The 140,417-nt window shown below is 49.4% G+C and overlaps 5 protein-coding genes across 14 annotated transcripts in view; 1 reads left to right on the top strand and 4 right to left on the bottom strand.

The window, feature by feature from the left end:
• The first annotated feature begins 15,859 nt into the window (after positions 1-15,859).
• On the top strand, positions 15,860-21,351 carry LOC118006647 (interleukin-17B). The gene is made up of 3 exons (XM_034999363.1): positions 15,860-15,880; positions 17,889-18,376; positions 21,031-21,351. The coding sequence occupies exons 1-3, from the start codon at positions 15,860-15,862 to the stop codon at positions 21,260-21,262; spliced, it is 741 nt and encodes a 246-aa protein (XP_034855254.1). The 3' UTR covers positions 21,263-21,351.
• A 5,443-nt stretch (positions 21,352-26,794) lies between these two features.
• Positions 26,795-38,300, bottom strand: LOC118006634 (prenylcysteine oxidase-like). Of its 3 annotated transcripts, none has more exons than XM_034999351.1 (6): positions 38,200-38,300; positions 34,206-34,412; positions 32,384-32,558; positions 30,530-30,741; positions 28,203-28,343; positions 26,795-27,738 (listed from the first exon to the last, which is right to left on the bottom strand). In XM_034999351.1, the coding sequence occupies exons 1-6, from the start codon at positions 38,285-38,287 to the stop codon at positions 27,077-27,079; spliced, it is 1,485 nt and encodes a 494-aa protein (XP_034855242.1). In that variant the 5' UTR covers positions 38,288-38,300; the 3' UTR covers positions 26,795-27,076. The 3 variants fall into 3 exon arrangements, with proteins under 3 accessions (XP_034855242.1, XP_034855243.1, XP_034855244.1); XM_034999352.1 differs by having other exon boundaries at positions 34,206-37,817; positions 38,200-38,261; XM_034999353.1 differs by lacking the exon at positions 38,200-38,300 and adding an exon at positions 37,628-38,059 and having other exon boundaries at positions 34,206-37,533.
• A 2,395-nt stretch (positions 38,301-40,695) lies between these two features.
• LOC118006679 (grpE protein homolog 2, mitochondrial) lies at positions 40,696-52,196 on the bottom strand. The gene is made up of 4 exons (XM_034999433.1): positions 52,015-52,196; positions 48,965-49,118; positions 48,040-48,121; positions 40,696-43,948 (listed from the first exon to the last, which is right to left on the bottom strand). Exons 1-4 carry the CDS (start codon positions 52,089-52,091, stop codon positions 43,584-43,586), a joined length of 678 nt encoding a protein of 225 aa, XP_034855324.1. The 5' UTR covers positions 52,092-52,196; the 3' UTR covers positions 40,696-43,583.
• A 2,508-nt stretch (positions 52,197-54,704) lies between these two features.
• On the bottom strand, positions 54,705-118,646 carry LOC118006678 (actin filament-associated protein 1-like 1). Of its 2 annotated transcripts, none has more exons than XM_034999431.1 (19): positions 118,553-118,646; positions 92,267-92,395; positions 91,283-91,366; positions 90,411-90,508; positions 89,185-89,293; positions 85,130-85,255; positions 84,263-84,474; positions 82,145-82,324; positions 80,092-80,184; positions 77,322-77,415; positions 76,927-77,079; positions 75,312-75,523; positions 73,522-73,667; positions 72,824-72,896; positions 70,939-71,050; positions 67,783-67,947; positions 61,163-61,341; positions 58,990-59,118; positions 54,705-56,382 (listed from the first exon to the last, which is right to left on the bottom strand). In XM_034999431.1, exons 1-19 carry the CDS (start codon positions 118,566-118,568, stop codon positions 56,359-56,361), a joined length of 2,334 nt encoding a protein of 777 aa, XP_034855322.1. In that variant the 5' UTR covers positions 118,569-118,646; the 3' UTR covers positions 54,705-56,358. The 2 variants fall into 2 exon arrangements, with proteins under 2 accessions (XP_034855322.1, XP_034855323.1); XM_034999432.1 differs by lacking the exon at positions 118,553-118,646 and adding an exon at positions 106,737-106,926.
• An 11,913-nt stretch (positions 118,647-130,559) lies between these two features.
• Positions 130,560-140,417, bottom strand: part of LOC118006626 (actin-binding LIM protein 3) — a 105,497-nt gene continuing 95,639 nt past the window's right edge. For all 7 annotated transcript variants that reach the window (XM_034999346.1, XM_034999339.1, XM_034999340.1 and 4 more), the window contains 7 exons: positions 139,557-139,704; positions 138,271-138,300; positions 137,638-137,696; positions 136,746-136,806; positions 135,999-136,006; positions 135,377-135,457; positions 130,560-130,735 (listed from right to left, as the gene is read on the bottom strand). In XM_034999346.1, coding sequence (XP_034855237.1) covers positions 130,622-130,735; positions 135,377-135,457; positions 135,999-136,006; positions 136,746-136,806; positions 137,638-137,696; positions 138,271-138,300; positions 139,557-139,704 — 501 coding nt within the window. In that variant the 3' untranslated portion in view covers positions 130,560-130,621. The remainder of the gene's footprint in view (positions 130,736-135,376; positions 135,458-135,998; positions 136,007-136,745; positions 136,807-137,637; positions 137,697-138,270; positions 138,301-139,556; positions 139,705-140,417) is intronic.

The following is a 140,417-nucleotide window of genomic DNA, read 5'->3' as shown; positions in this document are numbered from 1 at the left end:
TGACTGGAAAGTCCACAGGTAGATTCCGCTTTAGGCATGGCTGGATCCAGGGACTCAAACAATATTCCTGGGTTCTGTCTCATTCTGAGGATGGATCCCGGGAAAGGGAGGGAGGGAAGGAGGGAGAAAGGTGGTGTACAGAGCAAGCTGAAGTCACTCATGTCAAGCAGTGACCCCAGCAGCCAAGGGCGTTGCAGCCAAGACCAGATACGCCAAAACCAGCACAGGCTGACGACACTCAGAACCGATGACCCGCAGAACCAGGGGAGGTCTGCGAAGGCTCAAGACTGATTAAATCCCTTTAAAAAGGGAGCGTTTTCGCAGTAAACTGTCAGACTTTCAAGACGCTGACCCTTTCACATCTGACCACATCAAAAAGGCAGCCGCCGCCGAAGGCTCTGCCCGATTGATGTCTGAACAGAACCGAGATCCTCCACGGGTTGGACGTGATAAGCAGCACGTGCCGAGCGCTGCCCCCAGACAGATGGAGGCCTCCTCCCAGCTGTGCCCTCACGCACTGACTTTCCATTGGGTTCGATAACTTCCTAACCCTTGCTGTATCTTGTCTGTTGTGGGACTTCGGATCGTGCTTTGCTTTGTGTGACGTGTAAAAAGCCAAGTTAAACACGTACTGAAATGTCACTGAGTTTGGAATCCTGAACCTGCTTTATCATTATGTTCGCCTCGCTTTATGATTGAATAAAGCTGTCACTGTGGAAAGAAGACACAACTCGTGTGTGCGCCTTCATAGCGTGCTTCTAACAGATGGGTACTGCGAATATGCCCAGAACTAATTACGTTGTAAAGGAAACAGTGCTGAGTGATATGAGAGGTCTTGGTGAAGCCCAGGAGGATTTCAGAAGAGGGATGAATAGAAGCATGTATGAATGCTTCTATTCATCCATTAAGGTCGTCAACATTAAACTCCCGTTCTTCGCACTGGACCAGGCCTGGGGCTCTCAAGGAGCTTGCGCTGGCTAATGGAGAAGGCAGGGAATTTGGACAGTACTGTGGGGGTTCACGAGGCATGCCTAGAGGTCATATCCAGTCTGGGAATCTGGGGAGCTTCTTGGAAGCAGGATGTTGGACTGGAAGAGTGAAAATAGGAAAGAGCATTTGGAATAAAAGGAACAACATGAACAAAAGCACCAGGGCTCTATTCAGAACTGCACAGAGGCTGACTTACTAGGTGACATTGGGCACACGACTTTCCCAAGCTGGGCCTCAGGGTTTCTGTTTGTACAGTAAAGGGCTTGGACAACTTGCTACCGAGGAAGGGAAGGAGAAAAGAATGAGACACTCCGGATGAGGCTGCTCGCCTCGGTGGGATGAGACCTGACTCACTTCAGGTGACTTTCATGGCTTCAGGAAGGCGACGCCCCCTGGGCCCAGCCCAGCGGAGAGGGAGGGGACAAAATGATACACATCACACAGTAACGGGTATTTATTGTTCGAACAGGGAATATCTACACATTGTGCCCATCAAAACGGTCTAAATGGCATACCGTAAAACCTAAGTGCCCTCCCAAGCCCAACCACTCATCCCCCTACTTCCCTCCCCAGAGCAAATCTCTGTTACCAAGTTTGGCTTATACTTGCAGAGATGGTCTATGCAGATGCGAGCAAGTTCACACACACATACGTGCATCTACGGCCCTGACATGTTGTTTACACAGAGGAGCACACTATTCACACTGTTCTGCACCTGACTTCCTTCCCTTAATCACGTATCTCGGATACTGCAGTCTATCATTACAGAGAGGGCTGCCTGGTTCTTTCAATGACTGGAGAGGGGCCCACTGGGTGGATGTGCCCCCCCCCTCCCCGCAGGCCACCAGTCCTGCGTGAATGTAGGGGTGAGCGTTCTGAAGGTTTGCAATCCTTTGCTATATCAACAGTGCTGCAAAGCCTGTCCTGGTACTTGGGGTGTTTTTGCTTGGGGGTGTCTCTGGCACGAGAAGGCCTAGAAGAGCTGTTGCTGGAGCCAACGTCTTATGTGTTTGTGGTCCCGACATATTGCTCCAGTCCCCCTCCCCCACAGAGGTGGTAACCAGCGTGTCCTCTCTCCAGGCAGCCTCAGGGAGAGAGGATGGGGGTATGGGACCCCGGGGAGGATTGCGCGGCCGGGGAGGGAGGATGTGCTCCGAAGGGTGAGGAACCTGGAACCTGAGCAGAGATGAAGCCAGTGAGAAGTCCCTGGGATAATGACAGCGACACAGGGGCTTGAAAAGCCAAGGGGGATGTCCTGTGCACCCTGTCAGTTGTCCTTCCTCCACCAACAGTTTGGTGGAAGGCCTGCTACCTCTACAGCCTTGCATTTCCAGGAATGGCACTTGGAAGATAAAGGAGAGGGCGCCTGGTGGTGCTGGGGGCGCGTGTGTGTGTGTGAGCACAGACAGGAGCTCAGGTTAGGAGCCAGCGCCTTGGAGAAGCAGACGTGCCAAAGTGAGGACTAATTCAGGAGGAACTTAAGCGTCCCTAAAACTCAAGCAATAGTGGAGAATTCCCTGCACCTGCTGAAAGTGTGGGTAGGGAGCTAAAGCCACTGGATCCGGACATTAAAGAAAAGTGCCATTTGGACGTGGAGAAGGCAGTCACTTGGCTGACGTGCCCAATGGCTGAGGTTCTCAGCACCTCTAAGACGGGGTGTATACCCCTGCCCCCCTGCTGTTCCTCCCAGTCTCAGTCCGCAGAACTGCCGAGTCTCCATCCCTTGCCTTCCTGTTTTGAAAGGGCGTGAGTGAGCAATTTGACCCTGTTTTTTGGGGGGAGGTGAGAGAGGATGTACTTCTGGGGTGTTTGGTGATGGTTGCGGGGGGGCTTCCCTGCTGCCAGTCCATCACCGGCCCATCTTTTGACTTGGGCAGTAGAGATCCTGTACCCCCACTCCCTGGGGTCTGAGACCACTGGAACAACACTCCTTCCCTGGCACTGTTCTTTTTTTTTTTTTTTAAGATTTTATTTATTTATTTGAGAGAGAGAGGGAGAGAAACAGCATGAGAGGGGAGAGGGTCAGAGGGATAAGCAGGCTCCCTGCTGAGCTGGGAGCCCGATGTGGGACTCGATCCCAGGACTCTGGGATCACGACCTGAGTCGAAAGCAGTCGCTTAACCAACTGAGCCACGCAGGCTCCCCCCGGCACTATTCTTTACCAGACCACCTGCCCCCAATGGCCCCTGCCCTAGACCCTGTCCTGCACTCTGTGGATCCTCTCAAGGATCCCCAAGGCAGGCAAACAGGTGAGACTTTTTGTCCCACTTTGCACATGAGTAAACCCGAAGTCTAGAGAGCAGCCTCCCAAGGAGGTGCATCCTGCCCCCCAGCATTGCTTCAGGGAACTTCCTGCTTCCAGCAGGTGATACACAAAGAAGCAAAGCCCAAGCTCTCCCACACCAACAGGACCCCAGAGGTGGCGGGCTGACTAAGGGGACAACAGGAGACATGGAGGGTGGACTGGCGCTCTGCCCCTTTCATGCTGTTGACCCCATATTACCAACAGTAGGTCCCACAGCCCTGGGCCTTGTAAATGTTTTGTAAACATGTCTGATGCTTACTCTGTGCAAAAGTACCGAGTGAGGGGCTGGAAGTAGGGACAGATATATGTCACTAATCAGTGTGTCACACCACAGTGGGTGGAATCCAGCACGGCTCTGGAGCCCGTCGGACCTGGGTTTAAATCCTGGATTTACCATAGTTTAATAATGAATTTACTATTTACTTGCTATCTTCACGTGTCTAAATGTCCAAGCTGCTCAGAATGTGAAAGAATCAGAAAGAATGAGAGGTACTTTTGTTTCCCCATTCAGGAGAGCAAGCAGGACTCGAAATCCTGGAGGCTGGGGGTTCCCTCACTCTACCAGAGTTAAGGAACACTAAGTTCCAAGTCCTAGTCCAGGGGAACTCAACATTTTTTATCATAAAACCCTAGAAGTAAACAACAGTTTTTTTAAATAAATATATTTTATTTTAAGTAAGTTGTTTTTAAAGATTTATTTATTTATTTTAGAGAGAGAGAGAGAGAGAGTGAGAGAGCATGGGGGGAAGAGCAGAGGGAGAGGGAGAGAGAGAATGTCAAGCAGACTCCTTGCTGAGCTGGGAGCCCGATGCGGGGCTCGAGCTCATGACCCTGAGATCATGACCTGAACCGAAATCAAGAGTCGGTTGCTTAACTGACAGAGCTACCCAGGTGCCCCCTAAGTAAGTTGTTTTAAAAATAAATGTCTATAAATTCTGTAAAGTACTATTTTACTAATATATCATATTCTCTTAAAAAATAAAAAATAGAAATTAGAGAAGAGAGAAGTAAAAAACAGAAGACCCTAATACTTTCCCTGAGCTTTGAATGACCCCCCACTTTGGAAACCATGAACCTAGCTTTAAGAAATCACAGAACTGGGTTGTCCAAGGGACTTAGAGGGGTGTGTGTATGTATGCATGAGCACGTGTGCTAACTCAGGAACTGAGGCATTGGGACATTTGGGACAAGGTGAGGGTTTGGGGGGTTTCTTTGAGTGGCTGGGGCCTGGGCTGAGCAATGGAGGCCTGAGTGAGGACGGAAATATGGCTATATGGTAGATGGGCTGGACCTTTCGTGTCTTGGCCTGGGAGCAGCTTGGCAAGATCCCTGTACCCTGACTTGGGCTACATTGGTGGGGTGGACTTTCCCTTGCCCCACCCCTAGAGTCCCCTTAGATAACCCCCTTGCCTCCTTAGATGGTGAGCTTAACCACAGAGACTTAGTTACATATTATATTATTAGTTATATATAACATGAGAGACTTCTCTTTTACTTCTATCTTTTCTAATTTCTATCTGTGTTAAGAAAATAAATATATTCATGTAATAGTATTTTACAGAATTTATCAAGATTTTAAAAAAGAACTTACTTAAAGTTATTTATTTCTATAAGCAAGGAGCTCGAGCCAGCCCCTAGCCCATGTCCCCGGAAGGGGGAGGGGGTATGCTAAGAGCACTGAACAGTAATGTGATCCTTGTTTCACCTGCTTGCCCTAGAGCTCATTCATATTCCTTGCCTTGTATGAAAGGGTTATGGTAATGGTTATTGGAGATAATTTCCAACTGGGAGCAACCTGGCTGGGGGGATTAGGGAAAATTCATGCCCCCTAGGCCTTGGCTTAAATTGACCTTGCTTGTCATCTCTCCCTTTGCTGCTGAGGCCTCTCCTTCCTTCCCTGACTCCACCCTGCCTATGTCTCCCTGGCTGACACTCCTCAGGATGGAGGCTGATCCATGCCTTCGTAAACCATTCAGGACTGTTAAACAAATCCTATAATTAGAAGCCAGGTTTCCTAAACGAAGTGAAAAATGTAACGTTACCCTTTGTTTGTTCACTGGATGCTCAACGCATGTCCCATGACCCAGAGGAGCTGTGACTTTGGGTTTTCAAGAAGCCTTAATAAGGTAATGTTTATAAAGTTCTTAACTTAACAACTCCGCTGGAGCACAACTCCATGAAATGAGGACAAGCCGCAATTCCAAGGAGATTCCACACCACCAATCCTCCATCCCAACGGTAAAGAATGCTGTCCCCTCTTCCTCTTCCGTGGTGTGTGGAAAGCCCCAAGATGGGGACTAAGGGGAGTGGGTTTAGGCCTCAACTCCTACGCTGAAGTGCTGTGTGACATTGCATCAGTCGCTTTCCGTCTCTGGACTTGTGTTTCCCCATCTATAAAAGAGAAGAGCTGATGAGACTTGCTTATTCTAAAAGTCTCTTCTAACTTGGATAGTTTACAGTTTGATTCCTGTGTCTCTCCACCACTGGGTTTTATCTCAAGCAAGGATTCTTCTCCAAATTCAACCTCCCGTCTCTGGACTTTCCAAAAGGTCTTGGTAATGAACCTTGAACAGAATAAATCTAGTTTGGGGTTGGCAAGACGCATAGTTATACCTTTTCTGTCTCAGCTTTGAATGCTCAAGCTCCTCCCTCATGAAATAAAATACATGACAAAAAATGTGAAAATGACCTGTGGCAGGGAAAAGAACTCCTTAACTCTTTCAAGGAACTCAAACCGGCCAAGAGGGGGAACAGTGGAAGGAGCGGGGGTTGTGCTGTCAGGAGACGGCAGCCACTAGTAAGTTAACAATATTATGTTAACATCATAACAGCGGACATGCATGGAGTTCTTGCCCATGAACCAGAGCCCATGCCAAGGGCTTATATTCATCCTCCCAGTTAACCTCACAGCAAATCTGTGAGGTAGATACTTTCTCATTGTCTTCATTTTATAGATAAGAAACTGACACTAAGGAGCGTCTGGGGGGCTTAGTCAGTTAAGCATCTGCCTCCGGCTCAGGTCATGATCCCAGGGTCCTGGAATCGAGTCCCGCATCGGGCTCCCTGCTCAGCAAGAAGCCCGCTTCTCCCTCTGCCTCTACCACTCCCCCTGCTTGTGCTCTCTCTCTCTCTGTCAAATAAATAAATAAAATCTTAAAAAAAAAAAGAAAAAAAGAAATTGACACTTAAGGAGAGGAAAGAATTTGCTGCAAGAAAATAAGCAGTTGGAGCAAAGATTCCAAAACCCATTCTTGACCTCTATAAATGTACAGCCTCCAAACCTCTGATCCTGTTGTGGTGCTTGTGGAAGTATCCATCACTCTGGGTCGCTGAGCGATTCTGACAAGCAGAAACACACTAGTAGCCTGCACGGGACTTGTAACAGAGGTGGAGTGAGTCTCTGAGATCTGGGGGTTGTTTATTACGGCAGCACAACGTGGCCCATCCTGACCGACACTGCTCGTCATAGGGCAGAAGGAGCAGCTTTGTTCTGTATATTCTCAAAGAGCAAATTTGTCATCAGGAGATGGAGGGAGCAAGGAGGTAGACATTTAAATCAAGCGGAGCCTAATAAGAGACTTGGGAGCATTTCCTAGGAGTATCCTTGAGAAGACAGCAAAATGACTGTAAGGTCCTGCTGATCCTGAGATTTGAAGAAACAGTCTAAAACATGCAATATTTGTAGGGAATTCTGGAAAGATAATGTCAGAGCTAGGCCTGGGGTTGAGATAATGAGATAGAATGCAAGGGAATCCCAATATGGAAGACAAATACTGTGGACACAGCTATGTAATCACCAGCTGAAGAGCCAAACAATCCCAGTTTTTCCAAGAGAGCATTACTGGGGGAGAGAGAGACTGGGGTCAGCCCGACCCTAGAATTCTCTCCAGAGCTGACTCAGAAAACATGTCCGCCTGGCACCAAGCCCTCTTGCCAGACACATTTCCCTTCAGTGTAGGCTTCTTCACAGAGCACAGCCTAGCCATGGCAAAGAGAATTTGGATGGACTTTGGTGCTCTGTGTACACAGCCTACTGACCCGGGGGTCCACCTCTACCCAATGCCTCGATCCAAAGCTCATTCCTCATTCCCTAAACTGGGCAAAGGTTAGGGTGTGGTCAAAAATGACCTCAGGGACCCAGGCTTTCATCCTATGCTCTGCCCCTTTTCTCCTCACTATGTTTCCCTTCCCTGGGCCTCGTTTTCCTCTTTTGTAAAAATCTTTATATTTTGGGCTTTGTAAACTGTAGGGTGCTATCCACACACAAAAGCCATCACTCTTACCGCCGGGCAGTTATTGGCAGTGTCTGCCTGGGTCCTCAGGCTGCACCACCACTGTCTCCCGGGGCCAGAAACTTTGAATTTGTCTTAAAAAAATTTTTTTTAAGTTTATTTATTTTTCTAGTAAGCTTTATACCCAACATGGGGCTCGAACTCATGACCCTGAGATCAAGAGTCACATGCTCTCTGACTGAGCTAGGCAGGTGCCCTTTGAAACTATCTCTTTTTTTTAAATTTTTTTTTTAAGATTTTATTTTATTTATTTGACAGAGAGAGACACAGCGCGAGAGGGGACACAAGCAGGGGGAGCTGGAGAGGGAGAAGCAGGCTTCCCGCTGAGCAGGGAGCCCGATGCGGGGCTCGATCCCAGGACCCTGGGATCATGACCTGAGCCGAAGGCAGACGCTTAACGACTGAGCCACCCAGGCGCCCCGAAACTATCTTCTAACATTAGAACAATTATGGAGGCTTCTTTCCTGGGAACCAGACTTTGGACGTGGTCGGATTTCCCACCAACCATTTCTTCTTCTCTCACAAATACAAAATTTATGAGAACCGAACTTTCAATAGAAATTTGGCAAGATGTTACATTATGGAGACATTGTACCTTCTTCCACATGCCCTGCGAGCTGAGGTCCTGGGTTCCAGCCATACTCACAGATGCAGGAGGTATAAGAGACTGAGAGGAGGGGCGCCCGGCCATAGTCCCTAAGCCTGGTCCTAAAATCTCAATATTGTTGTCTCCACCATCCTCTTTAAGAACATGAGCTCAGGAACTGTTTTAGCTGTTCCCTGCTGTATGCTCAGTGCTGAGCACAGTGCCTGGCACATTATGTATCTGTCAAGAAGTGAGTGGACCCTCCTCAAGAACTCTCAAGGCTCTTCGCGGCCCATACCTTAAGGTCACAGCTCATGGAAACTTACAGAGCATCCTGGGCACAATATTTAAGATCCCACCTGGGGTAGCTTCTCATTATCCTCAGCTAACAGGTTTATACCACAGAGACAGGAGGTTCAGACCTCCTTCTGCAGGGAGCCCTAGGAGTCTGTATGTTTCTGAGGCTGGTTTCCGGGTAGGGAGACAGGTTGGGCACAGAGGCATGGTTATGGCCATCCAGGCTCCTTGCTGAAGGGCAGTGGGACATGTCTCACTGCCTGTCCCCCAAGAGGCTCCCACCTGATGACTCCAAAACACGCACACGCAAGACCCCATCCACAAATTCACACTCACACAGACACCAAAATAAACACAATGAAAACATGGCTATTTGAGCCAGTGACAGAAGCCAATATGTGAGGCAGACTCTGATAAGTACCATGCCTTTCAGCTGTGTTTGGGGAGCAGGCCTTTGAACGCAAGCTATGAAGGAATTCCCCTCTCCACCTGCCTCCCCTGGAGGACTCCTCTCCTATAAACAGCTGGGAGACACCAACCTCTTTCCCTCCCACCTCTCCCTAGGGCCAGGCTTCTTCCTCCACCAGGTCTGAGCTCTGGGGGTCTGAAGAGAACATTTCTCCTGCTGTACCCTTTTCCTGCTTCTGCTGGAGGATGGGGCCTCCCACACAAAATAGACGCAGACCCACCCAGCAGGAGGAGGGGCTGACAGCTTTCACAGAAAAGTCAGGACTCTGGATCTTGTAAGTCCAGACGTCCTATAAACTCTGAGCAAAGGATAAACATCCCCTGGGACTGAGGGGAGGATATGCTGGTGGGCAGGGGGCCCGGCGCCTCTGTCTGCCCCGGGGACAGGCTGTTTAGTCCATATCCCTCATGGGCCTCTTTGGGCTCCTTCCTGTTCCAGGTCTGGACAAGTGGAGACAGGCAGGACAGCCCCACTTGGGAACCTGAGGCCTCGGACATAGGACTCAGACCTCTCAGGGTTGGAAGGGAACTTTTAAAACTCAACAAGCCCAGCGTTTCCCTCTTTTTTATTTTTATTTTTATTTTTTATTTATTTATTTTTTAAAGATTTTATTTATTTATTTATTTGAGAGAGAGAGAGAAACAGCATGAGAGGGGAGAGGGTCAGAGGGAGAAGCAGGCTCCCCGCTGAGCCGGGAGCCCGATGTGGGACTCGATCCCAGGACTCCGGGACCATGACCTGAGCCAAAGGCAGTCGCTTAACCAACTGAGCCACCCAGGCGCCCTTTATTTTTATTTTTAAGTAGGCTCCATGGCCCAGTGTGGGGCTTGAGCTCATGACAGTGAGATCAAGAGTCGCATGCTCTACTGACTGAGCCAACCAGGCCCCCCTTTCCTCTTCTTGAATCTCCCTCATACCACTCCCAACTGGCCTTTGGCCCCTACTAAAACAACTCGGCCGATGGGGAGCTCACTTTTTCCCAGGGCAGTCCATTCTATGCCTGGGACTCTGGCAGTTAAAAAGTTCTAGAAGAGCTGACCAGAATTATTCTCTGCAAACTGGCTGAGCAAGAGCAAAGAATAATCTGTACAACAGAATAATAGCAGGGCCATTCACTGAGCACTGCACTGTGCCAGGCACGTTACATGCATCATCTTGTTAAATCCCCCTGCTTTCCGGGAGGACACACACAGGCTCAGAGAAGTTAGGTCACTTGCCCAAGGTAACCCAGCTGTTGTATGCAGGGGCTGGGGTTCAGGTCACTCTGGTTCAAAGTCCATGCTTTAAATATTAGTCTATACTGTTTTTTCACCATCGAAAAGCAAAGAGAGCATACACAAAACCAACCAAATGACAATAAAAACAGCCGAAATTTGCCAAATATTAAGTACCAGCTGTGTGCCAGGCAAATCATAACTTTTTAATCGTTTTTTTATATAGATTTTATTTTATTTATTTGAGAGAGAATGAGAGAGAGCACATGAGAGGGGGGAGGGTCAGAGGGAGAAGCAGACTCCCCGCCGAGCAGGGAGCCCGATGTGGGACTCGATCCAGGGACTCCAGGATCATGACCTGAGCCGAAGGCAGTCGCTTAACCAACTGAGCCACCCAGGCACCCAATCGTTTTTTTTTTTTTTAATTTATTTTATTTATTTGAGACAGAGCACAAACAGGCAGAGCAAGAGGCAGAGGGAGAGGGAGAAGCAGGCTCCCCGCTGAGCAAGGAGCCCAATGCGGGGCTCGATCCCAGGACCCTGGGATCATGACCTGAGCCGAAGGCAGCTGCTTAACCGACTGAGCCACCCAGGCGCCCTGGCAAATCATAATTTTTATGATAAATTTAAGCAAACCTAGGAAGATACGGGGGCTCACCGAAGTTAGGAGAAGTGTACGTGTCCGCATATGAGGGGCTGGGCAAGTGTCCGACCACCATTTCTGAAGGCAGCCATCTCCCACTACACCATATTGCATTGTAAGAGGGTACTTCAGCATAATGAAAGATAAAACTTTTATAATCATCATTATTATTTTCAACCACGAGAGCTTTAAAGAGTAGGATGTGTGTCCTCAGAAAAGATCTGCCTGCTATGAGGGTGTCCAGTGGAGATGCTTTAAATGGGGATCCTTCGCTGTTGGTGGCTACACAAGACACACCCTGGCTCTGAGGGGCCACGGGTAAGCGCTAACAAGGGACGAGGTCCGGGGGGGAGTCGATCTGTAATTCGGAAACGCGAGCTTGGTGTTTTCAGGGCTGGCTGCTGGGCAGCAGGGACACCTTAGCCACCCAGTCCCAGAGCACAAGTCCACCTCTTAGAGTCCTACCCCGACTCCCATTTTCTTGACTGCCCCCCACGGGGGAGGAGGCATGGGCTCCTGGCCTGGGCAGAGGACCCTGTGGGTGTGGCGGCCCCCCGGCCCACCTCAGGGGCCGCCCGCTCACCCAGACCTTTCCCTTTTTTGAGAACTGGGAGCTTGCTGGCTGGGTCTGCTCCCACCAACAGCGTTCCCGTCCAGGGAGCTTAAAATAGTGCCTCTTGGCTGGGTCTCTGGAGTGAGCAGTGAGGCAGGCATTTGTGCAAATATGGGCCTGGGAGAAAGACTCCTACCCAGGAGGGTGGCGCCGGGGTGGGCCCCATGGCAGGAGAGCCAAGACCTCCTGTGCAGGATGAGCCCTCCTGGCCACAGCCCCGCTCCATCTCGCAACGGAGGCTCCTCTTAGTCTCCCGCCTCCCCAGCCCTTACTGGGTCCACTTGGGCAAGTCTTTACACTGACTCCCACAGGTCCTCCTGGCTCCAGGGTGAGCCCACTGGCAATGGGGCCGCTGCGTTCTTCTGCAGGTTCTATCCTTGTTCCCACCTCACAATGTCCTTCCCACCTAAGAACGCTCCCAGAAGCATCCTTGAAGGCCCAAATCAAAATGTGTTTTCACAAGAGCAGTGACAACAGCAGCACCTTTAATTGAGCATTTACTTTTGTCAGGCGCTCTGCTAACTGCTTTCACATGCAGTATCTCATCCGATCCTCACAACATGCTAGCCAGGCCAAGTCATTATTCTCTCTGCTGTGCAGAAGAAACTAGGGCTCAGAGAAGTCAAGCGACCATCCCAAGGTCACACAGCTGTGGACTGGTAGAGGCAGGATTCAAACTCAGGTCTGTCAATCTCTAGAGTCTGAACTCTTAGTCCCGGGCAATCCCCCGTCCTACAGGTCCCCGCTGCCCTGGCCTCCCATTCTCCATTCCAGCATTACCCCTCCATATTACAGACATCTGGTTTGAGTCAATGCATCCAATATCTTGTGAATGCCAGGAACATTGCTGGGTGCCGTGCTCACACCCTCGGAGCTCTCAGATCCCCTTGAGGACTCTGGTTTGGGCTTGGGTGCAGTGACCTCCCCAGCATTCATGGTCCGGGTCGTTTGAGGATGTCAGGGTGAGGCTGAGGCAAGCATAGCCCCTCCTTGGTGAGCGGCTGGACATCGCCGCTCCTTTCCATCCTCCCCTGCAAGGAACAGCATGTACGGGAATCAGACAGACTTCCTTTGATGCTCTGTGACTTTGGGGTCCCTGAGCCTCAGTTTCCCCACCTGTATACGAGGGATAAAATTAGGACCTCACTCCAGCATGGCCGGGAGGATTTAATGACCCAATGCACACGAAGGACTTGGCACAGTGCCTGGCAGTCAGTGAGTAGATATTAAGCAGTAGCTGTTATTATTACTCATTGTTCTTTTCTGTAAATGACGATGTCTAGCTGACGAGTGCCTAGGGCCTAGCACCTGGTAGATGCTCCACGTGAAGGGGATCACTCACACAGCAGACAGAAGCCCCCCCTCATCCTGCCCCCTCACTCTTGCTGGCTGTGCCGTTCCTGCTCTGACATGGGAGCTGTCCCTGGAGCTGGACCCTAACAGTAGGGTCGCTCGGGAGGCCAGGGGCAGGCACGGGACTCATGCCCCCTCCCCTGGTCCCCACATTTTCAGCGCCAGGGCCCATTCCAGGGAAGGGCGGGGGTGGGGGGTGGGGGGTGGGGGGGAAGGGTGGCATGAAGTTCCCTCAGGGCTTGCTGTCCTCTTTGGGGCTGTCTGGCTTTCTGGTGGTGCCACCTGGTGGTAAGCACAGCACCACTCACGGCGGGCCCTGCCTCCGAGGGCCCCTGTGGCGCTGAGCTAGACACCCCGCTGCCTCTCCCTCTCCAGCCCATCCGCCCCTTCCCTCATTCAGGAGTGCTGATGACCCCAACTTCGCTGTGACGCAGAAGCCCCTGAAGCCCAAGTTCTTCCGCCCCCCCCTCAGGCCCGGGTTGCGTCCCTCAGTGGTCCGCCAGGGTGATGGGCCAGGGTTCACACTTAGGACATCCCTGAGGGCAGATGACCCTTCAGTGGTTTCTAGAAACCTAGGCTGGAAGAAGGGACTATCTTCCAGGCCTGAGATGGCCCGGGAATGGGAAACCCATTGATGGTCACTGGGCCCATCCGTGACTCCCCAAGCACCTGTCTGGGTACCCCACAGATCCCCCTCCCCACTGGGAGGAGTCCCCCCACCTCCCCCCGGAGTCCCAGCCTGGCCCGGAGCTGTAGGTGTAAACTTCGGGGGAAGAGTAGTAAGAATTAGGAGACTGAGATGCGCTCTAACCAGCCTCCCCCACGGCTCTGCACCAACAGGCCTGTGACCTTGGATGAGGCCCACCCCTCCTAGGCCTCCATCTCCTGTGCTAAAGTAGGGGTGGGGTCGGGGAACGAGAAGGGGATGGGTAAGGACTCCTGTAGTTCCCAGACTGGCTCCTTGTTAGGTGCAGATTCCCGGGCCTGCGTTGTCAGAGCTCCGAGGCTGGGAGCCGGGAATCTATATGGACAAGCACCGAAGCTGGAAGCCGAGAAGCTAAGTCCTGACTTGGGGATACAGAAGCGAGGGTGTGTGTGGCCAGCAGGTAGGAGAGTGTGGTGGTTTCAGGGGTCCTGGGAAGCAGAGGAAACCCCTGGCAGCCAGGTCCCTGCCTTTTAATTTCCCTTTTTGTGGGTGCCACAGTGGGAGTGGGGTCCCGCCAACTGTGTGCTGGTCGGACGCTCCGCCAGCAGCAGAGGGGCAGCGAGGAGGCTGCCCGCATCCCTCACCCCTTCACGCTCGCTCTGAGGACAGTGGCAGTGGGGCTCGGGCAGCCCGGGATGGGAGTGGGGGCCCTTGCTGCCCGAGGAGGTATTTTCAGAGTCCCCCTCCCTCTGGAGTTTCCAGTGATAGAATAGAGTCCTGTCTAGTATTTGACCAAATATGGTGGTATCTCTCGATGCGCTCCAGCCTCAGCCAGTTTCTCAGTTATGCTGTGGAAACCTGCCCCGGGCAGATTAATCTTGTGACATTCAGGAGCGCGTCGCACTCTGTGTTCTCCCCCTCACCCAATTCCTGTAAATGGCCAGGACTGGCCCTCAACAAGACGGTGCAGTCCTAGATGTTTGCTCACGGTGTCCCTCCCTGTCCTCTGCACGCTCCCTCCCACCCCTCCTCCGCCTCCCTGGGTGGACTGGCTCGCTCCTGGGCTGTTCACTTGAGGTGAGAGACTTCGACCCGCGGGGCTGGTCAGTTCAGCGTGGGATTCCAGGCCCCGTAGACCCTGGGCTCACCCGAGCTCACCACACTGTGGCGGGAGCCTGTGAAGCCCAGAACTCTCTCGGGAGGGTGGGCGCGAGGGGTAAGGAAGGAGAGTTGACTGAGCAATGAGAACCCTGCTGGCTCTAATGCTAATTAGAACCGCTCATGTTTGCAGTTACAATTATATGATTATTTCATCATAATCAGCTAAGTATTTATTGAGCACTTTCTACATGTCAGGTACTGTACCAGCCGTTAAACATGGCTTATTTCCTTTTACTCCTTTTAACAGCCCCAAGTAGTGGCCACTACAATTACCCCCATTCTAGAGAAGTAGGAAGGGAGACTCGGAGAGATTTCAGGAAAAAAGGGGCCAGGCCACTGCTGATTCCTAGGTATGACTCCCATTTTACAGAGAAGGAAACCAAGGCTGAGACAGAGTCAAAGTCACGGACAGCCACACAGGGGCAGGCCCCTGGAGCGAAGACCCTCTGCACAGGGTGGGGAGCACGACGTCGGGAAGGCCAGAACAAGCAGCCACGAAGTCCTCACGAATTGTGACTTAGCCCGGTGAGAGCACAGATTCAGAAACACGCTCACGGCAGGCTGGAACCCTGCAGAAAATATCCCAAGACAAACAGCCCGGGGTGGGGGATAGGGCCCTGCGCCGGGACCAGGTATGAATCCCAGCTCTGTCATCTCTAACCCACTGTGTCATCCCAGACACGTCCCTTCCTCGCCCTGGCCTCAGTTTCCCTGCCAGTGAACTACGTGGGTGGGACTCCGACCCCCCCGGGGCCACGGAACTCACCTGAGGCTGGCTGAGGCCGGGGTGCCTGAGGCTGTTTCCCTGGGAGATGGGGCCTATGTCCTGCTCCTGGCTGGCACACTGGAGAACATTTGCTCTCCTGACCAACAGACAGCCTATCCCTCCTCCACCCTCACCCCCTCACCATCCCCAAAGCAAACGAAGCTGATTGTCTTAGCCGGCCCTGCGGGTGCTGGCGGGGTGGCTAGCCACAGGCCACAGGCGGAGGTGCCACCCGCCAGAGCCCCGCCAGACACACAGGGCATTGTCCCTCAGTCAACAGCCCCTGGGCACCTTGGCCCGGCTCCTGGCCTGCCCCCACACCCCTCGCCGCCTGCCACTGCGCCAGGCCCAGCCAGCTGGGGGCCCGAGGCTCCCAGCTGATGACGAGCCCACCCAGCCACCCCCCAGCAGCCCCCTGACGAGCTATAATTGCTTCGCTCCATCCTGTTGCTGCCATTCTCTTGGCGAAGGCATCTGGGGTTCCAGGCAGGCGGCAGCTGCAGGCCAGCCGCTTGGCTCGCGGGATGGACTGGCCGCACAACCTGGTACGTGGCGCTCCCCCCCCAACCCCCCCCCACCCCATTTTCGGGCCTGAGGGTTTCGTTACTTCTTTCCTATTGATTAATGGCTGCCTCTGTTTGGCTTGGAATCTGCAGAGGCGAGTTCTCCCTCGGCCGTCTCCCCCAGGGTGAGAGAGAAACAGAGACTGGTCTCAGAGCCTGCAGCCATGGCCAGCAGCTCGGGCTCCTGAACCGGGCTCAGCCCGTCCGCAGTGAGGCCCTTTCAGGCCGAAGCCATCGGGGCAGATCCTGGCAAACTCCGTTACCAGGGGTTTTTCCAAAGAGTCCCCGGGGTCCTGAGATCCAGGCCGTGTGACCTTGGGCGAGTCCTTTTTGATTCTTTTTCCCAGGGAAGGGGACTTTGATTCTGTTCTGGGTTTCTCTGAATGGAGAGCCAGAGTTTCAGAACCCCACGGGAGACGCTCAGATGGGAAAGCCAACAGTTAAGGAGACATTTTTCTGCACCGGAATCCAGGACCAAAAAGGAAGAATTTAGCGACTTGAGTCTCTGTGGTGGATTTGGGGCCAGGCAGTGGTGCTGCCAGGAGGGGCTATGCTGAAACTTGTTTCCAAGGGTCAAGACTTGCTGGGTAGCCTGGATAGTTCAGGCGTGGGCCGTGCAGGTGGTGAGGTGAGTGACTCAGGGCAGGTAGGAGCCTGGTTAGATTCAGGGACCAGATGAAACCCTCCTGAAGGTTCCTCCCTTCTGGCGAGCCCTGGGCCCCACCCAAGTTCTGGTCTGTCTCCTGGGCTTGCTGAGGAGTCTGGGTACTGCCAGGCCCTGGGGGCTTCTCCTGAGCAAGCCAGAGCCTTTCCCGACGCTCCCAGTTCTGTGGGAACAGGAGGACGACGGTTGGATACAAGTGGGTGAGGCGTGGATGGTGGGCGGCAGGCAGAGGGCTGGGCGCGAAGGAGGGGAGCACAGGTGTCATGGCGTCCAACGGGGATCCTCAGCCGGGACCTGCCTGATTCCCCACCTTAGTCTCACAGCCCCCTCCCCCCGCCTCACCCCCCCCCCCGCCCCGCCCCGCCGGCTTCCTCCGCATACTCTTATTTCAGCCTCATGGTTTCCCCAGCACAGCTCTTCACCAACTCAAACCTCCTTTCACACTGCCCCCCCGTCCCTGTGAGATATTTAGACTCCCTCTGCCCACATCTGCCTCCCTCTTATGCTTCAGACCTCACCTACATGCCTGGTCCCCAGAAAGGCCTTGGGGGACCAATCCACTGCACCGGCTAAGCAGGTGTCCCTGATCCCCAGCCACATGCAGCCCACCTCATCATCTTCAACAACAAGCCCCAAGAGATTTAGGGGCTTGTTTCTTGTCTACTGTGTGCTCCCCATCCCAGACGGTGAGCTACAGAAGGGCAGGGCTGGTGACAGCCGTTCACTGACCCAGTCACGGGGGTTGAGACACTATGTGGAAACTGTTGCAATGTCTGTCCACACGAAGTCTGTGCTTGGTGGGGGACGGCCGTATAAAAGAGCCACGCACACACAATAAGTCTACAGTCACGCAAGGGGCGTGTGGTGTTGGGAGCCCAAGAAAGTCCACTGAGGCATCCCTAAGGACATGACACTGGGCTGAGACATGAGGGCTAAGAGGCATTTAGAAGGTGAGGGGAGGCACGACTCTGCAGGTAGCAGCCTGTGCAAAGTCCCTGTGGCAGGAAGGATCATGGTGGGAAGAAGGGCTTCAGAGAAGGCCAGAGGCTGGCGCACAGGTGTGAGAGGAATCAGGGGTGGTCTGTGGAGGTAAAGGTCAGACTGTGTGGCAGAGTCGGGGTGTTGTTACCCTGAAGGTGAACTGCTAAGCTGGAGGGTGACATGATCAGATTTACATTTCAAACACCTGTCCTTGGCCCTGGTATGGAGAACAGATTGAAGGAGCCAGGGAGGATGTGGGGAGCCCAGGTAGGAAGCTTTTGAGGGAAGTGAGGATGGTTGCCCAGAGAAGTGGAAGTGTGGTGAGATGTTTGAGAGGTGCCTCAGGTAGGACTTAGCGATGACTATGGTACATACACACACTTGTGGTACACGTGCAGTGGCCTCGCGGGACCAGGCCACGCATGGCAGGTGAGGGTGGTCCCCACAGAGGCTCTCTTCCCTCTCTCCTTCTTGGGCCTTGAGCCTTGGCCCAGAGCGGGAGACCAGGCTCTCCTACCTTTGACATGTGGCCTTCTTCCCCAGCTGTTCCTTCTCACCCTCTCCATCTTCCTGGGGCTGGGCCAGCCCAGGAACCCCAAAGGCAAGAGGAAGGGGCCAGGGCGGCCTGGCACCCTGGCTCCAGGGCCTCACCAGGTGCCGCTGGACCTGGTGTCCCAGGCGAAGCCGTACGCCCGCATGGAGGAGTACGAGAGGAACCTCGGGGAGATGGTGGCCCAGCTGAGGAACAGCTCCGAGCTGGCCAAGAGGAAGTGCGAGGTCAACCTGCAGCTGTGGCTGTCCAACAAGAGGAGCCTGTCGCCCTGGGGCTACAGGTAAGCTGGGCTGGGCAGCCAGGGGCGAGCCGCACACGGTGCCTACCGTCCCCATCACTGTCACAGGCCTTGGATTCAGAGGCCTGAGCACCTGCTGTGAATCCCGGCTGCTCTGCTTCTTACCGGCTGTGTGGAACAGGGCAGGCTTAGCCTCTCTGAGCCCCAGGTTCCTCAGCATAAGTGGCGGTGATACGGGTTCATACTCATAGGTGGGTTTTTTTTTTTTTTTTTCATTTTTAAAAATCTAAATACAATTAGTCAACATATAGTACATCATTAGTTTCAGAGGTAGAGTTCAGTAATTCATCGGCTGCCTATAACACAGTGCTCATCACATCACGTGCCCTCCTTAATGCCTGTCACCCAGTTACCCCAATCCCCAACCAATTCCTCTCCAGTAACCTTCAGTTTCTTTCCCATAGTTAAGAGTCTCACTTCGGGCGCCTGGGTGGCTCAGTTGGTTAAGCAACTGCCTTCGGCTCAGGTCATGATCCTGGAATCCCTGGATCGAGTCCCGCATCGGGCTCCCTGCTCGGCGGGGAGCCTGCTTCTCCCTCTGACCCTCCCCCCTCTCATGTGCTCTCTCTCTCTCATTCTCTCTCTGTCAGGTAATAAATGAAATCTTAAAAAAAAAAAAAGAGTCTCACTTCATAGGTTTTATAGGCTTGTTATTAAATGAGCTATGGAGGCAAAGCCCAGGGATTGTGGTTCACATGCCCGCTAAGGGCTTGCAAGGCTCTCACTTGCTCCCAGTCCCAGTTCTTGCAGGAGGCATCAAGTTGCTGTGTCAGCATCTGTCTCACGTTCGACTGGCACCTTCCCAGGGCCTGCATCAGAGTCATGTAAGGATTCGAGTGGCCCACTCGATCACAGTCTCCGGGGAGAGGCGCAGAAAGTGGTATTTTTTTTTCTTCAGATTTTCTTTCTATTTATTTATTTTGATGTAGTGTATTTTATACATCTCCCCGTGATGAGGGTGCCCAGCCAGGTTTGCAAGTTAGGACCTGCCGCCCCTACATGATAGGGCTGATGTCTCACCTCGACTGTAGCTCTCCTTCTAAGCACAGACCCTGGCATACAGGAGGGGCCGAATGTGTGTGTGCTAAATGAGTAACGAAGAAATAGACTAACCTGGAGGGGTCCTCACTCACAAATCAGGCCAAAGATTTTTTTTTAAAGATTTATTTGAGAGAGAGAGAGTGAGAGAGGGAGCAGGGGGAGGGACGGAGGAAGAGGGAGAGAGAGAATCTCAAGCAGACTCTTTGCTGAGTGTGAAGCCTAAAGTGGGACTTGATCTCACAACCCTGAGATCATGACCTGAGCCAAAACCAAGAGTCGGATGTTTAACCAGTTGAGCCACCAGGTGCACCCAGGCCAAATACTTTTTAGCTGCACATCTTAGGTCCCAAGACTCTAGAAGAGCATGTTCAACAGAACTTTCTGTGATGGTGACTAGCTTCATGTGGCTATTGAGCACTTGACATGTAGCTAGTGCAACTGAGAAACTCATTTTGATTATTTCATTTATTTTAGATTTATTTATTTAAGTATAGTTGACAAATTTTGATTGAGTTAAATTTAAATAGCCACATGTGGAATGTGTTATCTGGAATGTGGCCATTAGAAGAGTCCATTAAAATCCCACAAACCTGGGCTTCAAACTTTATTGTGCCCTTGATTTTTGGGGGGGATCTTATAAAAATGCAGGTTGTGACTCAGGAGATCTGGGGTAGGGATGAGATTTTGCCTTTCTTTTTTTTTTTTAAGATTTTAATTTATTTATTTGACAGAGAGAGACACAGTGAGACAGGGAACACAAGCAGGGGCAGTGGGAGAGGGAGAAGCAGGCTTCCCGCTGAGCAGGGAGCCCGATGCAGGCTCCTGCATGCAGGAGCCCGATGCAGGGTCCCAGGACCCTGAGATCATGACCTGAGCTGAAGGCAGACGCTCAACAGACTGAGCCACACAGGCGCCCCAAGATTTTGCATTTCTAATAAGCTCCTGAGTGATGCAGATTCTGCAGGTCCACAAACTCCCTCCCTCCCATTTAGCAGACGAGAAAGCTGAGGCACAAGGAAGGCGAGGTCACAAAGCAAGTCCCTATACTCTCAGCTCTAGGAGGGAACCTGTGTGTGCTGTCCATCAGTGAACACGTCATGCCTAGGACAGATTCACTCACGTGGTGGGTGTGTGAAAAGCATGTCTTGAATGAAGAGAAACGCCGTCAGAATAGAACCCAGGCCTCCTGACTCCTCTTCTGGTGAGGATTAGGCATCAACATGCTCCTACGTCATTTCCCGTGGATGAAGTTATATGTAAACATAAACACGTGGCGGGGGAGGGGGCGCGAGACAGAGAAAGCGTTGGCTTCTTTGCGATCCCACAGTACAATCTAGTACTGGGGATGAAGGAAGGGAACTGGGTGACTGACTGGTGACCTTGAGCCTGGATAACCTTGGGGCGGGCTTGCCTTCTAAGATCTTCGGTTTTCTCACCTGGAACCCGGAGTTCATCACTGCCCAGGCCCCAGCAGAGCACAGCCTGGCTGCGGGGCTGAAAACCCCAGTTAGGAAAGGTAGGGGCGTGGGGCATGGGCACGGGTTTGCCCTGTCCTGGGCACCTGCCACTCAGGGCTCTCTCCTGCCTTCTTGCAGCATCAACCACGACCCGAGCCGCATCCCTGCGGACCTGCCGGAGGCGCGGTGCCTGTGTCTGGGCTGCGTGAACCCCTTCACCATGCAGGAGGACCGCAGCATGGTGAGCGTGCCCGTGTTCAGCCAGGTGCCAGTGCGCCGTCGCCTCTGCCCGCTGCCACCACGCCCCGGGCCCTGCCGCCAGCGCGCCGTCATGGAGACCATTGCGGTGGGCTGCACCTGCATCTTCTGAACCGGCGGCTGAGGGTAGCCAGAGACCACCCTCCCTGAGCTGCGGCGCCAAGCGAGGCCCATGAAGAGTAAACGCTGTCTTTTGTTAAGCAAGACCTTGGGTTTGCTCCTTGTGGCTCCGAAGCCGAAACCAGGGTGCGGATGGGAGGTTGCAGGGAGGTAGATTTCGGATCAATGTAAAGGAGGATATTCCATCACCACCACTGAGATAGGTTATTTTAAAAATACCGCATTCATTTCTACCACTTAGGGCAGTCACGTACTTCCTTTAGTTGGGGTTTATAAGCCTATTTCAACCAAGTTATTGGAGCTTGGTTGATCTAGACCTATGTAGGAGTGAACAAGCACTAACTCTCCCCAAATAAATCGAGGACAATTGCAAACAAGCTCTTAGGAAGCGGTGAGCTCCCAGTCTCTGGAAGGGCCCAGCTAATGCTGAGGCTCTGTGGATATTGTGGAGCAGATTCCTACTTTGGTTGGACTAAGTAACCTGTAAGGTCTCTTTCAGCTCTAAGATTCTCTGCAGGTCAGCCTTAGACCCAGAGAAGAGCAGAGCCTCTGGATTGCCAAAGAGTGGTGGTTTTTCACCCAGGCCACCCAGCCCTGAAACTTCCATGTGGGTATGCATTTTTCTGGGCTGGGATCCCTTGCTTTGAACAAACACTCAAGAGTGGAGAAGCACCAGTGTAGATCATTCTTTCCTCCAGCCTTATGTGCAAGGGGATCCGTCTAGATGGTTTGCTGGTATCATTGGTTCTCAAACTTTAGCTAGCACCAGAATCATCTGGAGGGCTCATTAAAACACACATTGCTGGGGGGCGCCTGGGTGGCTCAGTCGTTAAGCGTCTGCCTTCGGCTCAGGTCATGATCCCGGGGTCCTGGGATCGAGTCCCACATCGGGCTCCCTGCTCGGCAGGAAGCCTGCTTCTCCCTCTCCCACTCCCCCTGCTTGTGTTCCTGCTCTCTCTATCTCTCTCTGTCAAATAAATAAATAAAAAATCTTTAAAAAAAAAAAAACAGATTGCTGGGCCCCACACACGGTGGTTCTAATTCAGTATTTTTTAGGTGGGAGCTGAAACTTGGCTCTTCTTTCTTTCTTTTTTTTTTTTTTTAAGATTTTATTTATTTGAGAGAGAGAGAGAGAGCACAAGTGGGCTGGAGGGGCAGAGGGAGAGGGAGAAGCAGACTCCCTGCTGAGCAGGGGGCTCCATCCCAGGACTTCAAGATCATGACCTGAGCAGAAGGCAGACGCTTAACCAACTGAGCCACCCAGGCGCCCCAGAAACTTGGCATTTCTAATGCAGTGTTCCCAGGTGACACTGATGCTGCTTTATCTAGGGGTCACATTTTGAGAACCATTGGCTTTTTTTTTTCTTTTTGATTTTTTATTTAAATTCTAGTTAGTTAACATACAATGCAATATTGGTTTCAGGAGTAGAATTTAGTGATTCATCACTTACATACACACCCAGTGCTCATCATAACAAGTGCCCTCCTTAATACCCATCACCCATCTCGCCCATCCCCTCCCCTCCACCAACCCTCAGTTGAGAACCCCTGGCTTAGATCAAGACACTCTGCTGATCAAAAAGGCACTGCTGACTGACTTGTCCTAAAGCCCCTGCTGGTTCCTGCCCCCTGGATAACTCCCTGCTCCCCCCATTAGCTCCTTGCAATTCAATCCTCCCCCTGATCTCCTAGCCCCTGCAGCTAGTCCTAAATCAGCTGTTCTAGGGTCTAAAAATACCTTCCCTACCCCAAGACAGCTGAGGGGTTGAGGTTATTTTCTGAGGGTAAGAATAACTGGCACTTCAGAGGTAATTTCAATAAGAGGGCCAAGAGCCAATATAGGGATACTTTGCTTGGCTCCTCTACCTTCAGTTTTAGCTCTGAATGTTTTAAGAGTCTAATTCATGAAAGGGCAGTGATTAGGTATGCGCCTGTCTGGGGTGGTAAGCAACTTACCTTTTTTGGTATTGTTCTAGAGTGGATACTGGTTAAAATTACCCCAGGAAGCTTTGGCCTGGTTCCAGACACATAGAAAATAGACTTCATGAGCCAGCCTGAGCTGACGCCTTTAGCAGCCGTCCCTTCTCCCTGGGGTTGTTCATCTCTGAGGCCCCCACGGCCCGCTCTTGGGGCTTTAGGACATGGACTTCAAGCCTGGTTGTGGGTTGAGGGCGTGGGAAGAACTGAGCTGCAGGAGGGCTGCTCTAGTCCTGGGAGAGCCTGAGTTCCCTGGGGCATAGGGATTGGGCGGGGAAAGTCCTCATCCGGGTGGGACAGAGAGCCTCAGTAAATGCCAGTTAGTTTTATGTGGATGCTGCCTTTTCTTCTGTCTGGGTTTCAGTATTCTCGTCTGTGAAATGAGCAGGTGGGATTTAGGATCTTTGGGGTCTTTTCCAGTGTTACCATTCTGCAGCTTAGGAGCATGGCCTCGTAAGCCTGGGCTGGCAGCTGGTCCTTCCCAGTCCCCTGGTTTAAAGGCAGGGAAATTGCTCAGGACCTTTGGAGGTCCAGGGAGAGTGCAGGGTCTGCACTGTGCCCAGGAACCTCGTTTGGTTTGAGTTGATGTGTGTTTCCCGTTTTGCACTGTCTGGTGTGAAACCCCCACTCCATGAAAATAGGGGCCTTATCTGCCTCCTTCAGTGCTGCATCTCCGGCACCTAGCCCGATGTCCAGTGCAAAATGGGATGAAGGGCTTGGTGAATGAATGCATGCATGCACACATGTATGGAGGCCTCTAGGGGGGGCTCAAGATCTGCCCCAGCTCCTGTTGCTCCTTCAGAGGTGGATCAGGAGCAGGGCATTCCTCTCGCCCCTGCCATTCCTTAGTCATCCCCAACTCTACCCTCCACAACCTCCCCTACTTCCAAGTGTTGAAGTTTCACTTAAGTCACCTGCTCTGGGAGTGGAATCCCTGGGAAGAGTTCTAAATGTCCACCACACTGCTCCAGGACTACTGCGGATGAATACGTCCTCCTTCCTTCTTTGTTTGGCAGATTATAGGGCTCTCTCTGTTGCTGCAAATGCTCTCTCTTCTCCCAGAAGGCTGTGGGCCCTTGGGGGCTCCTGTCCTGGGCTGAGAAGGCTCGGCTGGGCCCTGGGGCCAAGGTTTCCTGCTGGTCCCCATGCTCCTTTCTGCTATCTTCAGGAATCTCTGGATTTTCCTTGCAGGCAGAGAGGTGGTGAGATCCCGCTCCCGGGTCGGGGCTTGAGGAAGCAGGCCAGCAGGAAGTGTGGGCATTGTGTCCGGCGTTGGTTCTGAGCTGTTCAGGCCTGTCTACCCAGATAAAGGAAGTTCCCAAAGAACGAGCCCGCTTCACTGCAGTCAGGCTGGGGCATGGAGCCAAAGCCCCAACTGAGGACTGGGGATCAGGTGTAACTGTCCTGGTTTGCCTCTTCTGTGCACAATGCAAGGGAGGGATGGTTATCAGGGATTGGCCTTGGCCCTCTGGCCCAATTCCAATGCTCATCAAAGACACCATGACAGCCCATAGCATCTTCATTTCAAACATAGACCATGAAAGGATGTCATTACATATTGATTCCACTGGCCTTGAGAAGAGGGCGGGGACACAGCCCCATCCTGTGTGTGGTTGACATCGTGCGTCTAACACCCTTTCCACTTTTCCAAATTTGTAATTTGGGTGAGACTGCCTCTGCTTCAGGGGGAGGGACTTGGCTCTCCTAAGCCAATCAGCTTCATTTCATCCCCTGTGTCCTGATGACTGGTCTGGCAGCGGAGACATAAGCCAGTCAGCACGCACGGCATTCGCTTGGTCACTGAGCATTGGTTCAGCGGGGGCCCAACTGGCCCAGAACCAGCTTTGGTTCACAGGCGGGAGAGATCTCTTGGCAGCCATCCTTGACCAGGAGAGAAGAAATGGGTCTGGCACGACACAGGGCTGATGTTTGCTCTGTGCCTGGACTCTCATAACCGGTAAGACCTTTTAATTGCTTAGGCCAGTTTAAGGTTGGTTTTCTACTACTTCAGCCAGAAGCGTTCTTACCGATGTGCCGGCCTCGTAGTTCCTATAATAACCGACAAGACGCACTATCTTCTTCACTACCACCTCTATCATCCCAGCACAGCAAAAACGCCTCCGCCTACTTGCAGGGTATTTTGTCCCATGCTGAATTCAACTTTTTTTTTTTTTTTTTTAAGATTTTACTTATTTATTTTAAAGAGAGAGTGAGCGTGCATGCGCCAGCATGAGCAAGGGTAGGGGCAGCGGGGGAAGGAGAGGGAGGAGGAAAGAATCTCAAGCTGACTGCACTGAGCAGAGTCGGAGGCAGGGCTCAATCTCAGGACCCTGAGATCATGACCTGAGCTGAAACCAAGAGTCAGAGGCTTAACCGACTGAGCCACCCAGGCCCTCCTGAATTTAGTTATTTTTAGGGGAGACGCTCCAGATTTAAGCCCTCTGAACTCACCAAGAGACCTTGGGCGAGTTATTTCCTCAAGCTGGGCCGTTGTCGCCATCTCTACAGAAAGAGGGAAGTTCGCTGGATGACCTTGGGAGCCATTCCTGTTAGGAAAGCACAGTATCAGTACTGTTTGGCAATGCTATGTCCTCGTGGTTTCTGGGCCCTCCCCCAGACCTAGATTCAGCAGCTCTGGGTGGGAATTGGGCATCAGTCTCAGCTTAACCTCAGAACTCCATCCCGACACCTTTTCATCCTTTCTTCTACTGGGGTAAATGTTTTTGGGTAAGGTAGGGCTGCTCTCCACCATCTGGGCACTTGTATTCTTGCAAGAAAGATCCACCCTATTACTCTTCAACCCTTGCATAATGGATAGAATGGTCGACTCTTCCAGGTGCCAAGGAAAAGCTTTCCTCTTCTTATGGCCTGGTGTATTTCCCTTTTTCCACTGGTTGCTAGGAAGCTCAGAAGTATCCTAGAAGCTTCACTGAGGTAACCATTTCAGTAACCATCTCTTGCTTGGGTCCCACCAGTCATCTCTCCCAATATGCAGTGTTGTTGAGAGGCTTGGGTGGTGTCTAGGTACCTAGTTCTTAACTAGTTAAGGTATCTAGCAAGTGCACAGGAAATAGGAGCTATTATCATGTCTTATGTTTTCTGATCTTCTCTTCTACTATTTGTAACCATCTGGTACATGTCTTTATTTTTATTAAAGATTTATTTATTTATTTGAGGGAGGGCGAGAGAGAGAAAGAGAGAGAGAGAGAATAAGCAGGGGGAAGGGCAGAAGGAGAGAATCTTAAGCAGACTCTCCACTGAACGCAGAGCCCAGAGCCTGATCCCAGGACCCTGAGATCATGACCTGAGCCGAAATCAAGAGCTGGCCACTGAACTGACTGAGCCACCCAAGCGCCCCCATACGCGTGTTTCATTGTAGGCACTGCCTCGCATACATTTTGGGAGTAGGCAATGAAAAGCAATAAAGAAATGTGACAGCATTCTCTGCCCCATTATTTCCTCCCAGTTATCCATCCCCGTCTTCTAGTTAGGAAACCAAGTCAGAAGCAGCTGGAGAGAATGGATTTTTATTTCTTAAAAAAAAAATAAATAAAATGAATACACAGGCTTGAATTTCCTTCCCTTCTCTTCTCCCCTTAAAAAGAAGCAAACACTGTGAAAGTCCTTAAGATAGAGAGGCGGAGTGGGCCGCCTGGACCCACGCTGGAAGAAGCAGGAGCTTGACACAGGAGGCTTGGCGGCGAGCGCAGCTTGACACAGGAGGCTTGGCGGCGAGCGCAGCCTGCCCAGCCACGGCCGCTGGCGGGGGGGCGGGGGGGGAAGCCCTCTTCAGTGGGGGATGGACGCTCCCGGGCTGTCCCCGGTGCCCTCACAGCTCAGTCTTCACCTTGTGCATCAAATCCTTTTGGTCGATCTTGTCTAGGTCCTGGTACCAGCGGTTGTAAGCCAGCAGGGCCACGTTCTTGGCAGCCACAGCCATCACCTCCACGGAGCTGGCCGCCCACTCCAGCGCATTGAGGTGGAAGAGTTGGTCGTGGAGGGCAAAGCGCGGGAGGGTGGTGTGGGAGCCGTACACAGGGTGGGCCTGCCACTCGGCTGTCTGCACCGAGTAATAGGAGCGGAAGAGGGTCTTCAGCTGGGAGCGGAGGAGGGGCCTGGGGGACTGGACTCGCCAAACCGCGGCCTCCTGGGGCTGCTTGCGCCGGAAGTTGGCCGAGATGTTGACGGGACAGATGTTGTCCAGAGCGCAGAAGAAGTTGGGGAAATCTGTGGTGAGGATGCTGGCAAAGGGGAAAAGCTTAGGGTCGGGGAAACCGAAGTAGGAAGAGTTGAGGTAGCCATGGACCAAGGAGACCACGGTGGGCTGGAAAGAGCCCTGCGCGGCATCGATGGGCGGGTCGAAGCCTTCAAAGGTGATGGAGCTGCTGCCGTTGTCCAGGTGCAGGGGAGTGGCGATGACCACTATGTCATAGAAGTCGGACCCATTGCCCACCCCGTTCTCATACTCTACATAGTACAGGGGTTTCCCTTCTGGAAGGAGAGAGAATAGAGCACAAAAGTCAATTTGTTCCTTGCCCACTACCCACTGATCTCCACCTGGGGCCCAGCGCTGAGGGTAGGAGGCTCTGGGTGCTGCGGGGCCGGTGGGATGGTGGGTCCTGGGCTTTCCATGCTGGTGTGGCTGCAGAGGGAGCACTGGACTGGGAGTCAGGAATCCGGAGCTTTTGCTCTAGCTCTGCAGCTGACTAGCTGGAGGGCCTTGGGCAAGGCTGAGGCTCACAGTCCTCAGTGGTCAAATGAACGGGGCTGGCTGAATGCGAGTCTCAGCTTTCTGGCTCTGACATTTGAATCAGGACGACAGTGCCCTCTGGTGTCACTGGGCAGTGCCGGAACCACTTGGCAGCCTTTCCCAGACCAGGGTTTAGGGACAGACTGGTGGAAGTGTTCCTGGTCTAGGAAATCGAGCGGCCACATGCCCTGCTCTGCTCACTCACCTGTATTTTGCAGGGTCACAGAGGTCACTGTGGCATGGATCACATTGGCCTTGGTGAGCTTCAGCAGACTGGAACAAACCAGCTTGTTACCTCCCTCCACAGACCACAGGCTGCCCTGGGCCCCGGCTAGCGACATGGCTCCTGGGCAAAGGGGGAGAGTGGCCAGTGGGTTCTCAGAATCACTGGGCTGTGGGGCCGGAGAGTCCGGAACCATCCTACCTGCTGGGCCTACCTCTCAGGCCAAGCCTCCCCCAACATGGGCATGGAGAGACAACACATACACAAATACAATAAAACTTACAAGTGAAGTGAAAACAGGCTCAATGCAAGAGCCATCTATAAAAGATCACAGATGGTAAGATTCTGTTTATACGGACTACCCAGAAGGGGCAAATCCCTAGAAACACAAAGTGGATTTATGGTTGCCCAGGTCTAGAAGGTGGGGGGTTGTCAGGGAGGTGATGGCTATAGGTATGGGGTATTCTGGAGGCAATGAGAATATTCCAAAATTGACTGTGATAATGGATGCACAACTCAAATTCACTTTACATCGGTGAATTGGGGGCACCTGGCTGGCTCAGTCAGTGGAACGTGTGACTTTTGATCTCAGGGTTGTGAGTTCTAGCCCCACGTTGGGTTGTTGGGTGTAGAGATTACTTAAAAATATAAATGGGTGAATTGTGCGGTATATGAATTATATCTTGAAGGGTACACACAAGCTACTGGAAGAGTGAGCAGGAGAGCCTCGCTGAGGGAACATGTGGTGGGGCCTGCAGGCTGGGAAGCAGCTCGCCACGCCAGCAGCCGGAGGGACTGCATCCTGGGCACGAGGGAGGTGCTTGTCAGATATAAACCTTTTCGTTCATTTATTCAACAAAAATGGGCTGAGTGCCTCCACCAGTCCAGGCCCTGTTCTAAGGGTTTGGGATACATCAGTAAGCAAAGGAGACAGAGCTTCCTGCCCTTGGGAAGCCGACATTCTAGTGGGAAGAGACGAAAGAAGTAAATGAGTTAGGCAGCTAGAAGCTGACACTGCAGGGTAGGAGGACTGGCACTGCTGGGGGCAGGAGGAGGCGTCCATGTGATTGAAAACTGGGTGGCAGCGTGGTGTCAATGACAAGGAACATCTGGACAAAGACATGGTGGGGAGTAAGAGTTTACCACGACTGTGTCTCAGGGAAGAAATGTTCAAGCAGAGGGATGGCCGCCCAAAAGCCCCAGTGCATCTGGAACACTGGAGACATGCAAAGGAGTCCAGAGTGGCTGGGCTGGGGTGAGTGGGGAAGGTGGTGGGGCCTGGACCATGGAGGGCCTTGCAGGCCACTGCAAGGACTCTGGCTTTTACTTGAAGGCAAGTGGGAGCCCTTACAGAGTTTTACACATAGGTCTGATGTGTCTTGTTTTAAAAGGATTATCCCGCTGATGTATTGAGAATAGCCTGCAGGGGGCAGGGGGTGGGGGAGGGGGTCTGGCAGGAGACTGGCAGTAATCCGGGTGAGGGATGCTGAGCTTAGACCAGGGAGGAAGCAGTGGTGGGAAGTAGTCAGATTCTGGATATATGTGGAAGGCAAAGCAGATGAGATTTCTTTCCTTTCCTTTCCTTTCTCTCTTTCTTCCTCTCTCTCTCTCTCTCTCCCTTCCTCCCTCCCTCCCTCCCTCCTTTCCTTTGCAGATGAGATTTCTTGACATACCATGTGATGGATATGAGAGAAAGCATGAGCCCAGGTTTTGGCTGGAGCAACAGGAAGGAGCTATTACCAACCAAGCTGGGAAGACTCTCAGAGAGGCAGGCTTGAGGGGAAAGGTCAGGAGCTCAGGTCTGGCCACCCTGAGTGCCCACCAGGCCCACCAGTGGAGACATAAGGGTAGCACCGGACACGTGAGTCTGCAGTCCTGGAGGGAGGTCTGGCCTGGAGGTCATGCTTGGGAGTCAGTGGGCGGAAGTGTGAGTGGTTGAGAAACGGACCAAGGACTGAGCCTGCACTTCCATGTTAGGAGGGTAGAAGAGAAGGACCTGGCCTGCGCTGGAGGATGGCAGGCTGTGTATATGGACCCCAGTGGGGCCGGTCCTGAAACTAGCCCAATCGGGAGTGGTGGAAACACACCGGACCTAAGACCTGAGCTTTGCTTCCACCATCTGAGAAGTGGGGTGAACATTATCTCCTGCCAGCCTGGAGGGCCCATACCAGAATCAAATAGGGTTAAGGCAATAAGGTGCTTAGGCAACTGTACTGAGCCTGGTGAGTGTGAGTTACGGGGAGCCCAGCCCATTCTGGGCACTGTGGGCCGGGGCAGGGCAGCAGACAGGCCGAGGGCCTGAGGCTCACCGGCGAAGGCAGGCATCGCTGCGGACTGGCCATAGCTGGCCCGCAGGACGGCAGAGACGACATCGTCGATAAAGCGCTGGGTGACGCCCACCTGGAGCAGGGACTCGGCCACGGAGCGCTGGGTCATGTTGACGAAGGCAGACTCCCCCAGTGAGTAGAGCAGCTCCTCCACGCCCGAGAAGGCATAACCATGGGCCTGGTACTTATAGATCCTGGAAGACGTGCAGAGTTGGAGCCCGTGTGCAGAACGGCCTTTCGGCTGAGCACCCACTCCTGGCTCATCGCACCCGGGAGGCCCAGCAGGGCCCCGGGGCCTCTCCTCTCCATGTAGTGGGTGAGAAAGGAGGCTGGTTACTTGGCCTCTTTGCTGACCCCGGTGGGCCTCTCCCAACCACAGGGACAGCGCAGGGGGTAAGGCAAATATTCTTGAACCCCACTAGACCCGGCTTCGCATCATGGCTCTGCTAAAGGACAACTACGGCACCTCTCGGAGCCACTCCCTGCCTGAGGACACAGAGGGGACCACCCAGGGGTACTACCAGGCAGCAGGCCAGAGCCCCCCCGCCCCCCAACACATCCCTCTCTCCAGCAGCATGGGCTCTGAGCTGGCTTCTAGGGCCATGCTGGACCCGATGGTACCTGCCTCACGCCAATGTCGTCACTCTCTGTGCTAGCCCAGCCTGGCCTCCCTTCTGGCTTGCTCCGACAGGGCTCCCACGCACCCCCCGAGTTCTCGTCTTGTCCCTCCACAGCTCTCCCAGTCTCAGGGACTCATCGGCTGATGGATTTCCAAAGACCAGAGGCACTGGTCTTTGAAAGGCTGCCTCTGCCTGGGCTGCTTTGTCAACGTGTTGAGTCTGGTCATAATGGGACATCCAGATAGAGTTCCTCTCCCACGAAAGGAAAAAAGTCAGCGTTGTAGGTTTGGGTAAAATGGACAAGGGAGAAAGACGTAAGAAAGAGGGGGTAAGGACATTACCTTTGGGGGACACCTGAAAGTAGAAGGTAGAGATGCAATGAAGGGCATAGGTGTGGAGGTGGGGAGAGTGGCGAAGTGCCAGGACCCAGCAAGGAGGCTGGGGGGCCATCCTGAATGTCTGCGTCTGGGCCAGGGAGCAGGGAGGACCTTCAGGGGAGAGCGGGAGTGCCAGATGGTGAGTGGGTGAACGGTGAGAAGTGGACAGAGTGACATCGGACCACTTGTCCTCATCATCTGAAGGAGTGGGGGAGGAGGCCGGGGCCCAAGGAGGAGGGAAGTGGTGAAAAAAGGAGTTTGTTCTAGATGGGAAAACTGGGGGACAGTAGGGCTTATAAGGGCATGACCCACAGGCTGTATGAGGCCTATAGATGTGCTTCATTTGGCTTATTTCTAAGATGAACTGGTTGCATATACTGAAAAACCAGGAGGTTTCACGCATCACTCTGGATTTCCAGCTTCTTCTAAAAAACTGGAAGACCTAGCCACAGGAGGTGGGCCTTCCCACACGGCAGAGTGCTGGCCGCCCCCTTCAGGTGGGGCCCTGCTCTTTGGGGCACCCCACTCCCACTCTTCTCTTCCACCAGCTGCCTCCGCTTACGCACGCCCCAGGTATGCCCTTGTAGGTGGATGCATTTGCAAGCCCTGCTCCGAGTCATTCGGCTAGCGTGACAACACCAGAAACCCACCCCCGCACCCTGTCAGTCCAGTCCTCGTGCTGGGGGCTCGCCCAGGAGCAGGACTGAACTGTGCGGGGCTCTCATGAGCAAGCAAGTCCCCCTTCTCCTTCTCGACAGTTTCCAGGCCAGCCGGTTCCTTCCCCACCTCTCTTCCTCGCTCCCTCTGGAACGCCCTCCCTGTAGCCTGCCCCGCCGTACCTCATGAACTTCTCCATGACCTCCTCCACCCACATCTGCAGCCTCAGGAAGCTGATGCCATAATGCCACCAGAGACGGAACAGGTTCAGCAGGTACCAGTCGGTCTCCTCCAGCACGAAGTGCTCCCCGCTGAAGATGGCACTCCTGCCCACCACCTCTCGCCGGTGCCTCAGCCCTGAGGAGACAGGGAGGAGCCTCAGGTCCCACTCAAAGGGCCCCCCCTGGAGATCCAGTGGTGCCTGAGCGAAACTTAGGGTCCTCCTGAAAGATGCAAATGGACCCATTCCATTAAAGGGAATAGGGACACACTACGGTTTGTTCATCCATGCTGCTTGTTTTTTTTTTTTTTTTTTTAATGTTTTATTTATTTATTCATGAAAGTCAGAGAGAGAGAGAGAGGGGGGCAGAGGCAGAGGGAGAAGCAGGCTCCCCACCTAGCAGGGAGCCCGATGCGGGACTCGATCCCAGAACCCTGGAATCATGACCTGAGCCGAAGGCAGACGCTTAACCATCTGAGCCACCCAGGCGCCTCCATGCTGCTTGTTTAAAACAGTCAATGGATGCACTGGGCAGGCTAGTCGATAAAGACGTGAGAGTTAAAATAATGTACCAGCTTACAGGTTTTTTTCCCAACAGGGATGCACTCAGCCATGAGTGTGGGAAATTCACATGTCATCCCAGAATGGCCAGGGACTGACAGCTGGCTCTCGGGTGGCAGCCCTGGCCACCGAGACCACCTGGACGGAGTCCCAGCCCTTTGCACATGCTACAGCTTACAGAGCACAGGGACTTCAGCATCTCGCTTCATCCTCTTTCAGCCTGGGAAGAGGCAGAAGAGGTGAGAGCACCCCCAGTTAAAGATGAAGAAACCGAGGCTTGGGTTCTAGGACCTGCCCCAAGTCACAGGCTTTGTTACTTTCCTATCTCCTGTCCCTGAGCCACTAAGTTCCCCATCGCGGAGGCCACTTGCCTTCAGCATCCTTCCAGAGATATTTTCTGCCAACACTCCTAAGTATGTATATCTAGGAGTTACTCCTCCTCTGCCCCCACATACTATACGCGGCTCTGCACCTTACTCACATACTGTGTCTCCAAGATTGTTCTAAACTTGGGCCTAAAGGACTTCCTCAATCTGGCTGCTGAATAGTCTGCTGTACACTTAAACAATATTTACTCTCAGATCCCAGTGGGTGGGCAGGTGGGATATTTTCAACCTTCTGCTACCTCAAACAACACTGTGAGGAATAACTTCGTTTGTATGCCACTTAGCTCTTCTGCAAGTACACCTGCAGGGTCACTTCCAAGAAGTAGAGTTTGGGTGTCAAACAGTCTATGTATTTGTGGTTTCGCTAGATGCTGCCGGGGTTGAATCCAGCTCTTACTCATTAGCGGCGGGGCTGCAGCAGAGGTGTAGACATTTCCTCAGGAGATCTAACACCTGTCTTGCAGGAGGGTGGCTGGGTAGGGAGGATTGGGGGTGACGTAATGCCTACATCCCACCTAGAAGGATGCCAAGTAGCTGGCAAGCACACAGCATGTGGAAGCCATTATGATTGTGGCTACTGAGAGGCAGCAAATTGAAAGGGAAAGAAACTGGCTTGGGAGTCAAACCTGGGTTCTAATCCCAGCTCTGCAACTAACTCACTGTGTAACTTCAGACAAGTTCCTTCCCCTCTCTGATCTCAGCTGCTCCATCTGTAAAATGAGGAGATGGGGCTACATGACCTTCTGGCCTTGACCTTCGGGGCCCTCTGGGAGGAGCCCAATGGCTGCCACTAGCCCTGGATGCGACACGTGGGGAGCCCGGGCGCAGTGCACTCACCCAGCTGCTTGACGAAGTCCTGCATGTGCAGGCTCAGGGAGTGGAAGGAGGCAGCCCCGCTCTCATAGTGCTGCTTGTTGACAGAGATGGTGGCCAGGCGGCCGCCCACAGTCCCCTTCTCAAACACGTCGATCTGTACCCGGGGGCCGAAGTGTTGCTGGAGGAAATGGGCCACGGCGGAGCCCCCGATTCCGGCCCCAACCACAGCTGTCAGCAGGCCCGGGAGGCAGAGGAGGGGAGAGACAGAGCATGGGCGTGAGGCCGCAGGTCCCACCCTCACCGCCCCCTGGGAGGTGGTTCCCAGGCCCTTGCATTTCGCAGGCTTATCACCTCTCAAAAAGGAAATCCTTGGGCTAGTTTTTTAGTAAAGCTATTTACAAAGAGCAAAGGACAACCTGAAAATTGTCACCTACTGTAACGCTCATTTTATAATGAAAATGACACGTTAGCAGGAAAGAATCTCAACATTTTGGATGATCACTTAAAGAAAATACATTTAGTTTTATACAAACTCATTACATTGTCCCTATTTTCATTTCACTCTGAATTGGTGAAAACCTGGTTGCTGCAAGTACTGTTAGGTGAGATCAGTGTTTGGGAACCACTCCTTAATCTGGGGGTCGGCAAACTACAGCCTGTGGGCCAATTCTAGGCCCACGACTGTCTTTGCAAACAGAGTCCTACTGGAACTCTTTCTGGAGCTTGTTTATGGGGCTGCTTTCATGCTAGGGCGGAAGAGATGAGTAGTTGCCACGGAGACTGTATGGCCTGCAAAGCCTAAAGTATTTACTCTCTGTCCCTTTACTGAAGTCAGCCAACCCTTGCTCTAGGGAACCTACCACCTGACCCTTTAATCACTTCTACATTCGGTGTTTGCCAAGACTGGAATGCACCCTGGGACGGGCCACTCACTACCGTGCAGGGCGCCCTTTGCCGGTTTGGACTCTCTCTTGTTCTGAAGTTTCAGCTTTGATGTCTTTGGGGATCTTATCATCCACTGTCTTTTCTATGCCTCCTGCTTTCCTGCTATTTGCAAACTTGGTTCATAAGCCATGCGTGTTCCCATCCAAGTCACTGATACAATGCTTCGCTGGCGATGTGGGCTCTGAGGGGTTCCGAGGCACCACTGTCCAGACAGAGCCTAATCTAGCTACTCAGACTCCGTAACACTCTGCAAAGACGGCAAGGCGGCTACGAAGCTACTGAACTGGACGGCCACACCTCCCACAACCTGAGACCCAGCTTTCTTCTCATCTGGCAGTCGGTCCAAATAGAAAAGGAGATAAATCTGGTGTTGGTTTGTCCTCACTGGACCCCTGTTGGACCCATGCCAGAGGAGGGGAGAGAAACAAGCTCCTGTCAAGAAGGCAAAAATACAAGGTTATGATCTGGCCCCCCTTCACTTACGCACTCCCTGCCCCACTCCCAACACTCCACTTGCTCGTGTGCCTTGACTTCTTTGGCTGTGGAACCCACGACTTTGCTCTCACCCTTGTGCTGCGGCCTGCGCTGCTCCCTGTCAGGGGTGCTGTCGCCTTTTGCCTCGCTGCTTCTGTGGCCCCCACGCGCAGTTAGAGCTTGGCTTGCCTCGCTCGCCGAAGACAAGTCGGGTGTCACTCCCACATATTCCCACAGCACACGCTCCTTCCCCGGGGCCTCGTGCTTGCACGCTCTCCTCCCCTGGTCCGTTTAAGGGCCAAGAGCAGCTCACCAGGCCCCCGGATCCTGGCAGGTGGTAAAGCTAAGTCTTTGTTGCATCTTGAAAAAAACAAACCACTTCCTCCTTTTCAGTGTTTACACAACCATTTCCAAGAGTGCCCTTAGCCTTTTCCAACCAGTGTGCTTCCCCCAAATTATCCATTCTTCAAAGGAACGAACATCACGAGGCCTGGAAGCTGCCCAGAGGGCTACAGGGAAGCAGAAGAGCTCACCTCGTCGAGAAGCAGCGCATTCAACGCCCACAAACTGACACCCACTCCCTGGTCCGTGATAAGATGTGCTAGGGCACAAGAGAATCAAGCAGGGCTTTTGTCCTCCTGAGCTCAGGCAGGGAGTGGGCAGACAGACTCTTGCACAATGAGCTACGACAACGTGTGACCAAGTGCAACAACAGGGTGCCAGGGAATCCTGAGGAGGAAGCAACAAATTCTGCCTGAGCACGTGGAGACACAGGCTTCCCAGGGGAAGTCACATCTGACCAGGGCCCTGGAGGACAACCGGCTTTGCCCGGTAGCAGAAACCCATTCTCCCCAGCGAGAACAGCAGGAGCAGGGCGGCGTGTGGAACTCCGTGTGTGTGTGTGTGTGTGTGTGTGTCGGGTTAAAGGGTCCAACATCACACCGAGGTATTCAGATTTGACCCTGCAGCAGACTGGGGGTGAAGCCATCCTCACAGGAAGCTCCTCAGTCTCGTGTGTCGAGTCCAAACCACCAAGGGTGAACGGAGGCTTCTGTCCAATAGCTGAGGACAATCAAAAAGGCTACTGAGCATCTTGGCATTGCCAAGTGCCCTGCCCTGGGTGACCTCTGGGGCCAGGTAGGCAGGGATGAGGCAGGCAACCAGCTGTGCCCTGTTGGAAACAGGAGTGCTGGGAGGAGGCCCTGCCCCTTCCCAGGGGCCAGTGTGAAGTGTCTTGTTCTGTTGCCCATTTTTGAGAGATGAAGGGAGTGTCCTGCCCTCCAGACATGGCCTGCCTAACTTCCCCAACCTTCGGAGCCTGGCTCAAAATCCACCTTCTCCCTGAGGTCTTCTCTGACCACACTAGCTCTCAGGATTCGCTCTCCCTTGAAAACCCTAAACTCTTAGTCCCAAATTGATTTCTGGCTGTCTGTCTTAACCATTTATGGCTTGAGCTGAGGTTTTGTAATCCAAAGAAGCCTTGGCACTATACTGGCCCAGTAAGTCTGTGGTGCTCCCACGGGACATGCTTCCCTGCCAACAGGGGTGCAGAGAGGGCAGCTTAGTGGAGTGGAGACTCTGTCCCCTCACACCAGAAGCCTAGCATCTCTGCCTGTGGGAATTTTATATTCGAGGGACTGGAAAATCTTTAGGAGTCCTGTCGAGTTGAAATGACAATTGTTAAGAGAAATAAACTGCAAACAAATATGGAACTTTCGTCAATGAGATGCATGAGAAGGTATTCAGCAAAGTGTCCTGATGTGTCTGCAGTTTATTTTGAAATGCATTAAGATGTAAGATGAATTAATGGGGGGGGGGGTGATAGCCATGTAAACACGCAAGTATAGGAGCAGTTTGCTAAGGGCAGAACCTAGGTGGTGAGTACACAGTTGATCACTGTACATCCAGTTCTTTCAGTTCTGCTGTACATCTGAAAATTTTCAAAATAAAATAATAAAATCCAAGATGACTGCTGTTAAAAGTTCTCCACTGTCACTCAGCAAACTGCTCTCCAGCAGACCTACCATGGGTTCTGTCTCCTATTCTCCCTGAGGTTTTGGCTTAGATGCTCCTTCTACGGAGCCCTCGAAAGCCCTCCAAGAGCCTGGAAGATGGACGAAGCGCTCTTCCCATCGGGGCACCTTCTCGGCCTTACCGCTGACTTCTCTGTATTGTACAGTCCCTCCTCCAGACAGGAACTACGGAGCACTGTGCCTGCTACACAGACGGTCCTCAATAAACCTTTACGAATGACATCACCCAGACCAGGTCCTCTCTGCCATCCATCGGGGCGTCCACCGCAGATGCTCGATGCCCCTGGACCTTGTGGTCAGATCAGTGGCCAGTCCGGTCCCAAGCCTCTCTTCCGCCCCCGGTAGCCGTCGCCACATGCCCTGGGATCAGCACCTTGCCTACCGCCGGTCCCCTTCCTCGCCCAGTGTCAGTCCCTCGCCTCTTCTCCAGCCAGTTCCTTTCCCGAGGACCCCTCCCCTCGCTCAGCTTCCTTCCCCTTCCCCCACCCGGTTGCTCCCGGCGGGGATCCCTTTTCCCTCGCAGCCCTCCCCCCGCGCAGGCCCCCACCCCGTCCTTCCCGCACCGATTTTGCTGGGCCGGGCGTCTCCGCCCGTGGCGGCGGCGGCCAGGAGCGCGGCTAGCGCGGCGAGGAGCCGGGCAGCGCGGGCCATGGCGGGCGGCGATCCGGACAGCACGCCGGGGCTCGGCGCTCGCGGGTTGGCGCTGGGCTCGCCGCCCCGCCCCGGCGCCTCACTGGCTGTTCCGCCTTCAGCCCGGCTGGCCACTGCCTCTCATTGGTCGGGCAGCCGTCTCTCTCCAGCACTAGGCGCTCATTAGCTGCAGCCCTCTCGGGCAGGCTCGGTCCGCCGCAGCTCCCCCGTCCTGCCTCCTGGATGCGGGCTCCCCATTGGCTGGCTCGTCGTGCCCAGGCGCAGGTGTGCGCGCTCCCGGCGCTCAGCATCAGGACCAGGGCGCGGGTGCGGGGAGATCGATGCGAGAGGCGGACGACCCCGGTTCCAGTCTAACCACTGCGAGTCCCTAGCTCGCTAACGGGCCGTCTCTGTGTCTCCTTCGGTTTCCCTGCTCTCCCTTTCTAAGCGGTTGTGACAGTCACATGAGATCAGGGACGTGATACCGCTCGGCAGCGTCTGCAAGTGCAGCAAATTGCAGACCAAGCGTGGGCAGCCATGGTGGCTGGATGCTCCCCTCCGCGTGTGTGGAAACAAGGCCAGATGCTTTCGAGACTGCTGTCACTGACGTGCATTTGCAGGCTCTACATGCAGTTTGTGTCTCTGCCTTCTACTTAATCCAAAGGGAAGGGTTTCATCCAGTCTCTTCTCAGAGGGAGGAAAGGTAGGAAGGGAGGCATACGCTCCCATTTTCACCCTCAGAAAACAAGAGCAGCTCAGTGTGGTTAGTTCATTACATGGTGAAGGACAGATTCCTCTAGCGGAAAATAAAGTTGGGGATGAGTTTCAGGATAAATAAGGGAAACCCATATTTAATTCGTCAGATTGTGGCTAAGAGAGCAGACTGAAAGGGTTCAGAAGATAGTAAAAGAGCATACAGCTGGGATTCTAAGTCAGCTCTCTGAGTCATAAAACTGCCAAACTGGTTACTAGTAAAGTGGTAGACGAACAAACATGCATTTCTTATAACCTTAAAAAAATCTTTTTGGCAATGTTTATGTCAGAATAAAACTTTTTAAGTTCATTCCCAATGACTCAAGATATTCCCTTAAATTTTTTGTTAAATAAGCATTCATCAATTACTTTGTGCCAAGTTCTCTTATGTGCTGACTTAATCCAATCCGTGTAGCTTTTTGGTAAGGTAAATTTTACTAACCCTAAAATTCCACTCCCCCCCACCCCAAACAAAAGGCCTCACATATTTATTACTGAACCAACCTACTGGTGCAGAAGCATGGGAACAGAGAAAAATCATCTTCCCAATAAAACATGTCTATTGTTCAGGTAGTAGTGATGTTTACACTAGGAGACCGGGAGTGAAGCTGGGTGACTCTATCAAGTTCCCTGTTGCTGCATAACAAACTAACCGAAAACTTAGTGGCTACAAGTAACAGTCATTTGCTTTGCCCATAAATATGTGCTTTGGGCAGGGCTCGGTGAGATCAGCTCATCTCTGTTCCATGTGGTGTCAGATGGGGCTGTTCCACTAGGGGCTGGAGGATCCACTTTCAAAATGACTCGAGATGGCTGGCAAGACGGTGCTGGCTATCAGCTGAAGTCTCAGCTAGGGCCCGGTTCCACTCCACAAGCTGCTTCAGTTTGCCCTTAATTTGAAGGCTGAGTTCTAAGGGTACACATCCAGAGAGAGGACGGTTTGGGTCCAGAAACCAGCAGTCACTTCTACATTCTATTGGTCATCCACAAAGTCCAGATTCAAGGAGATTTGGGGCCATGTTTTAAAATCTCCAGTGAACCTGGCCACGTGGACAGTCCGAGAGGATAGAAGTAAGAGTATACTTCCTAGCACTGGGACTACGGGAAGCAATGTATTAGGGAGCCAGGGTATACAGACAAGATTGGAAGAGTAATGAAATCCAAGGCCAAATTGCTGGAAAGGCTGACTCCAAAGAGGGCCACTCAGCCAGGAGGCTGCGTGTGTAGAGGCCAGCCGAGAAGCAGATGTACAAAGCCAGGCAGAGCTTGGCAAGGACTCATGGAAGCTGAAGATCTGAGTAAGGCCACATGTCAGTTACCTGGTTGAGAGGATCAGAAGTCCAGCAGTTCAAGTGAAGTGGCTGAAGCAGATAAGACAATTAGAACCAAGAAGAAAGTGTAAGAAAATAAGGCAATGCCAGAGAAGAAGGCAGAAACAGGAGTCCAGATCTAAGAAATACATAAGAATCAGAATGAAGCAAGGCCAAGGAGGTAGGAAAACAGGTAAGACTTCAACACCAAGGTAGGGTGTAGAATGATGTCTACACTGCATCATTTGGCTGGGCCGCTGTGGGATCTCAAGGTACCTCTGCTGAGCGTCGACTAGGTGGGTCAGCAGTCAATGAAGGGACCATGATGTCAATATATAGGCAGACAAAGACACTAAACACACGAACTGCAGTTATGTCAATTCAGGTTTTATTGAAATTGCCTCTGAATATTCTATTTCATCCTTAGTTTTCCCTATTTGATTTGCTTTAGTGTACAAGAACCTTTCTTCACTTATCAGATCCTTTGCCATGAAAGAGCACCAATTAACTTATCAGTATCAAACTGATTCCCTTATGACACTGAAGAAAATCTGTACAAGGTTTGTAGAATCCATGTACTAAAACACCAGGATCCCCTCTTCAAGTGAGCCAAAGCTTCCTTACATATCTGCAGGCCTACAACATCTTTTTGCTTTACCATCAAGATCAAAGTAAAGAAGAGCACAGACACAATTTTCTTGCTCCTCCAGTCTAAAAGTGTGGATTTTTTGCATTACAGTTAAAAAAACACAGAAAAAACCAGAAGCTAGAAGGAAAATAAGTCACTGTGATTAATTAAATTACAATTTTTTTTTAAAGAGAAGCAGCACTTAACCAGTTTTCCCCTTTCCCTAGACTTTAGGCAGCTATAAAAACATAGGCAAAATAACATGTATAATAAAAAGTAATAAAAATAAATATTTGAGGGCCTACTGCAGTAGACAATTTACACATTTCATTTAATCCTCACAATACTGTGAGGGAATTATAATCATTGTACAAACAAGGAAGCAGGCTCAGAAGGGTGAAATGACTGGGGCCCAAGATCACACAGGTGACTGGGCTGGGATTTATGTTCAAGTCTATGCCTCCAGAGCCTAAGCTCTATTATGCTGCTCTGGCTCCCAAAAGCCCATGTAGCTCCATCTTCTAAATTTACACTTTTAAGTCTGCATAACTACTGAATAATAAAAGAGTTTAAAGTTATTCTCAATCTACTTGCTAAAACAGGAGTTTGCAAGGAATATTAGAAAACTCTTCAAGTACTTGGAACATTCCATACCTAAAATGATGGTTGTTCTAATTCACTGATAATGACAGCTAGTAATTCAAGAACACGTAGGTAATTGCAATTGGCTCCTTTTCTTGTTGCCACCATCTGTCAATCTCAAAGGAATGAAGGCAAAAAAACAAAAGACAAATTCCTATTGTGAAATCCAACTGCTCATTAAATTTACAGTATGCACTTAGTGGAAAGCCCAAAGAGGTTCTGGTTTTAAAATCTTACCACCAGTCTTTTGTTTGCTTCTTAAGAGCACTCATTTGTTTTTTTTTAAGTATCTAATTCTGGTGGAGATGGCAGGGCCCACTGGGGGATGGCTTTATTGATACATATGAGGAGTCTGCTAGAACTATCTATGATGTCTAAGAGGATAACTTTTAATACTCCACAGGATGGGGTCATAAAGTTCCAGTAGAAATGGATTTACTTTATGGATAACTAACTTAAAAAGCCTGAACCTATGCAATCTGGACATCTAACAATCTTTGTCCACTGGGGACATATTTGCATGTTCATTATAGAACTGCTGGATCTTAAATGATTAAAGTTAATATCTAGTTGTTCCTTATTCAAGTTCTCACTGAAATTTAGTTTACTAGTTTTAGACATTTTTTGAGTCCAGTCCCAAAAAGACGTTTTCATGCTTAAGAAGCTGAAAGGGTGAGATGAGATCATCATTAAGGCCTCTTCTAACATTAAAATCTCCATAATTGACCTCCTTTCTTAAAGTCTGATTGATAGGTCATTCACTTGCTCATTTATTGAACAAATCTTTTACAGAACACCAGCCATAAGCAAGGCTAAAAAAAAGTAAAAAACATATAGGCTCATTAATTCTAGGAGGTCAATACATAAAGGACAGCTAGATGTTAATACACGTAATATAAGAAAGATACGAAAACTAGAAAATAAAGCTTATCAGTGTGAGAGAGGTAGTGATTTGTGAGTACCAAATAAAAAAATTCAGCATAACTAAATGAAATGAGAAATCGTAGAAACCTAACATTTTTGTCCTGACCACCTCCCTGCATAATCTAATAAAGGATGATGAGGCAAATCTGACAAAGTGGAAAATTTAAGGACTAGTGGAGAGAAAAGCTGTAGGTAAATTACCTACATAGACTGATTTGGGTCATTAGCTCTTGGTGCTGCCTTGGTTTCCCTGAAATAATTATATACCTAGGGAGGCCGAAAATTACTGGAAGGTAACTCAGCAAAGAAAGCACAAGGATTCTTGATCATACTCACTAGAAAGGAACCTGGTATCTTGAATTTCTTGATACTTCATTTCTATGCCTACAGAGCCTAAGCTCTACTATGCTGCTCTGGCTCCCAAGTCTTGTCTGGGCCTTAATTAGCCCTTGTAAATGGGAATTGGAAAGGGACAATGAGTGTGCATATGGCCTACCTGGTGGGGACTACAAGGACAAAAGATGGCTAAAAGGAAAATAAAATAAAAAGGGGAAATCCTAAAAATCTATGTGTATAAAAACCAACCCAAATGATCTAAATTCATGTAACTCTAAAGCTTTATCATCTAAGCACCCAGATGTTGAACCAATCCCTACCATCTCCTTTTCCCATGAAATACAAGATCCTATATAATTCCTGTTATAGGGACCATTAGAAAGAAACATTCAGTTGAAAATACATAAACATATACTCATTTCCACATTTTAAAAAGATTTTCAATTGTCATCAGAGTACCAATTTTAAAATAATTTTCTTAAACATATTTGGACAAAGGCCATAGGATCACTTGTCACATTGTTCAAATGCCCAATGGCAAGACTTCTGATGAGACCAAATAGGTCACATTAAATCAGTAGAGTATCTTAGAAATAAAGCCAATATGACTAAATCCAAAACAGATCACATGAAGTACCTCATGTACAATACAAACCTAGTTTAATAAATAAAGGAAACACAGGTGACTGTACCCTGGGAGAACATTCGGTTCCTCATGGCCCATTCATAGTCTTCTCTGAGACTCCACTGCCACTTCCACCCGGGCAAGTCTAATGGTGCGGCCATGAAGCTTGTAGCCATCTTGCCTTACTAATGCCACGGTGCCAGGCTGCACCCCAACACGAGCTGGCACGTGACAGAGGAGTTCATGCTCATGAGGGTCATATTTGTCACCGATGGGTGTCATCTTCTCCAGGCCATGTTTGGCAAACACACTTTTCAGCTTTGCTTCTAAAAGTGACAAGCCTCGGAAGATCTTCTCCAAAGTGAGCTTCTGGTCCCCAGGCTCTGTTTCTTCAGAAATGTACCCTCTAGTCTTCTCCAAAATGTCTGCCACTTCGACCAGGTCCTTGCAGAAACTCTGAATTCCTAGAGAAACCAGACACTTTTATTGTTTGTGAGGAAATCACTTTGCTCTTGGGGGTGAAGTATGGGGAAGGCCCAGAGAAGTGGTAGTGTAGTATACTGGATACCCCAGGAAGTGGGAGGATTGCCACACAGGACCCAGGGATCGTCATCAACGATTATCAGCTTACCCAACTGACAAACCGGGGTTTCTCTTGGAAGGCATATGACTGGGAAGCCTACTAGGGAAAGGGGAAGATGGTGAGAACCTAAGAACTAGGTAAGTCTGCACGCAGGAGGCTCAGAAACCCGTCCTTTAAAAACTGGATCATTGTTTCTTGTATTTTTATCGCTATTCACCTTTAATACTGAGTTATGTACATTTTGAAAATTCTTGTAGGTCTTACTTTTGCTAAGACATACATTCTCAATAGGGACAACATATTGGCATTTCATGGGGCAGGGGGCAATAATACAAAAGTTAGTTGACAAGACCGTGCTAAGGGAGCTTCAAGAATCGTTTATTCTTGAGGATTGGCTAAACAAGGACAGGAAAGCAGGATACTCCATAGATGAGATGAGTCTCCAACTGCCTGCTCGAAAGTTACATATATTTGCTAGAGATGGGCCACAAAACTTTTAAAATCTTTTTAGTCATATGAACTGTTCTAAAAGTAAACTCAATTGTTGAGAAATCTCATTACTCCCAATGTAGCATCTTGATTTTTCTTACAGAAATGTTAAGGAATGTCATCATTACAGATATCTATGATAACAGCAAAGCCCTGGTGGGAACTAGTGAAGAGTGAAGGCTTTTGTTCATCTGGTTTTAATCCAGGGACAGTTTTGTTTTTTTTTAAAGATATTATTTATTCATTGGCGGGCGGGGGAGAGTGCACGCACGAGTGGCATGAGGGGCAGAGGGAGAGGGAGAAGCAAACTCCCTGCTGAGCAGGAAGCCCGAGGCTTGATCCCATGACCTGAGCCGAAGTCAGTCACTTAACTGAGCCACCCAGGGACCCCAATCGAGGGACAGTTTTAAGGCCATGAGTCAAAAAATAGGCAGCCACCTTAACTGTATTCAGAGGTAAAAAGGAAGATTATCTACAGGGAAGCAATAAAAGAGATGACGGAGAAGAAATTTTCTAGACTTGCTGCCTAGATTCTGGAAGGAACAACTGAGAGAGGTGGAAATTCTATCTTTAACTTCTGGGTGATAGAGATGCATTGTAGCATCTTGAGAAAAACAAGTGTAATAGGATTCAAATTAGTCTAAGAACGTATATAATGGATTTGGGGTGCTAGGGCATGACAGATGGGCAGGAAGAGAAGATATCAGAAGAAACAGGAGAACCAAATGAAGGAATGCTGGTGAGACCTGGTCTGGTGTAGAAGAGGAGGCGAAGGAGAGGAAAGAGTAAAACCAGCAGGCATTTCCAGGGAACCAGACTTGGTGTGATCAAAGTTCCACGAGATATCCCCCCCACCTCCACCAGGGATGGCAGCCATAAATATTAATGGCTATTAATAAAATCAGCTGGAAAGGTAGAAGAGATTTGCCAAAGGCTTGAGAAGTATGCCGATTAGATAAAAACTCCACCCAAGAGAAAATAATGTCTCATAAAGATCAATCGGGGTACTAAAGGCATCTCCTGGCTATTAAAAGAAGACATATATGCTAATAGAGTTTTGAAAGTAGCAGGCTTCTGGGCAGACTTGTACACTGCCATGGTACAAAGAACCCTGGATGGGGGTATAGCTCAGTGGTAGAGCATTTGACTGCAAAGAACCCTGGCTTCTGTTCAGTCAAGTTGTATGAATTTGGGTAAACAGAAGCCCAGGTTCTCTTGTGTATAGTGAGGGGTTCAGTCTCTGATTCTATTCTAATTACTGTTACTTCAGTAGGAAGTTGGTGTCTGCACCATTTCTTGGGAGTGGGGGGTGAGGGAGAATCTTTATGACCTGTTTAAGAGAAGAGTTACTGAGACAAAACTATTCCTGGAAGGAGGGTCATTATGCTATACTACATATTAACTAAACACAATAAAAGCTTTCTGCTTTTTTTCTACCTCCATGCTCCCTGACCAATCTTCAATTTTTCTAAGTATTCCTGGCCACTAGAAGGAAATGACCCAAGCAAATAACTTAGGTGGCATACTGCTAGACACATTTTGCTCTCTAAATGAATACATTAGATTATCAAATTATTTTAGCTTAGCTCATACTTGTTTGTTCCTGGGAACCTTATCAATTCTTGAGGAAATTGATATAACTGATATAACCCATCCAAGCTTGACTTCTGGTAAGCCATTTTACCCTGTTCCCCTCAAGCAGGCAAGAGGTCTTCCCCAGAAACCAGTTGGTTTATTTGCTACAGAAATTCCTTGTAGCTCAAAGGTGAGCAGACTTTTCCTAAAGGGCCATATAGTAAATATTTTAGGTTTTGTGGGACAAGAGGCAAAAATCAAGGATCTTATGTAGATGATTATTTAATAAATGAGAAAATTTATTTCTATAGATTTTTAATAATGAAATTCAGAACTGTATTTATGGACTAACACACAGGCTGTAATTTGCTAAGCCCTGTCCTGATGGTTGGAAAGAAGACACTAAAACTTGGATGAAACATCAGTAATACAATTTGGGGGTCAGTACATAAGCTGATACTCATAGCCTTGAAATGTGATGTCTCTAGCACTGAATGAAAAGCAGAAGGCTATGCCAAGCACTGGGGCTGGACGGGACAGGATAGGAATGAAGTGAATCCTATGCACAGATAGCAGATAAAATCCAGAGAACAGGAACTAGTGTGACATAGGGAAAAGACTAATAGACTGGGGGTCAGGAGACAATGGACTCATGTCTCTGTCACCAATTAATTTTTTCAGCTCACTTGTAAAAGGAGATTGGACTACATAAAATCCAAGGGCTCCTCAAGCACCTTCATTCTATGTGAAGTCAAAGTATAATGCTCTGTATGAAATTATGAGCAAGGCAAGTAATCACAGATTTGCCCTCTACCCTTCAATCCGTTACTAACTTTCATGAACACGTTTGGAACGAGATTTTGTGTGTTCAGAGAAAAATTTCTGTAAGACTATTTTTTATTTTTTTAAATGTGAGGCCTTCAAATGTATATATATATATTTGAGATTTTATTTTTAAGTAATCTCTACACCCGATGTGGGGCTCAAAAGCCTAACCCAGAGATCAAGCGTTGCATGCTCCACAAAGCCAGCCAGGCACCCCTGAAACACTTCAAATTGACCAAAAAGATTATTCGGTCATCAGTGAAAAAATAGATGTGATCTAGTACAACTTCCAGAGTTATGTGCTTCCATATGGTCCAAGCCTTTGTCTTTTGAGTTATTTTATAACTTAGTAAGTTGTAAATACTGATGGTTAATGCAAATGATTTTTGTCCATAGTAGTGAAAATAGTTGTAGTGTCCACAGTAATGAAAATGACTTTTGTCCACTTCATCTCTCTGGTGGAGATACAGTTGATTACTGCACTATGGATATAGACCAGTTTTGCTTCTACGAAGCAAATTGTAGTATTCCTGATTGCCCATGCGTCTTGTTCTTTGGATTCTCCTCTGAACATCTTAATGATTCACTTGTTTATTAATGAGTTAAACAGAATTGATTGTATAAGCACTAGAATGTTAAGTGTACATGCTTGAAAAATAAAGTAACAAAGGTTTTGGTCAAAACAAAGGCAAGCATTATTTTAGCAAATGGTTGACTTGGCAACATTCCCAATAAAGATCTTAGAAAACATATGGCAAGAGTGGAAGGGCAGGGTAGGATTGGTTTAGGACCTAGATGTGTTTTTTACTATGTTCAGTTTCCAAAACTGCTAGTAAGTATCCTTAAACTAAAAGGTATTTTTTTTTGAGATAGAGTGCCTGCATGCAGGGGGCGGACGGGCAGAGGGAGAGACAGAATCCCAACCAGGGTCCATTCCCAGTGTACAGCCCAACGCGGGGTTCAACCTTCCGACCAAGATCATGACCTCAGCTGAAGCCAAGAATCGGACACTTAACTGACTGAGCCACCCAGGTGTCCCAAACTCAAAGGTATTTTAGTTTTTATCACAAATAAATCTCTCACCAAATATCTTGGCGTCTTCTACACATCTCTGGGTTCGCCGCCTTATGTTTTCACCATCAGCTACAGCTCTCTGGTATCTCATCTGACACCAAAAGCAGAGTCAAAATGATCAGAAAATACATGCTTGCTGGTGGAAAAGAATGTTTTTGCTTACTTTACAAACTTTACCCTTGGGATAGGTTTTTATAAAAACAAAACTTAGGAGCTGTAGGCATCTTCGATCAGCTACTACAAATCCCGCGTCAAAGCAGGAACTTACTCTTCACAGCAGCCCTGATAGGCTGTCATTTAGCCTCCTACTCTTAACACTTCACAACAGTTTTCAAGCTCATTATCTTGAGCGCAAGCTTCCTTTTTCAGACACAGCCAATACTGCCAACCCTCTTTCTTTTGTTGAGCTGAACTCCAGGACAACAAACAGTAAGTTTTAAAAACCTGTCATCTTTTGAAGGCAGTTAGTTTAGCTCCTTTAATCTTTTCCTCTTTCATTCTTATAATCCTTGATTCCCTTAATTGCTCTCACAAGACATGCTTTGCTACCTCCTTACCATTCTGGGTGGCCTTGCTTTGGAACTACTCTAATTATCACCCTCAAAGCTTGTCTGTCACCCTGGTATGGCAGAGTATGCCAGATGGAGTCTGACTGGCAGAGTACAATGATAAATGACATATTCATTCAACAAATATCTATAGAGGTTTTACTACATGCCAGGCCCTGAGCCTCCTCTGGTATGTAAGTACTGTGACATAACATGTTTTTAACTACGAGAGACTACTTTGCCTAGTATACCTAGCAAGAGAGTGGAGATGGGGGGAGAGGTAAAGAGCCAATGAGACGAAATTTAATTTAAAAAAAGGACACAAAAACTGTACGTGGATATTTAAACCAGAGAGGGGATGTGAGGGGCAGACAAAATCTACTCACTGTTAAGTCCTGGACTTCCTTCTCCAGTTTCACAGCTTTCAGCTTTAAGGCTCGTTCTGCCAGAGAGGGCCCAAGCTCATCGGGAGGGTCCTCAGAACTGCAGTCCTCACCAGCAGTTCTCTGGGTGGCGGTGCTGAAAGGATGTGGCCATCCCCTTAAGTGGGAGGGAGGGGGCACATGAAGAAATGCCATCACACACAAACTGCTTGCGGTCACAGTAACAACACCAACACTTAGAAAGGGCTTACTAAGTGCCAGACACCATTGTCAGGTTTTACGTAAATCATCTTTACATCTCACGGTGTATGAGAGAAATTATATTATCATCTCAATTTTTTTTTATTTTTTTATTTTTTATTTTTTATTTTTAAAGATTTATTTATTTATTTGAGAGAGTGAGAATGAGAGAGAGAGAGTACATGAGAGGGGGGAGTGGGAGAGGGAGAAGCAGGCTCCTTGCTGAGCAGGGAGCCCGATGCAGGACTCGATCCCGGGACTCCAGGATCATGACCTGAGCCGAAGGCAGTCGCTTAACCAACTGAGCCACCCAGGCGCCCCTCAATTTTTTTTTAAAAAGGTTTTATTTATTTATTTGAGACAGAGACAACACGAGTGGTGGGGAGGGGCAGAGGGAGAGGGAGAAGCAGACACCCAGCTGAGCAAGGAGCCTGACGCCAGGACCCTGAGATCATGACCTGAGCCAACGCAGATGTCTAACCCACTGAGCCGCCCAGGCGCCCCTATCATCTCAATTTTATAAATGGGAAAACTGAGGCTCAGAGAGGCTTATGACTTGCTTAAGATGACATAGCTAGTATTCTGTTGAATCAGGATACTGAACACAAGGCAGGAGGAATAGCCAGAAGTGGGGACACGAAAGTCAGCAAGAGAAAACCAAGTTCTAATGCCCAGAACCAGAGGGGCCATATCAGAAGCGGGAATTCAAAACACAAATAATTTCTGATTCAATCCTTCATTTTACACATAGGGAAAATTAAGCCCAGCAAAGGGACTGTGTCAAACTGGAGTTAGGCCTAGAATCCTATAGCTTTCTTGACAAGCTCTGAAGTAAGGCTCTTAAGAAAGAGAACCTGTGTTAAGAGAAATTCTGAGTTGAGAACTCACTTCTGTGTAAAATCAAGTCAATTAAATACTTATAAAACACTATACGTTCCAGACTGTGAACTATAAACAGGTGAATAAAATGGACCTTTATATTCAATCATGTTTGTCATCTACAATTTCATACAGCTCAAATGTCTGACATATAGTTGTTTACAAAGGAAGAAATTTAGGGCAGGGGCTACTTTACAAATCTTGGCTTATAGCAGTTCTGACTCCTCTTTCAAGGAAGTTTCCATTACACTTTCTGGATTCCCATAATCTGATTCGAAGTAAAATCAACAAAATCAATCTGTGAGTACAAAAGATCTTTAAAACAAATAATTTACTCATATAAACTGGCATATATTGAAGAGCAGTCATTGAGGTGACATCCGTGCAAAGATTTAAAGGGGGTAAAATGAGTTTGCTTCAAGAAAGGGAGAGGGTGGGGCGCCTGGGTGGCTCAGTTGGTTAAGTGGCTGCCTGCAGCTCAGGTTATGATCCCAGAGTCCTGAGATCAAGCCCTGCATCAGGCTCTCTGCTCGGCGGGAAGCCTGCTTCTCCCTCTCCTACTCCCCCTGCTTGTGTTCCCTCTCTCATTGTGTCTCTCTCTGTCAATAAATAAATAAAATCTTTTAAATAAAAAAAAAAAAAAAAAAGGAGAGGGAACAGTCAGTAGAAAGCTATGGGCAAGATGACTTTTATGTCCCAGACTTTCCAGGCCAGGCCTGAACTCAATTATCACAATCTGGTGTCAGATTATATGTGGTTCCACATTTTTGGTTCAGAAAATATGGTCACCTTAGATCTGGGGCAAATCACCCAGGGTGAAGTACCTCCTTCCTCCTAAACTCCTAACAAACTACATTTATCCAATTGAAAGTAGGTCATAACACTCCCAGGGCCAGTTTAAAGAGAAAATGGCCAAAGCCCAAGTCTGAAGAGGACAGTTGAGGCTGATCCCTTCAATTCTTCCTGCTCCAGAACTGGAGTGAGGGGAAATTTTATCAGAAGCAAACTTTTTTCTTCTGGTCACTTCCCTACATCACAGACTGCCAAAAAGACTTAAAAAGCCCGAAACCCTGAATTCAATCTGGCACCCAGGTGCTAGGTCAAGTGTGTTAAAATAAAAAGGTGACAAATAGTTATGCGCAATTCCCGGATTCCCCGCAGCTTAATTTACATTTCAGAAGTCCAACCTTACCCCACAGTTCACTCATTTTTATACTTTCTGAGGAACAGTCAAACAGAGAGTCGCCCCTCAGAATAATTAACGTTGCTTACTAATTAAAAGCGCCGATTCTAGAGTCCTGACTGGTTTCTAATCTGGGTTCCACCATTACAGAGTATTTGAGTTTGGGAAAGTTACTGAACTTTTCCAAACCTCAGTTTTTTCGACTGAATGGGAGAATAAAAAGAACAATCCTGAGAGTTCTAGAGTCAGCATAAGTAATCAATAAAAGGTGCCGCAGCCGATGGTGAAAAGCAGCAAATGCAACTACAAAGACTCCCGAGGGCAGGTGGAAGGGCCGTTTGGAGACCAAGTCGACCGCCCTCCTTTTACCGACAGGTGAAGCGAAGCCGAGATAATGGGGAAGGGACTGGCCTAGGGTCACACAGGGAGTCAGCGGGGAGAATTCCAATTTAACTGCAGACACCTCAGCTGGAGAGAAAAGGGCCGGGACACGTACATCCCCAATTCAGTCGATGCTCGAGGCTGAAGAGTTCCCACTTCCGAGGAACGTGACCTCGGCTCTTCCTTGGCCTCGCAAGGAGGCGCGGCTGTGTGCCTCAGTTTCCTTCTCTGTAAAATGGGGCCGTGAGCGCCGGATCGGACAGCCGAGAGGCTTGGTGGGTCATCTCGCGCCCTCCAGCCCACAACCGCCCTTCCAGCTTTCTTGTCTCGCACTATCCTCAACCCCCGACCCGCGGCCTGCCTGGCTCACCTGCCTTCGGACGCGGCACTCGAGGCCAGGAGGCGCTGCAACAGCCGCCGGACCGCCCATACGGACCGCGCGGCCATATTCCCGATCTCGGCTGACGGAGGCAGCGCAGGCGCACTTGCTCCAAATGACGAGATAAGCGAGATACCACGCTTCCCGGCAGCCTCTGCGGGCGCTCCCAGCCCAGGGCCTCGGACTCCAACGCCACACTTCCGGTTGTCAGTGCGCGCGCGGTGCTGGTGCCTATCCGGTGTCTCCGACCGAACGCGACACTTCCGGTCCCCAGCGTGTTGGGCGCGTAGGACGGGTTTCTGTGGCGGGACTTAGGCTCGGTGCTGCTCGCGAAGTCCGCCGCCAGCACAGGGAATCGCAGCTGTACCCTCAAGGAGCTTCCGTGAAATTGTAAACAATAAGTGAATGCAAACGCGACTTCAAGTCAAAATATGACTGGTGGTTAAAGGTGGGGGGCGTGGTGCCGCGGAAGCGTGGAATACGCTGTGGCCAAGTGTGGGCAGTTTCCCCAGAGGAAATACTCGAACTGAAAGCTGAAGAATGAGTAGATGAAAAGAGGAGGAAAGTGGTTCAGGTAGAGGTAAACAGCATCTGCAAAGACCAGTCCAGAGGGAGAGTATATTGCGAGTAAGGCGCTGAACTATGGGGGAAAGAGGGCCAGGCAACACAACACAGCGGAACAGATCACGCGAGGGATTTAAAAAACTTGAAGCCCAATTCCGCCATCACTCTTCCCTGCTTTTTTCTCCAGTTCCCTTGTTTTCTGACTTCGCTATGTTTTTTAATGTGTATTTTCTCATTTCCCTTCACTGGAATGTGAACTCCATTAGGGCAGAGAGGAGTTGGTTATTGCCAATGAACGATGAAACAGTGTCTTAATGTAGTACACAAATTTTTTGTTGAATGAACTTGAGTCTTAACTCTCATTGCAATGGGAACATGTTACAAAACCTTTACATGTTTAATGGGTCGCTTTGACTCCTGTATGATGGAGATTGCTGGGTCTAAGCAAAGAGGTAGGGAGACAAGCTGTTGTACTAGTCCATGCAAGGGAGGGCTGTATTCTGTCCTGGAGACCCCTTAATAGACCTTTGTAACACCCTATCTAAAGTAGCTACTATTTTAGGTGTGTCTAGCACATTTCTGGTTCCATATTTGTATTTTATTTGTTTTGTTTTCTTTTTGTTTGTTCTCCCAACTAGAGTTTGAGCAAGAGGGTGCGTGTCTTGTTCACAGTCATGATTTCTGACATCTAGTACAGTAGGTATACATAGTAGGTTCTCAACAAATATTTGTTGAATGAATTAATGGTTGATGTCAGTGGAGATAGGAGGAAGTGGATGAATTTTAGAGAGATTTAGTATGGAAAACTGTCAGGAAGTGAGGATAGATTGGTGATTAGGGTTGAGGGCACTTGGAGTTGCCAGACTAGTTACTGGGTAGTCCTTAAGGTAAGGAATGGGAAGTGTGCCCTCATCACCATAACATGGCTTACTTGTACTGTAGCTATTTGGGTCAAATTTTCTCTCTGCTTGTCTGTCAGTTCCCTGAGAACAGAGCTGGAGACTTTTGCATCTTTTTATTCTATTCGTGGCCCAGCCCAAATGTGTTGTAACCAACACCTGATGCTTCCTTTTGGCCTCAGGAGAAGGGCAACGTGGGTCAAGGAGGGATTATGATCCCCTTTTACATTTGAGAAAAGTGAGGCTCAGAGGGGTTGGTACACCTGCTCAGGGTCCCCCACTGAGGATCCAGGGACACTAGAAATCTGATAGTCCCAACACTTGGCAGTGTCAGGAAGGATGGAGCTTCAAATCCACCCTAGAGCCATGAGCCTATACCTTGAAAAAAACAAAAACAAAAACAAAAAGCCAAACAAAGCATTTTAACAGATGAGGACTGGCATCTATGCTTTAGCCATTTTGTTTACACTTCTCTTAGCTAACTGACTTATACCAAATATGCTGCATATGTACATCCATCATCTATTTATTAAGTGCTAGTGTGCTTCTGAATGCTGCAGTGCAAGAGGGGTGGTGGGGTAAGGCATGGATGAAATGGAACCTTGGAACTAAGAGGAAGGGCTGCTGCCTCCACCACTTCCTGTGGGCTCCTGCAAGTTACATAACCCCTCTGGGCTTCAGTTTCCCTCACTGAAAACTGAGATAATAGAGCCTATCTCACAGAGTTTTAGTGAAAACAAAAGGGATGATGCCTGGAAAAGTGATTAGTTAGCACCAGGACTGGCTACGCAATTTAAAGAGCAAAAGGAAAATGTGACACCCCTTGTTCAAAAATTATTAAGAGGGTAAGGGCAGAGCATTAAACCAAGCCCAGGGCCTTACTAATCTTTGTGACTGCACAGGTTGTGTGCTTGTGAACCTTGTGAACACAGTGCCTGAGGCATGGAGTGTTCAATAAATGTTTATTATTAACTCTGTAGTGTTCCCCCTATCAATGATCCCCAAGATCTATCGGTGGGGAAAAATGCTCAACCCCCAAATAACTGCATGAGGAAGAATACATGCTGAGGACATAACTGGAGTGTTGGGTGTCATTCTAGGATCCACATTTTTAGAAAGAACATTAACAATCCAGATTATGTGAGCTGCTTTTTCATTGAAGATGTTTAAGTGGAATCTGGATGAAGACTGTCAATTATGGATTAGTTGTTTTTTAGCTTTTTGATGGCTTTGATTACCATATAAACATTTCTTCAGTGGAAAGAACACGGGAGTTTTAGTCAGACATTTCTTATCTAGCTAATAATAAGAGCCACTATCGACTGAGCATTTCCTATTTCTCAGACAGTGTGCAAGATGTTTCCCATATACTATCTCATTGAGTTTCCCCAATAGTCTTGGGAGGAAAATGGAACTGTCAACCTGGGTTTCACAGATAAAGAAAACAAGAATCAGAGAGATCAAGTGACTTTCCCAGACTCACCAGCTGGTTAGTGGCAGAGGCAGGGCTCAAACCCAGCCCTGTGTGGATCCAGGCTCATAGGCCCTAAGCCTTTTGCTCTGCCTCTGACCAGCTAGGTGATTTTGGTCAGGTTATTTTCCCTGTTCTGGTCTCCAGCTACCTCAAAGAGTGGTAAAGTTGGGATAAGGCAAAAGTATGTAAAGCCCTAGGTAGGGTAAAGTACGTGAAACCTCCAGCAAAGTGTCCAAAGGTTATTCTGGGATTTTCTTTCTCTCTCCTGGAGTAACCTTTGAGCTCTTAACAGTTAACAGGTTTTATCTTTTTTGGAAGGAAATGTAAAGACCTAAAAAGTGCCTACAGTCTTGAGAAAGTAATGAGTGGCACAGTAAGGGGAGTGCCCAAGACTTGAGGTTCTTGCTTCCCTATAAAAGTATGAAGTGTTAGTAAAAGGCACTCCTGGCAGAAATGAGCCACTGTCCTTTGGTTCTCCCTGACAGCAGATATGAAGTGCAGACTGGAGAACCCTCAAGTGCAAAATCAAGATAAAGACATACTGAGCATCAGTTGGATTTCTAGCCCTAGCTCCTGGAGCCTGAGTGTCATATGAAATAGGTAAAGGACCTGACTGACCACAAATGACCCCACCCTCCAATGCCTGCAACATCCTGTGGACGTTAGAAATCCACGTTCCTGTCTCTCACTGTGACCTGAAAATAAGTCCGCTGCTGAACCTCCCCTCGCCTGCTGCGTATCAGATCTCTAATTTGAAAACAACTCAAATGCGGGGTTCTGGTAGCCACATCTGCCCAGTTCTGAAGCACATAGGGAATGATTGCAGAATTTGCATGTTGTCTGTAGCTTTTGTTCACCTTTACGCAGGCAGGGAAATTCTGTTGATTTTTTTGGCCTCTTTATGTTGCCCAGAGGTTGTCACGGATGCCCAATATGAATCCAAATGGCACAAGTGTGAGCAGATGATCAAGGCTTGTCTCTTTGTACGGTACTACCTGCCGATGCTTCAAGCACTGTCTTCCTCTGACCTACAGCCTGGGAGTGGGACGCTAGAATGGGATGGAATGGCTTATTCACATGTGCTTTCATTTCTTCTTCAGCAGTGAGGGCAAAGACATTTAACAAAACCTTTACAACCGTGCAGATTTCTATCTCCCTCCACCCCTGTTTTCCACCCTCTGGGAAGTGACAAGGACACCCTCCATGTCCCTCTTCCCTTCCATTTCTTCCCTCCCCATATCCCCTGTAATCATGCAGACAATAAAGGCTGGTCTCTTGGGTGCCCTGGAGAGGCTACTTCCAGTGGGGGCTACTTCCAGTGTTCTGGCATCTCCTTGTGAAAAAAGTGTTTCCAATACAATCTTGTATTTCCTTTGGAATGAAATCTTCATCCTTTTTCTAGGTCTTCTTCATTTCCCATTCCTAAAGTCCAGAAAGACAAGAAAAATCAGGTTGCTGAATATTCTAGTGTGACTTGCAGAATAAAAACATTCCACTGTACCTAATTACATAAAGATCTCCACTGGCCAGATTAGAGAGCCACGGGTCCTAGTCTCACCCTCCTTTGGTAGCCGTGGGTAAGTCCTTTCTCCACTCTGGGCCTCATCTTTATGGGTGCTCAAATATCACAAAGTTTGTCTTTCTCAGACAAGGAAACTGAGGCTAGTCTCTGCTTGGCTCTAATGCTGGGGTGGGGTGAGGTAGGAGGCTGAGGAGAGAGAAGACAAAGCAGTTTGGCAAGGAAGGGTGAAGGCAGGCAGCCCACCTGCCTCCCTTCTTTCCCCTGGAGCCATGTAGGGCTTCATCTGGGAGGGATACTGAAGTCCTGGCCAGTAGTGAATGGCTTTTTACCCACAAATGATGCATAGGGTTTTCAGCCAGCTCTGGAGGTGATGGTGTGAACCTGGGTAGAATGGGATGGCTCAAACATTCTTGCTAGGAGGATTCCCCACTCCCAACCTGCTGCTCTTCTTCCAGTCTTCACCATCTAAACTGCAGCTGCTCAGGGCAATGACTTAGGAGTCATCCTTGATTCCTTTCTCCTCCTCATCCTCCACATCCCCATCAGCAAATCCTTTGGCTTTACCTCCAAAGCCAGCCACTTCGAATCACCCCCACTATACCCTTCTCATCTCTCATCTGGATGACTCCTAACTGGTTTCCCCTATCCCCTTATCAGCTCTCAACATTGTTCCAGAATGGTCTTTTTTTTTTTTTTTAAGAGAGAGAGCACACGTGAGGCAGGGGGAGGGGCAGAGGGAGAGAATCTTTTTTTTTTTTTTTAAAGATTTATTTATTTGAGAGAGAGAGAATGAGAGACAGAGAGCACGAGAGGGAAGAGGGCAGAGGGAGAAGCAGACCCCCTGCTGAGCAGGGAGCCTGATGTGGGACTCGATCCAGGAACTCCAGGATCATGACCTGAGCTGAAGGCAGTCGCTTAACCAACTGAGCCACCCAGGCGCCTGAGAGGGAGAGAATCTTAAGTAGGCTCCACACCCAGCGTGGAGTCTCATGCGGGGCTCGACCTCAAGACCCTGAGATCATGACCTTGAGATCACAACCTGAGCCTAAATCAAGAGTCTGACATTTAACCAACTGAGCCACACAGGCACCCCCAGAATGGTCTTTTATTTTTTATTTATTTTTTATTATTTAAATATTTATTTATTAAAAAAATTTTTTTAAAGATTTTATCTGTCAGAGAGAGAGAGTACAAGCAGGGGAAGCAGCAGGCAGAGGGTGAAGCAGGCTCCCTGCTGAGCAAGGAGCCCAATGTGGGGCTCCATCCTGGGACCCTGGGATCATGACCTGAGCCTAAGGCAGATGCTTAACCGACTGAGCCACCCAGGCATCCCCAGAATGGTCTTTTAAAAATGTAATTCATATCCACAGATTTTTTTGCTCAAAACTTGCCAATGACTTTCCATTATGTTAGAACAAAATTCACAGTTCTTCCAATGGCCTACAAGGATCAAAGAGAAACAAACTGGCCTACAGGCCATATCTGGCACAGTGTGTGTTTTTGTAACACCCATCAACTAAGAATGGTTTTTACCTTTCTAAATGTTTGAAAACATATCAAAAGAATAATTTTTCTCGACATGTGAAAATGGTATGAAATACAAATCTCAGTGTCCATAAATAAAGTTTTATTGGGACACAGCCATATCCATCATTTGTTTACAAGTTGTCTACTTTCCTGCTACAGTGGCAGAGCTGACTCATCCTAAAAGAAACTCTGTGGTCCACAAGCTCAAATATTTACCTTTATAGACAAAGTTTGCTGCTGTATAGTCTAGATGATCCAGTCTCTGGCTGGTTACTTCTCTAATCTCATGTCCTAATGCTCAGGTGTTTGTTTTTCAAGTCCACAATTTCTTTCTTTCTTTCTTTCTTTTTTTTAAGATTTTATTTATTCATTTGAGAGAGAAAGAGAGAGAGAGCATGAGCAGGGTGGAGGAGCAAGGGGAGAGGGAGAAGCAGGTTCCCTGCTGAGCAGGGAGCCCAAAGAAGTGCTCCATCCCAGGACGCTGGGATCATGACCTGAGCTGAAGGCAGATCCTTAACCAACTGAGCCACCCAGGTACCCCTCAAGTCCACAATTTCTTATCCCCAATTCTGAAATCCAGAAAGCTCTGAAACCAAGACTTTTCTCAAGTGTTTTGGCACAAACACAATTGGTGCAAAACCTGACCTGAACTGATGTGAGGCTGTTTATAATCTACTCCACATGGTGTGAATATTCACATGCCTTCTTGTAGAATTCTTAACATGTGTGCTTTCAGGGTACTTCCTGAGAAGTTTTTGGGGTTTTTCATCATATACAGTATATGTACTGTATTACCTTTCTAAAATCCCAAAAGTTCTGGAACACAGCTGGCCCCAAGAGGATCGGACTGTGGGCCAGTATCATGGAGTGAGCCTGGGACTTTGAACCGGAAGAGGTGGGGCCGAGAACCTCTTGGTGAGGTTCCATGGAAAGGAGGCTGCCAGATCTCTGGATTTTAATTCGCTGAGCTATTGCTGTACCTTGGCTTTCTGTAGCACCCTTCCTTGGTTGGAGGTTACGATGGATGGGCTTCTCTTCCTCAGCTCAGAAATACAGTTGACAGGGAGAGGTTGCTCTGGGGCATTGTTCTGGGGTTTATTTGCAGTTTCCTGTTGATGAGGAGAAATAGTTACATAGGTGAGGCCTAATGATGGCTACCCACACCTGGCTTGCCCTCCAAAGCATGCAAATAGAAGGCGCTGTGCACACATGCCAGCACCAAACAGGGCGAGGCAAGGAAGACCACTTGAGGGCCTTGGAATAAAAGTAATGACGTCTAAAATTACTGACCCCTCACATGCACCAGGCTTTGTGTGGATTAGCTCATTTAGCCTTTCCAAGCCTCTGAAGTAGGTACCATTATTAAGCATCCTATTTTGCAGATAAGGAAAATGGGAAGGTCAAGTCACTGCTCAAGGTCACACAGCTGGTGAGTGGGAGAGCCGGGATTCAAACCCCACCGCCCTCTCTCTTCACCTCTCCCCTGTATTCCTTCTCTTCTGTAGTGCCTTCACCCCTTAACTTTTCCAGATAATTGCTTAGTACGTTACTGGATGTAGTTCCTTAAGTGTGGCATATTAACGGCTAAGCCTGCAGGGAATTTAGAGAAGACTTCTCTTTATCTCCAAAGGCCAGCAAAAAGGATCACAAGTAGTGGGAAAAGCCATCTGGAATGTGAATTTCAGGGCACACTGGTGAGGAAGCAGCTGGGATGAGTGAACCACTTCTAGCTCCTCCTCCAGCCCTCTGTGGGTTTGCCTTTGTCCTTTAAGCTCTTCATCTGTAACTGAGGTTGGAAAGCCCCATGGAGAAGAAGCAGGGGGGCAGAAGGAACGGCCTAGCTTCGGAGACATCGGATGTGGTCTGACCAGGCAATGAGGCCTCAGACAACAACAGTAAGAATGCAGTTCCCAGTGACAACTCAAATCTATCAGACAAGTTATTTCATCTCTCTGAGTCTCCATGTCCTTGTCTGAAAGCAGGCATAACTTTTATTCATTCAACAAACATTTGTTGCACTCCTAATCTGCAGACTCTGTAAAAGGCTAAGGCTATAATGATAAAACAGACATAGTCCAATTTTTAATAAAAATACAATCCAGTGGGGGAGACAGACATTAGACAAGTAAGGACACATAAATATACACACATACACACACACGTATATCCATATACACACATTTACATAAATTGTGGCTAAGTGCCATGAGAAAGAATAACACATGGGACTCTTGGTAATTTAGACCAGTGGTTCCCAAATGGGGGTGATTTTGCCCTTCCAGGGGACGTTTGGCAATTTCTGGAGACATTCCTAGTTGTCAACTGGGTGTGGAGCTACAGACATCTAGTGGGTAGAGGCTCAGAATGCTGCTAAACATCCGACAATGCACACGGCAGTCCCCTATAAAAAGAATTATTGGCCCCAAATGTCGGTAGTGCTGAGGCTGAGACACTCAGATGGAGACGGAGGTCAGCCAAGTTCTCCCTGGGCGGTTCTCAGTCGGGGTGACAGTATCTACCTTGCAGGGTTGCTTGGAGCACTGGAGATGATGGATCTGCAAAGCCCAGAGGACAGCCTGGTACACCGGGGGCCCTAAGACAGGGCATGTGTACCATGGCTAACACCAGGCTCTGGAGTCAGACTTCCTGGATTGCGGATCCTGCCTCCTACTTAACTGAATGACCTTGAGTAAGTCCTTCAACATCTCGACCTCTGTTTCCTTGTACGTCCAGTGGTGCCAATACACCTAGCTCTACCTCCCAGGACTACCGTGAAGATCATATGAGATAACAGAAGTTAAAATGCTGTACTGACCTATGGTTATTGTTCAACACACAATTGTTATTCTTACTCAACATATCATAGTTATACTTATCAGTAACCCAAAGGCTACTTCTAGGATCACATTCAGGATAAAACGTCAGGGCTGCGGGGGGAGACAACACAGGCGGAAACTGCTCTGAGAGTCCCCTCCCAGTGCCACCTGCTCTTTGGGAGGCTCTCTTTTGGCATGTTCCCGCTCCTCTTTGGGTGTTCGCTTGCTCATCTGTTAATAAGTATAATCCCTACCCCCAAAGAGTGATCATGAAGATCTATAGCTTGTGAGGGGATTAAGAAGCAGCTGTCTCTGGCCCAGAAGGGCATGGACTCACCCCACTCTTGTTCTTGCTGCCCACGGAGAGCCCCAGGGCTGGGCCCCCTGCCAGGGATCTCTGCAAGCGCTCCTTCACAGCCACCAGTCGCAGCTCCAGGTCGATCCGGCGCTCCTCCTTTGCCCGACACTGAGCTTCCAGGGCAGCCACGGCCTCCTCCAGAACCTTTAACTTTGCTCCTGTGTGTCCAGAGACATGTGTGAGAAACAGCCGAGCCTGGCCTGAAGCCTCAGGGAATTCGGCAGGACCTCAGGTTCTAGTCTGTCCCTCCCAGAGGGTTTTTCCAGCCCTTAGTTCCTACTCAGAGATGGACTCTGGGCCTGGGGTTCCAGCTCCATGCTGGGTTGTATAGTTTTTTACCTGCTCTGTACCTATTGCCCCACCTTCTGGATATAGAACCTTGATTTTCCCCTGGGAAACCACATTCTCCTACCATTCCCTCTAGTTTGGATGGAGCTGACCTCACTTTTAGTTCAAGGGGTTGGCATATAACTTGGACCTGGTCCATAACCTATCTCCATCTTCTGGTCACAGTGGTTGGTTTAGAGATCAAAGTTGGTCCAATCAGAGTGAATCCTGAGGCTTTTGTGGGGTCCATTGGGAAGAGAAGTTTTCTCTCCTGGGGCAGCTGAGAGGATTGGCTGAGGGCTAGAGCTGTGTAGCCATTATGCCACCACGAGGGGCACAGAATGAAGCCAACGGAGGAAGGCAGAAGCCAGAATTAGAGAAATATACTTTCTGGTGATACATTTAAATCCCTGGAACTTGCTATATCTGATTGCTCAGTTTTCCAATTAAATTTTTTTCTTTCTTTTTCTTTTTTTAAAATAAGGTCTAAGCCCAATAGAGGGTTTGAACTCATGACCCTGAGGTCAAGAGTTGTATGCTCTACCAACTGAGCAAGCCAGGTATCCCTACATTTTTCTTAATGCTTTTTTTTGGAATTTCATTTTTTTTTTAAAGATTTATTTATTTGAGAGAGAGAGAGCACAGGGGAAGGGGCAAAGGGAGAGGGAGAGAAGCAGACTCCCCACTGTGCACGAAGCCCAGTGCTAGGCTGGGCTCTGGGCTCAATCTCATGCTCTTGAAATCAGGACCTGGCTGAAATCAAGAGTACAACACTCAACTGGCTGAGCCACCCAGGTGTCCGTCTTTTCATTTCTAAGCCAGTTTCACTTTGGTTTCTCTTAATTGTAACTGAGTTATAATCCCCTACTGGGATTTTCTGCTTTTTAATCTAAACTAACAAACCTGTATTAGTATCTTCTCATGCCAAGAGTTGTGTTAGGTCTTACCAGGTTTAAAAGTTAGTTTCATTCATTCATTCACTCATTCATTCTATTCAGTAAATACTTATTGGGTGCTTAGTGCTTACTTTGTACCAGGTGCTGTTACAAAACAGGCCAAGACACTAAATTCATATCTTTCGGTGGTTACCCTGAATGTAAATGGGCTAAATGCCCCAATCAAAAGACATAGGGTATCAGATTGGATAAAAAAACAAGACCCATTGATATGCTGTCTGTAAGAGACTCATTTTAGACCCAAAGACACCTCCAGATTTAAAGTGAGGGGGTGGAAAACCATTTACCATGTTAATGGACATCAAAAGAAAGCTGGGGTGGCAATCCTTATATCAGACAAATTAGATTTTAAACCAAAGACTATAATAAGAGATGAGGAAGGACACTATATCATACTTAAAGGGTCTATCCAACAAGAAGATCTAATAATTTTAAATATTTATGCCCCTAACGTGGGAGCAGCCAATTATATAAGCCAATTAATAACAAAATCAAAGAAACACATTGACAATAATACAATAATAGTAGGGGACTTTAACACCCCCCTCACTGAAATGGACAGATCATCTAAGCAAAAGATCAACAAGGAAATAAAGGCTTTAAATGACACACTGGACCAAATGGACTTCACAGATATATTCAGAACATTCCATCCCAAAGCAACAGAATACACATTCTTCTCTAGTGCACATGGAACATTCTCCAGAATAGATCACAGCCTGGGTCACAAATCAGGTCTCAATGGGTACCAAAAGATTGGGATCATTTCCTGCCTATTTTCAGACCACAATGCTTTGAAACTAGAACTCAATCACAAGAGGAAAGTCGGAAAGAACTCAAATACATGGAGGCTAAAGAGCATCCTACTAAAGAATGAATAGGTCAACCAGGAAATTAAAGAAGAATTAAAAAAATTCATGGAAACAAATGAAAATGAAAACACAACTGTTCAAAATCTTTGGGAGGCAGCAAAGGCAGTCCTAAGAGGAAAGTATATAGCAATACAAGCCTTTCTCAAGAAACAAGAAAGGTCTCAAATACACAACCTAACCCTACACCTAAAGGAGCTGGAGAAAGACAAGCAAATAAAGCCTAAACCCAGCAGGAAAAGAGAAATAATAAAGATCAGAGCAGAAATCAATGAAATAGAAACCAAAAGAACAGTAGAACAGATCAATGAAACTAGGAGCTGGTTCTTTGAAAGAATTAACAAGATTGATAAACACCTGGCCAGACTTATCAAAAAGAAAAGAGAAATGACCCAAATAAATAAAATCATAAATGAAATAGGAGAGATAACAACCAACACCAAAGAAATATAAACAATTTTAAGAACATATAATGAGCAACTATATGCTAGCAAATTAGACAATCTGGAAGAAATGGATGCATTCGTAGAGATGTAAAAACTACCAAAACTGAACCAGGAAGAAATGGAAAACCTAAATAGACCCATAACCAGTAAGGAAATTGAAGCAGTAATCAAAAATCTCCCAACAAACAAGAGCCCAGGGCCAGATGGTTTTCCAGGGGAATTCTACCAAACATTTAAAGAATAATTTAATACCTATTCTTCTGAAATTGTTCCAAAAAATAGAAATGGAAGGAAAACTTCCAAACTCATTTTATGAGGCCAGCATTACACCTTGATCCCAAAACCAGACAAGGACCCCATCGAAAAGGAGAATTACAGACCAATATCCCTGATGAACATGGATGCAAAAATTCTCACCAAAATACTAGCCAGTAGGATCCAACAGTACATTAAAAGGATTATTCACCACGACCAAGTGGGATTTATTCCTGGGCTGCAAGTTTGGTTCAACATCCACAAATCAATCGATGTGATACACTACATTAATAAAAGAAAGAACAAGAACCATATGATATTCTCAGTAGATGCAGAAAAAGCATTTGACAAAGTACAGCATCCTTTCTTGATTAAAACTCTTCAGAGTGTAGGGATTGAGGGTACATACCTCAGTATCATAAAAGCTATCTATGAAAAACCTACAGCGAATATCATTCTCAATGGGGAAAAACTGAGAGCTTTCCCCCTGAGGTCAGGAACACGGCAGGGATGTCCACTATCACCACTGCTATTCAACATAGTACTAGAAGTCCTAGCCTCAGCAATCAGACAACAAAAATAAATAAAAGGCATCCTAATCGGCAAAGAAGAAGTCAAACTCTCACTCTTTGCAGATGATATGATACTTTATGTGGAAAACCCAAAAGACTACACCCCAAAACTGCTAGAACTCATACAGGAATTCAGTAAAGTCACAGGATATAAAATCAATGCACAGAAATCAGTGGCATTTCTATACACCAACAACAAGACAGAAGAAAGAGAAATTAAGGAGTCGATCCCATTTACAATTGCACCCAAAACCATAAGATACCTAGGAATAAATCTAACCAAAGAGGCACAGAATCTGTACTCAGAAAACTATAGAATATTCATGAAGGAAATTCAGGAAGACACAAAGAAAAAGAAAAACATTCCATGCTCATGGATTGGAAGAACAAATATTGTGAAGATGTCAATGCTACCTAGAGCAATCTACACATTTAATGCAATCCCTATCAAAATACCATCAACTTTTTTCAAAGAAATGAAACAAATAATCCTAAAATTTGTATGGAACCAGAAAAGACCCCGAATAGCCAGAGGAATGTTGCAAAAGAACAGCAAAGCTGATGGCATCACACTTCCGGACTTCAAGCTCTATTACGAAGCTGCAGTCATCAAGACAGTATGGTACTGGCACAAAAACAGACACATAGATCAATGGAACAGAAGAGAGAGCCCAGAAATGGACCCCAACTCTATGGTCAACTAATCTTCGACAAAGCAGTAAAGAATGTCCAATGGAGAAAAGACAGTCTCTTCAACAAATGGTGTTGGGAAAATTGGACAGCCACATGCAGAAGAATGAAACTGGACCATTTCCTTACACCACACACAAAAACAGACTCAAAATGGATGAAAGGCCTAAATATGAGACAGGGGTCCATCAAAATTCTTGAGGAGAACACAGGCAGCAACCTCTTCGACCTCAGCTGCAGCAACTTCTTCCTAGAAACGTCGCCAAAGGCAAGGGAAGCAAGGGCAAAAATGAACTTTTGGGACTTCATCAAGATAAAAAGCTTTTGCACAGCAAAGGAAACAGTCAACAAAACCAAAAGACAACCGAGAGAATGGGAGAAGATATTTGCAAATGACATATCAGATAAAAGGCTAGTATCCAAAATCTATAAAGAACTTACCAAACTCAACACCCAAAGAACAACTAATCCAATCAAGAAATGGGCAGAAGACATGAACAGACATTCTGCAAAGAAGACATCCAAATGGCCCACAGACACATGAAAAAGGGCTCAGCATTGCTCAGCATCAGGGAAATCCAATCAAAACCTCAATGAGATGCCACTTCACACCAGTCAGAATGGCTAAAATTAACAAGTCAGGAAACGACAGATGTTGGCGAAGATGCAGAGAAAGGGGAACCCTCCTACACTGTTGGTGGGAATGCAAGCTGGTGCAGCCACTCTGGAAAACAGTATGGAGTTTCCTCAAAAAGTTGAAAATAGAGCTACCCTACGACCCAGCAATTGGACTACTGGGTATTTACCCCAAAGATACAAATGTAGTGATCCGAAGGGGTACGTGCACCCCAATGTTTATAGCAGCAATGTCCACAAGAGCCAAACTACGTAAAGAGCTTAGATGTCCATCGACAGATGAATGGATAAAGGAGATGTGGTGTATATATACACAACAGAATATTAGACAGCCATAAAAAAATGAAATCTTGCCATTTGCAATGGTGTGGATGGAACTAGAGGGTATTATGCTAAGCGAAATAAGTCAATCAGAGAAAGACAATTATCATATGATCTCACTGATATGTGGAATTTGAGAAACAAGACAGAGGATCACAGGGGAAGGGAGGGAAAAATGGAACAAGATGAAACCAGAGAGGGAGAGAAACCATAAGAGACTCTTAATTTCAGGAAACAAACTGAGGGTTGCTGGAGAGAAAGGGGGTGGGAGGGATGGGGTGGCTGGGTGATGGATATTGGGGAGGGTATGTGCTATGGTGAGCGCTGTGAATTGTGTAAGACTGATGAATCACAGACCTGTACCTCTGAAACAAATAATACATTATATATTATTAAAAACAACAACAACAACAAAAAAAACAGGCCAAGATCCTTGCCCTTATGGAGCTCATATGTGTGTGTGTGTGCGTGTGTGTGTATGTGTGTGTATGAGAGAGAGAAAAAACGATAAATAAAAATGATAAACATAATAAATAATCCAGTGTTACAAAGTGATGTGCTACAGAAAAAAATTGAGCAGGATAAGGAGGATAGTCAGCCTGTTCCAAACCCTGTTTTGACTCTTAGAAAGTTCTGTGTATTGAGGCCAAACTGCCTTCTTTTTTTTTTCTCTTAATGCTTCCCTCCCACAGATTCTGGTTCTTGGCTACACAGAAAAAGCCTTACCCTTTAAGGTAGAAGTTCTCTGTTAGGTGTATGGATTCCCAGGCGATCTATGGCTGAGCTCTGGGGCACATGAGCTCTTGGTTACTGAAACTGTCTGTGACATTGCAAACTGCGGGTTTTTTTTCACCTTGGGAAAAGGGTCCATAGGTTCCATCGGACTCTCACCGGGCTGTGTGACCTTGGATGTATTTTATAAAGGACAAGGCTTCTGTTCCCTCAAACCTGTGTGCAAACTTCACGCTGAAAGTATGCCAAACTACAGCTATAGAGAGAATTCAAAGGAAAGAGCAGAAGGTGGGGTGCAGAGGAGCCCAGAGCAGGCTGGGCCTGCAAGGAGTCATGGCCCTGGATTTTGGGAGAGGATCCTGGGACTGTGTCTGTCCATCATTCCCCAGCACGGGGACCAGTGTCTCACACGGTTGGGTGCTCAGCCCTTCCGTGAATGAGTGACTTACTGGGAGGTTCAAAATGATATCTCTTATTTCCTTGATTCTAAGGCACACTCATTTTAACATTTCTAAAATCAGATTGAATTTTACTACATTAAGTGTACACTTTTTTGTGATGCCTTTTTATCCCCTTACCCAAAAGCAGTTATTAGATTGAGGGCACTTTCATTAGTCAGGAAGGATGATGATGATGATGTTGAGGAACAGGAGAAGGAGGAGAAGGAGGAGAAGGAGGAGGAAGAAGGGGAGGAGAAGTGCACTGTCCTGGATAACCAGCTGACCTCTGCCACGGGAGGTGTCAGAGCTGAGCCCGGTCCCCGCTTGAGTGCCCAGGACATGCCCACGTAGGTACCTGGGTTGTTGCGAATGGCTTCCTTCAGCTCCCTCTTCTCCTGCCTCAGTGCCATCAGCTCCGTCCGGATTGTCTCCTTCTCTTTTTCCAGCTTCTCTTTTTCTACCAGGTACCTCCGGGCATCTTCCTCAGCTCGGTTCTTGCCGTACTTGTATTGATTGGCACCTGCAGAAGTAGAAGGCAGGCAAAGGCCCCCATTTCTGATCTCTGGTAAGGGTACTTGGAGGGGCCTTAGCGTCTTTCTCAGCCTCAACTTCTCCATCTATAAAATGGGAATACTTAGATCTATATCCTTAGTGTGTGAAACCTCCAAGGAAACAGGAGCAAAAGGGAGGCAGCAGAGCACAGGGACTAGGAACAAGGGCTTTGGAATGAGGCAGACCAAGGTTTGTGTTCTCTTTCCCCCTTTACTAGTTGTGTGACATCAGGCAACAGTGAACTGCGCTGTTTCTGTGCCTTTCCCCCAGGTCTTGGTTTCCTCATTTGTAAATGTGGGACCATTGATCAAACTTACCTCTTAGCATAGTGGTAAGTTTTTAAAAATTTTTTTAAAGATTTTATCCATTTATCCGAGAGAAAGAGCACAGAGGGAGAGTGAGAGGGAGAAGTAGACTCCCTGCTGAGCAGGGAGCCCGATGCGGGACTTAGTCCCAGGATCCTGGGATCATGACCTGAGCTGAAGGCAGCCGTTGTAACCGACTGAGCCACCCAGGTGCCCCAGCATTGTGGTAAGTTTGAAATGAAAGAATTGATGAAAAATACTTGATACGGTATCTGGTGGAAGTGCTTAGTAAATGTCAGATAATGATATGAAACAAATTTTGTGATGTATAACACACCTTAGTTTTAAAAGGGCATTTTACAGTCAACTCTCAGGTATATATAAGACAAGGAGACAGGGACATACAACTCAGAGCTGCAGAGAATCAAGACCTTGGGTCAGGTATTGCCTGCTTTATTCCTGGAAAATGGGTTGGAGGAGAGAAGGGCCCAGAAGTCTGTTGCAGGTTCTACATTATGGTGGACAATTACAAATAATTATGGCAAAAATTTATCAAGCATTTACTATAAGCTAGGCCATTTATATTCATTTCCACTTAATCTTCATAAAACTTACTAATATTAGCTCTGAGGCACAGAGAGCTCGGGTCTCACTGCTAATGATGGCAGAGCCCAGGTTGAGCCCATATGTGTCTAACTCTGGGCTCTGTGCCATGCATTATGGCCCTAGCTGGGGCAATGCCATGGTCCAACGTTTCAGGGAAGTTTTTATTTATTTATTTTTTTCAGACAGTCACTCATAGCCCTTTTAAGCTGGTGGGGTGTGGCGTTTGGAATGATTCCCTTGGTTTACCCCCATTTATGGGGTCTTGTCTCTCTAATTCTCATAGGGATGGCAGTGGCCACCCAGTGATGCATGCAAAAATCAATTCCTGTCCCAACTACCCTGCAGTTCAAGCCTGATCATAATAAATAAAGCATGGAGGGCAGAGAAGGGGCCCCATACTTCCCCCAACTGCCCAGATACACAGTAGCATCCCAGGGCAGTTTTCTCCCAGAAGTTTCGATTTTATAGACTGGTAAGCTAAAAATAAATGGGTAGACCAGCAAAGTGTTGTCAGTGTTATATTTATCAGATAAGGACCTTAAAACCCCCAACCACCATCTATGATTCCCAGTATTTTATATCTCTTTTATACATCACTCAATATAATATTTGATTTGAAGAAAGAATCTATTGTGTTATCTTTGTTGTTGTTGTTTGAATGCTTTATGGTTTCTTTAATCTTACATGTTTATTTCAGTTCACTTTTCCATTTAATTTTTTAATTTTAATTTTTGGAGAGAGAGTGAGCGAGCACGAGCATGAGTTGGGGGTGCAGAGAGGGAGAAAGAATCATAAGCAGACCCCATGCTCAGCGCAGAGCTCAATGTGGGGCTTGATTTCAGACCCTGAGATCGCAACCTGAGCCAAAATCAAGAGTCAGATGCTTAACCGACTGAGCCACCCAGGCACCCCTACTTTTCCATTTGAAAATGGGCATTCCATAAAGGCCTGTATTTCCGGTGGTGCCGATGAGAGCAGAGTGTAAGGAATGTGACACAACCACCCTCTGACTGTGCAGGGGGCACACTCAGGCCCAGAGAAGGGAAGGGACTTTTCCAAAGTTACGTAGTAATTTAGTGATCAAGTGGGAAAAGGAATACAGGTCTCCTGACCCCCAGAAGAGATTATCTACATTAATGAAGTGGAGATCTAATAAAGAAAAGTACTTTAAAAGATAAATCTTCAAAAAGCAAGGAATAGAACTTGACTTTGTTTGTACAGTTCTTCGTTGAAGAACTGTAAAGCAAAAACTAAAAGGCTCTTGGAATATGCTGTCCTACAGGAAGCCAGCCGGCTCGTGAATCACGTGTAGGAGCAGAGACTAGTGTCGGAAATCAAACAGAATTGACCAGAGTCTGGCATGCTTAGCCTTTATTGCGTAGTGTGGCAATCAGGCAAAATTCACTCAGCTCCTATATGGGGTGCTAGGGAGAGCGCGGGCTGGGACACAGAGGTGAGCCATGCCCTTCACGGCAGCTGCCTTGAGGGTATTTGGAGGGGTTCGTTTCTCCACTTGCTCCCCCAGATCAGAATTTATTAATGTTTTTAGCCTTTGGAACAGACAGAAGTTGAGGGTGAATTTTTTATGTGTATATATGTGTATCCATATATATGCAACATCGCAGCATAAAAACGTATTTGGCCTTCGTGTTAAAATTTTTGAAAAGTAGTTGCTAGTATTAAGAAGTCAGTAGATTTCCTATAAAGGCTAGATTTCTGGTCTCGAATAATCTGCGAACCTGGGCTGCCAGGTTCCATGGGAGCCACTGGCTGAAGCTGAGTAGTAGCCGCCTCTCTAGGTGGAGGCTGAGCACTCCAGGTTCCCACAGTCTTCCCCCCACCCCATTCCCTGTTGTTCCCCCTCGGAGGCCACAGCCTAGCTGCCCTTTAGCTCTTGGCTTGTGCTGTCATTTTTCTTACGGTAGAGTATTTTCTTACATCTTGCTTCACTCCTTAATTTACTTGCCCACTGCCTGGAGGAATCTGATTTGAGATCCCCAACCCCGTGGATTGTTTCTTTCCCTTCCTCGGTCCCACCCAGAACTCACTGGAGGCATGGCGCTTGACTTTGACCTGCGGATCCACTCGATGGGACTTCTCACTGCAGGAGGAGGCATGGCGTTTCACCTGGGCCCCCGCGGGACGCTCGGGCTCCTCGTCCTGCGGGAGATGGAGAAAGGAGGTGAAGGGCAGGTAGGCTCAGAGCCCTCCAGGCAGGGTTGTATTCTGCTCCAAGTGTGGTGGGTGAGCATTGCAGGACCTCTGAGATTGTGGCCTTACGTTTTTAGACTGGGGCTGCACTCAACACTTTATAGACTACTTCTACTAGCGTGTATCATTTGATCCTCATACCTTCCTGTTGGGGGCTGCAGAAGGCATCCCTAAACTGGAATATCTGCTGAGAGGAAAATTTGGAAGTCTCAGAGGGCTGTGGGTGACCATATTTGATTTATCATAGCTATTTCTGTCTTCACATCATTTGGAAGTGTCCTTCAAATTTTCTAAAATTGCTAAATGTAGAGTTCCCAGTTAAGATAAAAAGTCGTGGATGACATCAGCCAATGGTGGAAGTTCATAACTTAATAAACTGGCTCTACATTTTGAAAAAAGATTTTATTTATTTATTTGAGAGAGAGAGGGGAGAGTGTGCGAGCAGGGGGAGAGGCAGAGGGAGAGGCAGAGGGAGAGGGAGAGGGAGAAGCAGGCTCCCCGCTGAGCAAGGAGCCAGACATTCCAGTGCGACCCCAGGACCCTGAGATCATGATGTGAGCTGAAGGCAGACGCTTAACTGACTGAGCCACCCAGGCGCCGCTAAACTGGCTATACATTTGTGCATGAAGAGTATTAAGAACACCCAGAATCCAGTCAGAGCTCAGGGAACCAGGAATGGAATATGATAATAATGTAATATAATAATGATATTGATAACAATAGTACTATTTACTCCATGTGAGAGCTTCTGATGTCTACGTGCTGCTAAGCTCTTTCCATACAGTATTTCATTTAGTTCTTGCAGTGATCCAATCGGGTAGGTTTTATAGTATTCGTCTGGAGCCGGGAAATGAGGACCAGAGAAGTGAAGCCCAAGGTAACCCAGATTCAGCCCTGAATTCAAAGTTCATGCCGTTAGGTACTAAGCTATCTGGCTACTAATCACTGCAACTGAGAAAGATCTCAAGCTGCATCCACTGGTTCATCTGAATCTGAAGAAAGACCATATAAGCAGAAGAAGGATGGAGAAGTTTCTAGGAAAGGGAGTCTTAGAGGTGGGAGCTCGGTGTCATCCAGCACTGTCCAAGGCAGGGGTCTGGCGTGCAGACATGTCTGCTTTCTTTGGCAGCTTGATCCCCTCTTTTTCTCTCCCCCAGCTGTGAGGCCTGACGCACCCACCAGGGTCTGATCAGAATGTGGCTGTCTGGCTCTCCCGTGGGAGGAAGAGACGTAGGACACGCTGCCGGAAGCAGTCTGTTCATGTGATGGCTACCGAGGCCTCACTGGCCTCTCCTTGATTTAGTGAACAAGACAGGGAGACTCTGCCTTGGGAGCTGAGGCCCGGACCGTGACTCCACCAGGTGAAGGTCTATGGAGTGGCTGCCCCCCACGCACCACTGAGTCAGCAGCATCAGCTCACAGAGCAGCGAACCGGTGGAGGGACCAACACCTTGCTCAGACCGGTGTAGTGCTTTGCAGTATACAGAGTCCTCTCCCTTCCTGATCTAGGGGCTTGTTGCTGTACTACCCTGCCTCCTCTCCCGGGGATTCCTTACCCAGAGCCGTGATCTATGATGAGAAGGGTCCTCCCTCCCCCTCCCGCTGCTGCTTAAATGGAAATTATCCCTGACGTGCAGGAAAAAAGGAGTGGTGACAGAGAGAAAGAGGAAGAGCTAAATCAGTGGCCTTTGCCACATTCCCAGCCCTCCCAAGGGAGCGCACCTGTATCTTTTCATAGGGAACATCATCGTATACACGGGGCTCAGGCCATTGATCCTGGCAGGATCTTGCATATCTAGAAAATATAAGGTGTCATGATGATGGCAATGATGATGACACTTTGTGGCTTATAGAGCTTTCCTGTCTACTCTCATTTGATTCTGTGATGGGTGTTGGAAGGTTAGTAACAGCAACCACGCCAGGCAGCGCTGGGCCATTGCTGTGTTAAGGACTTCAGAGGCAGGGAGCCCCATGATTCTCACAGCAACCTGAGAGGTCAGTAATTCATCCCCTCCATTCTATACGCGAGGACACAGAGGATCCAAGCTGGCAAGCCACCACCCCAAGCTGTTGGTCGTGAGAGCCGTGACTTGAACCCGGCTCTTCCAGTGCATGGACCAGCCCTGATGGCCAAGGGTGTGAGACCCTGAGTTCCATGGCGTGAGAGCCCAGCCCCAGTCACTACGCAGAAGGACTTCTGTTCCTTTGCTCATCGCATCCACAGCTTCCCCCAACCCTGGGCTACCTCCGTTAGCCAGCTCGCTCCTGCCTGCTGGGGGAGGAAGGCACCCACTCTGACTTCCCAAGGAAGCAGAGCCCTCCTCGGCTCCTCCTCCCTCCCCTCCCAGCGCCCATGGCCAGACTCAGAGGCTCTGAGAGGCTGCCGGGGGGCGGGGGGGCTGGGGGGTGCTGGCCCTCACAGGAAGGAGTTGCGCCCTGCACTGACGATGCTGGTTAAGGTCTCCACGTCCACGTAGTCATAGTGCAGTGCCTCGGGAGTGACTTTGGAACCCATCTCCACCAACAGCAGCCCAAGCCAGCGGCCCATGTCCTCTGAGCAGTTTGCCTGAGGGAGAGGAGGCACAGGCTGATGAGTTCACTTTGGTACTGTTAGGGCCTCAGGCTACCTGCTCACTTTAGCCAAACCCATATTTGTAAAGTACCTGCTGTGTACCCAATACTTAGGGGTCCAAGAGGAACAGGGCTGCAACACCCACCCAGAAATCCAAGTGGCTTCCACCCTTTCTTTATTCAGGTTTTGGCTCTAATGCTCCTCTTCGGAGAAGCCCTCCCTGACCACCTCTCTAAGACACACACCCTCACTCACTATCCTCAGAGTCTTCATGACCATTTAGAGGCAAAAACGACATTTGGATTTCCCTGAATTTAAAAAAAAAAAAATTACTTTTTTATTAGAGGAGACTATTTCTCACATAACCCAATCGAAATTTTCCCCTTATAACTGCCAATTATTTGTAGTACTAGTGTACAGGAAAACTGCTAAGAGTTGCTGGTTAACTGAACCCATAGTTCTCAGTAGTTCTCATTTAAAGAGCATTCTTATAAAATCAGCTGAGCACACAAATGTTAGACTTGAATAAAGAAAGCACACTTCTCGCCAGAAAGCTTTGTGTTTAATTTAAGAGAAATAAGAGGCCCTTCTCAACCTTTCAAAAATAAAAGTGAGTGACCAGAGCAATATTTCTTGAAATTTAAGAACTGGGTGAGGCAGTGGGTACTGGGCAAAGCAAACAAGATCAAGAGGCTGGGTTTTTGTTCTAGGATCAGGCCAAGAGGCCTCTGACCCCCCTTGGAGCCTTGGACAAAGCACCTGGCTGCCCTGGCCTCAGTTACCCTGTTTGTAATATGAGGGGGTAGTTCTTGAACTTTCCCTCCAGTGTTTACATTGTAAATCCTAAAAAGCCAAATGAGGGACATGTAGAGGAGAGGCTCCATGCATTGTGCAGGACCTCAGAAAGGAGGGCTAGTGCCACTGGGTAGGAACAACCATGAATGGGTGGGATGAAATCACATTTTCATTCAGCCATTTGTTCAACAAATAGTAATTGAGCCTTTAATATGGGCTGGGCATCATGCTGGGTTCTGGAAAAACCAAAAATATGCAGAACAGGCATGGTTACTGCCTTCACGGAGCTTAAAGATTTCAACTCAGTGTGGAGAACACCTTTCTAAAAATGTAGCTGCTTCATGGGAGGGGCAGGCTGCCTTGAAGAGCAGTGGTTGATCTGAGGCAGCCGGCCACTGGTGGGAAGGTTTTAGAGGGGATTCCAGAATCAGATCCAGGTTAGATCAGACTAGATGCCTTTCAGGCTTGGGATTTTAAGATAGGGGAGAATAAACAAACTTCGGTTCTAGGGTTGCCAGATTTAACAAATAAAAATGCAGAATGCTCTGTTAAATTCGACTTTCAGATAAACAACAAATACTTTTTCAGTATAGGTATATACCAAATATCACATGGGATATACTTGCATTAAAACCATTGTCGTTTATCTGAAATTCCAATTTAAGTGGGTGTCCTGTATTTTCACTGGCAGTCATTCTCGGTCATTTGGCAGCAGGTGGGCTTACTTTCCCTTTTTCCTCAGTCCCTGTAATGTCAGTTAGCAAGGCCCCCCAAGACAAAAGCCCACACCCAGGCCAAACCTCCTCTCAGCTGCCACCACCAAGAACCATTCTCTCCTCTCACCTCCAAGATGGCAACCTCCTGCCGGTTGCGCAGAATCCTGAAGGCAAATGGATGTCTGGGCCCAAAGCCTGGGGCCACCTCACAGCCACGGAGAGCAATGGCATTCACATGGGTCCGCAGGTCTGTGTGATCCTTGTGGAAGTACAGAGTGTTGCATTTCAGGAGGCACCAGCGTTCCTTCCAGCCCTGGTTCACCAGCACATTCAGATAGCCTGGGAGGGGGAGACCAGCGGGGTGACCTCCTGACAGCCTGGCCCTGGGGAAACCCAAGGTGGGGGCTGTGAGTCTGCATGGGTCTACACCCTGGGGACAAGCGCCTGGACAACCCTCGTTCTCTAGCTGGAAAGAGGCCTTGTGGGTCCTGGATCAGCTCACTCTCTCTGGGCCTGTGGCCTCTGGCACCGTCTTCTCCTTGAGTTTCATTTCCTTATCTGAAATGGGGACTGATGATCACATTCATATACTGATACCCAGCCTTTGTACCATACCTAGCTTGGTGAAAAGGGCAGGGGACTACTGTAGAGGTGAGTAAAAGACACAACTATTATCCCTTTTGCTTTTCCTCCTCCCGAAATATCAGAACTATTAGTGAGACAGAAAATAATGGGTGATGCTGACACCTGGTGGCAGCATGTGGGAACAAAAGTGTCTAGCCAAGAGAAAGAATTCTAAAATGAGCAAGGCACAGACTGATGACCAATGGGTTTAGAATTCACTCTCAACATTTTAGATTTAAATAATTTTTTCCCACAACATGCCCTGATTTACTGGTTACAAAATAATTATTTATAGCCATGTGATTTTATACAATTTTTTCAGGTTTAAGGGAATATTACTGCATATCCAAAATACAGAATTTTCTGGGGTGCCTGGGTGGCTCAGTCGTTAAGCGTCTGCCGTCAGCTCAGGTCATGATCCCAGGGTCCTGGGATCAAGCCCTGCATCGGGCTCCCTGCTCAGCGGGAAGCCTACTTCTCCCTCTCCCACTCCCCCTGCTTGTGCTCCTGCTCTCGCTCTCTCTCTCTGTCAAATAAATAAATAAAATCTTAAACAAAACAAAACAAAAACAAAACAAAAAAACCCCAACAAAATACAGAATTTTCTATTGGAGTCCAGTACATGGAACACTGCATTAATGAAAACAGAATAATATATCTTCCCTTCCAAACCATGTTAAACTCACATTGAAGGCATTTATAACCATGTTTAACTCACGCTGAATGCATTTGTAAGTACTTAAATATTTTTATCCATTTCCTTATAAGACTGGGTTATAACTTACACACCTGGCATGTTATGTGCTGGGAGGAAATAAGACACTCTCCTCCCATCATAGTGGAGGAAACTGAGGCCCACAGACGGGCAGTGATTGGAGCTGAGGTCGCAGGGAACACAGAGATAGGGGAGTCAGGTGGCTTTTCCTTTTCCTGAGTATTAGGGCCTCACTGGAGAGAAGTGATGTAAAGGCATGGATTGTTGATGGAGTGGGGGTTAGGTAGGATTCTCTCCTCTGCCCTGGGAGCAAGGTGGAAGAGGCCTAGAGGGTTTTCTGGCTTAGCCCAGGGGCGCACAGCAGCAGGGTCTGACTCTCCTCCTCCCGGTGCCCAGGACCCACCACAGCATGGAACCTCCTCGTCGGGGCAGGATGTCTGCAGGTCATCAGCCAGCGGCTTCTTCTTGGAGAAGCTGATGATGCGGGTGATCTTGCGGCCCGCAGCCCTGCTCATTGAACCCTTCAGCTCTGCCAGACTGCTCTTCTTCCCTTTGCCTGTTGCCATGGAGATGGATTAGGGGAAGGGAGGGAGCCCCAAGTCCCAGACCCACCCACACCAGCCTTCCCAACGGCCCTTTCAGCCTGCGCCTGGGGCCTGGCTGCAACTGCAGGTGTGGACAGGCCAGGTGAACTTCCCCAGATCTCCAGAGCCGTCAGGACCTGCTCTGCACCGTATCCCTGTGCAAGGCCCCTCCCAGCTGTGGCATTCTCCGGCCTGAGTCCCCAGAGGCTCCTACCGTGGTCGCAGGCCTCCCGGCGGCCTAGAGTAGAACAGCTGTTACCCACGCCCAGGCTGTCCGAGTCTGAGGTCTGCTTCTCCTGGGACAGTCTCTGGGGGGGGGGGGGGGGAAACACACAGAGAGCCCCATGTCAGAGGGCACACTCAGAAGTCCCCCTTTGTTGGTTCAATCCCCCCAACCTCTGCACACGATGATTGCCTAACAAATATTTGTCTGCACCTCTCCTGTGCCTGACACTATTCTAGGTTTGGGGGAGACAGGCTGACTTAGGACGGTTGTACCTTTGAATCTCTCATCGTCCGTTTGGGGAGCCAGGCACCTAGTTGCAACGCATTGTAATAAATTCCTAGGATGTCCCATATTCGGTAGGTGACAGGGTCTGGGAAGGTACTTAAATAGGATTCTAATGTAATGCAGCTGGTTTAGGAAGTGACCTCTGGTGGCATCGTGGGGACAGACTATCAGCCAAAGGGCCACATTAGAGAGTGTCATCCAGGGCAAGGTGGTAAAGGAAGGAGCTAAGATGACAAGATGTAGAAAAAGGGAAGAGTTGGCGTGTCCAAAATAGTTACGGCAGGACTTGGTGACCAGGAAATGTGAACAGTGACAACAGAGGGGTCTTCATGGTCCTGACTCGGGTAGGAGGGTGGTGAAGACATGCACACACACCATAGCAGCAACTCCATCGTAACCAACAGAACTTTACTCATATGCTGACTCCGGACCCATCGCTCGTCCGTCCGTCTGTTCATTCACTCATCCAGACAAGGTCAGTTAAGTGCCTAGTAGGTACTATGGAGGTGGCGAGGCAGAGTCAGATGGACCTTCGAAGAAGTTCTGTCCCTGGTACCACCTGTTAGTCATGGGAACCTGGGAAAATCCTTTCCTCACCCCAAGTTTTCTCGCCTGAATCACATCCTTTTCCAGGGAGCCAACAGATGGTATCATCTCTCCCACCTGCTACCTCGCTTTAAAAAGCTAAATGGTGCCAGTCAGACTTGGGACAGGATTAAAGTGGTACCAACCCACTTAAAAAGTAGTAGAACAGGCTCTGAGGCCTCTCCACCCTTCCTGCCAAGGACTTCCCAGACCAGGCTCAGGGATGCTTTGCTATAAGCACAGAACTTGGGGGCCTGGAGAGACAAGAGAGGCCTTGGGCTTCCCTCAATTTCCAAAGGCTGGAAACATGGCAACTGTCAGAATTGGGAGAGATCTGTTGAAAGTATAAAGGATCTCCCCTGTAAATTGGGAAACAACGTATGGTTCTATTTGCCCTGCAATGGTATACGGATGGTAGGTATTTCTTTCTTTCTTTTTTAAAAGATTTTATTTATTTATTTTGACAGAGAGAGACATAGCAAGAGAGGGAGCACAAGCAGGGGGAGCGAGAGAGGGAGAAGCAGGCTCTCCGCTGAACACAGGCGCCATCTTCCCTCCCCCTCCCCCATTGCCCCTCCAGCCAGCGTGAACCCCTGTCCGCTTCACTGCAGTTGGAAAGGTCCTAGAAAGGACCACTCTAATAGGCCAAACGAGCCCCCTTCTTTTTTTTTTTTTTTAAAGATTTTATTTATTTATTTATTTGAGAGAGAGAGAATGAGAGAGAGCACATGAGAGGGGGGAGGGCCAGAGGGAGAAGCAGACTCCCTGCCGAGCAGGGAGCCTGATGCGGGACTCGATCCAGGGACTCCAGGATCATGACCTGAGCCCAAGGCAGTCGCTTAACCAACTGAGCCACCCAGGCGCCCCAAACGAGCCCCCTTCTGTCTGAATCCAGCCACACTGGCCACCTTCCATTTGCTTCCCCCTGCTCTGGGGCCTGCTCCCTCAGCTTGGAATGCCCTTTCTGTCCCCCTCCTTTCTAGTTGTTCACCCTCATCATAAATGTGCTCTCTCAGAGAAACTTCCCTGACACCTAAGACAAGAGCAGGCCCCTGGCAGACGCTCCCAGGGTACCTGGTGCTTTTCCCTCCCAGCGCTCACACAGCTGGGCTTTTGTGTCAGAACCCCCCCCCCCCAGGGGGGTGTGCAGGGTGGGTGTGAACTACTGTTAGCTTTGCACCTGCGTGCTCAGCACAATGCCTGGGGCACGGGGCTCGGCAAGCAGAGCTCAGCTCGGCCCCCTTGAGATGGGGGGCAAAGTCATCAAGAGCCAGGTGTCTAGGTATACAACCTTGCTCTGCTTCTTATTAACTATGGGACTCGGGGTTAGCCTCTCTGTGTCCCAGCTGCCTCATCTGAAAACGGAACTCGTCAAAGAGCTGTCATAAAAATGAAAGTAGGTAATACCTGTAAAGCCTACCAGACGTTGCTGGCCACACAGTCATATTCTAGAAACATTAACCTTTATTACGTCATGCAAGACTCATGTGTGTAGGTTGGGGGCTGACTCCCTTGATCACCCACCGGCACTCGGCAAAGCGGCTGCCTGAGCAACTACCAAGTGTCCACTTCACTCCCGTCCCAGTGGGGTACACTCCCCTGACAGCTTCCAATTTGCTTTTCATGGATCCGTTCAACTGTGACCTCCTCCTGTCCTGGCGGGGCTAGTCACTCCCTCCTCGGGCTCACACTGCGCCTTGGACGTGGGTATTCATTCATTCATGCTTGCATTCATTCAGGAGACACAGACCGAGCGCCGACTTGTGCCAACTCCAAGCGGGGCACTCATGGCTTGTCTGAGGCAGGTGCCTGGCTTCACCACCGGCCCGTGGTTCCCCCCGGGGCGGAGCCTGTATTGAGTCCCCGCTGCCTGGCACAGAGGACGTACCTTGTCTAGGTCCAGCTTGCACAGGAGGACTGGGGATTGGGGCACGTCTGCGCCCTCGGCCGCCCCGGCAGGCCTGCTCACCTCTCGGATGACCTGCGGAGAGGATGCACAGCCGTGAGCAGGTGGGCAGGGGTACCGTAGAGGCAGAAGAAGAACGGGGTCTGTGCCGTCAAGGCCATCGAGCAGCGGGGCTGAGATCCCTGGGCAGTGGGAATGGGTTGATGTGGCCTCCTGCACATCGGGGTTTGAACAGGCTTTCCCCTTGAATTGAAAAGAGAGGGGGCTGGGGAACAAGAGGCATGGCTTCTAGACCGGGCTCCGTTGCTAATCAATTGTGCAGTCTTGTGAAAGCCACTTTCCTCCTCTGGGCCTTAGTTTCCCTGTCTGTCACATGCGGATAATACTGTCCTCTGTTTACGTCCTTGGGTTGCCTGAGGACCAGTGAGATCATGGGTGTGAAGGGCCACATGACCCAGGACCCCCCGCACAAGCACGAGGGACTGGCTCCCGTGACAGTGTGGAACCTTGGCAACAGCCTGCAGGCAGCCGGGGGCTACCCCCTCCATTTCAAAGGTGTGGACATGGAGATTCCAGGGCACTCACTCACATTGCAGAAGCATCCAGACCATGAAATAATGGCGGCCGTCACCTGTTGCTCACCCATCTGCGGTTTTACATGGATTATCCTGTTGTATTAACACAGTGGCCTCAAGGGGCAGAGACAACTGGGATCCCCACATCACAGAAGAGAATGATGGGGCTCCGAGAAGCGAAGCCGTGGTTGCCTGCCCTGAATCTCTGGGCTAATGACCTCCCCGTATCGGGATATCAACACAGTCTCTAGTCCAGGCTTGACTCCAGTCTCAGTCTCCAGTCTAGGGCTCCTTCTTCTGGCCCCCCTGGCCCCTGGAGGGCAGAGGCTCCCCCACCAGGCAGGTTCTCTCCCTTCTTTCCCCCCCTGAGACAAAGATAATGAGCAGCACTAAACCTCCCAGGGGGAGAGCTGGTTATCACAGGAAGGAAGGGAGGATGGGGAGGGAGGGAGGTGTCTGGTTTCTTTGTCCCAGCAGGAGGATCACAGGATGAGGGAGAAAGGTGCCAGAGGGGAAGCTGGCCAGGGTGCAGGGACATGGCGGCCTGAAGTAAGGGACTGGGGATGGTGGCTCCACCACCAGGACACAGTGATCACTCACAGTTACTGAGTACTTACTGTCTGGCAGCTCTATATTAAATGCTCTCTAGAATCTTTACAAGAACCATTTTACGGAAGAGGAAACTGAGGCACAGATAGGCAAAGTCATTTGAAGATCACATAGCCAGTAAGTGCCATTTAGGCCTGGGACCTGAACTCAAGTCTGTGTGCCACCAAAGTCCTCCCTTGTCATCACTGTGCCACCCTGCCTATGGCCTTTGGAGTAGATTTCCTTGGCAACTTCTACTCTTGGCCCTGACAACTTAGTTGGGTGACTTTTGGCAAGTCACAGAAGATTCCTAGGCCTCAGTTTCCTCATCTGTAAAATGGGAACGATAATAGTCCCATTGCAAAGAGTAAATGAGGTCAAGTATGTAACGCTGTTAGCACAATGCATGGCACAAAATACGCGCTCAGTACACAGTAACTAATTGTTCTACAGTCCGAGGCAAGATGTGGAAGCTGGGCCACAGGTGGTTGTTCCGAGGATACACATGTCACCTAAGACAGGAAGGATTTCCTCTTTTTAATTTTTTTTAAAGGTTTAGCTCATCTAATGATAAAATGTGTTTCCTTCAAAGATGTTAAGCTCCGCATTCCAGGAGGTATACATATGCAGGCTAGACAAGCCCACAGTGAGGGTGTTAGAGGATTCAAATCACTAGAAAGAAGGCATTACTTCAGCCTGAGGTCTGTCTCCTGGAGATGTCTGAAGCCCACTTCCACATGTCAGCCCTAGCCATGCACAGGGTTCTGATCGCCACCCCTCCCTGAGCAAGGCCTGTTCTTCCAGGGACGGGAGCCCACCTGGCTGAAAGCTGGACCTGGGGAAGGGGGGAAGGAAGGGCAGGTGCCACGTACCTTCAGCCACTCCTCGGCTTGCTCCCGGCTCTGCAGTGCCAGCACCAAGACCTCGGTAGCCCCCTGGGAGAAGCGCAGCTCATGCCTCTTGTGCCGGCTGTCCTTGGGCACGTAGGTGACGCTGCAGACATCCAGCGCCAGCCTCAGATGCGGCTGCCGGTCCTTGGAGCTTTTGTAACACTGGACAGGAAGGGAAGGGCTCACCCTTCTGGACTGGAGGGCAGAGGAGGGAGATGCCCTCACACAAAGACTTGGGGGAGCTCGACCTACGCCCTCCCCACCCCTAGCCCAGCTGTGGGCACTGCATGAAGATAGGGGCTGTGGCTATTCACCCCAGAGAAAAGAAGCCTGGAAGCGGGGCATATTTGGACAACCTTCAGATCTCAAGGGCTACCGAGGGGCCCCAGGGGCACAGCCACCTATTAGGAAGAGGCAGATTTTAGCACAATACTAGGAAGACCATTCTAGTCTAAAGAACCAGAGAAGAAACAGGCTGGCTTGGAAGGAAGCCAGCTCCCTGCTACTAATGTGCTACCTAGCAGGAATGTGGGAGAGAGAATCCTAGCAGAGGTGGAGGGCTGGGCTTGGGAAGTCAGTAGTTTATCAATAAGGACCCCCTCACTTCCCAGTTCTTATTATGAAGCCAGCATTACCTTGGTACCAGAACCTGACAATGACATTACAAAAAAGGAAAATGATAGGTTAATCTCAACATGGTGGCAAAGCCCTCAAAAAACCACTAGCAAATAGAATCTAGACACATATAAAAGCATACTGTATCAAGACGTAATAGGGTTTATTCTAGGATTGCAAGAATGCATTAGCCTTCAAAAACCAACCCTATAATTCATCATATTAATGGAAAATAAGGAGAAAAGCCACATCTCAATAGAAACAGAAAAGGCATTTGGTAAATTCTCCACCGGTTTGTAATATAAACTCTTAGCAAACTAGAGAAATAGATGGAAACTTCCTTAATGTGATAATAAGGAACTTCTACAAACCACCCACAGCAAACATCAGCCTTAATAGTGAATTATTGCAACTTTCCCTTTGAGCTTTGGACTTAGACAAGGACGCCTGCTCTCACCACTTCTATTTACATTGTATTGGAGATCCTAACCAATGCAATATTTCAAGAAAAAAATGGCATAAGGAGTGGGAAGAAATAAGTCATGACCTTTGGACTGGTTCTGGCCTGGGGTGAGCTTTTCACTGCTCCAGGATGAGAAAAAATCATGTTTCAAGTGGATATATGTTGGATAAGACTTCTCAATGGATTTTGGGGTAAAGAACCAATAATTTTTTTCTGAAATTATGTCTGTATTCCTACTCTGGAATTAAAGGTATATTTTCTTTTATGAAATGATGGCGATGAGAGATGGCAAATTAAAAAAAAAACTAAGAAAGCAAGTTCCATAGTAAGTGCTGCGTGGGCTCAGTTTTAGAAAAGGCAAATGAATGGAAATGAGAGTGGAAACATGGATATTAAAACTTAACAGTAGGGGCGCCTGGGTGGCTCATTTGTTAAGCGTTGCCTTCAGCTCCCATCATGATCCCGGGGTCCTGGGATCGAGCCCCGCATTGGGCTCCCTGCTCAGCGGGAAGCCTGCCTCTCCCTCTCCCACTCCCCCTGCTTGTGTTCCCTCTCTCGCTGTCTCTCTCTGTCAAATAAATAAATAAAATCTTTAAAAAAAAAACAAAACTTAACAGTGGTTAGCTCTTGGTCGATGGGATTTTAGGTGGATTTAAAAATCATTTTCATTATGTTTTTCTCTAGTTTTATATATAAACACATTTAGTTGCATTATGAAAACAATAAACATTGTTTTAAACTGATAAAAGTTCATTCCTGGAGAAACAAAAACTTGGTAAAGTCTATATCAGGTCTTTGAGTATGTGTGTGTGTGTGTGTGTGTGTGTGTGTTCATTCTGTTCCAGTGGGAGAGCCCTGATCTCAGAAGCACTGAGCCTCTGTGCACAAAGCAAGCCCAGAGGAACAGAGGCAGACGTGCCTGCACACACACACACACACGTACACGCACACACACACACGGACACACACACACACACGTAAGTCCATGTGAGGCCTAGAGGCACACTTCCGCAGCCACTCACCAGGAGCTGGTCCTCCTTGATGACGGTCAGCTGCTTGGCCCACTGCCCGAAGCGCTTTTTCCGTAGCAGGAAGGCACATATCCTGCTGTCCCTCACCAGGTGCATGGAGGCCTCCTCCGAGGGCCACTGGTGCGTGGGCTGTGGCCCTTTCCCTTCCTCCTCCTCCTCATCATAGGACTCGTAGGAGCTGCTCATTGGGTCAGAGTCATTGTCTGTGGGAGCCACGGGAAAGGGCCCGTTACTGTGTCCTCGCCTGGGAGGCACCTTCTTACCCTACTGCAGGTGTCCTTACCCTGGGATTCGAGGACCAGGAGGGGGTGGGCATGAGGTGTGACCATGGTGATCTCTACACCCCCACACGGGCACAGTGTTGTGTAGATTTACCGGTGGCTTTGCGACCTCGGTGACTTCACTTCTCAGAGCTTCAGTTTTCTTATCAGTAAAATGGTCACAATCAATGACATTATCTACCTCATCAGGTTCTTAGGATCAGGGACTGTAGAGCGTTTAGCCCAGTGTCTGGCACTTGGTGAGTACTCCACTAATATCAGCTACTGTCATACCCCATCATCTCCGTGCCTTAGTCTCAGGTGACAGCACCCAGCAAATCCCCACTTTATACAGAAGGCAACTGGAGGCTCAAAGAGAACAAATGCCTCATTCAAAGTCAGTCATCAAGGGTCAGGGCAATGGCTAGATCCCAGCTCCCAACTCCCATGCCTTTCCACTGACCCCAGGGTCATGAGTACAAGGGCTTGGGGCCTCTGTGGCAACCCAGAGGGGCTGGTATGCATGTGCATGCCAATGGTCAGGTCAAAGCCTTCTCTCTGAGGACAGGACCATTCTGAACAGCTTCTCGGTACTTACAGGAGTTCTTTAGGTCCCCATTCATCCTGGTTGTGGGGTAGCTGCTGTCTGCATCCTCGTAGTAGCCATCCATGATGGAGTGGGCTGGGCTGCAGCCATCTGTGGGGTTGGTAGAAGGAGCGGCACCTCGGAGAAAGACAGGCAGACTGCAGGGGCCATGGCTGGGGAAGACCCCAGACAACATGCCCCTCCTTGGGGAAGAGAGAGTGCAGCTCCCTGGCCAGGGTGAGGGGCCTCTTCTCTGCATGTCATCTGCTCCAGCTTCCCACAAGCTCTCTGTGTTTCTGTCACCAGGAGCTGCCCTGTTGGGCCTGTCACACCTCCAGGGCTGTGTTCATGCTATTCCATGTGCTCTCTTAGCTTCTGCTAGAGAACTTCTACTTATCCTTTAATACCCAGCTCAAAGATCTTTTTTTTTAAAGATTTTATTTATTTATTTATTTGAGAGAGAGAAAGAGATAGAGAGAGAGAGCATGAGAGGGGGGAGGGTCAGAGGGAGAAGCAGACTCCCTGCTGAGCAGGGAGCCCGATGCGGGACTTGATCCCAGGACTCCAGGATCGTGACCTGAGCCGAAGGCAGTCGCTTAACCAACTGAGCCACCCAGGCGCCCGGCCCAGCTCAAAGATCTTTCTTTTTTTTTTTTTTTTTTTAAAGATTTTTTATTTATTTATCTGACAGAGAGAGACACAGCGAGAGAGAGAACACAAGCAGGGGGAGTGGGAGAGGGAGAAGCAGGCTCCCCGCAGAGCAGGGAGCCCGATGCGGGACTCGATCCCAGGACCCTGGGATCATGACCTGAGCCGAAGGCAGTCGCTTAACCAACTGAGCCACCCAGGCACCCTCAAAGATCTTTCTTCTGACCTTCTCAGACAGAGCATAGTCAGCTCCTCCTCAGTGATCCCACAGCGGTGGGATGGTGGTGGTGGTGGTGTGTGTGTGTGTGTGTGTGTGTGTCTTGGTCACAGCCCTCGTCCCTATACTGCAAGGAGTGGTGCTCCAGCTGCCTGGGCTCAGCCCCCCTCATCTTCTGCCACTTCAGTCCTTCTGCTCCCTTCCTGATGCGTATGCTCCCTCTTGTGATGGAGATTCTCCTAAACTTCTGTGACTACGGGGAGGACCTGGACTAGAGGAGTTAATGGAATAGCTCCTACAATAGTGAACACGACAGCTCCCTGCATGGAATGTTCCCAGCACACTCCCACTCAGGGGCCGCACAGTGCAGGGGTGTGGGGGCTGCTTTCTGAAACTGTATTCTGCATCAGAATTACTGGGGGTCTCTTTACAATGCAGATCCCCGGACTGTCTCCCTAGAGATTCTGATTCACCAGTGTGGGTGTGGGCTGAGCTGAGGAATCTGCATTTTAAAAAAATCTGTTTAACAGGACATTAAAAAACATGTACAAATGGAAACTATATGGAACGCCAAGAAATCGGATTTTTTTTTAAACAACTAAGGTTATTTTGACGCAGATGGCCCCTGGGGCACACTCTGAAGGTCAGTGGGTTAAGGGCATGTGCTTTGGGTTTGACCAGATTTGAGGTGAAATCTGTCACCACCATTTATTGGCCATAAAAGCCCCCAGTTTCTCTGCATTTCATGGTCTTCACCTACGGTGACGGGAGCAGTTCCCACCTCGGACGAGTGATACAATGCATATAAGCTCTTGGCACAGTGCCTGGCACATAGAATGTGCTGAACAGATGCCAGATGTCATTATTACTACCATCTCCTTTGATTCCTACAAAGCAGGGAGGTAGGTATGGGCCCCATTTTACAGACGGGAGCCCTGCAGCCGTAGACCGTTTGCTAGGGTCAGAACCTGCATGGGAACTGAGGTTGTCAGCTCAGGGAATAGATGCACATCCCTCTTCCAGGAAGACTTCCTTCATGCAGTCCAACTGGCTCTCGTACCACACTGTTCTTCAAAGTGCTGCTCTGGGCTCCCAGCCGCTGCCATCCATCTGTTTCCTGAGGACGGCAGCACTGAAATTCCCAGCGACTGGGATACCAAGTGCTGTCTCCCAAGTGAGGAGCAGAGCCTGCCCTTCCCAGCAGGTCCTCTGAGGCCTCAGATGCCGGTAATATCCTGTGAGATGGATGGGTGGAGCGGGGGTGGGGGGGCAGGGGTGCGATGGGGAAGAGGGAGGGGACACCCGGGGCAGCGCTCTTGAATACCTGGCTGGGCTGGTCACTGTGTAAGAGGAAGGATGTTCCCCGACGGGCTTGGCACCCTCTCCCTGGTCCAGCCCCCTGGCCCTTCCTGAGGCCCGCCCTTCCCTCCTGGCCCAGGATCCCCGCGGCCCCATGGGAGAGGAGTGTGAGCTCCCTGGGGAGGTAGAACAGTTTCACCCAGCCGAGGGGTTTGACCTGGGATTCAGGGCTCAGCAGCACTTTGTCCTCACCTTCCTCTCCTGTCCTCAAGTGGATAAAATAGAACAAAGTCAGCTGCTTCACATCCAAACAGCTGCTTACAGCAACACAGACCGCAAGACTTTCAAGGCTGAAGAGAGCCACTGATCACCTGGTCCAACCCCACCATTTCACTTTGTTTTCACTAGTTGGTTAATCCTAAAAATAATATACCACAGTAGCCCAAGGAGGAAAAAAACCCAAATGTCCATCAACTGACTGAACAAAATGTGGTCTATCCACACAATGGACGATGACGTGGCCCTAAGAAGGAGAGGAGTACTGATTCATGCAGTGATACGGGTTAACCTTGAAAACGTTATACTAAGGGAAATAAGCCAGACACCAGAGGCCACACATTGTATGGTTCTATTTATGTGAAATATTCAGAATTGGCCAATCCATAGAGACAGAAAGGAGATTGGTGGTTGCCAGAGGCTCAGGGGAAAAGGGGAATGAGAGTGACTGCTTAATGGGTATGCGCTTTCCCCCTTGAGTGATGAAAATGTCTGGAAACTGGGTAGAGCCGATGGCTGCCCAACACGGTGAGTGTACTAAATGTCCCTGATTGGGCACTTTAAAGTGGTTGAAATGGTCCATTTTATGTTATGTATATTTTATTACAATAAAAAAAAAGTATGACCATGGTGATAAGCACAATCAGTATAAGAGTATGAATGGGAAAATATTATGTTCCCTTCACCCAGATTTCTACAGGGAAATACTGTTCCTGGTTTCTTGCATATCCTAGAAAAATTGCTAAAATGAATGCATGAGTGTGTGTATACCGTATTAAGGAACAAATGGAATCATATAATAGGCAGTATTCTGTGTTCGAGGTTTTTATCAACGAAGGTATCTTGGAATTCATTTCTGATCAGCACAGACAGAACTATTTCATTTATTTTTTGGCAGTTGGAAAATACTCCACTGTGCTACTGAATGAGAGTAGAGCACCACATAAACATTATCTTATAAAAGTTCAACTACAAATGCTGGGTCACCCAAAAACCATAATATAGTTTCTTGTGTGTGATGTTAAGTTCCTATATCCAAGCCAGTGACTTATCTGATCCTCAAAAAAACGGCCAGTTGTTTCAGTGCTGGAGGGAACCATGGAAAGAGGAGTCCAAATCCAGAGACTCTCCTTTGTGGCCAAGTTAAGAGATTTGAATTCCCTGGGGTGCCCACAATAGGAAGACCTTTTGATTTTGGCCATGTGCTTTTTTTACCCCACACGTTCACTTTATAACTTACTTCTCCTCTCAGGTGTGGCCAGGCTGAAGTACAAACCAGTTCACCGGGTCTACCGAGGAGGAGCACGTGGGGGAGCACCAGCTTCAGTGGCCGTCTGTGTACCTCTGTCCCCGCACATTTATATGCATGTATCCAGCCCCTTCTTATTTTCAGAGTAGGGAAGGGGATTGTCCAAGACCGCACAGAACTGGGGCTGGAACCAAGCCCCTGATCCCTGGGGCTAGGCCCACTGGCCTCCCCAGGCCTTCATTAGAGAGGCCAGGGGCTCAGGCAGCTTCTCCCCAGGATGTGGGCAGGGCTGGGCAGGTGCCGGGCTTGGGGCTCCAGCCCTAGAGAGACACACGGGAGCTTTAGGAGAGGAGTCCCCCCGGGGGGACCAGAACTTACTGTGGGAGCTGATGTACTCAGGGGACTTGCCCGGGCCCAGGGGAAGGGCCTCTTCATAGTAGTCCTCGGGCGGAGGCCTTTGGGGAAGCGGTGGAGGCAGGTCAGCTGCCTGAAGGGGGACAAAGGAGGCAGATAAGACCAAGAAGGCCAGGAGAGCAGAGGGAGCCGGTGGGGTGACGGCAAGGAGGCTGGGGCGGAGAGAGGCAGGAGCCCCGAGGAGGCGGGATGCATGTTCTGAAGGTGAAGCCGGAACTTCTGACAGGGTGGCAGAAGGCAGAGGTGGGAACCCTGAGAGTTTGCTTGGTCCTCTACTTCTTGCCCAACTTATTTCAGCATCAGGGCTTCTCCGTAAGATCTAAAAGTTTTGTGGAGTGCCACATAGGCGTAGTCAGGCTTTTGATTAAGTAAGCGCATGCAAAGTGATCAAAAACTACTGTGAGTTCTGCAATGCTCTGCAACCACATCTACACACCTGTGAGGAACAGCAAGGCAAGTACACGGAAGACACGTTACTTAGTGAGGCAGCACGGCCTCGTGGCTAAGAGCTTAGGCTCTGGGGCCAGGGCACCCCTGCTTCACCGGGATTAAGCTCTGTCACTTATGAGCTGTGGGCACTGACATGTCGCTTACGCTAAGTCTCATTTCCTCACCTGTGAAATGGGGATAACAATGGTGCCAACCTCATTCAGTTATTGTGAGCATGTAAAGGACGTAGTAAGGGGTCAACAGTTGGTACCATTGGATGGTGATGATAGTGAATTATGCAGTTGACAGTGTTTGATGTGATTATGGGCCCTTTGCCTTAATTCCGTGGATGAAGGCTGGGAACCCTAGATATGATCCAAACCTTTATTTTGTAAGTGAAAAACAGGCTCAGAAAGGGGAGGTGATTTGTTTAAGACCACATGGCAGCAGGAGGAGGGCAGAGGCCACCAAGCGCTGGTCCGGAGCTTTCCTCACACTCCACGTTTATTATGGCAATCAGAAGTTGGGGTGGGGATCGTCCTTTGTGCCTGAACTGACAGATCAGTTCACCACATTATCCCTGCTCAGCGTGGGCGCAGTGAGCACATAATGAGTCACTGAAATGTTCTCACAACCTGTTTCTCCCCTTAGAACAGGGTCCTGCACAGGCAGGAGGGACCCAAGCATTGGGGGGAGAGCTTCACTGGCCACTTCAGAGGGACAGAGGGCCGGACGGTGTGGGAACCCAGGCCATGACTCACGTGTCTCAGAGACGGGCTCTTGGCTGGCTCAGGGCTGGCTCCTTTGCAGGGCTCCCCGTCATCCTCTGGCATGTCCCGGAGGTCGCTCAGGTCACAGTCTAGCGAGGGGCAGGCCATTGGGGCAGAGCAAGCCAGGGATGAGCACGGTAGCATGGGAAGAAGCCTGGATCTGGGGTCAGGAGGCCTCTACCACCTCCTTCGTTAGAAACCCTGGGCAAGCGACTTCATCACTCTGAGACTTGGTCTTCTCTGTAAACTGGTCCCAATAATCCCTGGCCTTGTCTGTCTGCCAGGGTTATCAAGAGGGCCAAATGAGATATCTCGTGTGGTGCTTTGGAGATTTTCAAGAAGTGGGTTATGAAGGCACCAGGTCTTCCGTCAGTCTCTCCATCCCTGAAACTTTCACCTGACCCGCAGCTTTCTTGAAGCAGAATAGTGCTGTCTTCCCTCGGGATGGATCAGGGGGCGCACACACCCTGCCCGCCTCCCGGTGCGCCTGCCCCCACGCCCACGATGCCCCCCCGCAGCTCCCCTCTCTGCTGGGGCGCAGGATGGCTCAACCCAGGGGTCAGGCGGCCACCACCAGTGGATGTGAGCAGCAGGAGAGACAGCACCTTCTTTGGCCTGCACTGTTCCTCCCTACCTTGCCTCAAATCCTGGGGATGACTTCCTGTCACCATACAGATTTTGACTAGACTTTCAGAGCTGGCAGGGCCCAGAGAGGTCAAGGGACCTGCCCAACGTGACTCAGTGTTGCAACGCTAGAGCCAGGCCCCCACACAATCTGAGGACCCTTCCGGAGACTGGGGCAGTGGGCCTGCACACTCAGGGAGGGGACAGCTCCCAGCTGGGGTTGGGAGAGGGTGCCTTACCGAACTCTTCAAAGAGGGACTCCACGAAGCTGGGCCCGGAGTGGAGGTCCGCTGTGTTCACATACAGGTAGGAGACTTCTTTGGCTGTGAGGAGAGGGGGAGCATGTCGGCAGTGAGGAGGAAGGGGGGGTCTGCTGGTGCCCACTCTGACGACAGCCGGGTCTCCCCCCCCACCACTGGGACTCAAGCCCACTCAGGACACGGCACCGTTGACAAAGCATGTGCACATCCTAAATAAGCTCCCTGGTTTTCAAGCTTTGTTCTGATTTTTACATCGTTCCTGAGCATCTCCTTTTCCAAGTGGAAGGATGCTCAGAGCCCAGTATAGAAAACAGAACAGGTAAGGTGCTCGGGGACGGCCAGGGGACAGGGCCGAGCACGGGTGGCAAACTGCCCCCTACTACCCTCCCACGGTCCTGTGAGGGCTGCTGATGACATCGGCCTGTTTTGTCACTGGAAGTGAGGCTCCGAGAGTCACCCGGCGGGGACGCCCCCGCCCCCCATCTCTCAGACGCCCGCAACACTGCGGGACACAGGGCGGCCCGTCTGAGTTTACTGCGCGCTGGGCTGACCTGGGGTGTCGAGAAAAGGCGGGAGTGGACGGGGAGGCCCTGCTGCCGAACGGACGGGGGGCAGAGGGGCTGTGGGGCTGGTGGGGGGGCGTGTGTGGCGTGCGTGCCGCGTGTGAGGGGGTGGGGCGTGGGAGCGGTGTGCTGTGCGTCCTGGTCGCGTGAGCACCGTGCACGAGTGTGGGGTGTGCGTGTGGGTGGGTGTGGCAGCTGTGGACATGGCTTTAGTGGGCCGCAGATGGAGGGGGACGAAGAGCCCGGCCAGGGTGGAGAACGACAAAGGGGACGAGGACGCCGGCCAGGCCATGGACGTGTGTGGTGCCCACGCTGTGAGGCTCCGGCCTCCGTGCGCCGCAGGCCCTGGGGAGTTCCTGAAGGTTCTTGAGGAGCTGGGGGCGGAGTGCCGATGGCTGACCTGGGAGGGGCTGCAGGCTCTGCAGGATGGAGGCCACAGCCATCTTCTTCTCCAGGGCAGTGTCACTGAGGTACTCATGGTCCAGGAGGCTGAGCAGCCCCGTGAGCTCAGGGAGCAGCTGCTCGAGCGCTGAGGAGGAAGCACAGCGGGGCCCGGGGTCAGGATCCGGCCCCGCCCCCACCCGCCAGAGGCCAGGGCAGCACGGTGGCGGGTGGGGGGGGTGGGGGGGGGGGGGGGGGGGGGGGGGGTAAGGCCCGGTGCAACACGGAGACCTCAGCAGCCCTCCCACAGCTGTCCCAGGGCTGGCCACCCGCTCCCGAGGGAGAGCCCTGCTCAGTTAGCCATGACGTTCCTCTGGGCCTCCCCACTCTGCCTCAGACGTCATATGGCCTTGGCCTGAGGACGGACACCCCGGGCTTCAGCCTGGCAACTCTGAGCCCAGGCAGCCTGAGCAGAGGCTCTTAGGCCTGCCTTTGTCCCAGCATGCCCTCGGCTGTCCAGGTCCAGGGGTCCTTTCCCACCGCAGCTCGAGGCTCAGTGCAGGTCCCAGGCTGGAGCCCCCCGCCATCCAGGACACAGGCAGGAAGGGAGCCTTCCTGTCCCATCAGTTCATACACTTCAATCTCTGGAACCTTCTGTTTCCGGTGCCTTGGTGGGAGCCAAACTAAACATTAACCCTTCCTACCCCAGGCCCCAAACCGTTATCACCAGTCTTCCATGCTTTACCAGCATTTTCCAAACTTGAGTGTGTAGAGGAATTACCTAGGGATCTCATCGAAATGCAGAGGCTGGCTCAGGTCTGGGGAGGGACCTGAGATTCTGCATTTCCAGTGAGCTCCCGGGTGATGATGATCCCGCTGGTTGAGACCACACGGGAGTTGCAAAACCCTACAGCACATGGTCTTTTAAAGACTGGAGCATGCCACAGCCATGAGGTCATTGATGTGTCCCTGTCCCAAACAGTAACTTGGGACTTGGTTCGCCTTAGACCAGCTTTGTTACAGTAGTAGTATTATCCTGCTTTGTGACTTGCTAGTCACTTGTGCAGAATACTAAAAGCTAACCATGTCAAATGATTCTTGTGAGCTTTGCTAAGCCCTTCATACTTACAATCTCATTTAAATATACTACCAAGCATTTTATGGCTCAGAGTGGTTAAGTAACTCCTCCAGGGTCACACAGTCAGTGAAGCCTCGACTGGCCCTGGATCCCTCACTCACTAGATTGCCTTGCAGTACTTTATACAACCCCACCAACAAGTTTTGAGATAGGTCCCATGTTCACACCTATTTTTTAGAGGAAGAAACCAAGGCTCAGAGAAGAGAAGTGCTTTGCTTGCAATCACACAGAGGCCACAGAAGAGCCAGGCCTTTGGCTTATAGTCTCTGGACTCCCAGCGCCATGTGCTTCTCTCCACCCTGGGCCCTCCTAAGGAAACAACCAGACTCCGACTTATAGTTACAAGGTCTGTGTGTGGTAGAGGGGCTGTAACATTGTGCATAAGAGAACCAGCCCTGGAGCCAGACTGCGTAGGTTCACGTTCACGCTCCATTCATTAATTGCGGGACCTTCGAAAGTTACTTAGCCTATGACTCAGTTTCCACCTCTATACAGGGGGTCATAATAACACCTGCCTTAGAGGGTTGCTGTGAAGATTAATTAGGTCATGCATGAGAAGTGCCTTTCCCCAAACAGAGTAAACGCTCACCCCAAGTCAGCTGTTGCGGCTCTCATTGTATTTACCTTGCTGATCTGTGCTGTGCGAGTCTCCAGGAGTGTCTGCTCCCACAGCAGACTGTGAGGCTCTAGACAGGGTAGACGGCCCTTGGAATCTCAACTTCCTTCGCATCTAGTCTGGGGCCTGCTCAGTGCTGGTGCTCCATATGTATTTGATGAGAGAGGGCATGAGCAGATGACCACGCCAGGACTTTTAAAAAAATAGAATCGTATGTACAGACAGTGGCACTTGTTGGAAAAAATGTGATGTGGCTCTCTCTGTGGCATTCCATCATCACCTGAAATCTGTTGGACATGAGCTAAAGGCTGATCCCATCAGCTACCACCTCATGAGCTCTCTCTGCTGTTGGGCACTGAGATAGGGGCTGTGTATGCCCCGCCTCATCTGTGAGCAGGTCCTGCTGGGATACCTGTGTTCCAGAAGAGGACTGAGGCCGAGGGAGGCTGTGGGATGTTTGCACAGCGTGAAAGAGGTGGAGCCAGGCTAATTCCACATTTGTGTGATTCCTAGAGCTGCCAATTCGCACAATGCCAGGGGGCGCGACTCACCTCACAGCCCAAGTGCAAGGGACCTGGAGGCCCTGCTGCCTCCACAGCCCCAGCCCTGGCAATGCCACCTGAGCAAGGCTTCTGGGTGGGTAAATTTCCCTCCTTGAAGTAGGAAACCGCTTAAAATCATAAAAGCATCTTAGGTAAATTTTAGCTGTTGCAAAGGAAATCTTTATAAATGGAATCACAAACCTCTCCGGCACCCTCACCGGATACACTGAAAGTCAGTAACTCAGTTCTAAGATACTGACTGAGCCCTAATTATGTGCCACTCAGGGGATTAGAAAATGAGTAAGATATTGTTTCAGTGGGTATGCTCCCTCCCTCTCTGTCTCTGTCTCTCTGTCTCTCTGTCTCTCTCTCACACATACCACACACACACAGACGCGTAATAACTCACGAGGGAGGCCATGGTAAATGCTACTGGGAAGGCACCGCAGGGGACCATGGGAGCTTTCTTGTGGCCTGCAGCCATGGTTTCTATTTGAAAATTCATGACATTGCTCTGGTATCATGTGGGAATGTCAAGGCTATGGGGTACAGTGACTTTTATCCCTCTGAAACTTTTTGGCTTTGGGATTCCTTTGCACATTAGAAAATTATCAAGGACTCCACACAACTTTTGTTTTATGGGGATCATAGTTATCAATATTAACAATTAAAGCTGAGAAAATTTTAAACCACAAGAACACACAGGCACGTATCCCATTGGCCTTCAGAGCTACTGTGTCATCATGCGACATAACCTCTGGAAAACTCCACCGTAAACATAGAAAGAACGGGAGTGAAAGAAGGCATATTGGGTCTGAGTACTATATAATAGTTTTGACCTTGTGGACTCCCAGGAAGCATCCCCAACCACACCTTTCGGAGAATCGCCGTCCTTCAATGAATGACCTGGGATTGCTAGGTCTTGTCCCTGTGTCCATTCCTCCTTCCTTCTCTCCCCACCTCCCTCCCACCCTGTCTGTCTCTCATTTCGCTCTGAGGTCCCAAAGATTTATTCTTGCTGTTATCAGTCATGCTTATGCCGGCAGCATTCCTGCTTCTAAAAGCTCTCCTGCTTCTAATTTGAGGTTTGTTGCAATTGTTTCTAAAGTAAGAACAGTTAGGTTCTGAGTGAGTTCTCCGCATTGACAGACGGGAGTCTTAACACCCAAGCTTTGTTAACAACTCTATTTTTTCCCTGATTGTTAACAGGATTCCTAACATGGGACCCTGACTTCTAAGTGTTTTTGTTGAATGGAGATGTGATCACAAAAGTCCAAACAGAGCAAAGAAGAAAGAGGGGACCGAGTGAACCTGGGAGAAGCAGGTGTCCATGGCAGCATCTCTGGCCTGGAAGGACCCGGCAGTCAGCAGGTAGCCAAGGGGGAGTCCCACAGCATTTCCAAAGTTGGTTAGCGAAGGGAGCGTGAGCCACAGGGGACTTCTCAGCAAGTGGGCGAGAACCCTTCCCCAGGGCGGAGCAGTGACTGTGTGCTGGGCAATTAGGGTGTACCCTCTCATTTCAGGCTCATAAACTGCACAGGAGGGATGTAGTGTTGTGCTCTGTGTCCCATGAGGGAGGGAATGGAGGCTCAGAAAAGTGACGCCACCCAGCTGGTAAATGGTAAGGCCAGGCCTTGAGCCCAGGTCTGACTTCACAGTGTACACCCTGTGCCAGAATCTTCCATCAGAAAACATGGTTTCAGAGCAGTGGAGGCCAGGCTGGGGCAGGGAGGAGGCAAGTAGCCCCTCAAAACCCTCCTGCTGGGGGCTCTGGGCCATGACTTCATCAGGGCTCCTGACCTGGGGTCCCTGCACCAGATGGGTGGAAGGCTCTTATTGGGGGGCTAAAATTCTTGCTCAGTGGGTCTCTCTGCACTGGGACTGTTTGTGAACTTCAGAGCCCTAACAGTAAAGATCCAGAGAAGGAAAACAAGTGGCTCAGAGCATCTACCTGACTTAACAGCAGGATCTCATCCCAGAGGGCCCCTTATACCTCACGGTACAAGAAGGCTTTCAGCCGGTGCTCGGCTCTTCAAAGGCAGTACCTTTGAGCTCTCCCCCCAAAAGCTGGCTTTCAGGGGCAATGAATGTGGCAATGCCTTCCGTGGCAGCTTCGTCTTTAATGCCAGAGAACTGAAACCACAGGGTTTTAAATGATCGCAGAATTTAATCTGGAGAGAAATCGTATGTGTATAGTGCATATGGCAAGGTGGTTCTGCCAGGCCTCAGACAGACCGCCAGGACAGCAGCCTCAAATTTTAGCAAGAATAAGATTCTCCCAGTGGGGGTTGTTGGAAAGGCCGATTCCTGGACCTCCTACCCGGGCCTTCTGATTCCATAGACCCTCTACTGAGACCCAAGAAACTGCATTTTATTTTTTATTTAAAAGATTTTATTTATTTGCCAGAGAGAGAGAGAGCACAAGCAGAGGGAGTGGCAGGCAGAGGGAGAAGCAGGGAACCTGATGTAGGGCTCGATCCCAGGACCCTGAGATCATGACCTGAGCCGAAGGCAGATGCTTAACCGACTGAGCCACCCAGGCGCCCCAGAAGCTGCATTTTAGTAAGTACTCCAGGTGATTCCAAGGTTCAACCTTTGAAAGCTACTCCGCCAGAAAACCCACACTATAAGGCACGTCTGTGAACATAAGGAATGTGGGAAGACCTTTCTCGTTTGCTCACAAGTTATCATTAGACCTCACCTTTGAAAGAACTGCAAGTCCAGGTGGGAATAAGAGCTCCCACAGATTATAAATAGCCGGAGCCTGGAAGCTTGCTGAGAAGAGCACAGTGCTTGGGTCCTTGGGGTCAGACCCGTCGCACTGCAGTTCTCGAGCCTTCTGAGCTGTAGCAAGATGGCATGCTGGAGAGCTCTGCACCCTGGCTTTCTGGTCTGTCACGTGAGAGCGAGGGGAGGCCAGCCCCGATGAGGCAGAGCGAGGCAGCCATGTCTGCGAAGCACTCGGTCCTCGGGGCCTGGAGCCTGCGCTCCCTCAGTCAGGGCCGTGGTACCGTGAGGGCTGCTATCTCCTGATCCTCCTCGGAACTGCGCCGACTCCCGAGCACCGCTCAGGTACTGTTTGGCGACAGATCTGCCGTAGTTTCGCAACAAGCTCCATGAGGACAGGGACCATGTCTCAGTCATTGTAACTGTCCGATAAGCATTTATTTAGTGAACATGGTATTTTGATGACCTAGTCCAACCTTCTCATTTTAAAGACATGAGAAGTGGAGGTCCAAGAGCTCCTCTGACTTAGCTATAGTCACACAACCAGTTGAAAATCCAAGTCCCTAGCATTAAATTCACACAAAGCTTGCTACTTAGCAGAGTCATCAAAGAGTGGCCAAGAGAACAGGCTGTGCACCATCTGGCCCCTCCTCGCTCGGCCGGTTTCCAGCTGTGGCCCTGGTGAAATTTCCTAACTCGTCCAAGCTTCTGGACCGTGGGGGTAATCACAGTAACTGCTTCACACGGTGATTGTAAAGATGAAAGGAAGCCACGCAGAGGGGGCTCAGTGCACTGGACAGGTGCCTCGCCATTCACGTGTGACCTCCAGAGAGTTTCGGGTGCTGGGGCACAAGGAAGGGCAGGGAGGGGGTGTCTGGGGCCACGGGGACTCTGCAAGCCTCACCACATTGACAGTTCATAGATCTGGGCCTGACACTGAGCTTAGGGTAGCTATGGCAGTAGAAGGTGGCGTAGCCCCTTTCCTCAGGGGGCTCATATCCCAAGGACCCCCCCCCATACCACATGAGGGGACATCTTTCAGTTGGAGGGGAAACCTGTCCCTGCTGTCCCCAGTCGGGAAGGATTTCCTTCACCAATTCCTAACCCGCCCCCTCCCACCTTCACTCCTGGTCCAGGTCCTGTCTGCTTTCTGAGGACAGACTGGGGCATTGGGACAGCATTATCTTTTATGTCTAAAGTTTATTTAGAACCACAAATACATTTCATTGATCTTGTTTGGTTTAGCTGAGCCTTAGGGAGGTACAGTGAATTCCAGTGAGGGAAAAAAAAAAACACAGGAAGAAATGGTTTAATCACTGTTTATGAAACTTCAATCTTTCCCTAAGTGGGACAGACAGGCTCGGAAACCCAAGATGGGTGATAATTGTTCTTTGGGATGCAAAAAGTTTGCCAAATAAAATTAGAAACCTATTTTAAAATATATTTAAGATTAGACCACTAACTGCTTACTTGTTACTGGTGAATACCCAACGAAGACGAAGATCAGTTTTCTCTCTGCTCCTCCACCCTCCCCACTTAATTTAAATCAAAATGAGATGGCACGGAGCAGAAAATAAGCCACAGGCAAAAAGCACTATTACTTGCTCCCAGGACTGCATACCCCCATGCAGCATGAATGAAGCTTTCAAGCCAAAGTTCTTTATCATAGCCGGTATGGGTTCTAGCTGGATTTATTTAGAGATCTCAAAGGTAGAGTCTAATTTCCATAACAAAAGAGAAGTGAATAATTAACCTTCTGCAAACCACAGGAATAATAACCCCTGTTTTGGCACCTACCTGGTCAGCCTAGTGGGCGCCCTGACTTGTGATCTCATTCCTGGGCAACTTCCAGACTTTGGAATTTACGAAAATGCTTGGAAATAGCTTGCAAGTTACAATGTCATTAAATGCAAAGCAGTGGGAGGAAATACAGTTTCTCTTTCCCCCATCTCCTTATTTGACAAGCCTCTTTAGGACAAAGATAACTCATCCTTCTTTGTTTTCAAAGTCAGAGAATATGCAACAAGCATGATTCAAGAATGGAAAATAGGAAAGTTGTCAGTATGTGGTGCTTACAAAGGGCTTACATGTTTTGTTTGTTTGTTTACTCAAATTTTCTTTCTCATTTTCCAAACAGCAAAATAACCCAATTTCCAGCCCATAAAGGCTCCTGAGCTGGAAAAAGTGCCAATGTGTTACTTTAAAAATTTCTGATCATGATTTGAGAGATGACTTTCTGTATCCTGTGCTTTAACAAGCTAGCACATTAATGAGGTATGATCCCATTGGGAGGGTGGAGAGGCAAGGCATCCTGGAAAGGAAAGCAGTCCACTTAGCAGGTATGACCTCAATGTTTGGGTGGGGGGGCGGGTAGGGAAGGAAGAGGAACCCTTTCCTGTGGCCCTCCAACTCTGCAGACCCTTCCAGAGAGACTTCCTGCCAGGCTGCCTTCATGCTTCTTTCCTCAGCCTCTTAACCCAGGGCCTTTGCATATGCTGTTCCTTCTGCTTGTCAGAACTCCCTTCTCCTGCCAACCAGTGATGCCCTCTTCAGCTCTCTGCTCACTCATGACTGCCTCAGGGAAGTTTCCCCTGTCTTCTCCATCACATCTGTCCCCCTATTTTACACATCACTCTCCCTGTGGTATGTGCCCTGGTGAAATGTTACATTTAACGATGCATTTCTTCAATTAAGATCAACTTCCCCCACTTGAGCCTAAACTCGAGGGCAGGAATAGCACCAGCTTTTGTTAGTACCTGACACAGCGTACATGCTTAAGTTATTTGTGGAATGAATGAATTCTTGAGGCAAACTTAAGAGTTGATAGTCTAGTAGCTAGTTAATGTGATTTAAAAACCATGTCTATAATAGTGGATCAGCATCGTAAAAAGATGCTTAAAAAAAGAAAAAAAAATGTAACAATAGTCCGGGGGAACAGAGGAAGCAGAAGTCCAATTTCCGACTTGGCTAAGGTCCCCAAGCCCTATTTGGTTGAGCTTGTATCCCTCGTGTGAATACGGCTGCCAACAAATTCAGTGATGCACATTTTGTAGTTGGTGGGTTTTAATCCTAACATAGAAATTGGGAAATAATAAGACTAACATATATTAAGCCACCCAAACTACTTGAGTTCAAGTCCTCTCTCCTCCACGACCCCCCATTGCCTAGCTGTGCACCTTTGGGACACTCACATTACCACCCCGTGCCTCATGTACGTCACTAGTGACCTATGAGCCTATGTACCTCATCAGTGGGAACGAGCCCTAATGCATGAAAAACAGTGCCTGGCACATAGTAGGGTCTCAATAAATGTTGGCTGTTTATATTACTCTTACATTGTTTTTCTGTGTCACCCTCTGCTTTAAGAGATTTACATGTATTATTTACACAATTGAATTCTTTTTTTAAAAGATTTTATTTATTTGACAGAGAGAGAGAGAGCACAAGGAGGGGGAGCAGCAGAGGGAGAGGCAGAGGGAGAAGCAGGCTCTCTGCTGAGCAGGGAGCCCGACGTAGGGGGCTCGATCCCAGGACCCTGGGATCATGACCTGAGCTGAAGGCAGATGCTTAATCAACTGAGCCACCCAGGTGCCCCTACACAATTTAATACTTATGACAAGGTGGGCCAGCCCCATTTTACAGGGGTGGGAACTGCAGATTGCAGAACGGGAAGAACAGGGAGGAGCTCTTCAGGGGTGCCCGCCCCAGTGGTCCCTCATGGCACTACTCCTAGCTACCCAGCTCTGGGTTAATGCCGCATAGAAGGCCTGCAGACCTGCCCCTTCACTTTGTGGGTGCAGACACCTCTCCTTCCCTTGCTCACAGTCTCTTCCAAGTTGCAGCAAATCTACCTACTGGGGGCCACATGGACATCTCACTTCCCCCGAATTCTTAAGCGCTTCTCTTAGAGCCCAAGTGAAGGCCAAACAGTGGGCACAATGGCAGAGGGAACCGTGCTGGGGGACCAGCATTGTTGGTCACTAAAACAAACACTTCCTGTTGTCCCAGAGTGTTTGGGGAAGACCACGGCTCATGTGGGCAGGAAAAGAATGAAAAAGGAGCAGCAGAGAAGCCCAGCTGCAAAGCCAGGGCCTTGGTGTGACCGCTTTCCAGGAGTTAAATATAGCCCGTGTGTGAGGGAGGGCCGGGGGAGGTCACCTTGGAAGGCTTTGGTGTGTGTTCATTACAGCTGGTGCAGGAAACTCAACATCCTTTATGCTGAAGAGAGCAGTGCAGATTTGACTCTGCAGGCCCTAAGCACAGACTCCTAAGGGAGGGAGGTGGGAAGGAGGAGGGGGAGGCCTCGGGGTTTGGTCTGAGAGGACTGGTTTGGGGCCGTGCCTCCCATCCGCTAGTGTGGAATCTGGGTTAAGGCGCTCAACCCCTCCGAGCGTCCCCTTCTGCTTCTGTGAGGAGGGGCTCAGGAGGCCCATGTGTCAGTTCATGTGAGGAGGGGAAGGGTTTGTAAACCGTGGATCATTATTAAGGATGTTAGGGTAGCACGCTTCTCTGATCTGTTATTTCAGGAAGACAGGGAGGTCACAGGTCAGTTGGGAAGCAGGTCATGGGGGCCTTTTATGGGACTCTCTTGGTAGGAGTCAGGCCAGGGTGACAGGCTCAGGGTGACAGGCTCAGGGAAGATGAGTTTGAGGACCCATCCCACATCTTAAATGGCCTTTCTAGCAGCAGCTCTGCCCAGGCCCCGCCATCCACCAGCACAGCTCTCGCTCTGGGCACCTGGTGTCCCAGCCCTGGGCCACCAGGGAAGCCATTTCCAGACAGGAGGGGGTGGGGCAAGCCACTGACTTCCGAGGAAATAGCTTTTGGCTGTGGGACTGGGCTCTCCCAGAATTGTTCCTTTGTCTGCAGATTCCTCCCTGTTTAGCTCACAAAGGAAAGGGTTCAGGAGGAAGTGGAAAACTGTGACCCACACATGCTCACCCGCCCCCCCCCGCCCTGCACAAGATGGCAGCGGCTGCCGTCCGAGGCAGTCTGCACCATCTCCTTCATCAGAGGGGGGCAGAAGCCATCCTGGGAGTGGCCTGGGATACCCAATGATAAAAGCCGGTAGTATTTTTAAGCTCTTAAGTGATGTTCCAGATGTTGTGCTAAGCATTTTGTCTAGATGACCTCGCTTAATTCTCATAATGACCCTGTGAAGTAGATACTGTTTTCACACATGAACCAAGTGAGGCTCAGGGATGCTGGGTCATTTGCCTAAAGGCACACACCAGCAGAACCCAGATCCAAACCCAGACCTAACTCTAGAGCCTAAGCTTCCAATTGCTGCATTGTAATAGCTTCTGGCCTTCTTCTTCTAACGGGGGTGGGGGTGCTCTACCCCCAAAGCTTGCTGGAACCAGCAGTGAGCCCCTCAGGACTTTTCCCACTGATGTCCATTCACAGGATGGGGTACCTGGCCTGAGGCCTAGATGGGACGGGGCTTTCTGCTTCTGAGAAGTTTGAGTTTGAGGACCCATCCCACCAGTTAGCCTAGGGCAGACACTGAGGACATCTGGCTAGGGGTGGGCAGAAAATGCAGATAATAATAAAGATATCCAAGCATGACAGTGAGCATTTATTGACTGCTTCCCACAAGCTGGGCACCGTGCCTGACACTTTTATTTCTTTTTATAAATAGAACTTCAGGGGGTGCCTGGGTGGCTCAGCCAGGCATCCGACCCTCGGTTTCTGCTCGGGGCATGATCTCATGGGTTGTGGGATCAAGCCCTGAATCGAGCTCACCATCAGGCTCTAGGCTTCAGGCTCGGTAGGGAGGCTGCTTGAAGATTCTCTCCCTCTGTCTCTTCCCCCATTCACGCATGCTCCCCTGCCCCTCTAAAATAAATAAAACCTTTAAAAAATAAATAAATAGAACTTCAGGTGGATAAGAATTGAGGTAATCCTGACCCTTGCTTCATGAGACACTGTCTTCACTGGTTCAAGCATGCTCCACTTTTATTTACTTAGTTATTTATAGAATCAGTTATTTTTGCTAATGTAGTAAGGACCCACAAATCTACCATTCAAAGCAAAAGCCGGGGTTCAGACGATCTCTTACCTCTAACTACGATCCCAGGCTTCTTGCCTCTGACACCTAGCCTCACGGCCATCCTGAATGCTGTATTTGTCACATCCTTGCTTTCCCTTATATATAGTGCTATTGCAACTACACATAGCCACAGAAACTTTTTAAAAATCTGTAGTTGTTTCTAACTTTATTAAAAGGGTATATAATGCTGTAGGTAATCCTTTGTGACTTTTTCTTTACTATTATCCTGCTAAGATCTACCCATATCGTTGTCTGGCATTGTGTTCATTCATAGTGCTGTATGTTATTCCATTACTGGAATATTCTCTGTGGCCACCACTCTGTGCCTATTACTTCATTTAATCTTTGCAGGAGCCCTGTAGGAGCTCCTCTTATCCCGGTTCTACTGACAGGAAACTGAGGCCTAGAGAGGCTAACGAACTTTCTGGAGGTCCCAAGTGCCAGGTTTGAAACGTTCCGGCTTCCCACTCTCCACTGTGTTTTGGTGTAGAGGAAAAACACAGGATCTAGAACCAAAAGCTCAGGGCTCAAGCCCCAGCTCCACACTTACTGGCTGTGTGACCTTGGACTAGTTGCTCCGTGTCTCTGAGCCTCAATTTCTGTAACATTAAGGTGGAGTGATGACGGCTGTCCTGCCTACCTCTCAGGCCTCTCGTGAGACTCAAATCTCACAAAGTCTGGGAAAAGTGAGAGCACTGAAGTTTTATAAATCAGTAAATTGTGATTATTAGTATATATGCTACCTGTTCCTCCTTCTCCCCAAACGAGCAACAGAACCTCTGTAGGATTCAAGAGAGGAGACCGAAGAACAGCATTCCCATTCAGAAGGCAAAGGATTAGGTTGACAGTGAGCCCACAGAAACCTCAGTGTGATAAAAGAACCAGAAAATCATCAGTAGATGCCTCAGGTTGCACTATTAGGAACATGCTGTGTATTTATCTTTGTTATGTTCAATGTTTTTTTTTTTTTTTAAAGTTGCTTTTTACTATTTCTTACCTATTTTCACTCTCTGAGATGCCCCCCTCCCCCCCACACACACCGAGTGCTCTTTGTTCATGGTATTTCCTCTGCATGGCTTGTTCTCTGCTGCCAAATACTGACTGTGTGACCTTGGGCAAGTTACCTAACTTCTCTGTGTATCCTCATCTGCAAAATGGGGATAATGGTAATACCCACCCCTTACAGGTTGTTGTGTGGACCCAGTGGAGTATTGTACAGTCTTAGAACAATTCCTGATGCATACCAAGTTGACTCATTGTTATTTAAAATCTCTCATACTCCCCAGATAGTGCCCACTCATCCTTTGAGGGTTTGTTGAGATGCCACTTCCTCCAGGAGGGCTGTCCTGCTTTCCTGGACAGGTGAGGTCATCCTGTTACACCCTCCAGAGCAGATCACTTGTTCAATATCCTTCTTCATTAAACTGTGAACCATGAGGGTAGAGATGGTGCCTGATTTAGTGTCTGCCCCTGTTGCCCAGTGCCCAGCACAGTAATGGGTACACAGCAGGTGCACTGGGGACAGATTAACTGACAACCTAGAACTCAGAGAAGGACCACAGACTAGGCAGAAGGCTGTAAATCCTACCTAGGACAACTGTCTCCAAGAGAAGAAGAGCTCATAGCGGGGGTGGGGGGGAGGAAGGGGGGAGCAACTTTGTCCCCTGGGGTACTGGGGGCACTGGAGGGTAGGCCTGGATCAGTGGGTGGTAGCTCAAGACCACACTAACTTACAGAAATCTGAACTAAGAAGAGAGGCAGATATCTCTTCCAAGAGGGGCTGAGCCCCAGTGGGACAGCCCTTTGGCAGGGAGGTGGGGAGAGAGTCAGTATAGTGGGGAAGTGAGACACTGGGCAAGTGGGGTGAGAAACACCCAGAGTCAAACCTGGGATTTGCCTTCCCTAGCCTAGAGACCCCATGTAGGTGACGTCACCTTAGTTTTGTCATCTTGTGACACAACGATTATGAGAGTACTCCCCTCAGAGATTCTGGTGAGAAAGGGAGGTCAGCCTAGTCATTCTGGGTGGGGGGCTAAAGGTCAGGCCCACAATGCCCTCCTTGACTACGGCCCAGGTGGGAAGCCCCTTCTCCCTCCCTCCCTCCCTTCTTTCCCTCCCCTGCCTGCAGAAATCTCCCATTGCCAACTCTGGATTGGGTGCCGGCCAGGTGCCCAGGACTCCAGTCCACAGGGAGCCCAGCCATCCTGGGGCAGGCTCTGTGAGACCCTCGGGCTGATTCCTGCCCCAGGGGCTGGGGCGAGGTTCCAAGAAAGTGATGGCAGAAGGTCCTGGGGATGGGGGTCTTGAATTGCGGAGAGCTCCAGATAAACGTCTCCTCTGCTTCCACATTAAACCAACAATTAACTCTATCTGAAAATGGATAGACTCTGAAGTTTTGTTTCTCTGTTCTTAACTGAAACACAGAGGTGAGTTAATGTTATCCAGTCTGCTGCTCGCGTGCACCTCCTAACTGGTCACCTCCTTCCAGTCTCTCCCTTCCCACTGTCACACGAGCTCACTGCTCTCTCTAACAATTTCCCCCAATGGCAACACTTACGAGAACCCCCTCCTGTTCACACCTGGCCAGTCGATAGCTCCCCAGGGCCCCGACACCAGTTTTCTCTGTGACATGGATGACGAAAGACCTTTATATGCGCTCCCTGTGGCTTATCACCAATTCTTCTGTCATTCCATCCCTTCCCACGATGGGCAGGCCAGAAGCCAGAAACCAGAGGGAAAGCAGCACAAAGGGAACTTGGATTCCATTCTAATTCACTACGAGAGGCGATCATTTACAAACCTGTATTTTAAGTATTAGGGTTTTTGTTTTTTTTTTTTAACTGAATGCTTCCTATGTGCTGAGTGCTTTCCTTGCATGAATCCAATGATCCCTGTAGGGAGACAGGAGATTGTGATCTCTGTTTTTAGTTGAAGAAACTGAGACTTGGGGGATTAAGTGGATGAGTAGAGCTAGGATTCAAACCTGGGGCAACCTGACCAGCGCACGGGGCTCCCGCATCATGCTGCCTCTATTATTAGTTACAAATCCCAGCAACCAGCTTCTCAGGGACTGGGACACGCCCCGCTGGGGACCTGGAGGAGAAAGCCTTACTCTATCGAAGGACGACCTCTACCTGCTTCTCTGGGCTGTAGGCACGCCCACCCCATTGCACACTGAGCACACTTCTGGGACTTTCTTCTTTTCACTCTGGCATTTTCCCTACCTAGATGCTGCCTCCCCGGTATTTCTGAGGTTCCTGGCTAGAAAATGTCCCTTGAGCCCTCTGGTCCTTTTAATGAATTCTCTGAGGGACACAGAGCAGATATGACCTCATGTCACAGGCATGGGTGCCTCGCTAGGAGACTCGGGTGCAGGGACGCTGAGCTTCCCCCCGTCACCCCTCAGAGCTGCACCTGGTTGCCAGCTGGCTGTGAGGAAACACGATCGGTCTCTTTGGCTGCCCAGCACGCTCCTAGATCAGTTTTCTTCTGGGTTCAAGTGGAGCTAAAAAAAAAATCGCCCATGGTTTCATATCAGCTGCATCTGCTCTCAGCAAACCCTTCAACAAGAATGGGCAGGAAGAATAAATATTTATTCTACAAATGAATAAATCTGATTCCATCTTCAAAAGAAAGCTGCAGCATGAATTATCATAATTTCTCCATTCTAAGATGGCATTGATTTAAAGATGTCTTATCTGCCTAATAACAGCTTTTGGGGGGAAAAACAGAAAAATGATCTAATTGATAGATCAGTTGTGAGACATGTTCTATTTTTTTGAAAATGTGTCTCGGTATCAATTAAATTTTTTTTTAAATATGGTCCAATTCAATTTTCATTTTATTTTTTTGTCTCTGTTGTTCTCAGGAAAAAAAGAACAGCTCCCAAGCCTTGCTTAACTACTGTGAAGCATGGCGGGTATCGGCAGGTATCTCGGCCAACCCTGGGGGCTGCGGGGTCAGCGTGGGCATGTCATAGTCACCCATGTACTTATGGCAGTTCTGAGGCCCCCGAAGCCAATGGATGTGTTCTCCCCAGCAGAGATTATGTCTAAGCTCTGCAGATACCTCATGACCATGTCAGTAGCTCCATGGAAAGCCAACTGGGAGTCCATCGTATGGCCCTAGACAAGACGCTGCCCCTTGAACCTCAGTTTCCCCAGTTGTAAAACAAGAGTCATAGGATTAGCTAGGTGGTTTTCAAATGCTCTTCTAATGGGGTTATGGGAACTGTGTAGCTTCCTTAGGGGCTGCCTTGGGCATAGGAGGGATGGAATGGACTGTACCGTGTTCTCATTCCCACTTCACTCTTAGCAGCTCTATTGCTTAAGATTTTGTTTGCAAAAGGGTTCTGGGACTAAAAGTAGTTTGAAAAACATGAGTAAATGGCATTCTGGGGTCCTTCCAATACTACTCGTGAATACATACTCTTGTATGGTCTAAAGGATAGAGCTACCTTTCTTAGTCTGGACACTCTCAGAATCCTTCTTCCCACAGTGCTCTAGGTAGATAGTCCCAAACTCTCTATAGTCTAATCCAAGGGTTGGCACACTTTTTCTATAAAGGACCAAATAGTACGTATTTTGGACTTTGCCAACCACCTATGGCCTCTGTTACAACTACTCAACTCTGCTCTGGCAGTGAGAAAGCCACAGACAATACATAAGGAATGGGTATGTCTGTGTTCCAAAAAAACTTTATTTACAAAAGCTGGTGGCGGCCGCAGAGTCCGCAGGCCGAGGTGTGCAGATCCCTGCCTTATAATACTTCGACCAGACAGGTGAAGGAACTGAAGGCTACGGAGGGGGTTCTAGGAACTGGGTTTGGTTGGGATCCCTGTCCCCCACACAGCAGATATGCTTCCACGGCTCCACACTGCCCACTTAGCCGTGACGCAAAGCCTGATTTGAACTGCGGGCAGCTGGGACTACACGCTTGAGGGAATGGTGCCTGGAAAAGACACGTGCCCCACTTCTCTCTCCCAAGAGATCAGTTTTCCCCGAGGTTCTTAGAGGGCTATAAAAAGCCCCTGAGCTTGCCTCCTGCAGGACATGCTGTCGCTAAATCCCCCGGAGCTGGAATGACTGCAATGTGGTGCCACATTCTGCCCCTGCCAAGGCCTGACAGCTGTTCCCCGGGAGAAGAATCATGCCCAGCCGGCTCTGTGCCTCCGCCCTCACTTGGGGAGACGCTGGGATTCCCCAGATGGAATTTTAGATGGAGGACAAGCCCTGCCTGGGTCCTCTTTCTTAGTTCTGGGAGGATGAGTGCTTCTTGAATCTGAAACACCAGAACTGTGAGGGCTACGGCAGGAGGAGTGGAAAGGGTAAGACAGAAAACTTCATGCCAGCTGCCTGGCCATATCACTCACTGACGGAGGGTGTCCCCTTTCCCTCCCCTGCTTCCCCACACCCTCTCTGTCCCCACCTTGAAATCTGGACCTAGTACATCCTTGTAGCTTATCAAGCAAGTCCTTCGTATAACTGACTTGGGGATGACCCTCCAGCATTCAGTGAAAAACTGAGGTTTGGAGGTGGGCAGGGCTGCGTAAAGAGATGGACCTTTCTAAGCCTCAGTTTCTTCATCTGTAAAATGGGGATACTTTAAAAATATGTACAACAAACTCTTAGTTATCTAGTGAAAGTAAATTACAGGAACTAACTTTAAAATCCAACAGAGGGCAAAGTCACAATAAACAGTCTTAGTGAATTCCCTTGGGAGGTGAGATGCAGTGCTCAAAAAAGATAAGTATCACAAATATATCTAAAATTGGCTAGGCATTCACACACTGACATGAGCCACATTCCTTCACAGGGAACATACTCAATGGCCTACTGCAGAACTAGATTTTGCCATAAACTTTTTTTTTTTTTAAGATTTTATTTATTTATTTGACAGAGAGAGTCACAAGCAGGGGGAGCAGCAGAAGACGAGAGAGAGAAGCAGGCTCCCTGTTGAGCAGGGAGCCCAACGCGGGGCTCGATCCCAAGACCCTGAGATCATGATCTAAGCCGAAGGCAGACGCTTAACCGAATGAGCCACCCAGCTGCCCCTGTCATAAACTTTTAATACAAAATGATAGTCATATTTTTATAATTCACATACATGCCCTAGCTACACATGGTACAGACAGACACTATTAACTCATAGCTGTAGGCAGCAGTTTTGGATGGAATTTTCCCCCAATGAAACAAATGGCATATTTTACGTACAGGAAGGCCAAAATGCATCCAGCTCATGGTCGTGCGAGCATTAGAGGACCCCGTGTACAGATGTAGACTCCCTGACTCCCGGCGAGCACTCAGTGGGCTCTTCTTATTGAACATCTGCTATGTGTGAGACACTGGGCATGAGAAGACAAGACTGTCTCAGACCACGGGACTCACAGATACATAGAAGGGGTATTTCAGTTAGTGCAATAAAATCTTCTAAAGGCCAAGACTGAGGAGGGTGGTGGTCACCCCAAGTCAGAAAGGAGGTAGAAGGGGGATGTGGCAGGGATGTTTACACAGCGGGGTGATGCTGAGCTGGTCTCTTTCCGGGAGAGGGAACAGCAGAGACATCCCTCTGAGACTCAAGTTTTTGCATCCGTCCAGTGGGGAGATGTCTCAGCTGTCCACTTCACAGGGCTTTTGCCAGAGTTGAGAGAAACCACAGAAGAGAAACTCAGGCTGGAAGGGTTCAGAGAGAAAGGATTTTAGTGGTCAATCCTCTGTCTGAATATCCCTATGATGCAGGTTCCTTCTTGCCCATAGCAACCCCCGAGTGTAAGACTGTGGAGTGAGAGCAGGTATAATTACCAGAGGCTGCGCGGGCTCTGAATGAAGCCTTCACAGTGCTCACCATCCCAACATTATGCTCCAATGGACACAACCGGTAAATGTGGAAATGTTTCTAAAAGGTAGATGTGTTATAAAAATGTATGTTCTCATGTTGCAGAGCGAGTGGCTGAGCCAGGGCTAGGCTGTGGGATCCTGCTTCCATGGCCAGACCCATGTCCACTCTAGCACTGTGTGCTGGGACATTTCTGGGAGATCGGTCTTCTCAGGCTAGAGTTCACACACCCTGGGAGCTCACAGCAGAGGGCAGGACGGGGTAGGGAAGGAGAAGCCCCAAGATGAACACTGGCATCTCTAGAGGTCCACTGGGCAAAGATTTTTCTTGTTGGGCTGGACGGGGCAGGGGGAGAATGTGTTCAGACATATTATAGACTACAATAGAAAAAAATGGCTTGGCTTTTTTAAAGATAAAATGAGACATTTCAGAAGACTACTTTGGGTAAAAGATCCAGACCCTAGAGTCCCACTCGACTGAAAAGTATAAAAGTCAGTGCTGGAGACAGCAACAGGGAATCCTGGCATGTGTTTGGGCAGGGTCAAGGGGCATGATAAAAGCAGGTCACTGCTTACAACAGTGAGCACATTAGACTCAGCTGGGAGCTGTGCAAAAGGCACACATACCCAAACCCCACTCCAGACCCACTGATCAGATCTCTGGGGGCATATTTTCAGTAGGCTCCACAGGAGACGATCCTGAGCCCAGCTGGAGTCAAACAGACAAATCGAGAGTGGTCCTCAGGGCAGGTGGAGAAGGTGAGAGCAGAAACAGGAAGCTCCCATAGGGTGGAGAAGAAGAAGCCATCCAAGAGACATTTTTCAATCATAGTCAACAGGATTTAAGGTCTTATTGGATGAAGGATGAAAGCAAAGGAAGCAACGACTAATGATGAAGTCTACGTTTCTGTATCCCTAAAGTGAGACTCATTGAAATGGAGAATCCTGGAGTTGAAAGTGGCCATATCCAGCTTCTACTCTATGAATTTTGTATTTTTTCGTTCATTTACTCATCTCAACAGACGTCTTTCTTGCCAAGCATGACTAGGTGCTAGGGAAAGAGCTGTGGACAGAGGCAAGAAGGGCCCTGCCCCCACAGAGCTCACGTTCACAGCCAATTCAATCCCACGACTGATTATAATTATGAAAATAGCAGCCAAGGAGGAAGAAGTGTAGGGTGCAGGGGCCCCTGCAGAAGGGAGCCGGAGCTTGGGAGATTGGGAAAGATGGCCTTGAGGAAGAAAGGTTTGAGCGGACTGCAAAGGATGAGCAGGATTAAGCAGGTGGAGGTACAAAGACAAGTGTGTGGAGACCCCACAGCAAGAGATGGACAGAGGCCCAAAGTACGCTGGTGACAGACAGGGCAGGGCCTTGAGGGCCGCCACGGGGATTATAGTTTATATCTTAAGAACACTGAGAATCCACTGAAGGGTTTAAGCATGATCAGATCTATAGTTTATTTTTAACAAAATTTTTTAAAGATTTTATTTATTTATTTGACAGAGAGAGACCTAGTGAGAGAGGGAACACAAGCAGGGGGAGTGGGAGAAGGAGAAGCAGGCTTCCTGCTGAGCAGGGAGCCCGATGTGGGGCTCAATATCATGATCTGAGAGAAAGCAGACACTTAACCACTGAGCCACCCAGGCGCCCCCAGATCTATAGTTTAAATGACCGTCTTTAATGGCATCAGGTCCTCTTCCCAAATTCCATCCTTAAGTGTAATTTATAAGACCCATAAAAGTTATGACAAAGTGTACATTTAAATAAAAGATGGATACTTCAGGTAGAAGTCCCGCTCTATATGGTTCGCAAAAGGGCCATGCCTATAGAAGCCACTTGAATATTACGTGACAGTTGTTCTTAGCCTATATGTTACTGTGGTCCCCATAGGAGGCATTCTGTGGTTCCCTGATCTGTGGCCATTCAGCCTCCTTGTAGTGGATAATTCTTTTCATTTGTGTGCTTCTCCTAGATCAAGCCCAAATCAGCCTCTGTTTGATCTCTTGTACAGCCTCTGGACAGTCGTTCTATTATCTCTTCTACAGGACTGATACCGTGTCCCCCTTTCAAATTCGGTCTTGTTCACAAACAGCCCCATTTCCTCCAATTGCTCCTCACGTGGTTGTGTTGTTAACAGAAAAAGAGAAACAGGAAGGGGGATCTGATTTGGTGGTGAATAAGAGGAGTTCAAAATTGGGTCACTCGGAGGTTGAGTTGACCTCCGGATGAAAATACACCACAGGCAGGAGGTAAATAATGCAGGAACGGACCCAACTCATGGCTGAAGATGGACACTGAGCGTCACCCTCATGTGGGCATGGCTCTCTACAGGAGTGAGTATAGAGAGAGGGCTGAGAGGGTGGGGAAAGAGGGGCAAGAGTCCTTAAAGAAGAAAAAGTGAGTGAACCAGAAGGGAAGATGGAGAATAACCATTCGTGAGCACCTGCCACGGGCCTGGCTCTGGGTGCTGGGCAAATATTACCACAGTCCAGTTCCGGGTGTCATTCTTCCTGCTTTGCAGACTGAGGGGACAAGGCTTAGTTGGGTAACTTGCCTGATGGCGGGAGAAGCCCAGAGGCTGTGAGCACTGATAACAGTGGAATTGGGGGACAGGAGGAGAGGCAGGAAAGACTTCTGGGAGGGATGGAGCAGTGGTTATTTAACGGAGAGTTATTTGATTCCAAAATCCATGCTTTCCTCATCTCCACTAAGTAGCAGAATATATTAGAGGAGTCAATAGCGGGTCAACAGCGCAAAAGAGAAGTCCAGGAGATGGGACTCAGAGGAGGTGAAAGATGAGACAGCATGGAACCATTTGTGACTCAGAAGAGTGGGCTTTCTGCAGAAGGTGTGATTGGAAGGGAGAATGCAGGCAGCGCAAGGGGTTTGGGGGGACGGAGCTGGAGGTTGATGTGCTGACTGTGTACTTGAGAAGTCTGGCCAGGAGAGGAAGGAGGAAAATGCTTAGGGGTAGAGAGTATGTGCGTGCACACACGTGCACATGCGCATGCCCGCGAGCAGGGACTTTACTTTCTTGTTCAGTTGCATGTTTTTTTTAGAAGGGTAAGAAAAGTATGAGAAGCTGATGGTATCCAAACACAGGCTTGTTTTTCCCAAGCAAAGATCAGAATTGAGTAATGATAGGCTTCTGGCAGAGGTTAGGGAGGGAGGAACTTACTTGGCAGGGTGCTCACCCATGTGAGAAGGGGGGTTTGAAACTGATATTTGAGGGAGAGGCAGAAAAAACCTTGACTACAATGGGGAAGGCAAACACCATGGAGGCTGAGTGGGATAAGGATTTGGAAGCAGTGCCCAGTGACAGTAGTACACTTCTCTCTACAGGGAAGAGAGGAAGTTCAAATCTCATGGTCCCATATGACCACATACACCCATTACAGAGAGTGGCTGAAATCCAAGCAATTATATTTGATAAATATAATAGCTATCACTCCTGAATGTTTCCTAAGAGCCAGCATCCATGTATTACCTTTCCCCATGACACTGCAAATGAAATGAGACTGAAGTTCAGAGAAATTGATTTATCCAATTCATACAAGATCATACAGCTGGAAAGTTCCAGCCCAAACTCAAACCCTTGGGGCATCTGGTTGGTTCAGTCGGTAGAGCATGCAATTCTTGATCCCAAGGTCATGAGTTCAAGCCCCATGTTGGGCACAGAGCCTACTTAAAAAAACAAAACACCTCAAGCCCACACTTATCCGTTCTTTGACCCTTTTCTGCTTTCCCGAGTCTCCAGATTGACAAAGATGATGGCATAAGACATATGTGGATGGAAAAGATGAATATGGTTGAGTGTTCCTTTCAGAAGGCCAGTAATGGATAGGAGTAGAGAATGAACTTGGATGCCAGGCAAGAGGTATGCCCGAATGGGAATTCATGGCCTTGGTGGTGGAAGTTGGGTGGTGAGTCACTGTAGAGAGCTCACTCTAGAAGCAGCTACAGGTTGCTTGGCCCAGCTGGGTAAGGAAATGTGGCTTTCCTGACATGGGTCTCAAAGCTGGTCCAACAGACGCACAACAGTTAGAATGGGTTCTTCTACCATCCCTTGAACAATAAAAATCTCATTTAATTAAAAGCACAGTTTCAGATGATTTCTTAAGTTGCCCAGCAGACAATATGATCTCCCAAAGAGTACAGACTGAGAAAGAAATTCCCATCTTGGGTTGAATTCAACTCACTGAAGAAGAACTAGCAGTCAAGTGGAAAGGAAAGGAACCTCGGGGGAAATCAGTGACTTCACATGAGGCAGGCAGATCAGACATCACCTCGGATATTAAGAAGGCACATGACAAAATCAGAAAAAATTTAGACCAAAGGCTTCAAAGAGAGGATGGCTTGAGAAGACTGGAAAGTTTGCAGAGGCAAAATTATGAAGACACAGCCAGTCAGTAGGCACTAATAAATAGGATAAATAAGAGAAAATGGACACATTGGCATATGTATTAATATTTTATCAGTCACTCAGAGATGTTAGTTGGACGGTGGTCCAATTATTGAAGGTCAGAGATGGATTTTCAACGGATAAGTACCACAAAGGAGCTCCAGGATACAGAGAAGTTTTGACACAGACCCTGTCCTTGAGTTGTACACAAAGCTGTCTAGCTCAGTCCTTAAAACAGAGTAGGGACTAAAAAATCTGTCATCTGAGTCAGACCAGCTTGTGGAAGGACCAAGTGAAGCTTTATAAAGCAATTTTATTATGTGGAGTCTGATGAAAAAAGACTGTAATTACAATCGTATTGATTGAGTGGGTCCCACATGCTAGGCATTGTTTGAAGTATCTTCCATACACTTAATATTTACAACAACCAAGAAATAGGTATTATCAGTATCCATATTTTTTATCCTCATATAAAGACAGAGAGTTAGTTAATTTGTCCTGTAGAAGGTGGTGTCTGAGGCCATCAGTCTATGATTCTTTTTGTATGATATTCATGAATCAGGAAATCCTACTGGAAGGGATTTCATTATTTTTTTTAAAGATTTTATTTATTTATTCGACAGAGAGAGAGATAGTGAGAGCAGGAAAACAAGGAGAGGGGAGCGGGAGAGGGAGAAGCAGGCTGCCCACCAAGCAGGGAGCCCGATGCGGGGCTCGATCCCAGGACCCTGGGATCATGACCTGAGCCGAAGGCAGACGCTTAACGACTGAGCCACCCAGGCGCCCTGGAAGGGATTTCATTATAAGTGGTTTCTCTGTCTGTTCTGACATCATATAAATCTTGCTTTCCTCATGGGAAGACACATACCGTGTTAGGAGAGAAATCCTAATTCCCAGGTTTGTTTCATTCTCAAGTCGGTTGATTTTGGTGCTGAGCTTTGGCGCTGCCATCGCTGCTGAAGATCTGAGCAGCACAGCTGAGGTGTGGAGGAGGCACCTGGAGCTGGAGGGGGACAGCCTGGCGTCCAGGCCTTGCTCCAGGGCGTGCGCAGGTCACCGGCCACAGCGGAAGCAGAGTAGTCAGCTTAAGATCCGGGCTTTGGTTCAAACCTAGCTCCGTCCCTTACACAGCAAACGACTGGGCAAGTTCATGTCAGTGACCCAACCCTGCTGCTCTGGACAGGAGTGCAACCCCCTGAAATTCATATGTTGAAGCCCTAACCTTCCAATGGGACTGTATTTGGAGACAGGGCCTTTAGGGAGGTAATGAAGGTGAAATGGGGTCATAAGGGGTGGGCCCTAATCTGATAGGACCCATGTCCTTATAAGAACAGGAAGAGACACCAGAGAGCTCTCTCTTTCTTCACATGTGCACAGAGAAGAAAGAGGTCAGGTGAGGACATGGCAAGAAGGTGGATGTCTACAAGCCTGTAAGAAAGGCCACGCCAGGAACCAACCTGGACAGCACCTTGATCTTGGACTTCTAGCCTCCCAAACACTGAGAAAATAAATTTGTTGTTTAAGCCACCGGGTCTGTGGCATTTTGTTATTGCAGCCCTCCCAGACTAATACACCTGCCAAGCCTGCTCTCCTGTGATGATTTCAGCTGCTATTGTTATTAACACTGAAGTGTAGTTTCCTCCCCAGTATCTGGGGCATGACAATCGCACTCCCCACGTGGTAGGCATGAGGTTGAAATGAGACCTCTGCTTCTTAAACCTTCCCTGACAACAGAAGTGAGTGCACACATCCACCTGGGGACAGGAGCACAACAAAAAAGTTCTGCTGGGATGCACTGTGAAGCCTCATGTTTTATTCTGAAAATGCATACGGGTTTCACACTCTAATTCACACGTGCTTTGCTTTAATTCTTCCTAAGATGTTTGCAGTGATTTATCAGGGTAGACAACTTAGGATCTAGATAGATAGTCTGGTCTTGTGTGCCCTGGCCACATGACTACTTTACTCACATTTGGAGAAGGCCCTTGCAAGTCACAAAGAACTGTTGTGATGCATATTCTCTTTTAAAAATCAACACTACAGTTAATCAACTTGGGATGCACTACCAAGTGTGTTTCATATTACCCAGTTAACAAATTGAACCACTCTTATGTGTGGCATAATACCTGTGTGCCAGGTATTGTGCCAGCAGAGTGACTGCACAGATCCACTCCCTACCTTCCAGAAGCTCCCATTTGGGCAGGGAAGGTAAGCACAAAGCATATAGTGCGATAACTAACCCTTCAAGTAACAGCACATTGAGACAAGAGCTGTGAAGGGGAAGGAAAGTAGGCTGGGAAAGCCTGCAGGATGGGAGAGAGCTCTAGAATGTTCTGAGTACTAGCAGAGTCCCAGGAAGTCCGGCTTCCTAGGAGGAGTGATCTAGAGATAACCTTCTTAAGTGAGGTGTCAGTTATGAAGCATTTTAAGCTAACTGAATTATTGTCATCCTTGGTCTGTCTAAGGAGGGCACAGTCCTCCCACAATTCTGAGTAGGCTAGATATGGATTTTTGTACTGGGGACCAGACAGGGTGATATTTAACAACTTTATCTCAGGGGCGGGTGCTCTTTGCTTTAGATGTACCACATGGGAGGTGGGAACTGAGGACTGAGGGACATTAGAGGTGCCTCTTCTCTCTGTTTTTCCTCCCTGGCGAGTGTGTGTGCTCTTTGTACTTGTCCAGCAGTCAGTTAACAGGTGAGAACTGCTTTACAAATCACAGCCTCAGTCTCCAAAGAGCCAAACGGAAGCCCCGTCTATTTCCTGCCTGCCCTTCCAAGCCTGAAAGGAGAAGGTGTGTGTGGTATTTTGTGCTGGGACCAGGTGGGCGGAGAAGTTGTCCCGAGCAACTTGACCTGGAAGCTGGGGTCCTTAAGCCTGGCTGTCCCGTACTGGGAGTGCCAGCCAGCTTATCCTGAAACCTGTTCATGCACTCATCCCTGACCCTGGTGCCCTCCTGACTGCTTCCACACCCCTGGTCACTCTTCCTGCCCCCACCCCCCACCTTGGGGGCCTCAGCACAGCTAACAGGCAGATGGAGGAAAGGTGTGAGCTTATTAGGGAGGCAGAGGAATTTTCCATTAATAATAACAACAGGAATAATAATGCTTCTCATGCTGGCACACCACTGGCCAGTTTACCAAGCGCATTCACAACTGTGATCTCTCCGCCTGTAGAGGTGGGTGGATGGGACCCCGGTGTTCTGATTCCCAGCCTTGGACACTGCCCGCATGTCCAAGCAGGCCACTTCTTTGCAGACACATGCCTTTGAAGTGTCTAGGCCTTTTCTTAAGCAGGGCCCCCCTCAAGTGCTGCTATCTTTTCTCACGTCAATTTACACATGCCCTCCCTAATCTCTGAAACTTTTATCAAACACACTCAACTCCTGAAAAAGCGCGGGAGCAAGAAGGGGCCTCACAGAGACCATCAATCCAACTTTGTCACTAGTCCAGAGAGGGCGAGGGACTGGGCGAAGGTCACACAGCTTGTCGGAGGCAGAGGCGGGCTCAGACACCCACGCGCACACTGGCACGCACGCCTGTCCCTCCTTCTCTCACTGCCCTAGGCAGCTGCAAACTCGGGGCTCCCGCGGCGTCTCGCGGGGCGCACGCTGCGGGCTTCGCACGTCCCGCTGTTTGGGAGTGTACCTGCCAACCCTATCTTCCCCTTCCAGAGGGGCATGGGGTGGGAGGAGCTCGCTGTCCTCAGGAATCCTGTGGGGCATTCTTTCATGAAGTTGACTCTGAGTGTATGAAACTGGTCCTACACACAGGACGCCACTCGGCCCCGGGACGCGAGCGACTCATCTACACCCGGGCTGCCCCAGCCGCGGGACGCACCTGTCCGCCCTGCCCCGGGCCTCCCACCCCCGACCGCGCGCCCGCTCCGACCCTCCTCGGCCCCCCACCCTCCTCTTCCTCTCGAGCCCCTGGATCGCCGGTCTCCCTCCCCGCCCCGCGCGGCCGCCAGCGCGGGCGCCGCGGCTCCTCTTACCCCGGCCTCGGTCCATGGCGCCGGCGGGCCCCGGGCGCGCGGAGCAGGGCGCAGCGGCTCCGGCGGGGCTGGCGGCGGCCGGTGCTGCGCTCTCCGGCCCGGCCCCGCGGGAGCGCCCTGCGCGCGCGTTCCCTCCCCCAGACAGGATGCCCGCCCGGCGCCCCCGCCCGCGCGCGCCCGCCCCTCCACGCCGCTCCCGGAATAGAGCCGGAGCACGCCTGGCCCCTGGGCGGCCGGCCGGCCGCGGTCCCGGCTCCCGCACACGCTCGCGCACGCCCCCGCGCCCCGCCCGCTGCGGCCCGGGGGCCACTGCCCGGTTCACGCGCCCTCGCTCCCGCGCCCGCGCGGCCCACGCCGGCCCGGCCCGGCCCGCGCGGTCTTCCGCTTTGCTGGCGCTCGGCTGGCGATGGGGGGCTTGGTGTCGCACCTTCCAGCTCATTCCATCTGCAGACCGCCCAGACCGTTAGAACATGTTTCCCCCCCCACCCCGCCCCCAGGTGGAATCAAAACTTCTCCCTGCAGCTGCCACTCATTTTCTGACTTCGGGTTTATGGCCTCCGTTCGACAGGTCTTGCCCGAGCACCTTCTAGAGCAGATAGTGGACAGGGCGCTATCCCCGTGCACCGTCAATCATGGTGTGAGAGAAGAGTGGAATAATAATAAAGATCTCCAAAAAGAAGATCATCGAAGACAAGGACAGAGAGAGACGATTAAAAGGTGGGCAGTGCTTGGGATACTTCCAACTTTGGAGATTCTTTGTGTATTAACAGATGAAGAAATATCAAACGGGGGGGGTACAACAGAGTGGAAGTGAATACTTTTAGCATACAAAATATAGTGCAACGTGAGGGTGCTCTTTCCAAAATAATTGCAGCATGTAGAAAAAATACTGCTGTGGCTGCGGCTGGCCCAGGAATGGGATTTAAGTTTAAAGTTGTATGAAGAATGTCAACTTTCATCCTATTAGTGTGTCTCTGTGAAAACAGGTACAACTCATTTACAGACAATGGCAAATATCTAAATTTAAGACCTTTTTTTTTTTTTAAGATTTTATTTATTTATTTGACACAGAGAGACACAGCGAGAGAGGGAACACAAGCAGGGGGAGCGGGAGAGGGAGAAGCAGGCTTCCCGCAGAGCAGGGAGCCCAATGCGGGGCTTGATCCCAGGACCCGGGGATCATGAGCTGAGCCGAAGGCAGCCGCTTAACGACTGAGCCACCCAGGCGCCCCAATTTAAGACCTTTTATAAAGTGAAGTCCAAGCTCTGTTGTCCTCCTAGACACCCTTCCTCCCCAAGATGGGCCAAGTCTCTGTTTTCAGTTTTGACTAGGGAACCCCTTTGACTTAGAACATCCTGGCATTGGGATCACCTTGTGCAAAGGCAGAGAGACGGGGAACAGCTTGGGAAAGAGAATCCTGCATCTTCCTGGACTGGGAGTTTTTTCTCCGTTGCTTTTACGGGCAAGTTGTAATTAATGCTGTCTTCAAAAAATTGCGTGTGTTGTTTGTAGTGTGTATGCAGTCACACTCAGAGGAAATGTGGGGTACTGAAGAAAACAATAGGATCTGAGTCTGCAAACTTGTGTGTGAGGTCTTGCTCTACGAAGTACGTAAGACTTGCTTGCTCATCTGTGCTTGGGGAGACCTCTTATTGACCTCATAGGGCTGCTGAGAGGGCAAATGAAATGATGGTACAAACCCACTTTATAAACCATAAATAGCTATAAAAATGTGAGCCATTATTATTTTCCAAGTTCCTCTTTGTTCCTGCCTACTTTCCCAATTTGAAAAGGTCAGTTTAAATTCTAAAGCAGACAGCCAACAATTTACAAGTGGATTAAGTTCCCCAAGTTCACTGTTGGAACTCTGAAACACTTGGAAACAAGGCTGTAAATGGCACTTAAGTTCCCAGGCCAGCCCATTAATACTTTTAAAAACATTATATTTCATTTGAGAGAATAAAATAATATAAAATATATCAATTGTAAAGACAGATGGAGACTTTGGTAGATTTTTAAAAGAGATTTCAGAAACTTCTAAGGACTTTGGAGGTTCATCAGAGAATTGGAACAGAAAAGTCAAAAGGGCTAAGGAGAATTTCTATGGATCTGTGGAATAATTTATGGAGTGGGATTAACTGAGCTGTGGACCGGGGAAAATGGATAAGTGGGAGAACACAGTCTGTGCACAGTTCTGCTAAGCATTAACAAAAAGATGTGGCTGTGGAGGCTAGCGGTTCTGGTTTAGATCATTACTCATAATGCCCACTCGGTGGCACTGTTGACTAAGTTGACTACAGCTTGGTTGCCGGCAGGATCACTGAATGAGAAACCCTGTTTGTGGGCTCTCGGTGGAGGAATAACTATATATATATCTTTTCTGTCCTTTTCTTTAACGGGGTCTATCGTCACCATAGAAACAACACCACGTTTCATCAGTTCCCTTAGGAATATGTGTTGCATTCTGTGCAAGTTCCTATAGGGAGAACTAACATGAAGTAGGAATGGGCTCTATCCTCAAGGACTCCACAGTCTAGTAGAGGAGATAAATGTGTACAAAATAGATGAGTTACAAATTATTATGTGAAAAGTACTAGAGGAGAGATAAAGTGCTCTTAGAGTTCATCAAGACAAGGCAAGAATTTCTTGCCAATCATAGAGACAGTACAGTGACATTTGGGGGAGCCCACCACGGGGAAAGTACATGGCAGGCAGAGCAAACAGTGGGAACAGAGCCACAGAGATGGGAGACCGCAGGACGTGCCTGCAAAGCCGTTTGGTTTGGTGCCATGTGGGGTGTCGGGTGGTAAGCGCTGGTGAAGGACTGGGATGGAGGTTGTGGATGCCCTGTTTCCTCCTTCCCTTGCCATGTCTCTGCATGAGTGCGACCCTCACAGAAGATTTTTTTTTTTTTTTGGCTCTGTACTAGGTTTGTCTGGTGCTGTCTAAAGAGTTCTGTGGGGAGAGCTCCAGCTCTGTAAAAAGATATCAAATTTGATCCCGGTGAACAATACCAGGAAGAAAGCTTTCAACTCCCTCGTGCTCCCAGTCTTGTGAAAACAAATGATACTCCCCAGTCTCATTCTCAGCTTATCAGGTGGAGCTGGGAAGCCCTGGGAAAGAAAAATTTGGAGGCTAAAGATTCTGTGTCCCAGTGAAAGAAACATCCTCTCGCCTTCTACCTTGTCACTTTGCCTCTAGGTCCGTTTGCACCATGGCCACCAAAGTGAACATTCCACGACCCCAATCAGATTCCCCATAAAAATATGTGATGGCTCCCCTCTGCCCTCAGTGTAGAGTCCAAGTTCCTTATTATGGTGTGTGGGGTGCCTTCTTCACTGACCCCCTTCCTCAGCGCAGACAAGCAGCTCAGGGGACCCTGGGAAGAGTCAGAGAACCCACAGATCAGGCGTTCAGACCCGGGTTCTTGAACTGACTCTGTTGCTCTGTGCATCTCAGTTCTTTGGTTGGGTCGCCAATGTTCAATTTCCTACTTGCTTCTCTCCTTGCCTCTTCCTGGCCCCCCAGATTGCAAGCAGTGTGAGGCTGGGTGCTGTGTCTTACTCTGCACTAGCTCCTACAGCCTAGTGCAGTGCCTGGCACCCGGTGAGCGGACATAAGTACTGTGGAGTGAGTCCGTGAGTAATTGCTCAAGGGCTCCTGAGGCTTCTTCTAATGCATGTGTCCTGGAGGGAGCCGTTTATCCTCTGGGAGTGTTTGCTTGCTCACTTATTTGCAGGGAGAAATGAGATTGCAGCGAGGTGTTCTGCAAGCACTGTCTCTGCGTCCCAGCCTTCCTGCATGCTGCTGGGGGCAGGCAGCCCAGCCCACTGGGCTTCTCCCCAGCTCAGGGCCCCTCTCCTAAGCTCCTTTGTGCAGAGTGAGCTGCAGAGCCCCCTGCTTTAGTGTCTGCCCAGGGCTGGTGGCCCGATGAAAACTTCTCTTGTTCCACTCGGCACAATGTCGCCATTATGGCCCCTACCCAGGGAAATGACACACGTCTGCTGGTCCACCTCAGGCCCCGGAAAGCAGATAGAGATCTGGGTGGTGGCTGCTGGGAGAAAGAGAAAGAGTTTCATGGCTGAAAACCCCTCCTTTGGTTGAACCTTCGGGTTTCTGTTCCAGGGCACAGGGCTCCTACCTGTACCCAGGCCACCGGGCTCAGCTTCAGTGGTGAATGGAGCCCAGTGCGCTGGTTGTGTCTGGAGGAAAAGAGCTTTTGTTTTTATGCCCAAAGGCTGCAGGGGCTACCTACCTCTCTTCTGAAAGGCTGCGTACTGTGCCCCATCTTCACCTCCGTGCTGCAGGATGAGACCAGTCTGCAGCAGTCCAAAGGGAATTTCTGAATCCTGGAACCACAAAAACTTGAGAGCGGAGAGGAGCTGGAGAGGTTAGCCGGGATGGTCTCTCCACTGGTCAGGTAAGGAAACTACAGCCCAAAGCGCACAGGGCTAAGAGGCAGGGCCAGGAGTGGTGTTCACGACTCCAGACTTGACGTCGCCCGAGCCACACTCCTGCCCCCATGACTCATTCTCTGCCACTTGTGGGACACACTGGGGGAAGAGCAAGATCAAAGGCATGATCTTCAACCTCTCTGAGCCCTCGATGACTCATCTAAAAATCATCTAAAAATCAGGGGCTCACAACAGCCCCCTGACACGGGGCTTGTGAGGCTTCAATGCGACTGTGTATGTAGCGTGCTTGGGTGCCTGGCCCGGCACAGGGGAAGCGTTCTACAAATTGAGCTCGCGCTCTCTTCAGGGAGGTAGTTGTTGTATGGTGGCCAAATTCATGGGCTTTGGGGTGAGACATCCCTGAGTTCAGGTTCAGGCTCTGCTATGTATAGCTGTGAAACCTTAAACGAATTACTTATCGAGAGCTCAATGTCCTCATCTGTAACAGGAGGGTAAAAGAAGTACCTAGAGGATTAAATGAGATATGTCAGGTGCTCAATCCAGTGCCTGACGCATTGTCAGAGTGTTAGTTATTATCGCAATCAATATGGGTTTCCTCTGCAGAGGTGGTCAGATGCTGGTGGAAATGTTAAGGGATACTGAAATCGCAGCCACACACCCAGGCTGCCCCCTGCAGGCGGGTTTATGTAAATCAAACCGTTGGAAATGTGATAGATTCTGCCAGATTCTTTGCCTTCCCTGCAAGAACACCTCATATTCTTAAATAGGAGGCTGACAGAGCTTCCAGCTACTGTTACCCACAGGGTCTGTCAAGGGGTGGAATTTTGTGTGTATATTTTAAAAAAGCTAAATAGTGCTGCTATTTTGTCAGAAGGACAAATTGCGCAGGACCATTTCTCCTGGTCCAGGTGGGTAAGACCCTGTCTGTGAGTTAGACAGACAATACATTCTTTATCCACAAGAAGGCATAGGAGACTTCACTTGATACTCCCCTGTTAAGGTTAATTTTCTCTAGGAGCAGGCATATTGGTCATGGCTCCTTTGGTGGCAAGTGACAGAATCAAAACTCAAACCAGCTTAAACCAAAAAAGGAATTCATTCGCTCAGAGGTGACTGGGGAGCTGAAGGGAATGAGGCTGGCAAACAGAGCAGTCACCGCTTTGTCTCCATCTCTTGACTCTGCCTTCCTGTGCTTAGTCTTCATCTTCAGGTGGTCCCTTCCAGCCTGTGGGGAAGAAGTTCGGGCCACTGAAGGCCTGCTGATCTTTGTAAGTGGAGAGTCCCTGGGAGGCGTGGGGGGTGGGGGCGCGTGGAGAAAGTCATTCCTCTTTTCCTGCAGTTCCAGCACTGGCCAGAGGCGGCACTGGTAGCCTGGGTAAACCACCAGATCGAGGCATGCGGGAGATGCTGAATGGTCAAAGGCACACAGGACACCTTCCCTGCAGCCAGGTACTGAGCCTGAAGTATATCATTCCGTCCCTACCACCCTGTGAAGTAAGTGCTGTCATTCCTATTTTGCAAGCTAATTTCACATGGTATATTAGTGTGCTAGGGCTGTCCAAACAAAATCCCACGGACGGGGGCGGGGGAGGGGATGGGGGCTTAAACAATGGGAATTTATTTTCTCACAGCCCTGGAGGCTGGAAGTCCAAGCTCAAGGTGCCAACAGAGTTGGTGTCCTCGGAGGCCACCCTCCTGCTGCGTCTTCACATGGGCTTTCCTCTGTCACCTGGTGTCTCTGTGTGTCCCAGTCTCCTCTTCTTATAGGGGTACCAGGCTAATTGGAGTAGGGCCCACCTGAATGGGGAATGCACATCTCCTCCCCTCCCACTTCTGTCAGACAGAGCAATGCTTCCCATAGTGTGGAATTCAGACTACTGGTGGAAATGTAGATGGATTTAGATGTTACCCAGACCACCATATTTGAAGAGTTACCAATTTATTTGAATTTGTATTAAAAGCCTATCACTGGTCCTTATGAATCCATACTTTCCCTGATGTTGCTTTAAAATAGAAATGTCATGGGGAGCCTGGGTGGCTCAGTTGTTAAGCGTCTGCCTTCGGCTCAGGTCGTGATCCCAGGGTCCTGGGATCAAGCCCCGCGTCGGGGTCCCTGCTCAGCGGGAAGCCTGCTTCTCCCTCTCCCATTCCCCCTGCTTGTGTTCCCTCTCTCGCTCTGTCTCTCTCTGTCAAATAAATAAATAAAATCTTAAAAAAAAAAAAGAAATGTCAAGTATGAGTCAATTGAGAGAAAAATACCAGGTAAATAGCCTCGTGTAAATGAGGAATCTGATGAAAATTGAGAAGGTTGTGTTTGAGTGACTGAAATTTGGGAAACACTTCTGGTCATGGGCATAGAAGTCACCTTACTTTTGACTCGATTCATCTGCACACTTGGCCCCAATTTGCCCCGAGGACTAACCGTGTGAGAGTGTGTGAGTGTGAGTGTGAGTGTGTGTGTGTGGGGGGGAACTGCAGGCCTTTGGTTTCTCCCTCCTATGCTCCTGTACGAGTCATTTTGGACCAGGCTGGGTGAAAAGGCAAGGGGATCCTGGGTGGTAATGAGAGGCTGGCCCTCGTCTTCACAGCTTCGGGATTTTATTTATTGAGAGTCTCCCTCCAGGGCTCTTGAGTGGCTTGACTGCAGCTCATGGCTGTGTATATAAGTAGGTGTTTATCATTGTGTAGGCAAGATTTTTGAGCACCTTGGTGTCTGATGTGAAATGAAGCATTTAAAACTTAATTCCACATGGGGTATTAACAGAGTTGGCATGGTTCTGTGGAGTTAATTACTATGACTTTTAGCAGTGCTTTCCCCTCCTTGAATTTCAAGCCCTCCTTCTCCATGTTTGGCTCTTCGGCAGCCAGCTGCGGCTGCCGACACCTTCCACAGCTTGTCCCCCGTTTCTGCTCCAGGGGCCTGGTGAGGGTGACGGGCCCCAGTGCAGGCGAGCTGGCGGCTTGTCCTGCTCTGCTCAGCTGCTCCGTGGGCCTGTTTCTGCGGCTGCAAAATGCGGCCATTGTATTGACTTTAAGCTCTCACATTCTGTGATTTCTGTGCTCCCTCCCCCTTATGTTCTGCTTTATTTATTTATTTATTTTTTAAGATTTTATTTATTCATTTGACAGGGAGAGACACAGCGAGAGAAGAAACACAAGCAGGAGGAGTGGGAGAGAGAGAAGCAGGCTTCCTGCGGAGCAGGGAGCCCGATGCGGGGTTTGATCCCAGGACGCCGGGACCATGACCTGAGCTGAAGGCAGACGCTTAACGACTGAGCCACCCAGGCGCCCCTATGTTCTGCTTTATTAATGTAAGGTTGCCCCCCAGTGTTCAAAAAGGTCATGTGCATGGAGAAAAGTTTCCCTTCTCCAACTTCGGCAAAGCTGGCACCAATGTGGTGGCGTTTGTCCCTAAAAGGAAGATGGTTTAGAGCAGCACTTCCCTAACCTCACTATGTGTGTGAATCACCCGGCAGTCTTCTTAAAATACAGATGTGGATTGAGTCGGCCAGGGGTGCGGCATGGGATGCGGCGTATCTCACAAGCTCCCAAGGTGACTCCAGTGCTGCTGGTTGGGGACCACACTCCAAGGAACAAGGCCCAGAGCGATTTTCCCTGCTTCTAGTAGGTTAGCAACCACAGTGCAATCCAGACAATGTCCACAAAGCCTGAATGAATGAGAGGCATTCAGTCTCCCTGCACGTTCTGGACCCTGCCTGCCTTTCTCCTTCTCCTTCTTTTTAGAGTAGGCTCCATGCCCAGTGTGGAGCCCAATGCAGGGCTTGCACTCATGACCCTGAGATCAAGATCAAGACCTGAGCTGAGATCAAGAGTTGGATGCTTAACCATCTGAGCCACCCACCACCCCTTCTAATCTCATTCTCCCCTTCACTCACTCTTCTCTGTCTTCACTGGAACATTCAGTTCCCCAAATACACCGAACTCTCACCAACCACGGTGCCTTTGCACATGCTGTCTCTGTGCTTAGAGAGCTCCCACCCCTACTTCTCCTTTGCGTACTTCGTTTTCATTCTTCAGTGAGTATGTGAAGCGAGCTCCTTTCTGCTCCTCTCTCTGGTACTCCATTTGTTGTCTGTGCAGCAGTTATCTTTGTGTGTCATCTCTTTTCCTGTTACTTACAGTCTGTTCCCTCCTCTAGACCAGAGCTACGTGAGAGCTCCCACTGCCTTACTCACTGTTGAATCTTCAGTGCTCCTGCCTCCCCCCAGATGCTCAGTAAGTATTTCCCGGGTGTGTGTGTGTAGGCAGGGAGCAAGGGAGCATTCTTTAGTGTCCTTTTGCACATTTGAGCCACCTGACTGGAAGGGCCATGGTGGGGATAATTCTTAGAAGAATCATCTGATGAGAGGTCAGGAAAGGAGATACTTTTAAGCCACATTTCATCTTCAGAGATGTGAGAAGTGAGATAAGTGTTTATCTTAGGATACAAATAGGAAATACAGTAGAAATAGAGTAAGTCTAACATTTCTTAGAGTTATGTCAAATTCGTTTATGAAACGTTGGATTAAACAAAGGTACTACAGGGCTTTGTGGGATTTTGGTAATGTACACTGTGGGTCTCTAAGGGGAGGGACAGTGACTGTGGCAGGGACACTGTGATTCACTTATCCAGAGGCCCTTCCTTGTCTGCCTGTCTCTTTTCTTTCCCAGCACAGCACTTGCCACCCACTATCGAGGCTCAAAATGTCAAATACTCAACTCCCCAGCCTTCTGTGCAGCAAGGGCATGAACCTATTCCCTAGTTCTGCCAGTGGGACCTGAGAAGTCTACTGAGGACTTCTGGGATAGTTTCCTGATCAAAAGAGACACATAAAGGGAAATTTCTTTCCTGTTTTTTGATGTGGTGGTGTGAAGACACGATACCTGGAGCCACAGCAGCCTTTTGTAAACATGAGGGGTCACATCTCGGGACAAAAGCCACTGTACTGAGGATGGTGGAGTGGAGAGATGTAGAGAACCTGGGCCCCTGATGGCATCATCGAAGTGTTGAACTGATTAGCCCCGCACTTGGATTTCCAGTTGTGCAGAACAATATGGACTCTCATTGTTTAAGTCACTTTTAAGAAGGCGCTCCTTACTTGCAGCTGAAAGCATCCTGACAGCTAAGAGGGGCTAACCTGGTCTCTCTAAGCCCAAACAGGCTGGAATTGGCTTCTGGCTCCATCACTGTAATTATAAGTCCTCTTGAAAGCTGTTTTCTCATCTGTGAGTTATAATTATTCTTATTTCCTCCCTCTTGGGTTGTTACAGAGGCTGACATGACATGATGGGTGTAAAGTCTTCAGTGTAGACCTCAGTACACTGTCAGTACTTAATAATGAACTATTGTTATTATTGTTAGTTTTTGGATCACGGAACCATAGTTGTTGGAATATCCTCCACCATCTTGCAGAACCCCATTCTGCAGGACACAATCTGGGTGATGCTTACCTTGTCAAATTTTCTTAATTTACAGAAGGAGAAACTGAGGCCAAGAGAGAGCTGCTCTCTAGACTCTTTTATTTTGGAAAATGTGCACAGTTCAGCCTCTTCCCATATCACGCATTTCCACTCACATCAGAAACAACAGAAGGACACGGGTCTGGGTTGAAATTATGTGCTTTTATGGGAAACAAAAATACCCAACAACAATAACAAAAGCCCTTCATCTTGCCAAGTTCTCAACCAGTGAAAATGAGGCAGTTTTGATGATTGCGTCTGGCTGGGGACATTTCTAAGGGGTCAGGACAGTTGAAAGACACTGGCCAAAAGAGAGTTGCAGAGAGGGTTGATGTTTTAAATGAGAGTATATTAGACCTCCTTCTGGCCCCTCATCCTATCACCCTTTCAAGTTACAGTCTCCTTTCAGTTTACAAAGATCCTTCCTGAACTTTGCTCAAATGCAATCTCTTCCAGAAAGTATTCCTTGGTCTGCACCAACTTGCATCTGCTTTCTCAGTAATTTCACAAACACGTTCTCATGCCACCTCCCATCACTTCCTGCCTTGCATCCATCATGTGTGAGTCCATGCCTGACGACACCCAGGGTTAGCAGGCATGCCCCCCAGCCCAGATCCTGTGTTGATCATCTCAGTGTCCCCATCTCCCTCCCCCATTCAGTGCTCAGGATACAGCAGGTGCTCAGCATCGGCAGGTGCTCAGTGAGGGTTTGCTGGATTGGAATCTGTTCTCTATTTGCCACGTTACATCACCAGCCTCTTGAGAGTCCTAATGGTTATTTCCATATTTCCACTTCTTCATCTTCCCCCTATGACCTTAAAATGATCTACATCAAGGCATCTCCAAGAAGGAACAGACCCCACCAAACATCACCAACTGGGGGTCAAAGGTTTGGGGAAAGGAGGAGAGAAGTTAACGTCAAGCTTTCATCCCTGTTCAAGAAGGCAAGAGGGCAGGAAAGCAGCCACCGGGGAAAATCAGGGTGATCATGAGCAGTGTTGGCCACTGCTTCATTTTGGAATTCCATAAGCAGCCATTCTTCCAAAGGTTTCCCCTATGAAACACGGCCAACTTTGAAGTGGGAGCTGATGACTGGTGGGGGACTGGTTCAGTTGCCCTTCTAGCTCAGGGACCAGCGGGCATAGACCAGGAAGCTTTCTTTGGGACGTGGCCTGTATTATGTTTAGAGGGGTGTTAGAGGTTGTCTGTCTAGTTGTTCTGTTGGAGCTATGATGGGAACGTTAGCCCTGTGGTGTATTGAGTTGTCAGGCACATAGATCGTAGTAAGGCTGAAGAATACGGGCTGTAATAGTGGGCCTCTCCTCCAAAGTGGGGCGGAAGGGTCAGGAGGTGCTGGGAGCAGTGAGGGCGAGTGGAGGGTTGCAAGAGGTCCTGCAGCTCCAGTGCTAACAGGTGCCCTGCTCTGGCCCCTGCTGCCAGCTCCCATGCCTTCCGTTGTCTCCATGTCGGGGCCAGGCAAAGGGGCCAGTTGGAAGTGGTGGAGGGAAGGGAAGTGCCTTGTCTTCTCCTACCATGAGACTTGGACAAGGGAGAGGTTAGGATCCAGGGCAGAAGGAGGAGGACTGAGGAGCTTCAGAGAGGCCAAGGCCCTAGCCATTTCTGTTTGCTGCTGTATTGAGTAGATCCGAGGCCCCCACGGCGAAGTGCATCACCCCCCAGAGAGCACTGAACTCCTAACTGCGGGAGATGAGAAAATTTTTCACGGGCTCTCAAAGGTGCTCAGTGACTTTGGGAGATCACTGTGGATCCTCCCGTGTGAGGGCCCCTTTGGGGCCAGTAAGGTGTGAAAACTGCATGGTCAGCATCCACCCTGGAGACTGGGGAAGGAGCCGAGAAGCAGAGAGAAGAGAGACTTCTTCAGGCACCTCCTTTAGGAAAGAGAGTTGGACCTTGGGGGACTCAGGTTAGGACAGATGTTTCAGTATAAAAAGGATCCCCAGTAAAAGGATGGGAGTCTCCTCAAATCCCTTCCCAAACCCCAGAGCACTTAGAAAAGATAAAGTAAGGAGCATAAAAATATCTCGATGACGTGGGCTTGCCTGACAGTACAGAAAAGCAAGTCTCATGGCAGGCAGTGTGTCCTGTTACACAAGAGAGGATTATACCGAGCTTCAGGATAGAGATTTTACATATATCTTTATATAAATGCATATATATTTATAGAGCCCCTGCCTAGAACAGCCGGGCCTGCTTCTTCAGTTCGTTCCTCTTCCAGAGGGCCAGCCGGTCAAACTCAGAGATGGTCATGCCGAAGACCTGGTAGAACTCCTCCTGGGACAGGTGGCGCTGAAAAGAGGTGGGAGGGGACAGAGAGGGAACAGCCTGAGGACGACAGGTGGAGGCTGGGGGCAGGTGCGGGCAGAAGCGGACCCTGTGTGTTTCCTCTGGGTGTGCCGTGCCTGGCACAGCGTCTGACCTACAGAGGTGTGGGATGAGAAGCTGTGGAATGCAAGACTGTGTGCGTGAATGATTCCTGGAAGGGGCCTCCGTAGCTGGTCTGCAGAGGCCACCCCTGCCCAAGACTCAGGTGGCACTTCACCCAAGTGCCTCGCTGTGCAACGTGGCTGACCTCACCTGTCTGCATCCTGCTCCTTGCATTCTGTGCCCCGGAGTGTGTACGAATTAATACAATTCTTCCTAACTTTGGGAGAAAAAGGGGGGCATAGCCAAGATTTTAGGGTGTACTTCCTCTTATTAGTGTTTTTACAAACGAGCTGGAAGGCTATTCCTCAGGCCATTCAATGAAAAAAACTGCTGTTCATATTTCTCCACCCACTGAAATGTCATTTCGTTTTTTTCTTACATGAAAACAAATATGCCATATAATGAAACATGGTTCTGCATTCCTTGACAGGTTTTCTCCCTCCTTTCTGCCTGCCCTCCCTCCTGCCCTTCCAAACAGCCTTGAAAGTTGATACATTGTCAAAACCTTTCAGAGTTAGAAAGATATGGCACCTGAAATGTGGCAAAATGTTAACAATTTGTGCATTTAGGTGAATGGTAGAAGGATGTTCATTTTACTCTTCTTGCAACTTCTCTGGCGGTCTGAAATTTTTCAAAATAAAAATTTAAATTATGTTTGAAAGGAGATTTTTGGGTATATATCCTCCCTGAAAACCTCCTGGAATCACTGAGATGACCTGTTCGTAGCAATCATGTTAGCCCACTGAATATTGAAGGAGATTCACGGAGAATTATGTATACAGCCACATGGTGATTAGCCCATTCTCTGGCCTACATGAACTAATATTTTGGCCACATTTCCAGATCTTGAAGCAAAGGTAACTTTGATACTTTTGATAGATATCATTGGTTGCTGGTGGCTTTGAGCTGGTTTTCTAATACCAGGAATCCTTGCATTGCATTTCTGTCATGCCCATGACTATATATATGGTCGCCCCCATTTTCTCACTTAATCCTTCCAACCCCTTGAAAACAAGACATTATTTCTTTCTAATTCAAAGATGAGAAAACCAGAAGTCAAAGAGTTAAAATGACTAACTTGACCAAGAGGGAGGGAGGGAGGGGAGCTGGGTAAGTAGCAGAGTTGAGACCAAAGGCCAGGCCTTCTGCTTGCAAACACAGTGCACTCTTGCTGCCCCCTTGGCCAATCCCATTAAACATTCATAAATAAGTCTTTCTATTATGAAAAATTGCAAAAATACTCAAAGGGGAGAAAATAGCACAATGTACACCCAGGCCCATTACCTAGCTTCAATAGTTATCAAGAGTTTGTCACATTTGCTTCACCTATTGTGTTTTACTGAAGTATTTTAAAGCACACTTTTAGACATCGAATCGATTCCTGCCTCTTTACTGCACCATCATCTCCCCCAGAGATAGCAAAACATACTGGATATTTTCTTAGGTAACCATGAGGGCATGAGCAAACCTAAAAACAATTGACAGTACTTCCTCCCAATTGCCTAATACCTGCCCATAATAAAATTCCCCTAATTGTCTCAAAAATATCTTTTTACAGTTTGGCTGTTTGAATAAGGCTTCAAACAGCATCCACATATCACATTTGGTTATTGGACCCTTTCAGTCTCTCCAGGCCAGACAGTGCCTTCTTTTGTCCATGCTGTCTACTTATCGATATTTGTCTCACTGGCACTCAAGCGAGGGCTGAGAAATGCTGTGGACACGGGGGAGTTCTCTTCTCAGCTCTCCACGGTAAAGACTGAGGGGGACTGTCAGTTAGTCTCATCTGTTCTTTTTTTTGTTGCAGGGTGACGGTTACTATTGATTCTCTAGCCCGTTTTCTCTGCTGTGCCCAAAAATCTTTTTCATGAGTTTCGACGCCAAGGAATGGTTGACTCAACTTGCATCCAGGGTCCACTGTAGAACACGCTGGAGGAGACTGAGGCTCCCGGCTCTCCCTCTGTGAAGGACCAGCTGGAGCCTCCTCTCTCTTGCGAGTTCTCAGAGCCCCTAATGTCGGCGTTTTCCCTATGACTCTCTCCACAGACTTGAAAGCATAAAGGTGAAGTGCATGGGCTTTAGAGCCAGGCAGACATAGGTGTGTGACCTTGGACAAGTTACTTCACTCCACTGAGCCTCGATTTCCTCTTCTGGAAAGTGGGAGCATGCTAGCACCTAGCTCCTGGATACAGTGAGGGTGAATGTGATAGTGCAGGTCATGGACAGCGGCCCGCACGTGGGAAGCACTCAGCTGCTGGTCGCTCTCACTCCTGCAATGATCTCTTCATGTGTCTGTCACATGGGGGAGTCTGGTGCTCGTTGCCTTTGATTCCATTTCCTCCTCATCCTCTTCCCTGTGCTCATGTGACGCAGCCACACTCACCACTTGCTGTTCTCACCTGGGTTAGGGCCTTTGCCGTGGCTGTTCCCTCTGCCTGGGATGCTCTTCCTCCTTATATAAGCATGGCTAACTCCCTCTCCTATTTTGAGTTTTTGTTCGCATGTCAGGTACTCAGTGAGATCTGCTCTGACTGCCTGGTTTAATACCGCTGCTTACCTCTCCCTCTAACCCCCAATTCTCTGCTCTCCTTTACTTCTTCCCTCAGCCCTATTCGTTTCCCATGTTCTAGATCATTTATTTATTACTTGTGTCATTTGGGGTCTGTCTCCTCAAGTGAGAATGCCAGCTCCACGAGGGCAGGAGTTCCCGTTTTGTTCACTGATATAGCGCAAGCACCTAGAACAGGACCTAGTCTATATAATAGACTTCCAATAAATATCTTTTGGGTGAAGGACGATCTACACTCTGAGCTCCTTGAGGAGCTCTTCAGTCCCCTCCTTGAACTGGTGCAGGGGGTTGGGCAATGTTCGTAGCCCTGCGGTCTCGGCTCAGGCTCCATGGTAGACATCCCTGGGAGCCTCTGAAAAATACCAGTGCCTGAGCTCCTTCCCCAGACTGAGATTTAATTGGTCTAGGCTGGGGTGCAGTATCAGTATTTTTAAGAAGCTTCTGATTCTTAGGGCAGGTTACGCTTCCCTAGTGGGAGCTTCTGGGTGTCATGGAGGATATAAAAGGGCAGTTGGTCCTCCAGGATGAACCAGGTTTCCATCCCTTCATGCCGGTTCCACTGAGCTGCCCTGGGAGCTGTCCCCTTCAGCACCGGCCGCTACTCGCTGCTAGACCGTAAAGGAGGCCCTTGTTATAAATGTGGGGATAATCACCCGCTTGCTAGGCTGCTAGCCCAGCCTGCTAGAGCTGGAGGGACTCACAGAGCTTCCTGGCTTGCTCACATTCCCCTCCCTCTGCCCCAACCCTTTATTCTGGGCGAATTCCCAGCAGCCAGATGAACGGTGGTCGATACGCTCATCCCAAGGGGTGCTGAGCCTCCTCTCTTAGAAACCTGCATTCGATTCGACAAACATTTTCCAATACTTCCCCTGGTTCAGGCCTCATGGTAGATAGAGGACTGACCATTTCTGTCAGACAGAGGAAATGGATAGCTGGGTGCTCTGATACAAAGGAAGGGGAAGAGGTGCTTGATCTACAGTCTGGACACAGGGCTGGGAGAGGCTGGAGGAGGGGTGAGGGACACATCCTGGGAAGGTCTGGGGGGCCCTGGGACACAGGCATCACTCCAGGGAGGCCCTAAGGCGTGAGGAGGCAGGCAAGATGGGAAGGGCATTCTAAGAGAGGGAGAGGCAGGGAGAAGCACCGTAGAAAGGGCAGAGGGTGCTCCAGGATCGGGGGCCCAGGGACTGGAACTCCAGGCCAAGTGGAGTGGACTGCTGGAAAGCCCAATGCTGTGCTCAGCCCTGCCTCTGCTTTATTGATGCTGTCCCGCTCATCATGATGCTCTCTTTCCCCTCTCCACCCATCCAAACCTGCTCCTTTGAAGTCTGTGCACCCAGGATAGTGCCAGACTCTGTGCCGAGGCCTCTGTGGGTAGTGCCTCATTCGCGTCCATTGGCACCTTGAAGGAAACACAATTGCCCCACTCCACAGAGGAAAAAACTAAGGTTTGGAGAGGTTGTTCCTTGGCCAAGATGGCTGTCTAGGGACGGCAGGACCAGGGCTGGACCTGGAGTCTGATGTGAGACCACCTTATGCTTTTACCTTCTACACAGTGCTGACTCCCCCGTGCTCCCCACAAGGAGCACCAGTTTTCTGTACCATCCCACAGAAAACCAGTGCTGTGTTTCTTCTTATCAACCAGACTGCAGGCCCCTGCCGGCAGGGACCAAATCTAGCTCTTGTCTTAAGTCTACAAAAGCATCAGGTGGGGACACGCCGGAGCTGTGCACCACAGATGCTAACTGAATTGAGAAGGCAGCACAGCAATGTTTAGTCTTAGGCTAAAGAAACCAGGTTGGCGTCTCTGCTTTTCCCACAAGGATGTGACCTTAAAGTTCTTCATTCTACCTGCCCTCCCGAGCTGGGTTACATCAGGCAACTTCTGGAACCTCTTCAAACCCAAAAGCTCCTGCTCAGTTTTCTAGACTCACCTCTAAACGTGTCCGGTCCACATCCTTGGGCAGCCGATTTCTTCCTCTTGTGGTCACCAGCAGCAGCTCATAAGGGTAGATCTGGGGAGAGAGGATGGGGTGGGGGTGAGGCACCAGGCTGGCTGAAGGTGGTGGGCTTGTCCCTCCAGCCACATTTTGTGTCTGGGCACCTCCTCTCCCCAGACAGGGCCAGAGATGAAAGTCTGGAGGAAGGGCTGCGTCTATTCTCCTTGGGGGTGCCTGGAGGCCTCAAAGTACCTTCTCCCCAAAGGCAAAACCCGAGTCCCCTAATACTGCTAGGAATGAGCTTGGTGGCATTTGACATTAATGTGGCCTAAGGCCTCCTAATTGTAAATGTCTAATGTCTGATGATTGGCAAGCCTCCAGAAAGTCTCTGAGTCCCACAGGGAATTGTCTGATTTTAGTGGGCAAGAGACATAGGGCAGAATTCAGGGAAAGGAGGCCAAGGAGGGACTGGAAATGCTGGTCTGAAGAGGACCCTTGATGTTATTTATTTGATGGTCCATTTCCTGTGTAGACAGTGCTGTCATCTTCCTGCTGGGTCCCAATGTAGCAGCATCCGGGGTCTCAGAGACCCCCAGAGTCTCTGTGTCTCCTTTACCTTGTACTCTGTGGAGAGACAAGAGAGACACACAAAATGGAAATACATTGGTTTTTGCTTTACACCACTACACCAGCCTCTGTCTTAGAGACTCTGTCTTTGTCGAATTCACCCCGAATCAAGGCTGGTACAAGCACAATGGATGGCTGGAGATAGGGGTTGGGCTGACCCAGAGATAGCGTCTTAGACGAAGAATGACTTTCGTGATAATTAGAATAGTAATAAGAAGAATCTGAGATTGTGAAGCACTTGGGCAAGATCCTCCATCCTCCAGAGGAATACCCCAGTGTTGTTTTTTTTTTTTTATGTTATGTTAATCACCAGGCTTGTTCTCCTGCCTGAGCCGGCTTGTACGAGCTGGTGGAGGCGAGCAGGAGAGCATCACTGGCAGAGAGCATGAAGCTCATGGAACGTGTGCTGGGAACAATGTGCATTTGGCTCTGAGTGTTTCCCTCCACCCAGGGCTGGCAGGCAACTCTAGCTCAGCAGTACGACCCTGCAATGGCTCTGGGAACCCAGATGGGACAGATGGCCTGGAGATCACCCAAGGCCAGGGACTTGAGAGGGTGAGGGAAGAGGGGAGGAAAAGGGAGGGAATGGGAAGTGAAAGGGAGTGTGGGAACTCGGGGTTTGGACAGAGCCCAGCGTGGGACCAGAATCTGTAGTGATCGCTGGTGGAAGGTCAAGCCACAGTTATGAGCAGTGCATCCAAAGCTGCTGCGAGTGCCAGGGGAGGCCGGTACTCACCTCGCATGCCCCAGTTGACGGCGTTCATGCTGTCATAGTGGAAGAGGTCTGCACTGGGTGTCTGCAGGGGAGACAGAGCCAGGGCTGGCCTGAGCAAGCTCACTGCTGCCTCCCTGAAGCATTCCCCCACCTCCCCAAAATGGGCCGGGGTGGATGGGACATGGCCCTTCTCAGAGAGCCTCGGTCTCAAGTCAGGGTGACCTAACTCATGGCCACGTCCCTGGTGCCTGGCAGTGGCACGCAGTAGGCACTCGATAAATACTCATTTCTTGGTGAACTGCATTTCATGCTTTCTTTTGCTGCTCTAATACCACTTGTCCTATGAAATCTGCCCTGGTAGCTCTATTTAAAATTGCAAGGGGCTCCTGGGTGGCTCAGTTGGTTGAGCGGCTGTCTTCGGCTCAGGTCATGATCCTGGAGCCCCGGGATAGAGCCACACGGCAAGCTCCCTGCTCAACAGGGAGTCTGCTTCTCCCTCTCCCTCTGCCCCTCCTCCCTGCTCATGCCCTCTCTTTCTCACTCCAGTAAATAAATAAATAAAATCTTAAAAAAAAATAAAATAAAATTGCATGTTGCCCCCTCCCCAAACTGCTAATCCCCCTTATCCTGCTCCACGTTTTCTTTTTTTTTCCCCCTAGCACGTTATTACCTTCTACATTCTCTATAGTGTGACTTGCATACTATTTACTACTTGCTTTCTGTTTCTCTCTACAAGAATAGAAGCTCCAAGGGGCAGGGATCACTGATGTATTCCAAGTACCCGGCGTATATGAAAGCTTTCAATAAATACCTGTTGCATGAGCAAAAGTCATGTCTAGGCTCTGAGAGTGTGGAGCTAATGCTGGAATTGCTAACATCTTGGGGGCAACGGTCCCAGCACAGCCTCTCTTACCCTGTGCAGCCCGTTCCTTCGGTAGGCAGGCAGGGAGGCGGATTTGGAGATGAGGGGATCTGAAAAGAAACAGCCAAACAATTCCCAGAAGCCCCAAGCCAGGGGTCCCTGTCCCGGATGCCGCCTGGCTGCACATGGCCAATACTGTTCCCCGACCCCGTGGGAAGTGGGAAGGGGCAGAGACCACCAGCTCCTCCCCCTGCACTATAGACACGCAACTGACCATCTCGGGGATGCCTCGCCCGGGCAGAACTCCAGGCCCGCCTGAAGCCCATGTGTGCAGTCTTGTGGCCTCACCCTGCACACATCTATGCTCCTGTGATGAACCCCTGTGTCCTGGCCACAGCTGGCTCTGGACAAAGGCCCTGGGATTTGGATTTGAGCTCAGAGCCCAGACAGGCAGGCTCCCAGGCAGGTGGAAGAGACGCATGTTCTTTCTCTCTGGGATCTATTGGGTATGGCAACCCTGGTTCCAGGACCAAAGATGGAGGTCTATGTCTGACAAACACAACGGGGTGGGCCATTTGAGATCGGGACTGTGCTGGGACATCTCAGCTACAGGGGACCTGCAACCAGCTCGGCCCTGGCTCTCCCAGGACACGACAGTCTGAAGGTAGGGCAGGCAGAACCTACCGCTGTCAGCCAGGTAGTGGGACCGAGGGGCTGCAAGAGAGAAAAGCCAGGTATCAGCGTTCATGGGGACAGATGGACATGGTGGAAAGTTCATGGGGACAGACAGATATGGCTCCCATTCCTGGGCTACCCTAGCTGGTGGAGAGGAGGAGCCTCCTTCACTACCTCCTTTCTCACCAGTCAGTTTCCAGTTGCTGCACCTGCACGGCATCCTCTCTCCCCTGCCCAGCACCTGGTGCAAAGCAGGTGCTCTGTGATATGTGCTGCATAGATGCCATCGAACAGAACCAGACTTCGAGCAGCACTGGTGCACTGCCCAGAGCCCAGAGCCAGGGGCTGAAAACTGCGCCCCTGGGGGGTCAAACAGGGGAACAGGCTCATCAATTTAGCCTGGCTCTGCCATTAATAGATACCTAACTTCTATATGTTACTCAATCGTGATCTGGTCTTCTCATAGTAAAATGGAGTGGGATAGTGTCTCCTTTATGGGGTTATTGTGAAGAATAAGTGACATATAATACCATAAGGTATTAGCACAGTGTCTGACAACACACAAAACCCTCCATAAAACTGGCTTGATCATCTTTACCATCACCACCTTCAGTCTCACCTAAAGTCAAGGTGCAGTATGGGAAAGACGCAACAGCTTATGGCCTTGGAGTCCCTCTGACTTGGGCCTGATCCTGGCTCTTTCATTTACCAGCTTATTGACCTTGGGCAAGTAGTAAGCTCACGTCTCTCATCTATAAAGTGGGTGATAATAATCCCTCTATATTGCCAGTCTTTGTGAGGACCAAGAGTGATAATGTATTTACAAATGTCTGGCACAGAGGGTTATCCATCAAGTATTGAGTTGAGATAGGATTTCCTGGCAGGACTGACTCCCACAGGGGTAAGGAAGGGAGGGAAGCATGTGTTTGTCCAGAAACAGGGAGAAGTTTACAATGAGAGGATCTCTGGGCAGAGTGTTTGCACCAAGCTTCTGCTTGTTTACCTCCTATGATGAGGGGCTCACTACCTCAAGAGCCAGTCCTTCATATCTTCGAGCCATTCAGGCTATTAGAAGACATTTTTCTTTACACTGAGCCTGACTAGAAGTCACAGCTTTCAGATACCCCAAAGGAACAAGTGCCTGCTCATGGCAGAATATGGTCTTACTTAGTGCCCCATACAGCACCTTGCCAAGTCCGTATTCTAGACCCAGGCAAGGCCACAGGAGTTCAGATTCTTTGAGGGAATTGAGAGGAAATGCCCCCAGCCCGGCAGACTTCCAGGGTGGTGCTTACAGCCATTGAGAGACATCTCATAGCCAGCTGTGTGCAGGGCCTCCCGGCTGCTGGTGGAGCTCCGGGGTGGGGTCCAGGGATCCGCGTAGGAGCTGGACCGGGCCTTCATCTCCTCCTTCAGAATCAGGCGGCCGATTCCGCTCTGGAGCTGGGTGTGGGGGAGGAGCAAGATGAAGTGGGAAAGAAGCAGAGAACAGGAAACAGAACAGGCTTGGGACAAAGGCTGGGTGGCCAGATTCCGGGGAACCTCTGTCATTTTCGCCTTTCCAGCATCCCTCCCTCCCTGCAGCCTCCCAGCTTCCTTTGGGACTTCGTCTCTCTTCACAAGTGGTCCTGTGCTCTGGGGAGTGGGAGGTGGGGCTGGTGGAGGGCACCAAAAGCTGGCCCGGCCCACAGCAGGTGGGTGGAAGGCTCCAGCCGGGCCAGGGAGGGCCTTCCTTGGGACTCTGGCTGTTGTTGCTGGCACCCATCTTTTTAAAAACACGTTTTATTGAGGTGAAATTCACATCAGATACAATTAACCACTTTAAAGTAAACGGTTCAGTGGCACTTAGTACAACCACCGCTTCGGTCTAGTTCCAAACAGTTTTTAACTCCTCCCCCAAAAGACCCTGGACCCAGGAAGCAGTCATTCCCTCTCTCCCTCCCCTGCCAGGCCCTGGTATTCACCAGCCTGTGTCTGGCTCTGTGGATTTACCTATTCTGCACATCTCGTATAAATGGAATCATCCAATATGTGGGCTTTTGTGTCTGGCTTCTTTCCCTCAACATAATGTCTTCAAGGTTCGTCCACATGGTGGCCTGTATCAGTCCTTCATTCCTTTTTATGTCTGGGTAACATTCCACTGCATGGATGCACCA

The sequence above is a fragment of the Mirounga leonina genome, unplaced genomic scaffold, assembly GCF_011800145.1.
Source record: "Mirounga leonina isolate KUSES-001 unplaced genomic scaffold, KU_Mleo_1.0 Mir_98, whole genome shotgun sequence".
Classification (NCBI taxonomy): Eukaryota; Metazoa; Chordata; class Mammalia; order Carnivora; family Phocidae; genus Mirounga; species Mirounga leonina.
This window is presented reverse-complemented; position numbering and strand designations above follow the sequence as displayed.

Bases quoted from the DNA above. Each gene is read 5' to 3' on its own strand.
- LOC118006634 (XM_034999351.1), bottom strand. From the start codon at position 38,287: ATGGCCCGCGCTGCCCGGCTCCTCGCCGCGCTAGCCGCGCTCCTGGCC. The intron at 30,742-32,383 runs GTACGGCGGGGC...CACGTCTTCCAG, and splicing joins GTCATGGAGAAGTTCATGAG to GATCTATAAGTACCAGGCCC. The intron at 28,344-30,529 runs GTGAGCCTCAGG...CCCTTTGCCCAG, and splicing joins AGCGATGCCTGCCTTCGCCG to GAGCCATGTCGCTAGCCGGG.
- LOC118006647 (XM_034999363.1), top strand. From the start codon at position 15,860: ATGGACTGGCCGCACAACCTG. The intron at 15,881-17,888 runs GTACGTGGCGCT...GAGGTGCCTCAG, and splicing joins TGGACTGGCCGCACAACCTG to GTAGGACTTAGCGATGACTA. The intron at 18,377-21,030 runs GTAAGCTGGGCT...GCCTTCTTGCAG, and splicing joins CTGTCGCCCTGGGGCTACAG to CATCAACCACGACCCGAGCC.
- LOC118006678 (XM_034999431.1), bottom strand. The intron at 91,367-92,266 runs GTCAGCCATCGG...CTCTCCTCACAG, and splicing joins GAGCCTGCAGCCCCTCCCAG to CCAAAGAAGTCTCCTACCTG. The intron at 82,325-84,262 runs GTGAGTGGCTGC...CTTCCTGTCCAG, and splicing joins TCAAGGAGGACCAGCTCCTG to TGTTACAAAAGCTCCAAGGA.
- LOC118006679 (XM_034999433.1), bottom strand. From the start codon at position 52,091: ATGGCCGCGCGGTCCGTATGGGCGGTCCGGCGGCTGTTGCAGCGCCTC. The intron at 48,122-48,964 runs GTGAGTAGATTT...TTTTGGTGTCAG, and splicing joins AGGAAGTCCAGGACTTAACA to ATGAGATACCAGAGAGCTGT. The intron at 43,949-48,039 runs GTGAGAGATTTA...TGGTTTCTCTAG, and splicing joins AGAAGACGCCAAGATATTTG to GAATTCAGAGTTTCTGCAAG.